Source organism: Acomys minous, assembly GCF_964271855.1.
Source record: "Acomys minous genome assembly, chromosome: 8".
Classification (NCBI taxonomy): Eukaryota; Metazoa; Chordata; class Mammalia; order Rodentia; family Muridae; genus Acomys; species Acomys minous.
In genome coordinates, this window is record NC_140489.1 from 65322356 (window position 1) to 65466534 (window position 144179).

A 144179-nucleotide genomic window follows, 5' to 3' on the forward strand; every position below is an offset into this window, starting at 1 on the left:
CCATTTCACTGTCCCAGCCTCTGTTAACCAATTCTACTTTCATGAGATCAGCTTTTTTTGCTGCCACATATAAGTGAGAAAATACAATACCTGTTCTTTAGTGCCTGACATTTGACTGAGTGTCTTCCAGTTGTAGCCATGATGCTGCAAATAGCAGAATTTTGTATATAACTGAAATATTATTGACCTCAGCTCCTTTAGGTATCTACCAATAATATCTGGAGATAGTATGACAGTTCTATGCCTATTTTACTCTAAGAATCCCCCCTGCCATACTGAATTCCATTTCCACTAATACTGTGCAAAAGTTCTCCTTTCTCTGACTTCTTACTAGCATTTGTTATGTTATGTCTTTTAAAAGAATATTGTGCTGGGCGTGGTGGCTCACTCCTTTAATCCCAGCATGTGTGAGGCAGAGGCAAGCAGATCTCTGTGAGTTCAAGGCCAGCCTGGTCTACAAAGGGAGTCTAGAACAGCCAAGGCTATATAGAGAAACCCTGTCTCAAAAAGAAAAAAAAAAAGAATATTGTTTAACTGAGATGACATGATATCTCACAGTTGGCTTAATTTATATATCCTGATATATACTGAGCACAATCCTAGATAGTTTGCATAATTTGCATAATTCAATTTCCTATATGAGAATTTTAATATATTACCATCATTGAAAGATGAAGTTGATGTGTATTCTTATTAAGGTGATATCACAATTAAGCTACTAAACAGAAAATTCAGCATTTAACTGGCCTTCCCTTCATGGATTTCTTTTAAATGCACAATATTGCATTACAGTAAATATTTGGTTCCATAAAATGAATATTTGAGCTCTTCAAATACTCTCCTTTACACATAGAAGTATCTAGTTGTGTTTTATATCACATGTGGATAGAAGTGGCTGGGCCTAACAAAGACAATTTTGAATCAGTTTGAGTTTTCAAACCTTACATTTTGATGAGTTTTATTGACATAGGAAAATGTTACTCTCCCATCAAGAATAGATACATAGTAAAAACTTATTTTACTACAGTCAATAATGATATTGTTCATATATGACAAACAACTCCAAGAACAAAGCATGGAACTTAATGGTAACTATCTCTATATAAATTGCTGTGGTTAGTATAGTTTCTGGGTGGGACTACTTTGAAAGCCATGTAATCCTGGTAGGTGCAGACTTTCATGGGACCTGTCCCTTGGGCGAGGACATCCTATTGAGACTCTAGATGAGGAAAATATAGAGGATAGGCAAGTAGGGGGACCCAGAGGGTCCTAGAAACCTACAAGAAGAACATTATGATGGGTAGATCTGAGCCCAGGGGTTCTGCTTGATCTAAGGCACCAACCATGGACAAAACGGGCAGTCATCATCAAACCCCTACCCAGATCTAGCCAAGGGACAGAACATTCTCCACAGCTAAGTGGAGACTGGGGACTGACTTTCACAGGATCTCTGGTGCCCCATATTTGGCTATGTCCCTTTGTTGGGGAGGCCCAATGGCACTCGGAGGAAGGATAGCGGACTACCAAGAAAAGACTTGGTACCCTAGCACCATATTCAGGGGGAGGAGGTCCCCCATAGCCACAGTCATAGGGAAGGGGAATTGGGATGAAAGTGGGAGGGAGGGAGGAATGGGAGGATGCATGGGATGGGATAGAAAATGAGATGTAATAGAAATTACTTTTAATTTTCAATAAAAATGTGTTATTTAAAAAAAAAGAAAGAAAGCCATGTAATCAAGAATATTTCTTGGAAAACATGGGTTTTGAATATCTTTATCATTTATGATTAAGATAGTTATTAAAACTAAATACTGGACTAGGATTGTCATTGACACTGAAGCCTAACAGAATGATCCACCTCCTTCACCCCTGAACCACACTGGACTAAGCTTCTGCTTTGTGGCTTCTGATTTTCATTTATCCACTTCTGTCCCTACTATTTCCTTGGAGATTCAGCTACTGCCTCCATTAACTTAGATCAAATCTTGTAGCTGAAGATTTAATCTCTTCTCCAAAGACAGCTTTGCACATGTTTGAGCCTATCTTATATTGTGCTGATGTTGAAGTTCAGCAATCAAAAAACAAATGTCAAAATAAAACAAGACACAAACTAATCTCATCGTGTATGTTTTAATTTATATTTCTTGCTGATACCTTTTTCTGTAAAACCATTTAAAAAATGAAATAAATCACATGTCTTTAATCTCAGCACTTAGGAGGCAGAGACAGTTCCCTGTGACTAGTAAGTTCTAGGTAAGCCAAAAAAGAAATGTGTGTGTGTGTGTGTGTGTGTGTGTGTGTGTGTGTGTGTGTGTGTGTGTGGAAAAAATGTTTTAAATTGACTTCAGGATAATGTAAAGCACACTAAAGAAACCCATATATTTATGATAAATAAAGATAAACAGCAGCTGTTTCTTCTCACTTAGGATAGAAATTGTATGCATTTGGGCTAATCACATATACTGAGGGTTGAATCTATGGCCTTACTCCCTTTAGGGACACAGTCTAGCAGTGACCTACATCCCCAACCCTAGTCAATCATTTAATCACATACATCTTGATTGCTGGAATAAAACTCTACAAACCCCTCCTATGAGAGGAGTTCTTTCATACTGTACTAAGCTCTATGCCAAGCAAAAACTGTTGCTCTAGACATAATAGTAGCCCAGAAATATATAAGCTTGCATGCAACCTAAGGAAAAAGGTAGGGCTCCCCATGAGCAGGCAAAAGAGCCATGTCTCCAGGTGTGTGTGTGCTACAAGATCAAACCCCATCACATCACCTTTGTTCTCTTTTCCAATTAGGTAAATGTCAAGAGAAGAATTGACCCACACACAAAATCTGTATTCTCAGGAGGCAGATATTCAAGGATAAGATGAATTAGTTCCACGCAGCTCTACAAACTTGGGTGATTCAGCCAAGCCTCAAATGATTCACTGAGACCAAAGCAATTTTACTCATTTATTATTATTTTATTTTTATTTATGGAACTAGAAGATAGAATGATGACCAAGAATTTGGGTATGTAGTCATTCTGAGACTGGATGATACTGAAGAGGATTTTTTTTTTCTGAAGAATGATGAAGCAATTTTCTCCAGGGATATATCGTGAGTACAGTAAGTGTTGCTCTCTACTTGGAAATTTCTGCTTGGTGTCAGCACACTGGTAGTTAAACACTCTCTGATGTGAACTGGATGATCATGCCAGCCTTCCGTGTACCAAGGAGTAAAGCTCTGAAAATAATAGCATAAGAAGAACAAGAAATAGATGATCAGTACAGAAAAGGCAAAGGTTTTTAATAAAAACAAAATTACACAGACAAAAGTTATTTTAAAGTAAATTAATACTGTATTTGAAACATTTTAATTTCTCATGATACTTTGTTGTTACATTATGCTTAACAAATAAGAAACCTTAGCCCCCTAAATCTGATGACTAAATCCCTTTAATTTATTTATCATCAGACCTAAGGGTGTGAGTTTTGTTATGTTTATTGCACACAAGGAATTACCAATATTTTTTTTAGAGTTTCATTTATTTTTAAATGTTTAATGGTTTTTTCTTATTTCTTATTAACTAATTCATTCATCAATTATATGAATGAAACTGTATTTGTTAAACAAAATGTAGCAAAGTACCCTGAAAAATAATGAGAGAATTTTTATTGGGGAAATGTGTAGAGGTGCTAAAAATTCAACTATTCAACTGTCAATAATAAAGCAACAACAAACCAAACTCATCAACTTGCAAATGGTGTCATGTGAATTATTTTTCAGTTTATCATCATTACAAACAAACTAAACCACATTAATAGAGAGAAATCTGAAGAAATTTTAAAAGAAAAAATATATATTTCGAAAGATAAAAGCTTACAAAATATCTTAAGTGAAAGGCAATTACTATCTGGTAGAAAGAATGGATGAGTAAAAGTCGATGAATTCAAAATTTACTTATATGCCCACTATTATTAACAGACTGGGATACCTACCAGTGCAAACAATACATATTTGGGCAATAACTTTTGATTAGTGGGGTTTTTTTTGAACATCAAAACTTAGTACTATGAGTATTAAAAAAGTAAATAATAAACTATTAATAGTTTCCTAGAGCTCATAAACAATAAACTTCAAGGCATAATCTCAAGCTTGACTATAAAAGAAGTGTTCATCTTAGAAAGCATCTTATTAGCCCTATATAGTCAAATTATGAAGTGATTTGATCTCTAAGTCCTAAGACTTTATTGTAATGGGATTCTATTTTAGCTACTTAATGGTAATCATGAATATGATCTTTTAAAACCATAAGAGGAAACTGAGGTACCTACCAAACCTACTGTCTTGCTTTAAAGTTACTAGAAATGCTGTACTTGTAGATCATTATTTCAGTGGAGTATTTGGTTTGTTTTGTCTATAACAATTATATGGACTAATGCATGAAGATGAAAACTCAACTTTTTTTTTCATTTTTTAATATGCAAAAAAAATAGCTTGGGTGCCAGAAGTTACCTGTCTTACAGGTCGCACCTGTACTGCCTCTATGCATCTGTGGAGCACAGTATCAGCCAACTGCTAATCAAGGATCACTTCCTTTCAAAGTGACTGATGAGCTACTCTTACAGCAATTTACCAAAATAACTTTTAGAAAAGGTGATTCAAAGAGTTACAGACACATCTCACCAGTCCTGAAAGTTCGATGTTTGAAAGTTCATGTTTTATCAATATATGAGTTGATATTTTATTTTAGAAGTAAAATATATTGGCCATGTTTTCATTTTGATTACAGCAATGATAAGAACCAGAATTGACTTTTAAAACTTTTAATGAGCCCTGGCCATGTGGAAAAGATACAGATTAGGTAGATGCAACGAGGTATGATTAAAGAGAACCTTTCAGAAAGAGGATAGTGTCTGACAAAAATACTTGGAAGATAAGATTCCTAAAGAAGAAAAGATAAGACAAATATTTTGTGACAAACTTGTTTAATTTTCCACTTTGGTTTTCTTATATTCTTAATAGTACACTGAAGTTTCATGCATGAATATTGTTTGTGGGATACTTGATGCAAATCAACCAAACAATTGAGTATTTCAACAGCCAGACACAGAAAGCAGAACATGTGTTGAAACATCATATTGCATTTTTGGTGTACATTTCTTTGTTGATTTATGTAATGTAGCTAATAATATGCTACCTACCCTTGTTTTAAACAAACAAATGAACTTTTTAAAAAGCTTTCATAAGTTGCTAAGCAACTCCCAAGACACATTTTATTAATTTAATAAATAGCAATCAGATGACAAACCTTTAAAGATGATTTCTACCTCTGCTTTTATAAAAGGTAGAATATCCAAGCAGATATTCTCCTACTTTCTCCCATCTAAGGCCTTGGGGCAAATCAAAGATGTTGCCTTCTTATATTTTCTTATTATACAAAATAGTATTTTTAACTGAAAATATTACTATAATAAAAGGTAGATCTAAGTATTCCTGCTGTAGATGACTAAAGTATTCTCAGACCTGAAGATCATTTAACCTCGGTTCTGCAAATAAGTTGGATAGGAAAATTTGAGGTTGTAGGGGACAAAACGATGAATTGTGGGGTGATTAGTAGCATCCCACAACTCTACCTACTTCATGGCCATGATGCACTGCCCCCTGTAGTTGCTATAATTAACATTTTCTGTAGATAAAACCTTGATATCCTGAGAGGGTGGATATAGTAGGAGAGCAAACTCATTCATAGTTGAATATCACTTCAAGTGAATTTGGATATAAATACTAAATGTAAAATACTTCTTGACCACAGCTAGTGATAGCAATATCTGAAGGTTTATCCCCACTTGTCAATAGCTACCGTCTCCATCACCACTGCTAATGAAGATTAAGTGGGTAAGTAATAATGATTGGTAGTGCAGCTTTCCATGTATTCAAGGCTCATGCTTGAATTTATCATTTCAGTGTAATGTCCTCTCTATACAAACTGGAGTAAAAGGCTCGGGGCGTTATTGTAGTGATAATTGTTTGCTTTCAATATCATTTCACCAAAATCTCTTCTTATTCCTCTTAAATCTTCTCTGCATTCGGTATTTAGCTAGAATAATTTATAAGTAAGTATAAAGGGGCTGAAGAGATGGCCCGGAAGTTAAGAGCAAATGCTGCTCTTCCACAGAACCCTCTTCAGTTCTCAGCACCCATGTTGTAGCTGGCTCACAGCTGCCTGTAATCCAATGCCTTATGCCTTCGGCTTGCTCAGGTACCTGCATTTGCCTGCACAAACCCAGGTATACACAGTTTTAGTTTTTTTTCTTTTTTTGTAAAAATGTATCAATGATAATGACTTTGTAAGGTTTCCTACGCTTTCATTAGGTATTTTTCATATCCTCCACTTAATACCACCTTTATCCCTCACACAGAACAGCTTATATGCTCCCAGTCATGGCATGTGACTTATGAAGGACAAATTCATATTCTCCATGAAAGTTTTCCTAATTAATCCTTCTCTTACTTATAGTATTATATTTCTGTTAAAAAGAATGGCATGACTACAAATTAATGTGAGGCAATCATTTTCTGACTGTCTTCAATATGCCAGACACTGAACATTGCTTAGTAGCTATTTCTATCAATTTACATTTCATTATTTATGCTCAACTAGATTGTAAGTTCCCAGAGGATAGGAACAGGTTTTATCTGTATCCCTCTGGCACCTTTTAATAATGATGCTAATAAATATGCTTTACATTTGATTAGCAATTATAGCCTTTCAAATTAGTTCCATGCTTATTATCTCATTGGTTATATAATTCACTATTTTACAATCAATGAGAGTGGGACATAAAATGCTGTAGGGAATAGTACATGGATTACAGGACTTGTGCTCAGTAAAATATGTATTCAATATACACAGACTGACCAAATTTAGTCTTACAAATTTCCAAACCTAAAACTGTTTGCCTGATTATGAAAAAAGTGTTTATGATATTGAAAAGTGAAAGTTATTGTAAAAATATAAGTTATTGTTGAATGGTGCAGAAGACACAACAAAAAGTGAATTAGATTAAAAAGTGTTCAGTTATAACAAAGCAGCAGGAGACTGTAAGAAATCTTGTAGTTCCTACAAGAGACTAACTTCATATTGTAAGGTCTTCACCCCTTATTAAAGAAGTAAAATTGTTTTTCGAAGACAGCAAAATGTAAAGGAAACGGCTAAGACTAACTTCAACATCCTAAAAAAAAATCACAGCATTTTACCTCATGTATATGAATAAGACCGAGAACAATATTTCCAACATGCTTACCCCCCCCCCAGGGCCATAGCTACATAAAAAACACTAATGTAAAACATATGTGTTTATCTGCCTTTCAGCCGAGTAGAAGAAGAAGAAAAAAACAAAAACAACAAAAAACAAAACAAACAAAAAACACCACCCTATGCCAGGGTCAGCTGATCTGAGGGCCTCCCGCCTAAGGAAGCAATCCTTTATGCATGCAGCCTCCTACCATTTACTGTGATAGCTAAGTGCAGACTCTGGTTTAGGCCCCTAAAGAAGAGGTCCAAACCTCAGTTGCTAGTGTGAGTGTGTGCCAGTGGTATAGGAAGGGGCAAGGGAAAAGGTGTGAAAAGCCAGAATGATTTCTTTTTTCATTTGGGCCTTTTCTTTCAGCCTTTGCACTCGCGTAAAAAGTGAAGGCATTTAAGAAAAAACGAAAATAAAGAGATCTGAAGAGGAAAACTTAAGACATCACTAGCCGGGAGGAAGGTGCCACGGGTTCCCGAACCATCCTTCAGCCACGTGACTGGAGTGAGAGTAGAGCCGGGAGCGAGCAAGCCCCAGGCTCCGGGAAGGCGCTGGCTAAGTGAGGGCCTGCAGAAGGGGTGCGGCGGCACCAAAGCCGGGAAAAGAAGGCCAAGGTCTCCTGGTCTCAGGCTATGCCCGCCAGGCCTTCTCTGGACCGACTCCTCCAGGCTTTCCAGCGGCTCCTCTGTGCAGAGCCCCCAGCGCGCAGCCAAAGCCTCTCCCGGCGCAGCCTCGCTTGCGAACAGCATCCGAGCTCGGGGAGTTGGGGACTGGAGGTTGGTGGGCAGGGCTGCAAGGGTACCCAGACCGCCCAGCGCGCCTACCGGCTTGGGAGCCACGACGGCTGCCGCGAGCCAACAGCAGAGTCGGGGCCCCGGCCGTGGAACTCTCGCCCTCCTACACCAAGAGCGGTAGAACTGCGCGGGCTCGAGCCGTGCCACGCTTGGAAATCTAAACCGGGAAGAATAAGATTGCTTCCAAGGTTTTGTTTATCCAGAGTGAAAAGGGAGAAACCCAAGTCTGTTGGCATCTTCCCTCATGCCACCCTACCCTCCCCCAGTTGTTCTGAAAAGCGTGCCTAGCGCAGGAGGGGGATGAGGAGAGTGCCACTTTTCCTCTTCGCAACCCTCTCCCACCGGCGGCGAGTCTCCACACACCTTTCACTAGCCTAGCATAGGAGTTTGCACAAAGTCCGCCAGAGAGATCGCAAGGAGCCCCCTATACTAAGCACCATTAGATGGCCGGTTTAGCAAAAATGGAATCAGAAATCTCGCTAGTCTCAGTATAGTTAAAATTCAGCGCCTTTACTATCCCTGATTGATGGTCAAGGCATTGCTACCACATTGTTTATAAGCTCTGGTAGGTCTAAAGCAAGCAGAGATTCCAGACAAAGTTGGGACTCCTTACTCTCTGTCTCCGAGCTATAGAACCTTTATCATTTCCAAAGGCCTAACGGGCCAGAGGAAAGCTAAATCAGGGGCCTGACAGTAGGCCTTTGCTCTCCCACCGGGAAGTGGACGGCAGTCAGGGATCAGAGGATGAACTTAGTTCCCTAACTGGTTATTGACAAAGGGAGGAGGGAGGAGGAGGGAAATGCAAAGGAAAGACAGGAGGGGAAAATGTGTTCATTTACACATTTCCTGTGCAGAACAAAAAAGTCCCACCATCAGCAAAAGAAGTCTTTTCCTCCAAAATAGCAGCCAAAGAGGGAGAATTAGAATATGCATAAAATTTCTTCATTTTCGTTTGCACAGAGCATGATTTCCGGCGCATTCGTATGTAAGCTGTGCTATTAATCCCAATGCCTAAACAGATTTTCACTTAGCATTTCTCCAAAACTCACCTAAAGAAAATTACTGTGTTCCCACGACCCTATTTTAGAGCTACCCTTTTCCTAGTCTGTCTGCCAATGAAAATTTCGTTGATGGGGTTATGAGTTGATTTTTTTCCCCTGGCCATCCTTTTCTCTTTTAACTGCATTGCTCCACCGAACCCCATTTCACTTAAAGCTAGCTGCCGGCTGTGGCTGTGAAGCCAGGCTCCCTGGCAACAGCCTAGTGGAAAGCGTGTTTTAGAAATGTACATAAAAGACAATAAACATGCAAGGATGGATAAATGTTTTCGTATCTTCTTGTGTCATGAAAATCTTTCCTCTTCTACTCTAGTGAGTAGTAACTAAGCTGTTTGCATATAGACAACCCTGAGGATCAGTGTGTCTTCAAGAGTGAAGCAGAACTGCACGACCTTACTCAACGCAATGCTGTTCTTCACAATTATGCAGCCTATGAACCCACTCCCTACAGCATAACCGAAATGTTTTATTTTGCCACTAGTACAACAGATCTGTTTGCATCTTCCTTGAAATTTTCTTTGTTGGGAAAAACTGTTAGCATCATTTGAAACAATTCATTTCTTCTTATTTGGGCTTACTTCTGCTTGTGAAAATGTATGTTTCTTTTATTTAATAGAGTGTGAATAATGGATGGAATTTGTACATCTTGGCTTACTGCTAAAAGAGAATCTTCATTCCAGGAAATTCAACCCTAATTCCTCACTCCTCCATTTCCCAATATGGAAAGAAAAAAATCTATATTTGCTCACAATATAAAGAGGCATCTGCAATGATTTCCTTCAGTATCTGCAGAGTCCTAGTAAATCTCAATTACTGGTACTTAAAAAGAAATGCTAGTATTTATTTGACTTTTAGTTTTCATAGAGTCAGCAATACATGATACATTTGGTTTGGCATATATGTTGTACATGAATAAGGATTTAAATATGTGGTTTCTGTTGGCTAAAGATTTGTTCAGATATTGAGCTATAGAAGCTTATTAATTTAATTAAATAGGTTTGTAAACTTTACAAACACAAGAATTTCTGCCTAGCTGTTAACACTGAAATAACTGCTTTCAGTTTTTATTTACATCAAATATCATCATTACAGAACCAGTAAATGTAGTTTCTCTCAGTCATGCATGTCTGTGTTGGTTCAGAAGTTCTCAGTCATATAAAACAAAATACAAGGTATGAGAAAATAGTTCCTCCAAAGCCATATTTAGGGAGTGATTGTAACAGAATTGAGAGCCATGTTTTCTCATGAATCTGACTTCAATTTTCTTACTGAAACAAGTGATAGTTTATTTCTTAAACAATTCAAACAAGAATCATGGTTGCAGAATATCTTCCTGAAAACATTATTTGGGTTGTAATTAAATTGAATATGAGATGTTCTTGCTTTATTTTAAGTTGCAGAAGTATATTTACAGAAGAATTGGGGTGAGTATAGTGGGAGGTCTTAAGCTCGAAGCATGGAGAAGTTCTGGAGAGCCACGGAAGTGTAGATCTGCTAGCATCCACAGCTACCTTCCTTGCACTGCAGACTTATAAAGGTGGATGTGAACTGAGCAATGCTTCTGTGAATTTATTCTCCAAAATGAACACTTCTCTTTCTTTGCTTATATTTAATGAAACAATGTTCTCACAAACTGGAAGTGTTTTCATTAAGATAAAAACACTAAAAAGAAATTTAAAAGGATGCTCAGCTTCCTTCCCATAAAAAGCAAACACCACAGCAAACTGAAGCAATGGAAGTTGTGCCTTTCCCCTCCCTTGCTTCCTTCTATTAATGTTTCCCTTGTGGGTTATGGGTACACTTGGGTTGGAAGGAAATATCATGAAGAAAAAAACCAAAAAACCAAAAAACAACAACCAAAAAAAAAAAAACTTTCCAGAGCACAAACTGGCTACTGATATTTATGTCCAGGTTTGTACCTTTTCAAGAGTCTGGGTTCTGCTTTCTTGTACATGACTAGGGCCACATTCATATAGTTAAGGTTACCATTTCCTTATCCAACTCATCCTGTTGCTCAGATCTCTCTTCGAGTGACCATAGGTGCTGAACTGACAAGGAATGTCTACCTTAGTCTCTGTCCTCCTCTCCCATAGCTGCCCTTCCTCTCCTAACCAGCTTCCCTATCTTTATCACAATAGGAGGCATTTAGACACCACCTGCTTCAGGGCTAATATCTGCCTGACGAATGCCAAGTCTAACTTCATACCTTTTAATTCTTTATTTCATTTCATTTCGCTTTTTGTTGGGGGTGAAAGTGAGGCTAGGTATTCAAGAGACAAGGAGAATATTGGGCTGAAATCATGTTAGAGTCCTACAAGGAGATACCTACTGACAGATTCTTCCCACCTAGGCCCAGGACCTAGACACCATTTGCTCACCTAGCATGCAAGAATGTACTTCATAGAAGCATCTCTTGTACCTGAAGAGTTGGGGTTTGATTTCTTAGCTAGACTACCACCAGTGAAGTCTACCACCACTAAATCTACTGTCCTAGTTTCACTGTCTTTTTACATCAGGTTGCTTGTTTCTAAGGAAATAAAAATAATTCATTTCGGGGTCAGGATAGACACTGATACTTATGTCTTGGTTTATACACTGGATCCATGATCTCCAAATTGACTGGAAGCTTTAAACTCTAACGTTATTAACTTCCTTAGCTTTGTGAACATACTTTTTAAGTATGGTGACAAGAAGTAATCTAGACAGACCGTACCCCAGCCCTCTACCCTTCACATGTAGACAGTAGAACCCTTCACATGTCTACCTCTGCTCCAGTTTCCTTCTGGAGATGATTGCTTTAAGAATAACATCTTCAGGGAGACATGCCCATAACCATGATAGGGCATGAATACAGAAGTCCTCAATGGCATTTACAAGGGACTACTAGAGTAGACAAATGGAATCTTTCTTCAAAAACTTGAGTTTAACTAGACAGGAGTCATTCAATTAACCAGCAAAATATAAAACTGAAGTAAGGCACAACTTCAGACATACTGAAGGCTGAAATGGGTTGTATTTTCCTCCTCTTGGCCTATTATTTTAAGGTAGCTTCTGCTACTGTTATTTACATTATTATTATTAATAGTTTAGTATTATTGTTGTAGTTTTGTTACTTTTGCTGTTGTTACTGTTGTTGTTGTTGTTGTTGTTGTTGTTGTTGTTGTTGTAGCTATTATACTATTCACCAGGAGTTTAGGAAGATTAGTAGGATTAATTAGTTTATTGGTAATTTAAAGCTGAAAACTAGTAATTAAGCAAAAAAGAAAACTATAAATGATCAGGGATGATTCATGCCGATGCAGGATTTCGAAGGAAGATCATCTAAATTTTGGACACTAAAATTTCCTTCTGAGAAATAACTCGGACTTGGGAATCAGGAATATCATAACTGATATGTTATAGTCACCCAGTCATCTGTGGTCTGTTTGCTAGACTTTAAAAAATGAGCAAAGAAAAATGATCCACATGTCATCAGCTTTTTCACACAGATTCTATATGCTCAGGACCATCCTAGCAAAAAGCATCTTTCCCCTCCAAATCAGCCTTTTTCATCTCTTTGCTCTTCTTATGAGTCTCTCTGAAAACGAAGGCTCATATACAACAAGAAACAAGAAGACAACCTCAACCCTGTCAGACAAACTCTACATAGTATAAACTTAGCAATCTATTCTCCCTACTATTCTTTCCAATATAATTAATGTTTTGATAGTATAGTTATTTAACCACATATAGACACATTAAAAACAAATGCACCCTCTAGCTCTGGTGTTGGTACATCTAAAACAAAAATGGATACATTCACTCAGTGGCTCCCAAAATTCTTCAATCAGTCAAGCACACAGAGAAGATAACTATATTCCAAAAATTGTCAATTTTTGTTAAATTTTATTTAAAAACAGAGGATACTCTAAATTGATAGTCTGGTGCAGAAATATACTAAATACCAGACAAAATCACCAAACCACTGTTTATCTTTTGAATAATGGAAGCAGAATTTCATTATTTTTATTTGATCTAGGTGAGGCTAAATTGATACATTTGTACAAAAACTAGCTACTATAATAACAAAAGTAAAGCATCTTGGTTAAGATTTGCTTACTTTGTCAAATACCTCAGCTCTGTTTTGGGTTCATTAGTTTATACAGTTGCTATGAGTAATAAGTAAACATATGTGCCATAGATGGTCAGAAACACAGACGTTCAGATATGTGGCTAAAACATAGGGGGTACATGAACAAATCTGAGTTTTCATAATTTTGTCTTCTTACTACACACCTAACATTTTTTCCAATTGATTAAATTGTTAAGAACTGATAAATACACAGTATGCTATGACAAGCTTGCTATCTTCAATAAAGAAATAAATTCTATTGAATCCAATGCAAATATCAAATTCATTTCCCAACAATGTTAAAGAGCAGACAACCTAGATATGTGGAACTCAAATTCATTTGCAAACCTGATGGGGATGCTGTTTGTTATTGAATATATCTAAGGTACTGGTAAGGGAAAGAAAAATCTTATACATTTCTCTTTTCTGCTAACTTTTTTTAGAAGGAATGTGTCAAGAAATGTGCTTTTCATACATATTTTGAAGCTTACCTTTTTACTTTTCATATTTAATATTTGAAACCATGAAAGAAGACCAAAGTGTGAACAAGTGAGCTTATGAAAGAGATTTTAAGTGCATATTTTCAAAAATGTAAGAGAAACAAAACTTTTTCTGACACAGTGTAATTCTTGAGAAGCCCCAAACTTAGAGGTTGTTTTAGATGGGGCCCATTAGGAATCCTTTGTATTACTTTCCTTCAAGTGTAGATGTGAGATTGACACTCCTGGGTAACGTGCAGATATTAAATATTAGCTAATCATCCAACAAAAAAGCCCCCACAGGATTACAGACTCAGTTTTAGTATGGGAGTAAACTACTGTCTCAGTCGTTTTGATATAAGCAATTGAAAAAATAGTTCCTACAGTATCAATCACCAAGGTTGTGCAAAATATTGGGCACAAGTTCTTCCTCAGAATTCCTGATGTGTCCTTATTCTCCCCCTGGATCTCCTTCCTTTTGTCTTGCTTTTTCAGTTAGAAAGTACTGTGATTCTCAAATGGGTTTTTGTTTGGCTCTGGTTGATATTAAAGAAGATCACACACGGTTGAAAAATATTGTTATTTTTCTTTAATGGGGAAAATTGGACTCCCGCGTGTCAGATCTGTGGATTTCCGAAAGGCAGTGGGAATGGTACTGACATCACTTTGCACTTTAACAATCCGATTTGGTCAGAGTACAAGTTGTTTGTTTAACCCGACAACTTGGTGCACCCCATCGCACACTTTGCACACTCATTAAAACGATTATTCACGACCTGTCGAGTGTTTTCGGGTTCATTCACAGGAAAGGCTTGCATCCAGAGAGCAATTCAAGTCAACACTGTCCACTACACCACGCACGTGAGGATGAGCTGGTACATGCGTGAAAGAGGCAGGGAGGGGTTTGTGAGTAAGTAACTTGGCTGGTAAGTCCTGCTCAACACTGGATGCTTAGGAATCTCAACCTCCTTAGTGTGCTTAGAGCACTTGCCTCCACAACAGCCACTTCACTGTGCTACCTTCAAAGGCTTGACAAGGGAAAGAAAAATTAAGCAAGTGAAACAAATAAAGGTAACCTTTCCTGCTCTCTTCCTGTCATATTTCTGCAGAACTTTAGATCCCAGGATGCCCCACCTTCTGCTTGCAGCCCCTTATTCTCACCATGGACAACTACTGAGGAAAAACTAATTCTCTTTCCATCTCCCAAGGTTCCTTTGATCTAAAAAAAAAAAAAATCATTTGGAACAAATACATTTTCTGTTTATCTTACATTCACTAGGAGGAAGCAAGGGTATACAGCAAATGAATAAGAAAAACATAGAATTCCTGGTGATTTTGGTAGTTGTTCTCCCAACTGAAAGTGGAAGGACTGGTTCTCCACACTAAGGAATGTACTGCAGATTAAATATTAAATAGCCTTCAAAAAGCTAGGCCACTTTTGGTTTTGTTTTTCAAATTTCAAGTAACTTTTCAATGTTTTGCAATGTCAATAGAAGATCATAAACACGATGTTTTGCAATGTCAATAGAAGATCATAAATGCGGCGTGTTTCAACCCTACCCCTGCCTTGTACATATAATGAACACACTGAGTGACTCAGAGTTTTCTATTTTCTGTTGAAGTGAATCCTGGTACATACTACCCGTGTGGTGCATTACTGTAAAATGTATGGCTATCTTCAAAAGATGTAATAGCATGTGCACACTAGTAAATAATATATGTACATGTATTTACTATATCACACTTTGTAATGCTTTTATTTCTGTATAAGGACCTCTGGCATAATTAAGAGTTAGCAGTTGTTTTAAAACAAATGTCCGATATCTATATTGAAATGATTCATCCTTTATTTTTTCATAAAAAGCACTACTAAAACCTCATGGCCAGCTTATTTTTGTAAAGCTAACCCAGCCAAGCCAATTTAAAATGATGTTTTATTTGCCAGTTTCATTCTATTAAACATAAGATCACCAAATCAGTTTTTCTGTTATTGAAACACATCAATACAACGTGTGAAGGGGGAAACGGAAGCTTTCAAACAGCATGAGGTTTTAAGCAGAAGCAGGCTCCTAATTACTAAAAAACAAATATGAATAATTTTGTAAACTGGTCACACTCCCAGAATCCACTATGAGGTATACTTAAAATGCATGAGTTATGTGCACTGTGTGTTTCGCTTCCTCCTTCATTAAAAGCAATGTGTGATAATAATAAAGAAGGAGGCACTGAAATATGGAAGCAAATAGCTGAAACCTCTGCATAAATAAACACAAATCAATGTAGTAATACATAACACTATTGATGCAGAAATGATCGATTTTAGTCTTCTAACCTGCAATCAGAGTTTGCCATGTGTAATTAGAAGTTTTTTTTTTTTTTCAGGAAAGAAAAAGATAAATAAAGAAACAAGTAATACTTGCTGTCAATTCTATCCGACTCTACTTAATTTTTCCCCGACTATTTTTGATTAGGTAGGCAGAGTGCTCTTTTTTTTTCTAAGAAAGCTTTGCCAACCTTTAAAGTCACATCATTAATTATAGAAATTATCAAAGTATTAAATAATAAAATTACCACCTTACTCTTGCTCCAAATTCTTCAACTTTCATCCCAGTCTCTAATTATTCATTCAGCATATTTAATAGCACAAACACAATAGTACTTTCAAAGTTTTCTCAGCTACTGTAGTACCATCGGATTTAAAGATTCTTTAGCTACTTGTTATGTAGTAAATGTGAAAGGTACTGATCTCTCCGTATGCGTGAAAGCCCTCCCTCCTGAACTTACATAAGCTTTATCGATGGGGGAAAAAAAACGGAGGGGAAGCCTGCATGATTTCAAGAGTATTTCCTACTATCAATGTAAAGTGAAAAATATGTGAGACTCAACAAAACAGCCATGCTTTAGATTTCTAAAATGCACACCTAAAGCAATGTTGCTAGCTTTCCTACAGCTCATTTTTCTTGTATGAGGAATTATTAAGAGGCCAGAGTGGGTAATTCCTTTCAGATTTGGCATCTGGGTAGTAATGGGAATTGTTTTCATATTTTTTTCATCTAGAGAAATATTCATTCACATTCATGCTTGAGTCTAGGTTTCTTAAGCACAAATTCGAAAAAGAATGTCCAACTTATAATGTCAAACAACTTTGAAAAATGATTTTTCGTCCATACGTTCATTGAACATAAGCATTGAGTCTGATTATTTTTATCATAGCGCACAATGCGGAATTTTTCCTTGACTCCTGCCATACCCACCTAGGGCCAAGAATTCAGGGACAAACAGACCCAAAAAGGAAAATATCATCAGTTATTGTTTAGGGCTAATTTAACAGATAATTTAACTTCAAACAACAATGATTGGGTCATTAAATTTCAGAGGCATGAGAAAATGAAAGAACCAACCAAGAGGCAATTCTCTCTAACCCCATTACAGTTTTCAGTCTTCCTGTTCAATCAAAGAAATTAAAACAAACAAACAAAATCTGCCTACGCAGGATTTTGCTCCTTAGAGCAAACAAAGAGTGAAGTAGTAACAGCGAAGAGAAGAAACGAAGGGGGCTATTTCAACCCCGGGATGCTAACAATATAGGCCAACTCAACCCTAACCCTTCATATCCAAAACATGTGTAGTTATTGCTCTTTCATACCCACCCGAAGTCGCAAATCTAGCCAAGAGCTGTGTGCACTTTCCTCGCCCCCTCCCGCCCCCGCAATGCCAAAGACACTTAAATGTTGTAGGCCACAGTCCCGGGAAAGGTGTGGGGCATTCCATCTCTCCTCACAGCGTCACGTACAGAAATCGGAACTATTTGTTGTTATCTTAGGTAACTTGTCGGATCGCAAGCCTCTGGCATTTCTGCTTATTTTAAGTTTTTTGCTAAAGGCCCGGTAAGCAGCGGTGTGGAGGCTTCACAACTAAGCATGACTATTATAAGAGGGAGGTGGGTAGTGCAGGTGGAAGCACCCCCTACGCATTTTTCATTTTTTCTTTCCAATTCTTCCAAAAGGAAGATAATTCCTAGCGAATCTCGTGCTTTGGCGATAACCTGCTCCCCGCTTTTGTCTTCCCCACCCCTCAACTCCAGACTGCTCCTAGCGTTCAGGAAATGTCCTACCCTGTCGACAAACTCTTTCTGAAACACCAGAAGCGTGGGCGATAAAGCCGAAAGAGACAGCAATGATAAAGGACTATTGGAAAATCAGATTTACCAACTACCAGGTGAGTGCTAGGATCTGAAACTGCGCCCCTCAAACAAAGACTAACAACGTCCTCGGAGAAGTGAAGAAAGGGGCGCACAAGGCCTCAGCTCTGGAAGCCAGTATCCCAAGCGGCCCGCGGCTGTGTCCTGGGCTAGAGCGCCCTCGCGTTGCTGCTCTCCGGCAGCGCGGCTCCCAGAGCCAGAAGGTAGGCAGCGGCGCCCTGAGAGCAGGCCTATACCGGCTGCCCTTGCCTCGCAGTGGCCACAACCAGCTCTAGAGTCTGGGTCCACGCTCTGCTGTCCCTAACCCTAGACTACAAAGCCTCTCTATGTGGAGTCCAGTCCGGGCGCCATCACCAAAGGCCGACGGAGCCCCGAGGCGCAGGGCAGGCCAACCCAACACTGCAGCCCGGCCTCTGGGGAGCTTGTAGAGGAGCCAGCCAGAGTCTGGCGCTCTCGCAGGCACCCTGGGACAGCTAGACTCTGGAGCATACCGCGCGGGCTCCTAAGTGTGCATTAAAAATCAATTATTTTCCTGAGATTTCCAAAGCCGGGAACCGAGTTATTCCCAGCAGGGACACAGTCAAGCACAGAACGGTGCTCATTTCCCTATTTTTTTTTTCCAGAAGACCAAGAAGTTTCTTTCCCTTAAGGGGCTCTAAACTCCATCTGCACCAGATTCGCTTAGTCCTTTAGAGACCCTGGCTTGACCCAGGCAAAATAGCTGGCCAGAGAGGGCCACACCGGGGTAAGGCTGGCAATGCCACTGTGAAAGTAGGAGGACAGCAGCATTTTACACACACACACACACACACACAGAGAGAGAGAGAGAGAGAGAGAGAGAGAGAGAGAGAGAGAGAGAGAGAGAGAGAGAGAGAGAGAGAGAGAGAGAGATTCTTGGTGAGGATAGATAATATCGGCTTTGAACATTACATTTCTTTATCTGAAGCAGCCATGAAATTCAGAAATTCTCATTAAAGGAATTATCTTACATGTCTTGACTTACTACAGTTTCCCATTGCCTTATCCATATAAATATGTCTTCTTTTCTAAATCCTCCTTACTTAGACATTCACCACGATTTCTTCCCACGTGGACAAATCATGCATCCTTTCACCCATGGTTATGGGAATCCACTAGCTAGGAACAATCTCCAAAGAACATTTAAGCCTACAAGAGTCTGAATCTAAGGGTTCACCCATAGAAGTCCGCGGAGCACACTAACCTCCCACCACGTGCGGAGCGGAGAACTTTCACTTACCGATCTCTGATCTCCGGGGGGCGAGAGTGTTCACGGTTCTCAAGTCTTCCGCACAAGCAGCCTTCCAACTACATCCAGCAGAACCTTGGATTGGGGGCTGGGGTGGGGGCACCAAATCGGGAGGGAGGGAAACAAAACATAACACTACGTCATATATTCGCAGCCTAGAGACCCTGGGCCTACATTGCCAGGACAAGGTCCTCAATAACTGACCACTGGAGTGAGGAAAATGATCAATTTAGGAGTTGAAAACTAAAGGATAGCTTATTTTTAACTTTCGGTGGTTCGGGGAAAGAGTTCCCGGAGGAATAGGAAGGCAGGACAAATGGGGTGAGAGAAAAGGGGGAAATTGGAAGCAAAAGAAAATCGAAAATAGATCTTCCAGTTAACTGGGCGATTGCTAATACCTTTTAATTCTTGCAGGTAGAAAGAATTCAGCCATACTTTTGTGAAAGCGAATCTAAAGGATCCCCATTCCTTTTGTAACTGGCCTTGAGTAGAAGCATACATAACGAGGGGGGAATTTACAATTCAGTGTTCACCTACCCTGTTTCTCGGAAGGGCTGCGGCAGATTTTCGTTTGGAGATTCTCATCTGTGTGGAAGGAGCTGGAGTGGTGCTGGGAGCAGGTTATCTGCTGAAGTAGGAATGCACAGGAACCCCGCCCTCTAGGCACAGTCACACAACCTCAGCAGCCCCGGCTCAGCCAGCACTAAAACCTCTAAGATCTTCACCTTCACCCTTTGTTAAGCCTGTCTTCGACAGGCTTTAAACCTTAAAAACAACCAGCCACATGAGCTACTCAAAAAATTAATTTCTCAAAATTAAAATTATATCAATGCATGCAAATTCCTCAATGAGAAAGAAAATACATGTTGTAAAAATCATGTTTTATATTGACTTCCGATACTGATTTACCCATCTATTGGGGTGAAATATGTACTAACTTGAATACATATAATAATCATTATACTTCGAGACTAATTTTCCCCCTTTCTGCCCTTGCTGTGTGTTTCCAGTCATAGAAGTCACTGGAAAACAACTTTGACTATAAGGACATTTGCACTGACCAATCAATAAATCAAGTTGGTTTCCCTTTTTCTTTTCTTTTTCTTTTTCTTTTCTTTCTTTCTTTTTTTTTTTAACTAGGGAAAAATCCATTGGAAAACTCCCTTGCTGTTGCATTTTACACCACGTCTTTGTGTTTCTTTATTAACAACTCTCAATGATGTTAATTCAAGTAAAATATTAATCTATAATATTTCAATTTGGAGTTTAAAAATTTAAATTGTGATCACTTTCTTTTCCATTTTTTTAAAGGGCAGACTCTATTTCATTTTAAACAATTATAAGTTTGAAGGAAAATAATCTTCAAAAAGTTAGAAGTGTTTGTCTGGAAAGAAAAAAGTGTAACCAGCTAAACTTGGTAACGATACATAGTAAAAAACATTGTAACAAGTCTGAAGCAAAATTAAATGTATCAATGCCATACCAGATTGTCATTTTTTTTTAAAAGAGGATATTCTGAGGGAAGGTAGCCAGATCAAGATAAGTGAAATAAAAAATGTTCACACACTGAGCTTCAGAAAGTTCTTTTTTCTTTTTTTACCAAATTCTCTTTCTACATATATTCTTTCTCAGGTCTAGGAAGCCTAATAAAAAAAGCTTCCAATCACATTCACTACATATGTAAATTAGACATGTGCTAAAGCACACTTGTACTCCAGTATCTAGTTCCATAAATACAAGTCAACTTCACTATGGACTTGAAAGTATGAAAAAGTTGACATTAAAATTATATTTCTCTATCTTCTAAAGAAACATCTTATAAAACCACAAATAAGTATAGATAGTTCATTTACTCTGGCCCAAGGAAAAATACTCATAAAAGAAATATATATATATATATATATATATATATATATATATATATATATATATATATATATATGCTTTACTATATGAATTCAGCTTTCTTTTCAACTGTTTATAGGCAATACTGTATTTCCTCTTTGGTAGAACATACTCATTCCATAAATAAAACCCATAGCAGAAACCAGCAATAAATCATCCTCTCTTTCTTTTTTCTCCCCAGCTTAAACATAGGCCTTTCTTCAGGCTAGTTTACCTCTCAACTGCGCAATGAAGACTTCCCTTGCCTAATCCTACACTTGCCTTCTTCCTCTCTCCACAGGGCACTTTGTGGTACTTTTAAGAACTATTAGATTTTAGGAAACTTAAAAGGTAAGTGTAAGGTAAACCTATTAAGAAAATGAAACCTTGCCTTTCTAAGAGAGAGAATCAAAATAATCACCCGAGTGAGTCTATTTTTGCCTGTCCCCCCCTTTTTTACATTTTCTTCCAGTTTTTTAAATTTTCCTTAGAGAATGAGCCCGCTCTCTCTTCTCTTTTTCCTCCTTCCCCTCCCCCCTTCTGTCTTCTTCATCTCCCCAACTCAGAATCCAGCCATCCACATTTCCCAACATCAGCTTTTCTGAATTTAAAATCAATTTTAGCCAACCCATGTCCTTACTAGGTTCGCTCCCCCTTCCCTGAGCAACTCTCTAAGTGTTTGCTGATAACATCTTAGGGACAGATTATTTTTCACTGGTCCCATTGTAAGAAGTGGCCAGCTTATTGCATTACTGCAGAACACATTTCAGACTATACAAATGTAACAAATGAACAACTTGTCTTCCACAGAATCACCACAGGATCCAATTAATTACTAAACCTTTAACTCAGGTTTTCTAATTATTTTCTGGAATCATGGCACATGGGCTCTAGAATACAATTCGAAAAGTTTTTCATATTGTTTCATATGTATGCATATATAAACATTTCATATATATGCATATTGCAAGGAAAACAAAAATAATTTGGTATAAGCAAAAGAAACACATCTGTAAATTAAACTATACAAATATACTGAAAGAGAATCAAACAAATACTTCTATGTTGTAAAAGTGAATGAGGGAGATGGGGTATTTTACTTTGAATCACTAGGATTTTAAGTTGAATTTAGTTAAAGATTTAAATATCAACATTTGTCTGTGAGTCATTACAACAGGTGATTATTTCAGCAAGCTCTATATTCCAATTCAGCACATCTTTATTAGAATTCTTTCACCGTGGGTAAACAGCCACAAAAATAAATGCTGACTTAGAAATATAAATACAAATAGTTAAACAAAAGTGCTTGCAGCATTCATAGCGCAAATTGTACCTGAACTGAAGGGATATATATATGTATATATATGTATACATACATATGTATATGTATCTTGTTCATTATTAATTTCTAACTATACACATATATTTATTTATTATTTGCCAAGTTCTAGAAACAAATACCTGACACAATATATATATATATAAAGGGTCTTCTATCAACTAAGTTTAAAATAAGCACAGAATAAACAGCTATGCACATAAAATTGAGTATCTTTGTCTGCTGTATATCTACAAAAACAAAGATATCAACTGAAAATCCAATGTTTTATTTAAAAGTAGTATTTATTAAGTAGCCTGCTCTTGGTAAAATTTATTCACAAAGGGGGAAATACTATTCTCAGTTTTAGAGTCTCATTTCAAATTAAAGGAGCAGTTGAAACTCCAGCTTGGCTGAAAAAGCCCTTCAAATTCCTTATAAATCGAATAGTATTTTGCAAATTAGCTCTACTTAATAAAAGAGACAAAAATATCAAGATATATATGAATTTAGCCTATTTTTATTTCTGTGTGTTCATAGTAAACATTTTTGTAAGTGACAAACACGGGCATATGACCACAGTATCACAATCAAGAAATTTTAAGACAACATTAACAATCACTCAAATTGATGCGGCATTTGCGCAACACAGGTTACATATTTGCAAGGTTTACCTATAAGTACAATAGGTATTAACATTTCACTACATTTAGAAAAAATAAAAGTGACCTGTTAGTGACCACATACATCGAAATATACACAACACAAACTGAAGGCAATCCTTAATTTTGTCCCCTTCCGATTCAATTGAATGGGCAGTGTTGCCAACTAAACAACTTTCCTTTTTCGGTTTTTTTTTCCCTTGTTTTAATACTTAGTATACCAAGTGCATTTGCTAGAATCCAATCTTTGGTCTAAAAGTAAACAAAAAGAAAAGACAGTTCTTTAAAAAAAAAAAAAGGACAAAACAATAAATGGCCAATATAATTTCTTGGGCACCTTTACTACAAATTCTTAAATACAAATTACAGTTTAACATTTTAAAACTCTCTTCATAATTTAGGTTGTTCTCAAGGCCTGCATCCACCAGATAGCTCCATGATAACTTATAATACTGCACACATGGAAATCTGGCAGGCTTCTGAGATAGACTTGTCAGGTTTGAATGAAATGGCAAAGCAGTCACTATTTAGATACACATTCTACTATAATTTTGACGTCCAAACCTTATATTCTACAATGTATTCTCCCACATTGCACCTCGCTGACACTCCACACCTTGTTAGAATAGTAAACAACCCTAAAGACTGAACAAACGTACAGAAATAGGGGGAGGGCTTAATAAAAAATACCTGGACTTATTTTTTAATTATCATTTACAATGCAAATGTGTGTAAAACGTTCACTTACAGTCTGGTCCCCGGGATGTTAATGTATTAAAGGGTTGGAAGAAGACCCCTGATTTTGATGTGTGAAATAATCAGACAGTCCCCCGGACAGTCCTGTCGTAAAACTTGGCAAAGAGGGTCTTAAAGACTCACAGGGCAGGGTCGAGGGGGCCTGCGGCGACGTAGAAGAGGACGCGGCCCTGGCGCTCATGGACGTGCTGGTCTGCGAAGTCATTGACGGATGCGGGACGTGGGGGAAAAAGTAACTGGTCTGGCCCGCGAGCAGGTTGACGGAGCAGGGGTTGAGGGAGTAGGTCCCAGAGCAGGGCACCGACAGGCCGCAGGGCACTGAGGCGGCGAGCGCGGCGGCCGTGAGGTGGTGTGTCGCGTAGGGGATTTCCCCGTTGACCAGCCGGTCCACGCTCAGCCCGTTGGCGGTGGAGAAGGAGTGGTTGTTGCCCAGCGAGTTTTGAGTCAACACGGAGCTGTAGGGCATAGGGTGGCTGGGGTAGGCCGAAGTGGTGCCGTTGTAACTCAAAGTGCTGCTGGCGCGGGGGTGGTGAAGGGACAGGAAGGGCGACATGGGCCAGTAGAGGGAGCCGGCGCGGTCCATGAAGGTGAGGCCCGTGGAGGTGAGGCGCGCCCCGCGCTTGAAGGCCAGCTTGGCCCGAGATGTTGTGGAGCGGCGCCGCAGCTTGCCGGTTGTGCCTCCTATGAACACGTCGTCGCTCGACGGGTCCAGCATCCAGTAGTTGCCCTTGCCCGGGTCGTCATAGTGGCGCGGTACCTTCACGAAGCACTTGTTGAGGGACAGGTTGTGGCGGATGGAGTTCTGCCAGCCCTGCTTATTCTCGCGGTAGTAGGGGAAGTTCTTCATGATGAACTCGTAGATGCCGTTGAGCGTCAGGCGCTTCTCCGGGCTTTGCCTGATGGCCATCATGATGAGTGCGTTGTAGCTGAACGGCGGCTTCTCGTACTTGCCGTTCTTCTTGTCGCCCTCCTTGCCCCCCTCCCCGTCCTTGCCGCCCTCGCCCGCCCCCTTCTTCTCCTCCCCCCCGGCGCCCGCGCCCTTCTCTTTCTCGTCCGGCCCGACGGCCGCTAGCTCAGCCGGCCCGCCTCCAGGCTCGCCTTTGGCTCCCAGTGCATCGGCCTTGGCCCCGTCCAGGCCAGCAGGCGCCGGGAGCAGTAGCTGCTGTGGGCCCTTGTCGTCGTCGGCTGCGGGGGCGCCGCGAGCCTGGGGGGGCTGCGGGGCCGGGGGCGGCTGCTGCTGCTGCTGGGGCGGCGGCGGCGGCTGGGGCGCGGGCGGCGGCGGGTGGTGGTGGTGGTGGTGATGATGGTGATGCTGGGGGTGGTGGCTGTTGTGGTGGCCGTGGCTCGCGTGGTGGTTGTCGTTCTGGACGGCCTCGGGGACCAGGCTGTTGATGCTGAATGAGGACTTGGGAATCATTTTCACCTCTTTCCTATCTCCCATGTCCAGCATCACCCAGGCGTCAGGGGGCGGCGGCGGCGGCAGCGGCGGCGGCGGCGTGGGAGCCGGGCAGCGGCTCGGCGGGCGACCCGAGGGTTCGGAGTGGGTTGCGGGGGGTGCGGGCGGCGGCGGCGGCAGCAGCACTGAGCGCTCCGGCAGCAGCGCAGTTGGACCGCAGGCTCCGGCGCTGGCAAGGCATGTAGCAAAAGCTGCAATCACCCCTCAAAAATTAGAGGAGAGAGAGAGAGAGAGAGAGAGAGAGAGAGAGAGAGAGAGAGAGAGAGAGAGAGAGAGAGAGAGAGAGAGAGAGAGAGAGAGAGAGAGAGAGAGAGAGAGAGAGAGAGAAGAGAGAGAGAGAGAGAGAGAGGCAGAAGCAACCCGCCGCCCGGGGTGCAGCGCCCCGCTCCGTTCCGCGCCCGGCCTCCCCCTCCCCCGCTGCCTCCTCCTCCTCGCGCCGCAGCAGTCACAGCAGCAGCAGCGGCAGCCCGAAGGGGGGGAGAGCCGGGCGACGGGCGGGCGCGTCCCGGAGCGGCCGCGGCGAGGCTAGGAGACAGCGATCGAGGCGGCTATAGCCACAATTAATTTTCCGAGCTACAGGCGCACACTAGGGCTGTAAAAAAATTTTTGGTTTAACCTTTCCTACGGCTGAACCAATCAGAACCGCCGGCGTGCGGGAGCGTCTGGCTGGCCGTCGACCAATCGGTATCCCAGGACCCGCCCATCCCCGCCCCGCCCCGGACCCGCCCCCAGCTCACAGCCCCCACTCCGGGTGGCGGGGCCCAGGCCTGGAGCCGCAGGGATCGGCGGGAGCTTGCCCACCCGGCCAGGATTAGCGTGGGGCGTGCGCCCCGGGCCTCGGTCGCTCGTCTATGGCCTCCTCCCTGTATGGGATTATTTTCCTTTGCGCGTCAATATTTATCCTTATTGATTAAAGTTTGTATCCAATTTTGTCTCTAAGAGCTGGGGGAGCGGCGGAGGGGCAAGCTGTGAGGGTGCGGGAGAGGGCGTGAACCCTAGAGACTCTGCGGCCCAGGAAGCGCCCTCTGAGCCTGTGTGCTAGTAGCTTGGGAAAGCCGGGCAAGGGGCTGCAGGCCCTGGGAGATGGGGAGGGAGAGGCCGCGGCCAGTCCGGTACTTACTAGTTCCTGCGGCCCCGGACGAGCTTGACTGCGACGGGGTGCTGAGGGCTGTATGCAGGGGTGGCTGAGCGGTGGGTGCCTGTGGTGGTCTTCTGGGCGGAAAGCTGCCGTGGGCGAACACCGTACCAAAAAGTCCCGAAATAAAGCAGGTAACACGTGCGCTCTCCGAATGTCTCTCTTCACGCCTAGACTCGCGCACAGGTGCGGGTGACCCGGTGGCGTTTTCTTGTCAGCACTCCACCTCCTTTTCAGCTTCTAGGCAGTACTGGAAGCCTGTAGCCGCGATCGATCACCCTGGAAATATTTTCATTTTGCTTGACATTGAAGAAAATATGAGTGGGCGTCTACTTCCGTTTTTAAAAATCCTATGTTTTCTCCTTTTTCCCATTTCACAAAATACTTTCTCTCTTTAAAACCTCAATCTTGAAACATCACTATGTCGAAATCAGCTCTTGCCCTTCCTGGATATTGCTGGAGCCTGGGCAACGTGGATTTGACAGTTCCACCTTCTGGGTTTGGGGGATGGTTTGGTGGGGAGGTTGAAATGAATGGATAGTTTGTGATTCAAGGCCATTAAAAGGATCGCGGCTAGGGCCAGCACCAAGGCCCATCGTTCCCAATTCCCGGGGACTGGAATTTATTTAGTGCGTAGCACACAGAATCGTTTCAGCCCTCACCCGCGTGAAGCACGCCACGTTGTAAAGAGGATGTAGCCAGGGAGGAGAGGGAGGTGGAGACACATAGGTCACGAGTACCTTTCCCCTCCTCTTTAAGGTAAAATACTCCAGCCATAAAAGCATTCTTCACTTTGATGAGCTCTTAGCTAAATGATCTGGCAGACTTGATTAAAAAAAAAAATGGAGGGAGGTAAAGGGCCTTAAAAACTAGCAGAAAAAATGCAATACACGAATACTCTATTGAATAATACTCTACGAATAATATTCGACTGTCCCACCCTCGACTTTGAACTGGGTAGCAGGAAGAGGAGAGGGAAGGAGAGAGAAACTTTGGAGAGAATAATACACAATTATAAGTAACTAGTGAATTTTAATATATCTATTAGGAATGTTGTAAGGGATCTTTGAGTAACTGTCCCCAAATATCCTACTACTAATTGGATCTATTTCTACATATCCTCTCACTTTAAAAGCTATGCATGAAGAAAAATTCCAGGGTTCTAGCCATTGGCGTTGCAAGCCACATCAACGTCAAAGGTGGATTCTAAGCTTGGAGTTTGTCATGAGCTTGGCAAGGTGATGGGCTATGCTAACCCAGCTAGACAGATCTGTGAGCCTGAGTTGTCCTGTTTGCTCCCCCTCCCCCCCCCACACACACTCTTCTCTTCCTCAGGCCCATTCTCTACCGCGGTTTCTCAATACGCTTGCTTTCCGTCCTCCCCACCTCTTCCTTCTTCTTAGCCCACCCTTTCTCCCTCCCTCCTTTCCTCTCCCTTCCGCTCCTCCACCTACTCCTCCCCAGCCCCCAGCCCCCCTTCTCACCACTGCTTATAATGGCTCACGGGGCTCCCTCTGAGGTGGACGGCCCGGTACGTTTTCGTAGTCGGTCTAGCGTGAAATGATTCGGTGTAACCGGATTCTTGGGAAAGGACAGGTTACGTAAACATTTACTGATGTGGAGTAACTATACTATTTGTACTCTGATATGCAGGAAGGAAAGTGTTGATTAACACAGAAGAAAAAAAAGCGAAATTAGCTGATTGCATGCTCATAAGTGCAAGCTGTCATTGAACTGCTTTTAAAATAGACACAGCTGGGTGTTTGTGTTGAAAAATTTCTTGTGTTTTTGCTAATACTGAAATAAGCATGATTTTGTATACCAAACATTTTCAGATCATTAAAATTTGTAATCTGTGCTGGTTTTAAACACAAAGAAAAGAAACAGAATCATTTCGATGTAAAATTTGCTGATATTATATTAACTCAATCAGGTCTGTACAAATTGTGCATTGTGTCTCCTAAAATCTGTTTGATCAATTTAATACACAAAGTGCCAAACGTGGGTATTGTTTGTTAACATTGGACATTTTATTCAAATCTGAGCTCAGCAGTGAACTGGAGGGGTGTTCCTTGAATACAACCAGCTCTGACTGGTGAATTTTTTAGTGTTTTGAGATGCTTCTTAGGTTAAAGCTAAGTGTGTGTTGTTTTGTTACTCTGTAGAAAAAATTAGCAGGCGAAGTAAGTTTTTTTCTTCTGTTTACTTTCAAAAAGCAAAAGCTGGGGGTTGTAAAGTGAGAGCTGCAATAGTCTGATTTTATATGTCAGGGCTTATAGTGGCCTGAAAAATGTTTTGCATGCAAATTAAGAATGTGCTGTGTTATTTTAAGGTTGCATGGATGCAAGTCTCTCAAAACAGTATGTTTTATAGTAAAATATAGTATATAGTTTGCTATAAGATTAAAACTAGTTTTCTGATGCAAAGGGTATTTCCAATTTCCAAAAAAGCAAGTTTGAATCCCATTAAATAATTTTAATTGCTCTTTATGATGAGGATGGGACATATATATATCTGAATGCACACACATATGCACATCAGGCTTATTCAACAAAACATCCACTGTTTACTCAGAGGCTTATATTTGTATCAGCAATTTTTTTAACTGCTGCTAGCAGAGGGGGAAGGGGTTCCTGGACAAAGTATTGTGAAGTTGAAAGTCTCTGGATGGGGCTTTGTATATCCTACCAACCAATTTGGGTGTAAATTGGATTTGAAGTCCTGCCCATGTCCACTGTGGGGCTCTTCCCTCAGTACATAAAGCCCTGTTTTCAGCCTCCTCAGCGACCGGGGATTACCTTCAGAAGACAGAGGGCAGGCAGCCAGTGGTCTCAGGCCGGAAACAAATTCCCCCATCAGTATAATTTGCCCCCCCTTATCAATTTAACCTCACACTTACAAATCTGCAAATGTGTAGTGTTAGTGAAGTAGTAAATATAACAGCATATCAGAATAAATGTGATGTGTTGGTTTACATAGTGGTGAACTTGTAGGCTTCAGCTCTCAACCACCGCTCCCCTCCCAAAAGAAAAAAAAAAACCATGGACAGGAATTATAGAGTGAACAATTCCAATGAAAGAGTTGCTTGGGAAATACAGATTATTCCTTTTCAAGTTTTAAATTAATCTCCAAGACTCCACAGTCTTGAGGCTGTGGAGCTCATGAGGGTGGACGTTACATTGTCTCTCTTAGGGACAATTCTTTGCTTTGGGCCTTCCTTATCTTACCTTCTAGTAACAAGGGTGGGCTGTACTTATCCTCCTTCACCTTTCCCTTGGGAGCAGGGACAAGCTCTAGCTAAAGTTCTCTTCTTACAAATGCACAGGACCATTTGTGACCCCTTGACACGTGGGAGTCAGCAGATTCCATGCTGAGACATCCAGGTATTCTCAGGGATTCTGTAACAAATGAAGTCTGCCCTCCCTAGAGCCAACTTGTCTGTAATCTCTTCCTAACAGCAGGTAATGGTGCTAACATTTAGTGATTAGAAGTTACTCTTTAGCGTGCCTTATCCTTGTTCTGTGGGTTTTGGTTACAGGTTATACGATTAGGTTTGCGAGAACAGTAGTGAACTAAACTTCCCAGTAAGAGGTCTTCACACTAGGGAAGTGTTACTTTTCCTCAGCAGCCCTGCCTAGTCACTCATTAGGGAGCTGCAGGTTGTCAGAGGCTGCTCACAGCAGGCTTATGCGCGCACCCTTAACGTCATTGAGGGCGTGCATATGTGCATGGAGTGGGTACACACACACACACACACACACACACACACACACACACACACACACACACAGCTCTAAAACTAAATTAAGAAGCCGATGATTAAGACAAGCGTCTACTAGGCCTGTCATTTCAGCATCCTTCCATCATAACATTGTGGCACTGGCAATTTTGCTTGAGAACCTTGAGGAAAAAAATCTATGGGAGAGCCTCATGTTTGAGTGTTGAAACATTTAACTTCCATAAGCTAGGGAACCACCCCACCTGAGAACCCAGAAAGTTAAAGAGAGGAAGAAGTAACCCATTGAGTTCTCTGGGCACATCTCTTTGACATGGCCATGTGTTCTAAGCATAGTGAAACTAGATCCACTGGCACCCCAAAATTCCTGGTACTAACAGCCCAAGAGAGACTCACAATGTAATGGCATCACCCTAGAGCCAAGAACCCTTGAGCTTTTTTTTTTTTTTTTTTTTTTTTTTAACAAGTTCTCTGTAGAATACTCTGAACATCTCTGGTGAATAGGAAGCCCTGCTGCCCTTTTCTGTATTTCCTGTTACTTGCCAAACAAGCTCAGATCTAGTGAGTATGGATAGTTTAAGAAGTTGAGCCTCTGTTAAATAAGATGTAGGCATTGCTCCACTTGCAGATCAGATCCAATTGGGAGAAATTCTCTCATATACCAGCTGGGCAAGCCAGTCCTAAAAGGCCAGTGTTTATATTTCCCCCTAGTTGTCCAAGGAATCAATGCAGTCTACTTTTCCAAGAGGATAGGGAACACTGAATAGAGAAGAGAGACAGGGGAAGTATGGTCCCAGAACTGGAAATGAAGACAAGGCTTGGCTTCCTAGTTCTCCCCCACCCAATCCCCACCTTTCTGAAAAGGAAGAAAATAGACTTACAAAATCCAGCATGTATGACTATGCTGTCTTTTCTGGTTTGTCCATCAGTATGTCTTTAAAGGAAAAGAAAAAATGATTTCATAAACACACACACACACACACACACACACACACACACACAGAGAGAGAGAGAGAGAGAGAGAGAGAGAGAGAGAGAGAGAGAGAGAGAGAGAGAGAGAGAAGCTTGCAGACTGAAAAAATGCAGAATTCCTATGGCCCAGAAGCCCTAACTATGCCAGCATTGGTTTTAGCTTTTCCTGAGTATCCGTGTGATTTTCAGCAGGAGCCTGAATTACCTTCTTTGGGAAAAAGCATAAACTTCCCTGAGAACACAAATATCAAACCCCCTATGTTCTGAAACACCTTTCCAGAAGGTCCCCGAACTCCAGTTGTAAGAGAAAACTGGAAGAAAAGAAAATGTATGGTTCAGCTGCAACTATTAGACAGTCAGTTCAGAAGCAACCATCCCTCAACAATTAAATACACACAGAATGCGCAAGACACCCAGGGGCTGTATGTGAGATGGATAAATATAATACAGGAATGACTCACATCGCTGCAAATCTGTAGAAGAGTAAGGAGAGAGAAAACTGCATGCTCGAGGATACTTGGAGAACCTCAGTCCCAAAGCCTCCCTTACTCTAGGAGATAAAGCAAGCTTTGTACTCATAAAATCTCTGCTTCCTTATCAAAAAATACCTCCTTTCCAAACAAAACAAAAATACAGTCAAACAAACACAAAAACTTCCAGGACAAACCAATGTGCACAACTCATACCCACCTGCCTCTTCGCTCTCTAGGGCTGGTTCCTCTAGGTTCTCCCCACGCCCCACTCTATCCAACCCAAAACAGAACCTGTGGCACCAGCGTTTGCCAAAGGTCCTGTCTGTCCACCCTTTTGGGGCTGCAATGGCTGTGGGGCTGTGGTTCCTGGCGGCAGAGCTTGAGGAAAGACTTCCCAGTCTGCAAGCCTCTGCTCTCCTCTCCTCCCTGCGCGCTCACCCTGAGCTCCTTTGTCGTCCAAGCCTGCCAAGTGCAATCCAGCAGGAGAGCGGCCTTGTTTTTAGGTTTTATCTCCAGATTTCCCCCTCCCCTTCTGAAAAGGCAACTTTCAGCTTAGATGTCTGGTTTTTGCACATCAGACTGGAAGTATGCACAAACAGATCAATATTTTTGGGCTTTATAGGTCATCTGCCATGGTGAACATGGGGAGGGAGGCGGGGGAGGGGGAGACCAGTTAAAGGTTGTGAGCTTGTATTGATATAGTGCACAACTCTGAGCTGAAATAGCAGTGCGTGGCGCTGAAGTTAATTCGAATATTCAATAACAACTAAGAAGTATTGAACCCAGTGGGGGAGAGCAGTTACACACCACTTCTTTCAGGATCTTCCCAAGAAGCCACACGCAGGAAGGAGACATCCGACAGAGCAAGCTAGATGCAGCGGGGCACAGAAGCAAGCTACTACCACCACCAAATGAAAACTAAAACAACCCAATTCCTTTTCAGAATTGATAGCCAAAGTGGTGTGTTGTTTTTATATTAAACAATCCCGTTCTGGTGTCTCCCTTCTGGGTTTGTCCTAAGACAAGTAGGAGAAAGAAAGCACTGTCCTGGATAGTATCTTAGTCGGGCAAGTTTGGCTTTGAGCTTTGAGCTTGTGAACTACAAACCTTCACATCCAAAGAGGCTCTTTCTCTCACCTTTCTTTTTATTTTTTCTTTCTACCTTCTCTTTCTCCCCCTCTTTCTTCCCTCCTTCCATCCATTGCTTCTTCTCTCCTTCCTTCTTTCCATCTCTCTTCTTTTCTCCTAGAGCAAGAACTTGTTAGATAAGAAAAAAGAGACAAGGAGGAAACGGAACCGCCGAGGAAGCCCAGTTCTTGCTGAGAGCAGCCGTACTGAGACGCTGAGCGCCGAGGCGGTCTCCGAGCTAGAGAGGCTCACTCTGGTGCATTCTTGGCTTAAGGCTTCCAAGCTGCCTGCAGGGCCAGGAGCTATGCTCGCTTGGGATTTCTGCCCAAGCAACCCACCAGTCATAGAATAAGTACCCCCAAAGAAGAGAGAAAGGCCCCCAATTAAGCTAAGTATACATACTAACCGGCTCACATCACAGAACTGGGAGTGAAGGTTTTCATAGAGGGGACTTCTAGGTCCAGACCACAAAATAACCCGTGAGTGGGAGAGTCTGGGTATTGAGGAGGTCTGGAATTGTACGTGAAACATTATTTCCTAATTAATTAAAGTAATTCTTTTTCTCTATGTTCATGTACATGCTATTGATTACACGCTCCTATTTGCTTGAAAAAGTGCTCAGAGTATCTTTAGAGCACACTGCTCTTTCTTTGTCCCTTCGAACATTTACAGCTGATCTTGCGGCTGGTTGAGATCAATTAGCACTGGATTTTGCCCCGGGATTGCTCCCCAGGGCGGACAAATGGAGCCAACTGGTCTCCAGAGACTTTATTCGCCCCTGTGTATCCGCCAGGGCTCCATAAGCAGTTCAAAATCCCAAGCCTTGGTTTCACTTGATTTTGTTGTTGTTGTTATTGATAAATATTGGGTCATACACAAGCCACTTGTCAGAGCCTTTGGCTCCATCTCACAGCGGCAGCTCCTAGCAGGGCGTTTGAGTCGTGTCCTAGAAGCTGAAAAGATTTCCTGGGAAGAGAACTGCACATTCTCGGCTCCTTCAGTTTCGGAGATAAACCTATAAAATTATAGCCCGTCTGCTGTCAGCTCGTTCCCCAATTTGTTCCAATGTACGGACACTGAGTCGATGAGTGTGTTTCACCCATTTAAAAACTGTTATGAATTAAAGGAGGGGGTGGTGTAAATTGATGCTAGTCGTTTAAGTATATCTGAAGCCCAAAGAAAAGCCCAAATAGATAATCGTTGTAATTGTGGGGAGATGGAGGATGAGTTGGTAGGTAGGGCACTTGAGGGTTGTGTAATTGGAGTGGTGTATACAGTTTATCTTTCAGCTGTACTGTGTGTATTTCTTTCCCTTGATACATACTGCATATGAACAGAATTTATGGTCGGCTTGTCTTGGCATGTTTGAAGCCCCAGACACCTAACAGTATCATTACAGGAAAAAGACAAAGCCCCAAAGACTCCATCCAGGCAGGGAGGTACTGCCTTTGGTGCCAGTGGGGAGTTTCCTTGGCATTGAACTTGTCAGAGAAGCACAGCCACTGCCCGACTGGACTCCCTTGATGTGTTGAGTTCAGGTCTTCCTGATGCTAAAGTACGTGTGTGTGTGTGTGTGTGTGTGTGTGTGTGTGTGTGTCTGTGTAACCCACTGATTTCCGACATTTCAAAGAGATTCTTTCTATTTCTCAGCATTACAGAAATATATGTTACCGGAAAAGCAGTAAAACAAGCATAGAACTGCAATTTTCAAGAAAATAGGATCTCCAAATATAAAAATAAAAAAGTAGCAGATAAAATGTATAATTCAATCAAATTACACAAAATTGCTTGAAAATCCAGAACAGTAGCGATCCATTATGCCTCTGTTTTATTAGTGACAAGTACAATTACTCTAAAATAAAGAACACTGGTGAATATATAATTGGCTGTAATCATGTTAGTGTTTGAATAAAAATGACGGGAACATTTAACACTTTGACAACAAAATGTTCAGAAATAACTTATTTATTCAAACAGTTTTTTATTTTCCACCAAGCGAAGGAGAAACACAGTTTGCTTAGGAAAATCAATGACTTTTCCTTGCAATAAATAAATACCCCAAAGGGGAAAAACAGCCCCACACCTCTATATTATTACTACTATTATTTTTAACCACCAAGAAGCTTAATCCTATTTGAAGTCAACACTTTGCCTAGCGGTTGTTTGGTACTAAAGGCCGCCATCTAGAGGAACAGCTCTGTAGTGCAACGCCAACCCTTTTAGCCCTGCGGTGACCCAGAGAATCAAAGTTAATATTCTTTGCAAATTGCTGTCCAAACTAACTCCCCCCACGCCACCCCTCATATCCCCTTCCGCCCTGCAACATCGTCACAATATTTTCTATGTAATTGTTATGCGCAATTGACAAAAGCACTGGCTTTCTCATTTAGTGCATGATCTCCCGGGAAAGAGCCAAGGAGTGCGTCCGGGAAGCTTGTCAGGGCTTGGAAGGTTCTGGAGAGACAATCCACTTTCACCTGATTTTCAGGTCCTGTAAAGGAATAACTTAAGACAGAATCATCACACTTCCGCTCTCTCTGGTTTTGCGCCCAGAAAGCAGCCAGGTTCGCAGTTCTACTTTTCCGTACCGTGCTTCGCCTGCCCGCACGCATACAAAGATCTGAGCTCCTGCCTTTATATAATTAGTCCAGTAAGTTTCATCGACCCGGTTAGCCTGTTGGAAATAGCCATAATGCAGACTTTGCTTGGTTGTGTCTCTGGAGCCAGACTCATCCAAGAGAAAATCAAGATTTTTTGCGTAGTCCTGGGTTGTCTGCAGTGCGAGGGAGAATCTGGGGCTCTGGCGCAGTCTATGAACTTATCGCCTAAAGACTTGTTGGGTCTCCTGGATCTTCGGGGGCGGGAGCTATCCTCCCCAGGTACTTTGATTTAAGCTTTGAGCAGGGGTATACTAAGTGAGGGTGACGGCGGCTAGAAGGAGAACTCCCTTTTGTGCACTGCATTTTCCCTTTGCAGACACCAGAGCCACTGCCTCCTCAAGGATGATCCAGACCAACCATTCAGCCTTCTCTGCCTCACACCAAAGTTTATTTGTCCGAAGTTACCTAGAACAATGTTTAAGCCAGGAGGGCTAGAAAGGAGCAGGTTAACTGAATTCACATTTTAAAATAAGTATAGCAAACACCAGAACTTCAACTGTGTTTTATCTCTTCTGTCACCCTGGTTCCTTCTCTTCATCCCGTCCTCTTCCTTTTCATATTTCTCATCTCCCATTCCCTCTTCCCTCTTTTATTTCTTTTCTAATCTGTATCTACCAACATTTCCTGGTGAATAAGATGAGAGCAGAGGTGATGTAGAGACACCTCCTCCCAACACACTTTTTTTCCTCCTAGTCTCAGCCCTAAGAACTCTAGTCCTCAGCAACGGACGATACATTTTTTTTGTTTTATGCAAAACTAGCTCTTCCACTCCCAGGTCTATCATCCCTCTCCTGCATTATATTAACAGAGTGCTAGCCTTCCTCTACGTGTGTAGGCTGCTAATGCGAGCCACTTAATGCAATAGAAATGCTCATCTGTGGAGATTTTCCCAAGGCTAGCTGCAATGTTAGCTTTTTTTTTCCCTTGTTTTCTTTTCAGGGCACATTCACCTCTCCCTCCTCCTCTTTTTTTTTTTTTTCCTTGAGATGAGGTCTGGAAAGGGGGTCTGACAACTTTAGTGAGTGTGTGAAGATCCCTCCCCTTTTTGCTGCTTGCTTGTCAATTATCCTGGAGGGACTGGATGATTTTGGTCTTTGGAAAGCAGACCTACCTGAAAGTCTAGCTAAAGCTTTTGGTAGCCTCTAACAGTAAACCTGACTTCAGTTTTTCTTTGGTCCTGCCTTTCCCTTCTCCCCACCCAAGGAGGTTAGAGTGGTCCTCACTGAAACTCTCCAGTGTCTTTCACTCCAGTCTGCTGAAGAAACTGCCACAGGAAATCTTCACAGAGGTGCTCTGTGCTTTGCATGGTCTCAGGTATAGGGTATGTTTCTCTAGTTTAAAGAACTTTTACTGGATATTTTTGGGGGCTGCTAGTATCCCCCTCCAAGAAGGAACATACCCTCCCCCCAGAGAGAAATCACATTTGTAGTTCAGGCAAAACAAAGCCTTGGCTCTCCACATGATTCATGTATCCAGCTCCCAAGAAGATCATCACCAAAAAAGCCAAGTAAAATTAGATGTGTAATAAATGTTATACAGTGTATTTTGTGATGGGTTTATGATTCACAGATGAAATGATCTTGCCACTTAGAAGCTGGTGACATGCAGACTCAAGAACTGTTGCCATTCCAGCTTTACCCTTCTTTCCCCAAGAATCCTTAGGAAGTTATTTCACCTTCGTAATTTTTTCCTCACATGAAAGAAAATCCTGTAGTTGTTAATATACAATGTTCCAGGTATCTTCTGTTTGTACAAACTCCCAAGAAATTACACCTCAAATAATTTCCAAACCACATTAAAAAAAAAAAAAAAAAAAAACAACTTGGAAATGAAATCTCATTCAAATAGCAGCAGCACCATCTAGTGACGATAAGGCTGAATAGCAGTGAGGAAAGAGTTCGCTGTTAAGAGCACAAAGGTGCAGTGGGTTTTTTTCTAATACAGTTTGATTGTCTATTTTGCAAAGCGACCTCTATAATATAAAAAATTATATTACAACATGAACACAGAGAAATGAAGAAATTAAACTATGTTTTAGCATGCCAGATTTCGTCTAAGGCAGTTAGTGCTTTACTAAATTGATTTTACAAATTATCAGTAAGAATTGATGACAAGAGTCATAAACATATAAATAATTAAAATTGAAACAAGTAGACATTTATGATGTTTCATTCTGAGGAAACAATTTATTACTGATTTAATATTACTATTTAGTTAGTATCAGGAACACACTAATTTTTATATCATATTTTATTTTTAAATTTAAATTTAATTTTATTAATTTATTCAGATTACAATTCAATTGTTATCACATCACTTGTATCCTCCCATTCCTCCCTCCTTTTTTCACCCCATTCACCTCCCCTAGGTCTATGACCGAGGGGGACCTCCTCCCCCACAATATGGTCATAGGCTATCAAGTCTCATCTTGGTAGCCTGTTTATTCTTTGAGTGCCAAAAGGACTTGACACCAAGGGGCACCATAGTTCATGTCAGAGTCAGTCCCCACTGTCCACATAACTGTGGAGAATGTTCTGTCCGTTGGATAGATCAGAGTAGGGGTTCTATATCATATTTTAAATGACCACATCTGTGCTTTCTCTATATCACCAGTGCTCAAAGTGTTTTGAAATAAAAGTAACTGAATTCCTATGCTTGGATGGACCCCACTCTTTCTTTTTGTAGAAGAGATTATAGATGGGACTCTGTGGGCACAGGTGCATCCTTAGTGATGGTAGATTAGACAGTCCAAGGATTTTCAGAATAACAACATTAGCATTTACTTGGCATTTAACACTTTAGACTGAGGTAGTAGAAGAAGTCCCATTCCTGTGACTTTGTATGCTGGCCATGTGTGTGGGTGGGGTTTATACGTATACTAGGTGGTGTGGTTTTTACTTCTTATCAGCGAGGCAGCTGATAGCTGGAATACAAGGGAATTTATGGAATACAAGGGCCTGTGCTTTAGGGCTATGTTGATCACATTTTCCTTTTACCAATACTTTCTGTGACTTCCATGTGGAATGTGGCTACAAACTGGCATATGAAGTAAGCTGATAGTCTTGAGTATTATAACTGGAATACTTGCTAGCATCTGGGAGAATGTAAGCTAACCACACTGTGTTTCCTGTCCTTTGTTTCTGTATACACAAAATGAAAAGGATGAACATCTTTATTACTTCATATATCTCAGAAGGCCTATGAATCTATAAACCACAACCTATGGCTTGAGGGTGGTTTCTGGTGACAGCACTATTATTTGTAATCCCTCTTTCCTTGAGATGGGGGCGTGGAGATTCCATATCAGTTCTGAATTCATCTAAAAGATGTTTTATCAGTAATAACAATTAATAAGTCCTCCTTTTTCTTCTTGTTTCTACTATATTCTCCCTTTCTTGTTTTTTTTTAATTTAATTAACAAAACAAGTTTTCTACTTTTTCCAATCAACATTTTACCAACTCATTGGCATGCACTCGGCTCTATCTTGCTGTCCACCCAGAAAGATCATGTGAGAAGGCGATTAGACTGAACATAAAGCTAAAGCAGCTGTATTTGAGTTCTTCTAACACGTTTCCATGCCTCATCACAATTATAAATTAATATTAATACTTTTAGGTACCGGATGCAAAGTATTCTAGCTACAAACAGCCTACATCTCTCCTGGCTTATGTGGCTCTTTGAATAAATTCTTTCAGGATCGCATAGTAAGGTGTTTGAAGCTTCCATATGACTTAGGAAGGTCATTGCACAGATTTAACAAGGCCAGGGCTGTTTATAGAAGGCACACATCATTGAAGATGTACATATTCTCAGCCCTCTGCTGGCTACACACGCAAGAGGTGGCATTTTCCTCCTGTCTGGGTTGATATAAAGCACAAGGTTAATTATGAGGACAATTTGGAACCTTGCAAAGGTTTGTTTCCCAGGTGCCATTCTGTTCCCTTGACATCTGTCTGTTTCTCTGGTCCAGGGAATGGCAACTAAACTGCCTTACATCACTGTGCTTGTGCAGGATGAGTGTCTCTTACCTCAAACTCCTTGGACATGAAGTGTATCAGATTTTGTTTAAATCTTGCTGGTTGAATATCCCTAATCTGAAAAAACCTTAAATCCCAAATGCTCCCAAGTCCAAAACTTATAAAATGGCATATAAACATTTAAAAGTTTTGCATTTGAGAGCATTTCAGATTTAGGATGCTGGATTTAGAGGTGCTGACACTAACAAGGCATGCTTTCTGGCAACTTTCTGGGAAAACTGACCAAGAGACTGAATGTCTTACCTAAGGCCATCCAGCTTGAAAGACACAGAAAAGGGTCCATAGCTATTACCTGTACTTACCCACCTCAGGCTTGGAGCTGTCACATCGGAAAGTAGGACCATTTCACAACAGGAAGCACAGTAGGATGCGCCCTGCAGTAGGATTCTACCTTAAATACTTGAGGACTCTCAACTTCTAAAGTGTTGGGATTCCATGCAAATGTGATAGACTCTGTGCTGGAATCTCCCTTTTTTATTCAATTTCTTATTTGTATTTTTTGATGACATTATAATACAATTGCATCAATTACCTCTTTCCTTTTCTCCCTGTCACACCCTCCCCCACCTTGCTCCCTTTCAAATTAATGGCCTCTTTTTAAAAATTGTTATTATTGTTGTTTTGTGTGTATTCACAATACACAAATACAACCGGCCTAATCTGTACAGTGCTACTTGCATGTAGATCTTCTCCTCAACCTTAATGATTTAATGATATTTCCACAGGCACGGAGGCATCACAGTGACAGAAAGATTGTCCCCATAAACGTCTTTGCTACTCATCCTGGGAGATGAAGGGGATCTAAGATGTCTTCAGTTCAGCCTCTTTCGAGAGAGATGACTGAATGCCTTCTGGGAACTATGCTGAATTGAGTCCAGAACATTCTGAATTTCCTGGAATTGTTTCTTGTCTGTCTATGTGAATACTTCACATCCTTCATTAATTATTTGGTTACTCTGTTCTTGCTGGCAGATCTGCAGCCTTGTTTTACACATTGGATCCATCTTCAGCTGCATGCAATGGCAGCAAGTTGCGGAATCTTGGATTCATTTTCTCCCAATTGCTTTCTGCTGCCCTCAACTGGTAGGCAGACACCAATGCAGGCAAGCTCTCTTCATGCAAGCACTGGACAGTTTTTGACTGCAAAGGAGATGTGGGAAGATTATTAACCACATTACATTACATAGGAAAAGATGGAACCCAGACTTTTTTTTGTATACTCATATTATTCTTTATTTCTTCACTTCCTACACATTTTCTTCTGATACACTAAGGAAAGTATTTGGCTTTTTCTACCTTCAAGTATTTGTGCCTGAGTATTTGGAAAGACTACTTAGTTATCAAATTAAGATGCGTTTCAGCTGGTGTAATAACTATCAGATATTTCTGCAATTACTCATAAATGTTGTTAAGTATTTTATCTATAATGTTACAAAGATATAGAGAATTATATAAGGGCCATAAATAGTGTGTAAGTGTTCTCTTTGTTTTGACAATTTTATATCAGGCATAGGCTGTATGCCAGACAGCATTTTCAGTGCTGAGGATATAGTACTGGTAACAGGACACAAGAAATCCATATGTTTTCATTTTTAAATTTCATTTTTTATTAAACATTACATGGGGCATAGGATGCTACATAATATACCTCACAATCCTCTAGAAGGAACAGGTGACCCTTATTAAGGTATTTTTCATATTTCCAGAAAATGCTTTCATAAAACATATCCTCCAAGCTGGGTATGGTGGCACATGCCTTTAATTCGAGCACACGGGAGGCAGAGGTAGGCGGATCTTTGTGAGTTCGAGGCCAGCCTAGTCTACAGAGTGAATCCAGGATAGCCAGGACTGTCACACAGAGAAACCCTGTCTCTAAAAAACCTAAAAACCAAACAAACAAACACCCTCAACATATTATCCAAGTCTTGTTCACATGGTAAGTACTGACTTAGAGATGTATTTCTCCCTCCCCATCAATTCTAGTGATATGCAAATAGGCATCCCTGCCCAGTATTTAGTGAATGTGTGGGTATATATGCAGCGGCTATTTTAGGAATAAGCAAGTGCATGCCCTGAAACAAAGTCTGGAGAGTGTCTTTAGCTACATTTAGGCAAGGATACATAAATTAAACCCTACATAATGCAAACATGTACTGCCGATATGGAAATCAATGTGGTAGTTCCTCAGAAAGATGGGAATTGATCTATTCCAAGATCAAGCTATACCACTCTTGGCCACATACCAAAAAGATACTTCATTATCACAGGATACTTGCTTAACCATGTTCATTGCTGCTCTATTAATAATAGCCAGAAATTGGAAACAACCTAGATGCCACTCAACAGAAAAAAATATGGAAAAATGTAACACATCTAAATAATGAAATATTAGTCATCCATTCATTAAAAAATGAAATAATAAAATTTGGAGAAAAATGGATGGAACTAAAAAAAATCATCCTCAGTAAGGTAACTCAGATTCAGAAAGATAAATGTGGTATGTATTTCCTTATATGTAAATATTATTCATTAAGTAAATGATAAGCAAGCTACAGTCTATAGACCCAGAAAGGTTAGGTATAGGGGAAGGCTTTACATATTCATGTTCAATGAATTGTGTGGGTGTTTTCCTCACCAATGGAGCCTTGCTTTCAGTCGGTGGAAAGCAACATTTCATTGTCTGACAACAACAGCCTGGGTTGTTTGGTGATTTCCATGGGACTCATTTGGTCAAAACTCAATTAAATTTAACCCAAAGGCAGTGCAGGAAACTTCTTCATGACAAAAGATAATTAGTTGGGGCTCTGTTCCTTCTATTATTTGGTTAATTAATATAGACTGCTTTCATATATATATATATATATATATATATATATATATATATATATATTTTTTTTTTTTTTTTAAAGGAGGCTTCTACTCTATTAGGTGTTTTAGTCAGGGTTTCTATTGCTGAGAAGAGACACCATGACCACAGAAATTCTTTTTTAAATTAATTAATTTATTCATTCATTCATATTACATCTCAATTGTTATCCCATCCCTTCTATCTTCCCATTTCTTCCTCCCTCCCACTTTTACTGTATTCCCTTCTCCTATGACTGTGACTGAGGGGGACTTTGTCCCCCTGTATATGATCATAGGGTGCAAAGTCTCTTCTTGGTAGCCTGTTATCCTTCCCGTGAGTGCCACTGAGCCTCCCCATTAAGGGGACAAACCACAGAAACTCTTATAAAGGAAAACATTTTATTGTGATGGCTTTTAGTGTGGAGGTGTAGTCCATTATCACCATGGCAGGAAGCAGGGAGGGAAGCATGAGGGAGGCAAGGCAGGGGGCATGGAGGGAAGCATGGCAGGAAGCATAGAGGGAGGCATGGTAAGAAACATGGAAGGAAGCATGGAAGTTAGCATGGAGGGAAGCATGGCGGGAAGCAAGGAGGGAGGCATGGCGGGAAGCATGGCGGGAAGCATGGAGGGAAGCATGGAGGGAAGCATGGCGGGAAGCATGGCGGGAAGCATGGAGGGAAGCATGGCGGGAAGCATGGAGGGAAGCATGGAGGGAAGCATGGCGGGAAGCATGGCGGGAAGCATGGAGGGAGGCATGGAGGGAGGCATGGCGGGAAGCATGGCGGGAAGCATGGAGGGAAGCATGGCGGGAAGCATGGCGGGAAGCATGGCGGGAAACATGGCGGGAAGCATGGCGGGAAGCATGGAGGGAAGCATGGCGGGAAGCATGGAAGGAAGCATGGAGGGAAGCATGGAGGGAAGCATGGCGGGAAGCATGGCGGGAAGCATGGTGGGAGGCATGGAGGGAGGCATGGCGGGAGGCATGGCGGGAGGCATGGAGGGAGGCATGGCGGGAAGCATGGAGGGAAGCATGGAGGGAAGCATGGAGGGAAGCATGGAGGGAAGCATGGAGGGAGGCATGGAGGGAAGCATGGAGGGAAGCATGGAGGGAAGCATGGAGGGAAGCATGGCGGGAAGCATGGCGGGAAGCATGGAGGGAAGCATGGCGGGAGGTATGGAGGGAAGCATGGCGGGAGGCATGGAGGGAAGCATGGAGGGAAGCATGGCGGGAGGCATGGAGGGAAGCATGGAGGGAAGCATGGAGGGAAGCATGGCGGGAAGAATGGCGGGAAGCATGGCGGGAAGCATGGTGGGAAGCATGGCGGGAAGCATGGAGGGAAGCATGGCGGGAAGCATGGCGGGAAGCATGGAGGGAAGCATGGTGGGAAGCATGGCGGGAAGCATGGCAGGAAGCATGGAGGGAAGCATGGCGGGAAGCATGGTGGCATGCAGACAGACATGGTGCTAGAGAGATAGCTGAGGGTTGGTTCTATGTCTGGATCTGCAGGCAGAAGGAAGAGAGTGTGCCACTAGTCCTGAATTGAGCTTCTGAAATGTCAAAACCCACCACCCAATGATTTGCTTCCTCCAATAAGGCAACACATAGTGTAACAACGCCACACCTCCCATAATAACACTCCCTATGAGTCTACGGGAGCCATGTTCATTGAGGCCACTACATTTCACTCCATGAACCCCATAGGCTTGTAGCCATATCTTGATGCAAAGTGCATTTAGTCCAAATTCAAAAGTCCCCATAGTCTTTACAGTCTTAGCTGTCTTTTAAAAGTCCACAGTTCAAAGTCTGTGATACTCATGGTCATCTCTTAACTGCAAGCCCCCTGTTTAAAAAAAAAAAGCAGACTACATTCTTCTAACACACAATGGAACAGGACAAATGTTACCATTCCAAAATGGGGAGGAAATGGGAGCATAGTGAGGAAATTCTGGATGAAAGCCAGACCAAAAATTGACAGGACAAACCCCAAACTCCACATCTCCATGTCTGATGTCCAAGCACTCTTCAGATCTCCAAATCCTTTCATACTTGTTAACTTCAACCTACTTCTTTCTCTTGGGCTGGTTTGCTTCATTAGCAATATTCCTCCGAGGGTATCTCATGATTTTGGCATATCCAACATCTTGGGGCTTCCAAGGCAATTCAGACTCCACCTTCACTACTTGTCCAAATGTCCTCTCTAAGTCTCCATACAAGGACACCCCTGACATATTCCTGGCCTCGGCGGCTTGCCCTAGTCACAGAGGGCTCTCCTTTCTTCCTTTATTTTAAAGTCAGAACCATGTGGCTAAAGGTGGTGCCAAGTTCTTTTGCTTATTGGGGGTGGTACATGGCCTCTTGTTCAAATACCTTTTCAACAGGTTTCTGTCTTCAATTATGTACTTTAAAGGTTAGTGTTGGCTGTCCTGGACCTCACTCTGTAGACCAGGCTGGTCTTGAACTCAGAAATCCACCAGCATCTGCCTTCAGAATGCTGGGATTAATGGTGTCTATCACCATGCCTGGCTCTAAGCTTTTCTTTAAATTGTTTTCACAAGGCTTAGATGGATGGGGTCTTGGTCTGTGCTGGCCACTCCCTTTATTCCCATTTAGCATCAGACCTTTTCTTACTCTCTTTACAGTTCCTGGTTCTTCTTTTCTCCTCAAACTGTACATTTTGGATTTTTCCTTGCTCAACTTTCTCCTTATAGACCTTGATTAGACTGACTGCCAAGAGCCACGCAACACAGTCAAACTAGGTTGTTTGAAAATATCTTTTGTCAAAGCCATTAATCAATAACTCTTCAATTTAGCCTCAGGAAGAATTTTTAGACAAAGGCAGAATGCAGCTACATTCTTCACCAAAATATCACAAGAATGATCACTAGGCCACAAATTAATATTCTCTTCATCTGAAAATTCTTGATCCAGACGTGCACAGTCCAAATCACCCTCAGCAACATTGTCTTTCATGTTTCTACTATTATGGCTGATTAAATTCTGCTTAAAGTATTCAACTGCTTTTCTAATACAAAGCCCCAAAGTCCACATTTCTTGGAACAAAAGCATAGTCAGGTTTATCACAGCAATACCCCAGTCCCTGATACCAACCCCGTCTTAGTTAGGGTTTTGTTTTGTTTTTCTGTGAAGAGACATGATGAACACAGCAACTCTTGTAAAGGAAAACATTTACTTGGGCTGGCTTAGAGTTTAGAGATTTAGTTCATTGTTGTCACGGTGGGAAGCATGGTCACAAGCCTGGTGCCATGCAGGCAGACTTGGTGCTAGAGAGGTAGCTCAGAGGTCTACATCTGGATCTGCAGGCAGAAGTAAGAGTAAGTGACCTACTGGGTCTGACAAGACAAGCTTCTGAGACCTCAAAGCCCATCCTCCCCCAGTGACACACTTCCTCCCATAAAGCCACCCCTCCAATAATGCCACTCTTCTGAATCTATAGTGGCCACTGCCATTCAGATCACCGCATTAAGTTTTCAAACAAAGCCTGTCAAGGTGGTGCACACCTGTTATCCCAGTATTTGGGAAGGCAGAGGTAGACAGATTTCTGTGTGAGTTGGAGGCTAGCCAAGTCTGCAGAGTGAGTCCAGGACAGCCAAGGCGACACACATAGAAAGCCTGTCTCAAGAAAAACAGAAAACCAAACAAGAAGTTTCCAAACAACCCCTCAATGCCTCTTCATCTTAGCTGCCTCTTCCTGCATTCTCTCCCTCATCCTCTGCTCCTCTACCTCTCCCCACTTGACCCTCCTGTTCCAGCCTTCTCCCATACATTTATAAATACCTATTCTATTTCCCTTTCCTAGGGATATTTATTTGTCCCTCCTAGTCCTTTATTCTGTACCTAGCCTCTGTGTTTTTTCAGATTGTAGGTTGGACAACACATATCACATAAAAGTGAATATTTGCCTTTTTGGGTTGGGAATAATTAACTAAGGGTGACTTTATTCTAGTTTCTAGTTCCATGAATTTGCCTGGAAATTTCATGATGTGTTCTTTTGTTTTTGTTTTTGTTTTTGTTTTTTAAGAGCTGAACACTACTCCATTGCATAAACTGTAGCACGTTTTCTTTATCCATTCTTCTGTTGCGGGACACCGAAGTATTTTCCATCTCTAGCTATTATGAATACAGCAGCGATGAACATGGTTGAACATGTGTCTTTGTGGTAAGATGAAGTATCCTTTGGGGAAAATCTCAAAATCATTTTTAATTTGTATTTTCCTGATAATTAAAAATGTTTAACATTTTCTTATGTGTTTTCAGCCATTTGAGTCATCTCCTTTGGAAGTTATCCATACTCTATTTTTAAAAATTGGGTTATTTGTTTTGTTGATATCTAGTTTTTTTTTTTTTTAATTTCTATTAGGTTTGTAGCTGGTAAATTTTTTTCTCAAACTCTAGGCTGCCATTTTATCCAACTGATGGTGCCCTTTGCTGTGCAGAAACTTTCCAGTGTCCTAGGATTTGTTTCTTAATTGTTGCTCTTAGTGTTTGTGCTAAAGGTGTTCTGTTCAGAAAGTGTTTTCCCGTGCTAATGAGTTCAACACTATTTCACATTCCCTCTTCAGTCAGGTTCAGTGTAACTGATTTTCTGTTGAGGTTTTTGATTTGTATTGAGTTGAGTTTTGTGGACGATGGTAAGTATCTCTTTGGATTCTTCAACATGCATCCAGACAGCTTGACCCGAACAACTTGTAGAAGATGCTGTCATTTTTCTAGGACATATTTCTGGGTTGTTCGTAAAAAAATCAGGTTTCTTTACATTTGTAAGTTTATGTCTAAATCTTCAATTAGATTCCATTGATCAACAGGTCTGTTTTTTTTAAACCAATACTATTCTGGTTTTATTATTATACTTCTATAGTACAACTTGCAGTCATGTGATATGTACATCAGTTCTTTTATATTCCAGATTGTTTTCGATATCTTTTTTTTTTAATTTTTAGGTTTTATTTTTTATCTTTATTTTTTCTTATTTTATGTTTCTGGTTTTTAGAGACAAGGTTTACTAACAGCCCTGTCTGTCTTGAACTCACTTTATGGATCAGGCTATCCTTGAACTCAGAGATCTGCCTGCCTTCTTTGTTTGAGTGACATCTAAGTTGTTCCCAGTTACTGGTGATTATAAATAAAGCCACCATGAACATAGTTGAGCAAGTGTCCTTGTGGTAGATTGGGGGATCTTTTGGGTATATGCCCAAGAGTGGTATAGCTGGATCTTGAGGTAGATAGATTCCTAATTTCCTGAGTAGCCACCACATTGATTTCTATAGTGGCTATATATGTTTGCACTCAAACCAGCAATAGAGAACTGTTTTTCTTGCTCCACATCCTCTTCTATTTCTTTTTTTAAAAAATTTATTAATTTATTCTTGTTACATCTCAATGGTTATCCCATCCTCTTCTATTTCTTGTAATCTGTTGGTAATTCTTGCCTCTGAGGTTCTTGCATAGTTTTCTCAAATTTTCATTTCCAGACATCGTTCCAATCAGTTGTTTTTGTTGATTCCATTCCCATTATTTCTTTGCTTGACTGTATTTTCTTAAGGAGATTTATTAATTTTCTCTTTACGGACCTCTATCTTATTAATAAAGGCTATTATAAGGTCTCTTTTGTGCTTCAGTTATGTTGGAATTCTTAGGGCCTCTTTTGGTAATATTACTAGGCTCTACTGGACACATATTGTCCTGTTACTATTGATTTTTTAGGTTATTGTCTGGGCATCTGGATTTTAGAAGATTGTAAATTTAAGTGCTGGTATCTGGGCAAGTCTTTGTTGTGTGGGTGTTTTGTTCCATGGTTTCTGTTGCCTCCTTTGATTGTTTGCAGAGTGTAGTGACTATGTGTTGTCTGGTAGGAGATTCTTCTGGGATCCTGATAGGTGTGGCCATTGCAGGTTCCAGGTTAAATGTGTTTTTAGTTATTTGTAACTGACACTTAGGAATGTGGAAGTGCTAGGAGGAGGGCTTAGGAGTCCATAGGATGGAAGAAAGCAGGGTGCTCCTCCAGGTTCTGCCTAGTACCCTAGGAATGGGGTCAGAGAGTGAGGAAATGCCACAGCAGGTACTCTACTACAGAGCTAGGAATGAGGCTGAGGCATCAGACATGAAGGAAATGGAGGAAGAGGTGAAGATCGGCACTTAGTCTACTGGCTTCTGTGGGTAGAGTGGCCTTCTAGTACACAGGGATACCTATTGGAGTTGGTAAGCATACAGTAATGAGTTGAGGGGTTGGAAGGGAAGATCTGTGTTATTCACTGGAGATGGGAAAGAGAAAGGGAAGTAAATTGCAGAAGATGTTCTGCTATGGATCTGGGATAAAGCCTGGGGGCTTGGCTTTGGAGGAATGGAGGGAGAAGTGAAGATCTGTAGTTTGCTTTTGTGCTTCCCTTGCTAAATTTGACTTCGGACTTCAGTTATAATGACATAGTGCTAGAAACATTTCTAGTGTATCATTAAAAGAAAATAAAAGTAAATCATCTATTAAATTCTTTGAATATATTCAGAAGTGACTTTTTCAATATATCACATATTTTATAAAAGCTAGGATTTTTTGTATATACATACATTCATACATACATAATACATATACAGTATATATATTCTGTAGCATGTTTAAAATAACTTCAATCCTGGTTGTAAGGCTTTTTCATTTAATCTTATATCATGAGTATTCTTCTATAATTGATTTTGGTTTTTGAAAACCAGCTTTCAAATGACTATACTGAAATGGGGTTAAAAAGTGAACCTTTAGCCATTGTCCACAGGCCATTATTTACTACTTCTCTTGTCTCTAGTTTTCCAGTAAGACTATTTTTGCACACATTTCCTTCTCCATCTTAAATTATTTGCTTATAGTAAAAATTCTTTAGAGAAAGGAATTTTTGAGTCATGTACAATGAATTGTTAAGAGACAGCTATCACATAGTAATGATTGCGTTACTTAAGGTTGGAGTTGTGTGTATTTGCAATGTCAATTGGTAGAAGTGCCTGAATATGAAATTATATTTTGCCAGTTTTTTTCAGCAGAAAACAATAATTTTCAGAATCAGTGTAAATGTACTTCACTTCATTTACCAACAAGCTTATACACTGATGTGTCGATTTTTCTTCTAAAATATTTCTGCTTTGTTTTCTGCTCATTTCTTGTAGACTAGTCTGCTTGTCTGGGGAGAAATACTAACCTTCTGCCATGTGCTTTAGACATATTTTATATTGTTTTTTTCTGTTATTTATCTAATACAAAGACTTGACTATAACAAAATATAAATTTTGTGTATATTCAGATGTTGGAAATATAAAAAGATTAAAACCAAAGTGTTTGAGACATTGTAGTTAATAAGCTCAAACTTTCAGGTTCTGCTTCTAGCGTTTGGATCTGATTCATTAATTGATTTCAGGCTGTGTGTTATTGCATACATTGTCCATCATCAGCACATCAAAATCACCTAGTGGAAAAAGGAGAGGTTGCTACACTGAGGACAGATGAGGCTGAATTGGCTGATACTTGGAATATCAAATACATGGTAAGACTGAAGTATTTACCATTTCTATTGCTTACAATGTTCAATTTTATGAGTTTAAAAGACTGTTTTACTTTGAGACAGAGGCTTACTTTCTATAGCCCAGGCTGGGCTGTGTCTCACTTATGTGGCTTAAGGTGATCTCAATCTGATGGTGAATCCCCCACCCCCTGGTTAGTCTCATGAGTTCTGAGATTACAAACATGCATCGCTGTTCTCACCTATTCTTTATCCTTAGAATTTACACATCTAGAACTAAGATTAAGTTAACCAGTATGTTATAGTGTGTATGTGTGCATGTGTGGGTGCCATAATGTGGATGGGTATCAGAGGCCAAGTTGAGGAAGTCAGTTTTCTTCTTCCATCATTGAATCTGGAATCTTTAGTCAAACTCAAGACCTCAGGCTTTGCAGGGAGCATCATTATTTAATGATGAACTATCACATCGGCCCTTATTTATTTGAGACAGAATCTGCACTGTCTCCCAGGCTGGATATGGTTCATGAGCCCCACATGTACTTATGAGTACAGAACTCATAATAGATTCTTTAGAACCCTGCTTAACATAGAGAAGTTGGTATTCGAGCCACATGTGTACAAATTGAGATAATGACCCTATGAGTATTGAGCTAAGGGCATTCCAGGCAGAGTAACTATTTTTGCAAATGATATGAGATTTAAGCAGTTTAGCTTGTTTAGATAAAATCAAGATTAAAGGAACATTTACTGAGTAGCTGAGCAGAAGTACTTCAAGGAGGAGGAGGAGAAGGAGAAGGAAAAGAAGAAGAAGAAAAAGAAGGAGGAGGAGGAGAGAAGAAGAAGAAGAAGAAGAAGAAGAAGAAGAAGAAGAAGAAGAAGAAGAAGAAGAAGAAGAAGAAGAAGAAAGAGATAATGGCTGGCAGCCAGTAATATAAATCCTTTTAGGTCTGTATAAGAAATCATGCTTGTGCTAAGAGTGAAAACTATGGATTCAGAAAGTTGTGGACAATCTGGTAGTTTTAATTTTCTTAGTGTGCCAGGGAATAGCATCAGATAAGACTGAACACAATGGAAGATCCTGAAAGTGAAACAGAAGGATTAGATGTGGGATGGGCATGTAGCAGAGTAGGAGACCAATAGCCTTGCCATGATAGCATGGTCTCCAGGCAGTGTTATAGGTCTAGCAGTATGAGTTTAGTGAGGTCTAGTTTCATATTGTCTTGTTTTCCTTAAGAATGTTAGTAGCAGAAATTCTGAAACTAGCAAGATATAGAACTATATATTACAAGGGTTGTGGCTCAGCTAACTGAATACGAAGTAAGAGTGATGAGGAAATTCAGAGTGTTAAAAGGAGCCATGACACAATGACCCATAAATTTTTGAGCTGGTTGTGAGGAAAAAAGAATATATAAGGGAAGAGAAGAAAGTGAGAGCATGTGTTGTAAGAACACATGCCAGGCACTATGATGGTCTATCAGAAATAATTTAGCACATGCTGGTCTTTAAAGCCGAAATTCTGCTTACAGGAACGGTCTCTGCATGTACTCTGGTGCCCATGATTTGGCCACTGCCCCTTGGCAAGACAGCCTAATGGTCACACAGAGGAAATGGATGCAGGCTATCCTGATGAGACCTAATAGTCTATTGCCAGACAATTGGGGTAGGAGAGTTCAGCATCTAGAGGAAGGGTCTAGGGGAAGGGAATAGGCAGAAGAGGGAGGGAGGGTGGGAATGGGAAGATAAGAGGGAGGGGATAACAATTGGGATGTAATGTGAATAAATTATAATAAATAAGATATACATTTTAAGAAAAGAAACAAAAAAAATTGGTCTCTGCAAATGCCCAGTGAGTGATTCCAATACATCTTCCTTAAGGGCCACAGGAATTTGAGGACCCAGGCCAATGCTCTTAACCAATTCCAAATGGTAATTTAGTAACTGCCTACTCTCTCTCTCTCTCTCTCTCTCTCTCTCTCTCTCTCTCTCTCTCTCTCTCTCTGTCTCTCTCTCGCTATCTCATTGCTGATTTTAAATTTCTATTATTCACATCCCCCTTTTCTATTTCTGCATTTCCTCTATGTACTTCAGAGTTCCTTGACTTTGTGTTCTTCTGGTAGCTCTACTTTCCTGATAACATTTTTTCTATATCTTCTATTTTATAGTAGTTATTCCTTTTTAAACTTATGTTTTCATTTGTACATGATCACAGGAAGAGTCAAGAACTCAAAACATCTCATTGATAACTACTATGAGTGCAATGGGGAACTAGGGAACTATAAACAATTGAAGGGATAACAGGACATATATAAGACATAATTGTTGAGCATCAATAATAAAATGTCTCCTGTATAAGTTCAACTAAATTTCAAAGATTTTGTCACACTTGCAATTTGAATTCTGAAGATACTATAAATACCAGGCAAGAAAGATGTAATTAAATAAATTAAAGTTTGGTTATGTAGCATGGAGAGATTAGTGTTGGGGGATTAAATATGGAGGGAACCGGAAGTGAGCGGTAAAGGAGGGAACAGAGGAGGGAAAACTAACACTCAGGGCTATTTGATGGAACATTTGGAAACCTACTACCATAGATATATGCATATAAATATATATTATATATAATGTAAATGTAGTCACCAAATAATGGGGGAGACCATTTACACCATCAAGTAAAAATGCCAGTATCAGAAATGAGTTATAGCTAATTGAGTCATTGAATAAAGAGGCTCCAGGAAAATCCCCAAACATCTCAGGCTATTTCCAGGGCTGTTTGCTTCTTTCCAGAAACTTATTTCCAGGCTTTATTGCTGAAGACAACACTTACATACCTCACTTATCATTGAGAAGTAAAGACTTCACCCCTACTGAGTAGTGTTCATGGTATTGGAAGTTACTCTGCATACTACCAGAGGAGAAAGAAACTATTAGCCCAACTACAAACCTGGGAGATATATACTGGTGACCTGCATGCATGATTTGATGATGCCACAAACATTGTGCGAGTAATCAAACTACTATCTGGTTGAATTTAAGGCTAACTCCATGGGATTGAACCCAATCCTGGTACTGCTTGAGTGGTCAAGAGTCTGAGACTAAATAAGCCATTTGTCTAAGGGAAAACCAAATACAATTGTTCTGCCAAAGGAACATAGCAATACAATGGCTTTCAACATTCTGCTGTACCTGTAGATCAGTGCCTCACTCAGCCATCACCAGGGAGCTTACTCATGTAGTGGATGGGAACTGATAGAGACACTGACAACTGGAAAATGTGCAGAGAGTGAGAAACTTTGGAACACTCAGTCCTAAATGGGATATACTTATCAAATACTTTCCCTCAGGGATCATGGGGGCTATGAGAAAGACAAGGCAGAAAGACAACAAGATCCAGAAAGGACGAAAACCTAAACAGTGCCCTTCAGACATCATAGGACTTGGTCACTTATAAACTCACAAAACCTGTGGCATCATGCCAAGGGATTGTATAGATTCAAACCATACAAGGTCCTAGTGATGAGAGGGGGAAGTGAACATGGGCTCCTAACCCTAATCGAGAAGCCATCTGCAAAGGACCTTGAAAAATAAATATTAATTTTCCAAGGGAGTTTCCCTGGGTATATTAACCACACTTCAGGGTGGGCCTCATGGCCAGGAGTAGGTGAGAGACACAAAATGAAAAGGTTATTTTAGTAGACATTTTGTCTTATATTACTTTGATGGAGAATTTTTTTTTTCTTATTGGTCTTTTGCTTGGATACTGTGATTTTTTTTATTTAGTGGACTTTTTATTTGTTTGATTTGTATTTGCAAATTTATTTTCTAAAGAGAGAAAGAAAAAGAAATAACATGGAATTGGGTGGGTGAGGAGGTGGGAAGTATCTGGGGGGAGGAGTTGGACAGGGGAAATGTGCTTAGAATATATTGTATAAGCTTAATACAGCCAAAGGGACCCCACGGGACTCCCTAAACAACTCAGGCTGTTGCCAAACTGATATTAAGGCCCAATGCTGAGGACAACACCTACACAACTCATTGAACAGGGAGAAGTCAAGCTGATGCATCTCTAGAGACTTCACCCCCGTTGACTAGTATTCATAGTACTTGAAAGTAGTCTGCATATTAGCTAATGAGGCAGATAAACACTAACCCAGCTACAAAGTCTTCCATATACAAGGATGCCTGCCTGGAGGATACCTTAGGGCAATGCTGGCACGAAGATTTTGGGAGTAACCAACCTATATCATATCTCAACTCTATTAACTTAAATCATTTATCTTGATCTAAAACCATCTTAACCCCTAACCAACTAAGCTTAATTGTAAAATTATCTGGTCTTCAACCCCATGTGAGACTTGAGAAGGACTAAAACTTAAATATCTGAATGAACTAGAAGTGCAGGTTAGCTACATATAAATCTTCAAGAAGGAATAGAGCCCAGTAAGAACTTTCTTTTTTCATGATAGGTTCTTCTAGGCCCAATCTTGTGTAAATCTTGTGCAGGTAATCACAACTTCTGAGTTCAAATGCAACAGACATGTCATGCCAGCAAACTAGCATTCCATACCTCTGTGGTCTTTTGTTTTGTTTTGTTTTTGTTTTTGGCACTTACATCCTTCTTTATTAAGGTTCTGTAGAATTACAGAATTTATGAAACAAATCTATCTACACACACACACACACACACACACACACAGGGATTTATTGGAATGACTTACAGGCTGCAGCTCATTTAATGCAGCAATGGCTAGCTTTGCATGGAAAGTCTAAGAATCTGGTAGTTGATCAGTCCCACAAGGCTGGTTATCTCATCTGGCCTTCAGTATATGCTAGAATCCTGAGGAAGTAGGCTCCAATGCTAGTGAAAGAATGGATGAGTTAGCAGGGCTAGGGCAAACAGGTTAACAACAAAAGCTTCCTTCTTCTATGTTCTTATATAGACTTCCTGCAGAAGGTATGGCCCATATTAAAAGTATGTCTTCCCACCTCAAAATATAGTTTATAGGACTCTGTATTTCAACCTCATAATGCAGATCCAAGAATATTTGTACCCCAGCAGTCTGGACTAGAAGTGGATTCACCCACTCCAAACCAAGCAGAACACATCTCACAGGTGTGCCCTTCATTACTGGATTGTAGTTCCTTCTAGATATGGTCTAGTTGGTGTAATTTTAAACAACTATTTCTATTTTCAGTTCCCTTCAATACACCAACACCAGGTAGAAGAGAAAAAAGTTTAGTGGGGAGAAGGGATGTAGTTTTCCTTATCTACTTCCTCCTGTTCAGGGTTTGTAGGGTTTCTTGGGGGCAAGTCTAATCCTTGTTCTTCAACTTCTGGCAAAACTTTATCAACAGCAACCAGGAGCAGCAGGGGGGAAGCACCAATAATCTTCTTCTTTCTTGGAGCCCCTAGTTTCTCTTTGGGTCTGGCTTTTATCCCTACTGACAAAGACCTTGCCCTTTGTAGTACACAGCTGAAAACATGATGTACCCTGTCAAAAGGCAATTATCAGCTATGGACAAACTAGAGCAGAACTCCATATCCCACACTTAGGATTGAAACAAAAACATTTTTAAATAAAACCAAAAAAATTCACAACACAGTTGACAACCAAGAATAGCCATCACAAATTCAACAATCATTGATCATTGCTATCTCTCTGTATCATGGTCTCAATTTCTCAATAAAAAGACATGGGCTATCAGAATGCATGAAAACGTGATCTATCCTTCCTCAGCATCCAACAAAATCACTTTAATATTAGTGGTAGATGTTACCTTAGAGTAAAGTTGGAAAAGATATTCCGAGAAATGCACCTAAGAAACAAGCTGGTGTAGCTATTCTAATACATGAGCCACAGGCACCGTCACAGCCCTCAGCAGCCAGACAGGTCAAAGACATCAACACAGCTTTAGGTGGCATCCCAGGCCACTCACATTAACTTGGCCCTCAGCCAGAACCTGCTCTTATATGTCCTGCCTAGCTACAAGATCATTGATTATTTTGTGATTCTAAAGAATCATTGATGATTCTGGGCAAGAGTGGGATGTCTGAGATGAGTCTGAGGGATAGTCCACTATTTACAGAGGACGAGAAACCAGAAAGCTGAAAGCAGACCAATGACTAGTTGCAATGAATACTTGCCTGTAAAGCTGTTTGGAAAAAAAAAAAGCACTGTGTGACATACTGCACTTTCCAATGGCATTATGAAAACTGACTATATTGAGCAGTGTAAAGAAGCATCGAGAGTGACTCCAGGACAGACCAAACCCACGTGCTGCTGTATCCCCAGCATTCAGAGCTGATGTCCCGTCTACCTCCGCCATGCCCCAAAGGGCGTAAGAGGATGCTAAAGAAGATAAAGCCAAGGTGAAGGATGAGCCACAGAGAAAGTCTGCTAAACCTGCTCCTCCAAGCCAGGGCCCAAGCCTAAAACCAGAGAGAAGGTGCCCGCGGGGCAGAAGGGGAAAGCTGATGCCGGTAAGGATGCGAATAATCCTGCGGAAAGTGGAGACGCCAAAACAGACCAGGCACAGAAAGCCGAAGGAGCTGGAGATGCCAAGTGACCTGTGGGCAGTTTTGATAACTGTGTACTTCTGGTGACTGTACAGTTTGAAATACTATTTTTATCAAGTTTTATAAAAGCAGAATTTTGTTTTACTTTTTTTTTAAAGCTATGATGTTAGCACACAGAACACTTCATTGTTTGGGATGGGGGGCGGGGAAGGAACATGTGTCACTAACACAACGTCTCCCAAGCTCGATTGATGATGGAAAACATCTTTCCCTGATAATTTTCAAAAGCTCCTGTTGGCTTCCAGGAGACATCCTGGTGTTGACATATGTGGCCATCATGGCACAAAACACCTAGTGATGTGGGAAAACTAAATTCAGTTTTGTATCCTCCTTACCCATACCATCAACTTAGACTTAACTCCCTTAAAACCAGAGACCTGCTGCAACCTGACCCCCAAAATTGTTTTTCCAATCTATTGGGCAATCTGAACTTTGCAGTGATGTCATTGAGTGTCCTCAGAATATCGGTGGTTCCTTTTATAAAAGACTGTGGGTCTTCAGATTGATAATTCTGCCATTTCCATTTTATTTCCTGAAAAAATGTTAAACAACATCTTTAATGTGAAATGTCAACCCTCACTCTAAGCTCCTTCTCCCTTTTCAAAGAACTGAGTAGAGGTTTCATAGTGGCCTTTTGATTTTGGTAGTCTATACAGGAAGGGAGTTTGGAAGTTCTTGTATACTGTTAATGATTGTCTGCCCATGTCTTGCCTGAAATACCATGATTGTTTATGAAACATATCTTTAATAAAGCTGGATACAGTTGGAAAAAAAGAAAATGAAAAATGACTATATACTACATTTTTTTTATCCATTCTGCAGTTGAGGGCCATCTAAGTTGTTTGCAATTTCTGGTTATTATCACTAAAGATGCTATGAAAACAGTTGAGCAAGTGATCTTGTGATAGTGTAGAGTATGTTTGGGGTATATTCCCAGGAGTGGTATAGCTAGTTTTTGAGAGATAGATCAATTCATCAACTCCCAATTTTCTATGAAACCACCATATTGACTTCTAAAGAAGCTATAGAAGTTTCCACTCCCACCAGCAGTAGAGGAGTGCTGCTCTTGTTCCATTCATCACCAGCATGAGGTATCCCTTGAAGTTTTGATCTTAGTCATTCTGAGGGATATAAGATGGAATCTTGAAGTTGCTTTGATTTTCATTTTCATGATGGATAAGGATGTTGAACATTTCTATAAGTGTTTCTTGGCCTTTTGAGATTCCTCTGTTGAGAATTCTCTGCTTAGATCTATACCCCATTTTAAAATTGTATTATTTAAAAATTGTATTTAGCTTGTTAATGTCTTGTTTCTTCAATGCTTTATGTATCTTGACTATTAGTCCTCTTTTAGATGTGGAGTTGGTAAAAATATTTTTCCATTCTGTGAGATTCTGTCTATTGACAGTATCCTTTGCTTTACAGAAGCATTTAAATTTCATGAGGTCTCATTTACTAAATGTTGATCTTAGTGCCTACACACCTGGTGTTCCATTCAGGAAGTTATCTCGTGTGCCAATGTGTTCAAGGCTATTCTCACTTTTTTTTTCAGTCAGGTTTTAGTGTGTCTGGTTTTATGTCAAGGCCTTTGATCCATGTGCACTTGAGTTTTGTGAAGGATGATAGATATGGATCAATTTGTATTCGTCTACATATTGACATCCATTAGACCAGCAGCATTTATTTAAGATGCTTTCTTTTTTCCACTGTATATGTCTGGCTTTTTTTATTAAAAAAAAATTAGATGTCCATAGGTGTGTGGATTTACAACTGGGTCTTGCATGCAAATCCATTGATCAGCATGTCTGTGTTTTATGCCAATACCATGTGGTTTTATTACTAGCACTTTATAGTACAGCTTGAGATTAGAGATGGCAGTACCTCCATGAGTTATTTTATTGTACAGTATTGTTTCAGATATACTGGGTTTTTGTTTTTTCCATATGAAGTTGAGCATTGTTCTTCTAATGTATGTAAAGAATTTTGTTGAAATTTTAATGAGGATTGCATTGAATTTGCGCATTGCTTTTGCTAATTTTTCCTATGTTAATCCTACCTATCCATGACCAAGGGGCATCATTCCATCTTTTGGTATCTTCTTCAATTTTCTTCTTGGAAGACTTGATATTTTATCATACAGGTCTTTCACTTGTTTCATTTGAGTTACACCATGACATTTTATATTATTTGTAGCTTTTGTGAAGCCCATTTGTCATTTGTATATGGGAGGGCTATTTATTTATTTATTTATTATTTGTTAGTTAGTTTTTTATCCAACCACTTCACTGAAGGTGATTATCAGCTACAGGAGTTCCTTGGTAGAATCTTTTGGGTCACTTATGTACTATTATGTCATCTACAAATAGTGATACTTTGACTTCTTTCTTTTCAATTTGGATCCCCTTGATCTCCTTTAGTTGTCTTGTTGCCCTAGTTAGAACTTCAAGTACTGTATTGAATAGATATGGAGAGAGTGGACAGCCTTTTCTTGTTCCTGATTTTAGTGAAATTGCTTTGAGTTTCTTCCACTTAATTTGATGTTGTGCTTAGGCTTGCTGTGTGTTGTCTTTCTTATGTTTATGTAAGTTCCTTTTATCTCTGATTCCTCTAAGAGGTTCTTTTTGTTTGTTTGGTTTTGAATTTGCTTTTTATCATGAACAGGTGTTGGATTTTTGTCAAAGGCATTTTTGGCATCTAATGGGATAATCATGTTTTTTTTGTTTGTTTGTTTGTTTGTTTGGTGAATTAGACTAATGGATTTTAGTATGATGAACCATCTCGCATCTGTGGGGTGAAACCTACCTGATTATGTTGGTTTATCATTATTATTTTTTGTTATGTTGTTGGATTCTGCTTGTATTTTTTCATCAGTATTAAAGGGAATTTGTCTGGAATACTTTTTCTTGGTTGAGTGTTTAGTTAGTTTAGGTATCAGGATGAATGTGGCCTCATAAAATGAATTAGGCATCAATGTTCTTTCTGTTTCTATCTTGTGGAATAATTTAAAGAGTATTGGTATTAGGTCTTCTTTAAAAGTCTGGTAAAATAATCATCTAAAACCATGTGGCCCTCAGCTGTTTTTGGTTGGCAGATGTTTAATAACTACTTTTATTTCCTTAGATGTTATAAGTCTATTTAAATTGTTTAATATTTATTTCATTTTTGTAAATCATATCCAGAAAATTGTCCATTTCTTTTAGATTTTCCTATTTTGTTGAGTCCAGCTTTTTGAAGTATGACTACTGGTTCTTTGAATTTCCCTGGTGTCTTTTGTTAAGTCCATTTATTTATTTACTTGCTTACTTATTTATTTTTCAATACAGGGTTTCTATGTGTAGCCTTGGCTGTTCTGAACTTGCTTTGTAGACCAGGGTAGCCTTGAACACACAGAGATCTGGCTGCCTCTGACTTCCTGAGTGCTGGGATTGCAGGCCTGTGCCACTGTGCCTGTCCCCCCTTTTATTTCTGATTGTGTTAATTTGGATATTCTCTCTATGCCTTTTAGATAGTTTGTGTAAAGGTTTGTCTGTCTTGCTGATTTTCTCAAAGAACCAACTCTTATTTCTTTATTTTTGTATTTATTTACTACTTAGTTTACATCCTTATGGAAGCCCCCTCCCTCCTCTCCTCCTGATCACACCCTCCCACTCTCTTCTCCCTTTTCCCCCTCTCCTTATCCTCCGGAAAAAGGGAGCCCCTCCCTTACCAACCTGTCTAGGCACGTGAAGCTGTATGGACTAAGTGCATCCTCTTTCACTGAGACCCAACAAGCTAGGGAAAAGTGATCCAAAAGCAGGCAACAGAGTCCACGGCAGAGACAGATCCTGCTCTAATTGCTAGGGGACCTTCATAAAGACCAACCTTCCTATCAGCTACCTATGTGTGGAGGACCTAGGTACACTCAATGCATGATTTCTGCTTGGTGGATTCATCTCTGTGAGCCCCCATGGTACTTGGTTGACCATGGTTAGTTGACTGTGTTGATCTTCTTGTGAATTCTTGTCCCCTCTGGGTCACTCTATCCTTTCCCCCAACTCTTCCACAAAACTCCCTGAGCTCTACCTAATGTTTGCCTGTGGGTCCCTGCAATTGTTGCGATCCCCTCAGGGGACAGTTTTGTTAGTCTTCTGTCTACAAGCATAGCAGAGTATTGCTAATAATGTCAGGGTTTGGCTCTCTCCCATTGCATAGAAATCAATTGTTTCATTTATTCCTTGTGGTGATCTCTGTTTCTATTTTATTATTTAAGATCTCAGTTTTATTATTTCCTGCTGTCTATTTCTCTTGAATGTGTTTGCTTTTTGTTCTAGAGCTTTCAGTTGTGCTGTTAAGTTGTTAGTATGAGATCTCTTCACTTTTTAAATGAAGACGCTTAGCTCTATGAACTTTCCTGTTAGCACTGCTTTCATGTGTCCCATAAATTTGGGTATGTTGTCCATTTATTTTCATTGAATTCAAGGAAGTTTTTAATTTCTTTATTTCTGTCTTGACCTTGTTATCCTTCCGTAGGGATTTGTTCAGTTTCCATGAGTTTTTAGGTTTTCTGTTTGTTTCTGTTGTGTTGTTGCCCAGCATTAATCAATGGTGGTTTGATCAGATACAGGGGGTTATTTCAGTTTTCTTGTATCTGTTGAGACTTGCTTTGTGACTCAGTATGTGATCAATTTTGCAGAAAGTTCTGTGTATTAGTTAGGGTTTTATTTATGTGAAGAGACACCATGACTACGGCAACTCTTATAACCGAAAATATAATTGAGGCTATCTTACACTTTAGAGGTTTAGTCAATTATCATCATGGAGGGAAAATGGTGGTATGTAGGCAGACATGGTACTAGAGAAGGAGATGCTAATTCCACATCTTGATTCAAAGGCAGAAGGAGGTTATGACATAATGGGCAGGTCTGAGCATAGGAGACCTCAAAGCTGGCCCTCATAATGACAGACTTCCACGGACAAGTGGAACACCTATTCCAACAACCCAGTACCTCCCAGTAGTGCCACTCTCTATGGGCCAAGCATTCACACACATGAGGCTATTGGGGCCATACCTATTCAAGCCACCACATTCCATGAGGTGCTGAGAAGACAGTTTATTCTTTTATGTTTGGGTAAAATGTTTTGTAGACATCTGCTAGCTCCATTTAAGCCATAATGTCTGTTAGTTTTGCTATTTCTGTTTAGATTTTGTCTGGCTGATCTGTTTATTGGTGAAAGTAGGGTATTTAAAGTCTCCTTCCATTAATATGTGAGGTTTGATGTGTGATTTAAGCTTTATTTATGTTTCTTTTCCAAATGTGGGTGCCCTTGAGTTTGGAGCATGGATGTTAAGAATTGAAACATCATTTTCATAGATTTTTTCCCCTTTGATGAGTAAGAAATATCCATCTTCATTTCTTTTGATTTATTTTGGTTTGAAGTCTATTTTGGTAGATATTAGAGTAGTACACCAGCTTGATTATTGAGTCCATTTCTCAGGAAAAATTTTTCCAACCTTGAACTCTGAAGTAATGTCTATCTCTGATTTTGATATGCGTATGTTCTATGGAGAAGAAGGATGGGCCGTATTTGGGCATCCATTCTGTGAACCTGTATCTTTTTATTGAGGAATTAAGTCCATTGATATTGAGAAATTTTAATGAGTAGTGATTGTTGATATTGGTGATGCTAAGTGCAAGTCTGTGTGCTTTTCCTTTTGTTTATTTCCTGTGGGTTTTTTGGGTGTAGTTACCCTTGTTTTACCTCTAGTATCCTCTATATGGCTGGGTTACTGGAAAGATATTGGTTAAATTTAGTTTTTGCATGGAATATCTTGTTTTCTTTATCTATGGTAATTGAAAACTTTGCTGGGTATAGTAGTCTGGGCTGACATCCATGGTCTTTTAGGGTCTGCAAGATTTCTTCTCCGGCCCTCTGACTTTTAAAGTCTCTGTTGAGAAGTCTGGTGTAATTCTAATATATCTGCCTGTATATGTTACTTGGTCCTTATCCCTTCAAGCTTTCAATATTTTTTCTTTATTTTGTATGTTTTATGTTTTGATTATTATGTGTCCTGGGGATTTTCTCTTCTGGTCCAGTATGTGTGGTTTTCTGTAAGCTTCTTGTACTTTTATAGGAATGCCCTACTTTTGATTAGGAAATTCTACTTCTATGGTTTTGTTAAATATATTTTCCGAGTTTTTGAACCAGGATTCTTTTATTTTTTCCACCTCTATTATTCTTAAGTTTGGCCTTCACATAGTGTCCAAAATTTGTTAGATGTTTTGTATTAGGAATTTCTTTTTGTTTTAACATTTCTTTGACCTATGGACCTATTTATTCTATCTTATCTTTTATGCCTGAGAGTCTCTCATCCATTTCTTGTATTCTGTTGATGATTCATGTGGCTGTAGTTCCTCTTTGCTTACATAGATTTTTCCATTTTCAGAATTTTCTCAATTTGTCTTATTTATTGCTTCTATTTCCATTATAAGTTTTCAAGAGTTTCCTTTATCTGTTTGTTCTTTCTTAGCTTTCTTTAAGGGATTTATTGATTTCCTCTAATTTTTTCTGTATTTTCCCTCTTTCTTTAAAGAATATTTTCATTTTTCTTTTTCAGGACCTCTATCATCTTTACAAAGTTTCTCTGAAGGTGGTTTTCTTATACTTTAGCTACATTGAACTATTTAGGTCTTGCTGTCATAGGATGTCCGAGCTGTGGTTGTGCCATGTTGCCCTGGCTGTTGTTGACTATTCTTATGGTGGCATTTAGGCATCTGAGTTTGGGATGATTATAGGTGTAGGTGCTGATTTCTGAATTTGTCTTTGTTGGCTGGCTATTTTGTTCTTTGGTTTCTGCTTCCTCTTTTGTCTTCTGGTCTTTGTGGCGCAGAATTTTGGCTACCAGCATGACCTTTGATTCAGTAGGGAGTCTCTTTCTAGGCTGGGGGCTAGACTTCTCATAGCTAGCTTGGTTTGTTGCAGCAGTGTCTCTGTTCTTCTGACTGGTGTGGCCTCACCTGTTCTTCTGACTTGTGTGGCAGGCAGTTGAAGTCTTACAGAATTGGGACAAGGGTCTCAGCAGTTTGGTAGGCAGTGAGATGTGAGGGGTGTAGTGGGATAGGTCTATGAAGTGGGGCGGTTCAGATGCAGGAGGGTCTCTTACCTGTTTTCTGACTGGTGGGGCATACATCTGAGCAGCAGGAGTCCAACTGGGGTTGAGGGCCTGGCAGGGGCCTGGCAGTGTTGTGGCAGACGATGTAGCTTTTGAGGTGGACCAACTCAGAGCCTACTGGAGATAGGGCTAGTTTTCTCTAAAGGGCTCACCACAAGGAGAGTGGTCATGCTCCAGTGATTATATAGGCAACACAAATTGGACTTATTTCTACTTTTTTGGGGGGGAGGGAGGAGAGTTTTAAGGGTGGGGAGGGGGTAGATCTGGGCAAATTGGGAAGTGAGGGTACTCAGGGGCTACCATGTAAAATTTCCAAATACTCAGTAAAAATATTATGAAAAGATGTTGGAGAGCTATCATATTAGCAACTTAATAACAAAGCTCTAGGACAAAAAGACTAAGTTATAATAAAAAGAAGTAGACGACAAGAAATAATCAAACTCTGGGCTGAAGCCAATAAAAGCAAAGACAAACAAAACAAAACAAATAAACAAACAAAAGGAATCAAGGCGATAAAGAGATGGTTCTATAAGGAAAAAAAATCAGTAAGATTGACAAACCCTTATCAAAACTAACTGAAAAATTCAGAGAGAAGATTAAATTAATAAGAGCAGAAATGAAATAGGGCACATAACAACAATCACTATGGAAATCTAAAGACTCAGAGGAGCATACTTTAAAAATATGTACTCCCCTAAGTTGGAAAAATTAATCAATGACTCAATAAATAAAGGGATAGTTTTCTGAACAGTTACCAGAGTTAAATCAAGATTACATAAGCTATTTAAACAGACCTAAACAGATGCGTCATTAGAAGTCTCCTAACCTGCTGGCCAAAGGGTCTCCATATGAATCTCCCAACAGCCCAGAAAGTTGCAAAGACTATAGGTTGCTCTCTACAAACTGACAGCAACCCCTCTTTGCTTAAGAAAATACTTACAGAACTCATTGCAGATGGAGATAGAGAAGTATTGCCTACATAGAGCCTTCACCCCGTGTTCCATAGTCTTTAGTAGGAAGATACTCTGCTGGCTCTCAAAAGAGAAACATGAGCACCAAGCCAAACATAAACCCATTATCTACAGGGGTGTGCTTCTTGTAAGATATGGTAGGAGAGGGGTAGCACAATGCTTGTGCGAGTAACCAACCAATGTCTGATTTAACTTAAGGCCCACTCCAGGACATGTAACTCATATCTGATACTGCTTGGATGACTGAGAATTTGAGAATAGATAGTCTGGGGACTTAAGGTAAAGCAAGATAATACTGGTCTTAAAAAAGAAAGGAAGTTTAGTAGTAAAAGAACTCTTAATAATATTTTGCTATGCTCATATATCACAGTTTTGTTCAACTAACATCCGAGAAGCTTCCTCCTGTAGCAGATGGGAACAAATATAGAGACCTACAGCCAGACATGACCCAAAGAGTAGGAGACCTTGGGACATTCAGTAGTAAATGGGATGTCATCATCACTTAGAGCTGAGAGAAACCTGTGGCAGAGGAAGCAGAAAGCATGTAAGAGCCAGAGGGCAGGGAGTACATCAAGGAAGCAAGATCCTTTAAATCACCATGAACAAAGCATATATGAACTCACAGAGAATGAAGCAACATGTCCCAGGGTCTGCATATGTCCTCTGTGGTTATATTATATCTTCAAGCTTAATGGTTTTATGGGATCTTTGAATGTGTGAGAGAGTAATTCTCTGACTCTTATGCCCTTGCTTGGCCTCTTTTTCTTCTGTAGTTTTGTATTGTCCACTTTTGATGTAATAGTTTTTGTTTGATCTTATGTCTTATTTTGTTAAATTAAAAAAGAGAGAATGTATGAAAATCTAGTCACTGGAGTAAAGGTTAACAATTGCACTGTCACTTATTCCTGCTAGGAAAGGAAAAATATCAGTTTTCTTCAATGGAGTAACATTGAGTGTGTCAAATATTTGAGGATGTGGATCATGACCAAAGAAATCTCTAGTCCACATCCTTTCTCTACTTTAATTTCTCACTATGAATATTCAATTACTTTGAAAATATAATTATATCATTTCATCTGTTTTTCTCTCCATCCTAACTCTCCATGAACAGTCTTTTGTACTTTTTCAAATTTATGGGGAAAGCTCTCAGCATTTCTTAGTTGCTTATAGTTTTTTTATGGGTTTGAGACCCCACAAGTTTTTCCCCATACACATTAGCCTGTCTATTGGTGTCATCCTTGCTCAATCGTATTTAGGAAGCCATGCTAAAACTTCATGGGTATATTGTCTCTGACATCTGTCGGAAGTATAATATCATGAAAACTTCTTGGTCCTCTGGGTTTTACAATTGCACCTACCATTTCTGCTATGACCTCTGAGGCTTAGTTTCAGGAGTTATATTGTTGATGCATCAGGTGAAGCTGGGAACCCTACAATCACTCACTGTCTGTATTTTGTAAATCAGCTTTGGTTTTCCATAATGATCTCTGTCTATTACAAGAAGTGTCACTTTGATAAGGGGCAAGACCTATACTTATCTTTGTGTATACGAATAAGTGTATAAAATATAGTTAGGAATTCCCTTGGTTTAGTAAACTGGAAATTGTAGGTTCTCCCTGAAGAGTCATGATTTTATTAGCACCAGATAGATGTGTAAGTTTCCAGTACCAGGCATAGTTTCCCTCTTATTGAGTGAGACTTAAGTCCAATTAGAGAGTTACGGATTACAGCCATGGTGTATGCCACTCTTGTATCTTTAGCGATATGGCACCATGCTGGTCATTGTACTTCATAGAGATCACAGTTGTGTATGGCTATTGCCTTCTTCCCACCATTGGACGCTTGCAAAGCATATTGCAAGGGAACAAACTTTCAAGTAGGAGTCAGCAGGGATCCTCCAGATCCTGTGTAGAAAGTACATTGTGTCTTCAGCAATAGGGAACTACTTCCAGCATCTGTGAAACAATCAAAGTAACAAATAGCCTATAATTTGGGAGTCCCTTGGACTACCATGACCAACAACTCAGAAGGGGCCTTTCATGCCTGGCCATTTTTGTTTGTTTGTTTGCTTGTTTTGATCAACTATTGCTCTTGGAGGAATAATCAGTTTAGTGAATGAAAATATTGAGAAATAGGAAAATATTCTTTGAACTGTGGCAAAGAAAATTAGCACAATAGAATTCCCTATATTAGGATTACTTGAATGTTCACATTCTGCCAAATTTCTTCTTAAGCATACAAATTATTTTCAATAAAATAATAAAAATTTCTTTAAAATACAGAATGTTCATGATGCAGCTCAGTGAGTGGCAGAGGGTATTGAAATAAGCATGTGTGGTTGGTGTAAATTTATGTCTACAATTTTAATACTTGGAACACAGAGACAGGAGTACTGATGTAGTTTGGAGGATAGGTTGGGTTACATAGGAATCTCCGGGATAAAAAGTCTCTCTCTCTCTCTCTCTCTCTCTCTCTCTCTCTCTCTCTCTCTCTCTCTCTCCTCTCTCTCTCTTCCAAATTGAAGTTGAGACGTGAAAATGCTATTTTAAGTGTTCTTTAGTTCCTTGATGAGTTTTGGTTAAATTTACAACAGAATTGGAGAAAAGACAAATAATCATAAATTTCACCTTAAAGTATTAAAAAATAAATCCTATGAAATTAGAAGATTTACATCTACATTGATAATATCCATGAGTAGATAGTTAAACCTCCAATTTTACAAAAAGAATTTCTTGATTTCCAAAGTGTAAAGTCACCCTATGTTAAATCACACTAGTATTCTGATTAGAGGACAAAGGCTACTAGTCTTCTATGAGATGTACCAGCATTCAGTAATGTTTTCTTGCAAAAGATCTTATTGCACTTTGTTTTTTCTCCTTTTTCTCTGCTGTAAATAAAGGGTCAAGTAATATCTCTAATCACTTATAACTCCATCTTTTTCTTGTTAGGACATGTCACACAGCACTTTTTGATTACATGTTCTCAGATAATAGCTGGGGCAGATTGACCAAAAGAGAGCAATTTCTTTAATCAGGATAACATAATGATTCCATCACAAACTTTAGATAGAGCTATGGATATCACCAATTTTCTTTCTTTTTTATCTATTAACAGTGCTGTATCTTTAGTGGAATTGAATGCAGGACCTTCTGAAGGTCTCAATACAACTTTATAAAAGGCCATAACAATGGCTTTCGAATCATATCCATTAGTTCTACAATGAATGAAGTTTTCTCATAGCTTGGCCATAACTTGAGGACAAGACCCTGTAAACAGAAAGCAGTGGTATATAAGGAGCTGAAGTCTGAATTCTTTACTTGTTGAAGTACCTCTCTCTGTCCTTGGGTCATTTGGTGGACATCAGTTTCTTTGCCCATAAAAGAGGGAGTTGTCCCATGTGCTCTAAAGTGCTTTCTCTTTGTAATGCTCCCTCGACAAAGATGCATATAATCTGTCCACTTTTCACTAAATGTTTGATAATTATGAAGAATGTTGGCATCCCTCTGGGTAGCAACACTGATAATATGAAAAAAGTGTGACATTACAACATGACATTCGAGAATCAGAATAAATTAAGTTAAGCTTCCCTGAAATAAGTTTCTTTGTTTATGTGAATGAGAGTTGAACAGCTGCCTAAAAACAATCTGAACTGAGCAAAAACAAATATCCCAACATTCATTGCAAATACTTAGTAAACATTACCATTTTTATTTCTGATGAAGTACACAATAATTAGGCTGGATATATTCAATGCAATTATTACTTAATTGAATTTAATTTATGCATTATTGCCATTGCTGTGATTAATAAATTTATTATTTCAAAAGTATGTAGCAAAATAAATAAACATCTAGACAGTAGTAAAACAGACTGACGATTTCAGTTTTTTCCTGAACAAATTTGAAAGCATTTTGTATCATGTATTTATGTGACTATTAAAATAAAATAGAAACACCTTCAGCAAATTGGAGGGATACAGAATTAACTCAAAAAAGTCAGTAGCCTTCCTTTATACAAATGACAATCAGGCAGAGGGAGAAATTAGGAAAACTACACCCTTCACGACAGCCACAAGCCATATAAAATATCTAGGAATAACTCTAACCAAGCAAGTGAAGGACTTGTTTGAAAAAAACTTCAAACCTCTGAAGAAAGAGATTGAAGATGACATCAGAAGATGGAAGGATCTCCCTTGTTCTTGGATAAGGAGAATTAAGATAGTAAAAATGGCCATCTTAACAAAATCAATTTACAGATTCAATGCAATCCCTATCAAAAATACCTATACAATATGTTAAAGATATTGAAAGATCAGTTCTCAATTTCACATGGAAAAACAATAAAAGATCCTCCGGAGGATTCTCCATACCCAATCTCAAGCTGTACTATAGAGCAACTGTAGATAAAACAGCAAGGTACTGGCACAGTGATTGGCTGGTTAATAAATGGAATCAAATTGAAGACCAAGAAATGAATCCACACACATATGGTCACTTGATTTTTGACAAAGAAGCCAAATATATTCAATAGAAAAAGGATAGCATCTTCAACAAATGGTGCTGGTTGAACTGGATGTCTACATGTAGAAACACACAATTGGACCCATATTTGTCATCATGCACAAAACTCAAGTCCAAGTGGATTAAAGACCTCAACATAAAACCAGAAACACTAAATCGCTTAGAAAAAAAAGTGGGGAAGAGCCTGGAACACATTGGCACAGGAGACAACTTCCTGAACAGAACACCAAAAGCCCAGGCCTTAAAGTCAACAATTAATAAATGGGACCTCATGAGGCTGAGAAGCTTCTGTAAGGCAGGAGACACTGTCAACAGAACAAAGCAACAGACTACAGACTGGGAAAAGATATTCTCCAACTCTTCATCTGACAAAGGTCTAATATTCAAAATATATAAAGAATTCATGAAATTAAACACCACCAAACCATATAACTCAGTTGAAAAATGAGGCTCAGAACTAAACAGAGAATCCTCAACAGAAGAATATTGAATGGCTGAGAACACTTAAAGAAATGTTCAACGTCTTTACTCATCAGAGAAATGCAAATGCAAATGACTCTGAGATTCCTATCTTACACCCATAAGAATGGCTAAGATAAAAAATTCAAGTGACACCACATGCTGGCAAGGATGTGGAGAAAGAGGAACACTCCTTCATTGCTGGTGGGAATGCAAACTTTTACAACCACTTTGGAAATCAATCTGGTGCTTTCTCATAAACTGAGAATATGGCTTCCTCAAGACCCCGCTATTCCACTTCTTGGAATATACCCAGAAAATGCTCCACCACCCAAAAAGGACATATAATCAAACATATTTATAGCGGCCTTATTCATAATAGCCAGAGCCTGGAAATAGCCTAAATGTCCCTCAGTTGAAGAATGGATTAAGAAACTGTGGTGTATTTATACTATGGGATACTACTCAGCTATTAAAGAGAAGGAAATCCAGAAATTTGTGGACAAATGGATGGAATTAGAAATAATCATCCTGAATGAGTTAACCCAGAAGCAGAAAGACTCACATGGTATATACTCACTTATAATTTGGCACTAGCCCAAAAGGCATGTCCCAGGAAAGTCTTCACTTACCATGAGATTGGGAAAGATGTGAGGACATCCTACTGGGACTCTATGTAAGACAAATATAGGAGATTGGGAAATAGAAGGAACCAGAAGGTCCTAGAAACCTACAAGAAGAACATCGTGATCAGTGGATTGGGGCCCAGGGGTGTCTGCTGAAACTATTGCACTAAACTAGGACAATACAAGTAGTAAACATCGAACCTCTACTCTGATCTACCCAAATGGACAAGATATTCTCCACAGTTATGTGGAGAGTGGGTACTGACTCTGACATGAACTCTAGTACCCCATATTTGACCACCGCCCCTTGGTGGGGAGGCCTGTTGGCACTCAAAGAAAGAATAAGCAGGCTACCAAGATGAGATTTGATAGCCTATGACCATATAGTGGGGAGGAGGACCCCTCTCCAGTCTTAAGACCTAGGGGAGGGGAATGGGATGAAAGTTGTAAGGAGGGAGGAATGGGAGGATAACAATTGAGTTGTAATCTGAATAAATTAATTAAATAAAAAATGAAAAAAGAAATAAAAATTAAGGTGGAGAAAAACAAAAAAATAAAATAGAAAAACTTAAAGATATATTTTTAATTTACACTTCTAAAATGGATATTTTATGTATATGATGATGCATACAATAGTTTACATTTTAAGTGTATGCAATGTTATAAATACATTAGTCTGTCTTTTAATTATAGTCGTGACCAATTAAGGTGTTAGTTATGATTTTCAAGGTGATAAATGTAATCACCTCCATTGAGCAGATGAAGAGACTGAGACTAGGGAAAATTGTGTAAAGTCACACATGCAGAGTGTTCTAGAGATAGAACCTGGCATTCTGGCTTTATTGACAACTTGTTATGCTCATTGCTAAAACACTACTAAATTACTTAAAATAAGTTAACATGTTCTTTTGTATTTGTAAGTTTAATACAAAATTTGATGTTTGCATTTGTTCAAATAAAGCATACTCTTTATTTATCTGCCACAGCAGCTTCTATGTTACTATGATCAGCAAATTTAAAAATCTGTAACGTCATCAATATTCTCTTGAACCAGATTGCTAGTCATAGGCATTATTTGCTAAGATGTACACTATATTTTATTGATGACTTCTTTTTTTGCATTTAACTTACTGGGGATAAATTTCTGGAGAATTAACATGAATGAAAAGTATTTTAAGCTCTATGAAGGTATAAGTAGGCAATCTATGGCTCCCTTCATTCTTTTAGGAGCCCTATTTCAGTTCTGTTAGCATTATCTGGCCCCAAAATATGCTACTTGAATCACCTGTTTTACTTACATTACTGACACATTAATATCACTTATTTTCTTATTCAAAGTTTTCAATATCTATTCCTTTCCCTCTTTTCAAAACCTTACATAGTACTGACAATTATAAAGATATATCTTTTGATATAAAGTATAATAACTTGCAAATGAGGCAAGAATAACAATGAAAGAAAATTGATCAAAATACCCCACAGCTCCTGACAAGTTATGTTCATAATTTATATTTAAAGTCAGTGGTATAAGTACTTGTTTGTAATCAATATTATCTCTTCTGAGATCTGGTGGGCCACCCCCAAGTGGCAAAAACAAAGAAGGAAAAAGAACAAAGCAAACATGTAATCAAGCATACAGGAAAAGCACATAAAATGTACTTTGATGTGGTAGACATACCTTTGGAAAACCTTTAATTTACACCAGTGCTACACAAACATGCACCTACCATTTGTAATGTCTTTCTTTTTTTAATTTTTAAAGTTTTAAAATTTATTTTAATTTCAGAATAATGTCAATACATGTTTAGATGACAAGTTACAAATGTTCTCATAGATTATTGCTCAAATAAATTTAAAAAATAAAATATTTTCATGTGATGAACTTTAAAATTTTGTATCATTTTAGCCTTATGCAACCTCACTTAAATTTATGTGAAATTGTTTTATGAAAAATTGGTATGTTTCGTTGAAAAATCCTGTCTCTGAGAATTATAAACATGATATAAATTAGCCTTACTAGTCAATGCTCCTAAAAATCAATAAAGGAATACATATCCTAAGATTCTGTGAAGCAATAATTCAAACATTGACTCATGAGTTTAAAAATAAATTTACTTTGCTTGAATTTTTTATCTTAGCCATTCTGAACTGTCATAGGGGAGGGGAATAAGGGGAAAATGGGAGGGAGGGAAGAATGGGAGGAGACAAGGGATGGGATAACCATTGAGATATAATAAGAACAAATTAATAAAATAATATATATCTTGAAAAAATAAAATAAAAAAATAAAAAAGAAAAAAAATAAATTTACATTTCAAGAATGATAGACCAAAGTGCGTTGATTCAGTGACTCAATCTTGTCATCACAATCCAAGTTCCTCCATTATCCACTTTGTTGCACTTTCTGCTATTGTTCATGATAGTGAGGCTGTTGTGGTTACTTGTTTATTATTTTTTCATGTCCATGTGTGTGGGCAAAGGGTGTGTGTATGTGTGTGTATTTGCATGTTCCCATCTGTGTGCATGTGTGTATAAGTGTGTCTCTGTTGAGGCCAGAAGTTGATATACAGAGTCTCAATATTGGCTCACCTGATTCACTGAGGCAAGGTCTCTCAGTTGAACTAAGACCTCACTAATAGGACTTGTCTCACTATCAGCCATGTGTGAGACTAATGAACATTTATCAAATAGAACCATCCTAGAAACTCAGTAAAATTCAACTCCTTCCTTATTTTTACAAGGAAGTAGCCTATCAACTTCTAGTCTGTATTCTCTTCACTAGACTCTAGCTTGCCACACTCAGGTTGAAGTTTAAAAAAGAAGCTATGCCAGTCTTGCTCAAAAATATCTCTCTTCTGCTGTTTCACGCCATACCATTTCATTGTCAAACATTATCCTTCTGCATTCCTTTTAAAAATGATTTAAATTCATTTATTTACACAGGAAACCTCTCCTCATCTCATATGTGCACTCATCACACACACACACACACACACACACACACACACACACACACACACACACAGCTTCAAATAATGTTTGTGTTACCATTCTGACTTTGTACCTGGGAGACTAACAAACTGTCAACTCCCATTTGGAAACTATTGAAATACAACTGTTATCCTAACCTTGAATAAATGTCCTGACTGTTTGCTGGGGTGACAGAAAATTGCATACTTCAGTTGCTGAGAAGTTAAAAGGGTGAGGCAGCAAAAACACAGATGTGATACCCTAGGCAAAACTCGAAGATAACCTATTAACAAAGTATTGGAGAACTATTTTTTTAAATAGTCAACTTGTCTAGATGCAGTGCTGAGTGAAATTTGACTCAAAGGTTGACACAGCAAGGAACTATGGGTATGGAAACAACGATATCTAGGTTCTGTAGTCCATCACCTTGAACAAAAGGGGCCTCCAGGTGTCCATGAGCCTGGTGGGAAAATAAAAATGTATTGCCCATCAGTTTTCATAAAAGAGAACTTGGAGATTGTAGTCTGTTCTATTCTTGTGGATTAAGCTTGTGTTCCATTAAAGGATGTATTAAAAAATAGGACCATGGAGGCAGAAGAAAGCAGATATTAGACTTTTGGTGGGCAACAGGTTCAGATCCCAGAGTTTACTTTCATTTTGAAAGAAGAGAGGAGGCTGAAGTATCACTGGTGTCCAAACCAGGAAATGTTGCAAGTGAAACCACATTGTTGTTTTGTGGACAACATGTTCTAGTAAAGACTGGATGCAGTACAACAGTATTACTTCACGTAATATTCAAAGCTACACTGAAGACACTAAAATAACCACTGTAGATTCCCCTTTGATTTCTGTTATAACTGGTGTACACAGAGGATGTAAATTCTTGATTCATAAATGTAAAATGAATATTTAGAAAAGAGTACTTTTGTGATGAGCTTTTATTATGTTTGTTTCTCATAACAGAAATGCTTATAGTTCTTGTAAGTTTCAGTTATTTTATGACTACCCAGATTAAAGATTGTCTATTCTGCAGCTAACACAGGTGAATGTTAAGGTCTGTTCATTAGGTTACCAATGAAGTTGTTGTGTACAACTTCCAGCTAATACATTTCAAAGGCATAACATTTTATTTGTGGAAGAAATAACAAGAGGGAGAATATGGATACTGTACAGATTTTAAGAACACATTTGGGAGCTGGATAATTGACTTGGTACTTATGAACACTTGCTGATCTTGCAGAGGACATGGGTTCTGTTCACTAAAGCCACCACAGTGGCTCACAGTCATCTGTCACTCTAGGGTCAGGGGGATACAACACTTTCTTCTAACTTCAGTGAGCACTGGTACACATACATACATGCTAGCCGAACACTCATACACATAAAAATATAATAAATCTAAAATATTAAATAAAATAATAATGCTTAGATAGTAGGTCAACTTCTGTAAGCCATTTTAATTTAGTTTGAGGTTAGATTCTAGGAAATATAGAAACATTACGGATAAAGCATATAAAAAAGTATGATTCTTTGATACTTAAAATTGGATTATAATTCTAGTTATAGTATAAAACACATTTATTACTGATGAATTTTTTTTTTACGTAGGAAGAATGGCATCCTATGGAGCAAACAGAATTTAAAATTTGATATTTAGAACTTTTGTATACACAACTGATTTATCTATTTTGAATAATAGCAATTAACATTCAACTGCTTTACAGAAAATAATAACACACACACACACACGCACACACACATACACATGCCATACATTTCCACTGTTTACTGTGTCAAAGCAATTTAATAAACCATTGTTCTGGCAGAATTAATTAGATCTGAAAACTGGTATAATTAAAACAATAAAAAGCTATAAGAATGCATTAAGATAGAGTACCAAAATAAAAGACCTAAGTTTTAAGAAGTTATATTTGACTAGTCAAATGTTCCTTAATAACTGGATGCATCAGGATACATTGTTCAGTTCAATATTAAAAGAATTTAGTGAAATGAAAATTGAGGCAATAGAGAATTCAGTATGCACCATTATTTGAAATTTAAAATCTTTCTCATAATGAACATAGCTAAAAACATAAAAGACAAATGATAGAGAAATTAAAAGCAATTATCAAAGGGATTCTCTGCAGAAGTTTCTGATTTTAATTAAGGCCTATGATTAAAAATCCCCTACATCTTTGTCCTTCTCCATTCTTCTCATAATTCAATGCTGCCTCAGCACCTTATGACTTAATTTCTTCTTCAAAGCCGTTCGTGCTATGTTGAAATGCACACATCAGATTTTACATCCTGTTTCTTTAAGCAACAATGATTAACTTCTAGATGAACAGTGATGGAAATACTGTTTGAAAAGAAACTTGGAAAGAGAAAATGTTTTTCTCCCCCAATCCTGTTAATTTTGCATATGGAAAAGGGGTCTATCAAATATTGTTACTTGAAATACAGCATGGGGCAGCTGAAAGAAAGATACCAAAAGAGCATGCCTTAGCCCCTTGGTGGGCATTACAACAATGAGCAAATATGTGATAGAGAGATGGGAAAGATAGAGCATGCAGTGTAGATATGGGAGAAAAAGTGTCCCCACGTGGTGTGTGAAATATGGAGAGAGATGGAACTGGAGACATCGTGACATTGAGAAACAGGCAGATATGAGGGTCAATGGCCCTACCACAGGGTCTGTGGCCTGTCTTGCCAACAAAGACCATCTGGATATCAGTGGTCTAGGCTGCTGCCTGAAACCATGTTGATGAGGCTGAGGAGGTAGGGGTAGCAAACGAATCTGAGAGGCCTGTGCTGCCCAACCTGAGGCCATAGTGACATTTTGGCCTGGGCTGAGGCTGATGGCCATATTTGGGTCTATGGACTTGTTACAGTTGGGGTCTGTGTTGATGTACATGCCCAAGTTACCACTAATGGCCATGCAGATATCTGTGCTCTCATCAGCCACCTGAGACCATGGGCATGTTTGAGGGCCCTGCTGATGCCAAGGGACACACTGATCTGAGTGGTTTCTACTGCCATGGTGATATCTGGCCCATACTGATACTTGGACCTATCACAGCCAAGGTTTGTGTTGATGTCTGAGGCTCCTGATACTACCAAAAGCCATGCAGATGTTTTTGGTCTGGGCTGTTGCCTGAGGCCATATTGATGCTCTAGTATACCACTGTGTTGATGTGGGCCCTCCCTCTAATGGCCACCACGCAAAAGGGAACTGTTCTCACCCCTTGCTTGAACAACATGAGAAAGCTGGCTTTGGTGGTTTGAGTGCAAGAGAGCTGGCTCTTGCCCCTTGCAGGCTGCAGCACTCAGGAGAGTTGTCCTCCTGCCCTGCCCATTTCCCATTTAGTAGCATGGGTGTAGGAAAGATGCCTCCCTATCATACCTATGGAAGGCATGTGAGTTGGCCCCAAGGGCAGGCAGCACTCTGGAGAGCGGGTCCCACACTTTGCCTGGTCAGCACAGTAGAGCTCACTCTGATGGTGGGAGATCAGGAGAACTCGCAGGCTGACCAACTCAGTTACCACCTAGATCTAGAGCCAGATCTAGGGCACTCAGTTGGCTCACCTCAACATCTACTTGATCTGCAGCATGTAAATGTGCCGGTCCCTCAGATCCAAAGCTATATGGCCTCCATGGCACAGCCAACAACAGCATATCCCAGAGGAGTCCAGGTAATTATCCAATATTGACAGTGTAACTGAAGTCAGAGACCTTGAACCAGACAAGTGTCTCATTGCAATGTAAAGAGGTTTGGGCAGATGGGTGTACTACATGATACACTGACTCTGACACACCATAGCTTCCACAATGAGGTTTTAACAAATTTTATTTTATTTTGTATTTATTCTTCTGGGAAGATGGGTGCAAGGGTAGAGGGGGCATATGAAGAGATGGGGAGATAAGTGTGGTTGGAGTACATGACCTGAAATTCATAAAGAATCAGTAAAAAGTTTAAAAGAGAAAAAACAGCTTTTATCCTGATGAATCTTCCTTTATACATGTGTCTTAGTTACTTTTCTATTGTTGGGATAAAACCATAGTCAAGGCAATTTATGAGAGGAAATGTTTTATTTTGATCATGGTTTCATAGGGTTAGAGTTTGTGATGGTGGCACAAATGAGCATCTGAAACCTTATTTCTCTTCTTCCTTCCTTCCTTCCTTCCTTCCTTTCTTCCTTCCTTCCTTCCTCCCTCCCTTCCTTCCTTCTCTTCTTTCAATTTATTTTTATTTTATTTTTAAAAATGTGTTCACTTTCCATCCCTGTTACAGCTGCCTCCTTTGTCCCCTCCTGATCCCACTCTCCCTCCCTCATCCCCCTATCCCCTCCCCTATTCCTCAGAAAGGGGCACCCTCCTCCCCTAACATTTGACCTCAGCCTATCCAGTCTAATCTGGACTGTCTGTGTCTTCTTCCTCTGTGGCTTGGCAAGGCTGCCTTGCCAAAGGGAAGTGATCCACATCTGGAGGCCAGGGTCCATGTCAGAAGTAGTCTCTACCCCTCATATTATGGGACCTACAGGGAGACTGTGTTTTCTATGGACTACACCTGAGTAGAGGGTCTAGCTTCTCACCATGCAAGAACCTTGGTGGGTGCATCAGTCTCTGCAGAACCCTTCTCCTCCACCTGGATTTATTGGTTCCATTGGTCTCCTTGTGGAGTTCCTTTCCCCTCCAGGTCGTCTATCTCCCAACTCTTCCATAAGACTTATTGTGCTCCACCCCAAAGTTTGCCTGTGAGTCTCAGCATCTGCTTCGATCTCCTGCAGGGTGGAGTTTTTCAGAGGACTTCTATGGTAGGCTTCCTTCTTGTTACTTCTCTTCAACTGCTTCTGATGTCTATTCTATTTCCCCTTCTGAATGAGAATTAAGCATTCTCCCTAGGGGCTTCCTTATTATTTAGCTTCTTTAGGTCTGTGAATTGTAGTGTGATTATCCTCTATTATGTGGCTAATATCCATCTATAAGTGAGTATATACCATGTGTGTCTTTCTGGGTCTGGGTTACCTCATTCAGGATGATCTTTTCTAGTTTCAACCATTTGCCTGCAAATTTCAAGATTTCCTTGTTTTTAATAGCTGAGTTGTAATTCATTGTGTAAATGTACCACAGTTTCTTTATTCATTATTCATTTGAGGGACAGGTAGGTTGTTTATAGAATCTGCTATTACAAACAAAGCTGCTATGAACATAGTTGAGCAAATGTCCTTATTGTATGGTGGGACACCTTTGGGAATATGCCCAGGACTGGCTATTTTGAAATCTCCCCCACCAAAGAAATTAGCTTATTCTTTTCAATTTAACCTCAGTCAGAGTCTTAGGATAAGGGCAAAAGACAAAAGAGTAAAACATCACTAAAATGGTCTCTAACTCAGTTGTTAATTCTGTAACATTCTGAAGCCTCTTGATCTTGGCTTCTACAGCCTGGCTAGTTCTCATCATGACTGTCTTCCACAATCCTACTAAGATGGCCCCTTAAGATCAGCTTACAATATTCAACCACTTTCCCAGTCCAAAGTCCCAATGTTTTCTGTAGGTGTACAAAACCCAGCATTTTATGTCCTCCAACAAGTCTACTCCTTATAATACTTACCAAATTGTTCTTACAACTGGGGACCAAGTATTTAAATGCATAAGCCTTCATAGGGATGATAGCCTCTTTCATAATAAATTTTTAACTAAGCTTTAAATACCAGGAATAGATGTTTCTCATGGGCAGATAGTTTCAAATTTAATTAGAGAGTGATTGTTTTGTTTTGTAACAGTAGTGTCACCATTGTAGAAGTGAACTTTATTAAACAGGTTAGTCTCCTATTTCATAGACTCACAGCCAAGTAAGACTGTTGATATTTTTTCTTCGACATCCTGATAAAAACGAACCAACCTCAGTGTAAAAAAATGAAATTCTGAAGCTTCTAGAAGAAAAGGTATGTTAAAAAAACATATGTGAGGACGTTCGTAATAGGATTCTATTTGTTCAGGAAATCATTTCTCCCCAATTAAAACAATGGAACTTCATGAAATCAAAAAAGTTTGTATATAAGAAAAGAAACAGTTAACTCAGTGAAAATTCAGTCTACAGAATGGAAGAAAAATCTTCACCAGCTCTGTCTGACAGAGAATTATTATATCTGGTAGAATTGTTAGGTCATTTATGTATACTATCCTATCATCTGCAAATTTGTATTTTCTTGATATCATTTAGTTATCTTATTGCTCTAACTAGGAACTCAAGTACTATATCAAAGATATATGAAGAGAGTGGTCAGCCTTTTCTCTACAGACCTTGAAAGAACAATTCTCAACTTGATATGGAAAAACTACAACAACAGCAACAAAAACACAAAATAGCTAAAACATTCCTATACAGTATAAGAACTCCTGTAAGTATCACAATCCCTTGTCTCAAGTTGTACTACAGAGCAATATTAATAAAAACAGCATGATATTGACATACAAAGAGACTGGTTGATTAATGGAATCGTGTTGAAGCCCCAGAAATAAACCCACACCGCTACAGACAATTGATTTTTGACAAAGAAGCCAAAACCATTCAATGACAAAAGGAAAACATCTTCAACAAATGATACTGGTCCAACTGGATGTCTACATGTCGAGAAATCCAAATAGATTCATATTTATCAGATAGCACAAAACCCAAGTCCAAGTCAATCAAAGGCCTTAACATAAAACTAGATACACTAATTCTAATACAAGATAAAGTGGGGAACTAGCCTCTAACTCATTGGCACAAGAAACAAGTTATCAGTTAAAGATAGTGTCTGGGATAGGGTTTGGATCATGTGTCAACTGCTACTTTCAGCTCTAGGACACCATGTGATGGAGACGTGTGCAAGCCCTGTGCATGCTGTCACAGTCTCTTTGAGTTCATGTGTCTTGGATTCTGTTGATTATGAGGGCTTTTGTTTTCTTGAGGACTTAACAACTTCTCTTACTTTTACACTTTTTCTTCTTCATCTTGCCCAGGGTTCCTTGAGCTCCAAGGAAAGAGATTTGAGCGGAGACATCCTATTTAGGGCTGAATGTTCCAATGTCTCTCATTCTCTGTATATTTTGTGGTTGTGGGTCTTTCTCTATATCTTCCCATCTGATGCTGGGTAAAGCTTCTCTGATGAAGGCTAAGAAAGACACTGATCTATGAACATAGCAATATATCATTAGGAGTCATTTTATTTCTACATTCTTCTAGTACAATGCTAGTATTTTGTTTTACCCTAGGTCCCTAGTCTTTCTAGTCTCTTGTTCTTGGCCATCCAAGCAGTGTCTGCTATGGGTTTTATCTTCCATAAGTTTTGCAATACAGTTTCAGTAGAATGTCTTATAATCAGGATAACATTGTAGATCAAAGGGTTTGTGGCTGGCTTGGAGATTACATTACTCTATTGGTACTCTATTTGGTTCAGCATATTTTCCTGTACCAATGATTCTATCACATAGGGTTAAAGGTTCTATGTAGACACCAGGTTGACTTCTCCATGTTCAGTGAGTTATGTAGGTGTTGTTTTCTGGTAGAGGGTCTTGATGTCAGTTTATGGGGAGAAATCTTGGCAACAGCATGAGTTGTTTGGGGGTTCTCATGAAACCCTTTTGAATAACAACTCATTAGATACAACCTATTTCTGGTATTGAAAGCATCATTTGGTAACAATATATAGATGGTTGGGACTCTGTCTTCCACATTATTTAGCAATATCATTTATATAATCTTCATACATATATATGTATTTAAGGAAGCTTTTTACTATATTAGGTTTCCACACTACCCCTCAAGTTGCTTTGAACTTTAGCTGTCTCTCTGTGGTTTCTCTTCCTTATTCCCCTTTCTGGCCCCCTCCAAACATGATCTTCCATTCTTGTCCCCATCCTCTTATAAGCTATAACTACTTCTTTTATTGTTCTCTCCTGGGCAGATCTCTTTCCCCCAAGTCACTTACACCATACCTAATCTCTGTGGTTTTATGGATGGTAACTTGGTTATTACTGACTTAACATCTACTATACAAATATCAGTGAATACATACCATATTTGTGTTTCAAGTTCTGGGTTTTCATACTCATGGAGATTTTTTCCTAGTTCCAGCTATTTACCCCAATATTTTACTTATATTTTACAAAAGATTTATTTATTTAATATGTATACAGTATTATGCAATAGGCCAGATCTCATTATAGATGATTATGAGCCAAGAAGTAGTTTTTGGTAATTAAACTCAGGTCCTTTGGAGGATCAGCTAGTGCTCTTAACATCTTAACTTTCTCTACCCCCCAAATTTTATGATTTGAATTTTTTAATAGCCAAGTGAGACTTCTTTTGAAAATGTACTACATTTTCTTTAGTCATTCTTCTTTTGAGAAGTATCTATTCTTTCCAATTTTTGCCTTACTACAATAGAACAGCAATTAACATGGTTGAACAAATGTATCTGTGGTAGGATGAAGAGTTCTTTGATATATCCCCAAGAGTTGCATGGCTGGATATTGAGGTAGATCAATTTCCAGATTCCTGAGAAACTGACACATTGGCTTGCATAGTAGTTGTACAAGTTTTCATTCCCACCAGCAATGGATGTGTGTTCCTCTTATTCCACATTCTTATGAGCATGACTTGTCTTTGGTTTTATTGTATCTAGCCATTCTGATGGGTATAAGATGAAATATCAAAGTAGTTTTGACTTGCATTGCCCTGAGACTAAGGATATTGAACTTTTTTTCATTAATTAATTTATTTAATCAATTTACAGCTTGATCAAAAGCCCTCTCCTCTTCCCCTCTCATTCCTGCCCTCCTTTCCCTTTATCCCTATTCCTTCTTCCCCTTCTCCTCAGAGAAGGGGAGGCCCCCACATGGGTACCATCCCACCCTGGTCCTTCAAGTGGCAGCAGGACTAAGTGCACCCTCTCCTACTGAAGCCAGAGAAGGGAACCTAGCTATGAGAAAGTCAGGCAACAGAGTCATAGACACCTCTTGATCCAATTGTTAGGAAACCCACATGAAGAGACTTGGAACATTTAAAAAATTTTTTATATTTCTTTTCTAACATATACATTTATATTATTGCACATAAATAAAAGTATCTACCTACAGCAAGAAGAACCACAAAACAATCAGGAATTAGATAAATGTTACATTAATAGTGATTTGTCTATTTGTATTTGGCAAACTTGAAATAAACATCTTTCTTATCTTGGTGCATCTAAAATTGTGAATGAAAATCAATATGTATCATATCTCATATCTATGAACTCAAAACATCTATCTAGACCTAAAAACATCTTAAGCCCTAAACAACTAAGCATAATTGTAAAACTAAATTATCTGGTCTTCAACCCCAGCAGAGACTTGAGAATGAATAAACTTGTATACCTGAGTGTCCCAGGAGTGCAGGTTAGTAGATTTCCAAATAGAAAATGACAGAGACAGTTTTCTTTCTTTTTAAATTTTTAAATAATTTATTATTGTTACATCTCAATGGTTATCCCATCCCTTGTATCCCCCTATTCTTCCCCCCCTCTCATTTTCCCCTATTCCCCTCCCCTATGACTGTTCCTGAGGGGGATTTCCTCCCCCAGAGACAGTTTTCTACCTGAGAAGGCACCCAAAACTCTCTATAACATTGGAGCATCATCTTCAGACTTCTGGCCCAGTATATCTGACAGACATATTTGTGAGGCAAGAACTATTGAGGACCTGCTTCCCTGCCTTGTCAGAGTTTGGCTGTCGACTCTGCCTGCTTCCAAGCTTGTCCATTTTTAGACAGAATTCTGTAGATGCAATTCTATAGATATATGAGGTAAAATAGTTAAATAAGGTTTTTAAAAGCCACAGAGACCTACGGAATATGGCATTTAAAGGTGTTTTTGTTATTTTAAAGATTCTTTAACAAGACTCCTATCCAGCCTACCTCACCCAGTCTACATCAAAGAAGATGAATGGGAGGTAACCCAAGTAGAAATTATTAGAAGCGTTATCCATTGCGCCACTGGGAATAGGGCTTCCTCAAGACCCAGCTATTCCACTCCTAGGAGTATACCCAGAAGATGCTCCAGCACACAACAAGAAAATTTGCTCAACCATGTTCATAGCAGCCTTATTCATAATCGCCAGAACATGGAAACAGCCTAAGTGCCCCTCAGTAGAAAAATGGATAAAGAAACTGTGGTACATATACACGATGGAATATTACTCAGCTATTAAAAACAAGGATTTTCCAAAATTTGTGGACAAATGGATTGAACTAGAAATGATCATAATGAGTGAGCTAACCCAGAAGCAGAAAGAGTCAAATGGTATATACTCACTTATTACCGGACACTAGCCCAAGGGACAGGTCCCATGAAAGTCTGCACCTACCAGGAAACGGGGATAGAGGTGAGGACATCCTATTGAGACTCTAGATGAGGAAAATATAGAGGATAGGCAAGTAGGGGGACCCAGAGGGTCCTAGAAACCTACAAGAAGAACATTATGATGGCTAGATCTGAGCCCAGGGATTCTGCTTGATCTAAGGCACCAACCATGGACAAAACGGGCAGTCATCATCAAACCCCTACCCAGATCTAGCCAAGGGACAGAACATTCTCCACAGCTAAGTGGAGACTGGGGACTGACTTTCACAGGACCTCTGGTGCCCCATATTTGGCCATGTCCCTTTGTGGGGGTGGCCCAATGGCACTCAGAAGAAGGATAGAGGACTACCAAGAAAAGACTTGATACCCTAGCACCATATTCAGGGGGAGGAGGTCCCCCACAGCCACAGTCATAGGGAAGGGGGATTGGGGTGAAAGTGGGAGGGAGGGAGGAATGGGAGGATGCATGGGATGGGATAGAAAATGAGATGTAATAGGAATTATTTTTAATTTTCAATAAAAATGTGTAAAAAAAAAGAAATTATTAGAAGCAGATGAAATGGGATGGAGACTGAGAATTATTGGAGGACAGCTTAGGAGGTATTATCTGCCTTGCCCCAGGTAAAGGCTTATTCTACAAAACATCAGGAGTCTGTGTTTTCATTGATTGCTAGCAGGTTAGAAAATACCACTATAATAATAATTAGCCTAATAATAAACATTTATTAGGCCATACTTCCAGATTAACAACAGGCAATTTATTTTTTCCTCCTTTTATTAAAAATAATAGTTCTTATACAACATATCCTTATTACAGTTTCCTCTTGCTCTATTCCTTACATTTCCTTCCCACCTCCCCTCTCATCCATATCCACTCCTTTTCAGTCTCTGAGTAGAAAAGAACAGATTTCTAAGAGATAACAACAAAACATAACAAAATAAAATATAATTAGCAAAACTCAAACCAATTATATTGAATTGGATAAGGTCGATCAATTAAAAAAAAAAAAGAACCCCAAAACAAAGCATAGGAATCAGAGATCCACCCATCCACTCACTCATGACTCCCATAAAAAATAATGAGCTGAAGGCTGTGATTATGTAGCCTGGACTTGGTACAGACCTGTATTAGCTCTCTTGCTTGCTGCTTCCATCTCTGTTAGTTCCTATGACCTGTGCTCAGGTGACTTCAAGAACCGTACTGTTTTAGTGTCTTCACTCTCCTCTGGTACTTATTTTCTTTCTATCTCCTCCTTTTAAGGGTTGTCTTATCTTATTGGGTAGGCTAAGACTTCAATTATACTGAATGTGTGTGGACACTGTGGATGACCTTGTCTTCTTGATTTCATGAAATTTCTTTGAGTTTCTCTCCATTTAAATTGATGTTGGCTTTGGAACTGCTGTAGGTATATGTGTTGTATACCTAATTTCTCTAGGATTTTTATCATGAAAAGGTGTTGGATTTTAGTGAAAGGCTTTTTTTTTTGCATCTAATGAGATGATCATGTGTCTTTTGTCTTTCAGTTTGTTTATATGGTGGATTGCATTCATTGCTTTTAATATATTGAACCATTCTTATATTTTGTTTAGTAATTTTGCATCAATGTTTATAAGGAAGACTGGTCTCTAGTTCTCTTTCTTTGTTTCATGTTTATTTGGTTTGGGCATCAGGATAACTGTGTTCTCATAAAATGAATTGGGTAGTGCTCCATCCATTTCTATTTTGTGGGATAATTTGAAGCATTATTGTTAATTTCTTTTAAGTCTCATAGAATTCTTAGCTAAAATTCACTGACTCTGGACTTTTTTTTGTTAAGAGACTTTAATGACTGCATCTATTTCACTATTATAAGTCTGTTTAAATTACTTATCTGATCTTGATTTAACTTTGGTAAGTATGACCTATCAAGATAATTATACATATCTTTTATATTTTCCAATTTTGTGAAGTTCAGATTTTTAAACTATATGCTCATGGTTCTGTGGAGTTTCTTGTGTCTGTTGTTATGACTTCCTTTCTTTCTAATTTTGTAAATTTGTATGTTCTTTCTTTGCTCTTTAATTAATTTGGAAATGGTTTATCTATCTTACTTATTTTTATTAAAAATAACTTATATTTCATTCTTTTTGTTACTATTTTGTTGATTTAACCATGAATTTGATTATTTTTTGCCATATACTTCTTTTCCATTTGATCTTTTCTCCCTTAGAATTTTAATGTGTGCTGCTAAGTTGGTAGTATAAAATCTCCCCAGTTTTTTTCTTGTAGGCACTTAGTACTATAAATTATGAACTTCTCTCTTATATTTACCTTCATTTTGTCCCATAAATATGGTTATGTTGTGTATTCATTTTCATTCAATTCTAGAAAGTATTTAATTTTTTCTTAATTTCTGTTGTGTCCACCCCTTTCTTTTCCTCAGTAGTAAGTTGTTCAGTTTCTTAGAGTTTGTAATTTTTCTGTTGTTATTGGTATTGAGGTTTTATCCTTAATGGCCAGATAGGATGCAGGGTATTTTTTCTTTTTCTTTTTCTTTTTTTTTTAATCTGTTTAGTCTTCTTTGTGTCCAAGTATGTTTTCAATTTTGGCAAGTTTCATGAGCTCCTGAGAAGGTCTACACTTTTGTGTTTGAATGAAATATTTGGTACATTTTGATTAGTTCTGTTTGGTTTATAATGTTAGGTATGGCTAGCATTTCTCTGTTTAGTTTTTGTTTGGATGACTTGTCCATTGATGGTAGTTATGTATTGAAGTATCCCACTATCAGAGTGTTAGTGTCAATGTGTTATTTAAGTTGTAGTAGTGTTTCTTTTACAAACTTTGGTGCTCTGGTGTTTGGAGCCATAGATGTTGAGAATTGAACTGTCATCATGGTAGATTTTATTTTCATTTGGTGAATAGGTAGTGTATTTCTTCCCTGTCTCTTTTGATTAGTTTTGGTTTGAAGGCTATTTTGTCAAGTATTGGAATGACTATATCAGTTTCTATTTAAGACTATTTGCTTGAGACAGATTAGATGTAACAGGTTTGAAGATTCTTTTTTCTCATGCTTCTGTTAATTTGTGGTTTATTTTGCGGTATTGGGATCATTGATATTAAGTGATATCAATTACTGGTGATTGTTTATTTCTATCATTTTGTTGTTCTCTCTCTCTCTCTCTCTCTCTCTCTCTCTCTCTCTCTCTCTCTCTCTGTCTGTGTGTGTGTGTGTGTGTGTGTGTGTGTAGGCACATGTGTATGTGTCAGTTTGTTTGTATGTTTCATTTCTTCTGATGGACTGTAGTTAACTTCTTTAAGTTTGAGTTTTCCTTCTAGTACATTGTTTGGATGTAGTAGTCTGGGCTGGCATCTGTAGTCTACATCACATCTGTTTAGGCTCTTTTGCATTTTAGAGTCTCCTTCCTTTTCAACTTGCATGCTTTTTATCTCTTAGTTGTATTATGGTTCTAGCTAAAACTTCATGTATTATATTAAATAGATAGAATAGACAACCTCATCTTGTTCCTGACTTTAGTGGAATTTCTCAGAGTATTCTTTTTATTTAATGTTGGCTATTAATGCACTTTAAACTGCCCTTATTATGGTTACATATGACCCTTGTATCCCTGATTTTTCCATGACTTTTATCTTGGAGGTGTGTTGGATTTTGTCACAAACTTTTCTCTATCTAATGAAATGATCATGTGTGGTCTATTTGTTTTAGTTTGTTCATGTGGTGATTTACACTGCCTGATTTTCATATGTTGAACCATTCCTACATCTCTGGGATGATCATAGTGCACAATCATTTTGATGATTCTTGTATTTGATTTGTCAGTATTTTGCTGAGTATTTTTGTATTTATGTTGAGCATTTCCCCAATTGGTTGTAAGGGAAATTGGTTTGTAATTCTCTTTCATCGTTGAACCTTTGTCTAGTTTGAATATTAGGGTTATTTTGGCCCCATAAAAATGAATTTAGTAATGATCCTTTTGTTTCTACTTTGTGGAATAATCTGAGGAGCATTGTTCTTTGAAAGTCTGGTAGGATTCTGCACTAAAACCATCTGATCATAGGATTTTATTGATTAGAGACTTTTGATAACTGCTTTTATTTCGTCATGTATTTTAGTCCATTTAAGTTGTTTGTCTGATCTTGATTTAACTATGGTAAGTGATATATATTGAGAAATTGTACATTTTCTTTAGATTTCCCAATTTTGTGAAGTACAGGTTTTAAAATTATGACTTTCTCTGGACTTCCTTGATGTTATGTCCCCCTTTTAATTTCTGATGTTGTCAACTTGGGCCGTCTCTCTCTATCTTTTAGTTAGTTTGGGTAAGGGAGATTGTCTAACTTGTTGATTTTTCTCAAAGAACTATTTCTTTGTTTTATTGGTTCTTGTATTCTCTTCATTTCCCATTTATTGATTGCAGCCCTCAGTTCCATTATTTCCTGCTATTTCCTCCTCTTGGTTGTTCTTGTTTCTTTTTGCTCCAGAGCTTTCATGTATGCTGATAAGTTGGTAAAAATGATATATCTCTTATTTTCTTTATGAAATGAACATTCCTCTTAGCATCACTTTCATTGTGTCCCTTAAGTTTAGATATGTTGTACATTCATTTTCACTGAAATATAGGAAGTCTTTAACTTTCTTTATTTCTGTCTTGACCCAATAGTCATTTAGAAGTGAGTTTCTCAGTTGCCATGAATTTGTAAGTTTTCTATTGTTGCTGAAATCCAGCTTTATTCCATGGTGGCCCTATAGGTTGTACGTATCATTTAAATAGTCCTACATCTGCTGAAACTTGCTTTGTCTCTGAGTATGTGGTTAATTTTAGAGAAAGTTCCTTGAGGTGCTTGAAAGACGGTATATTCTTTTTGTTTTGGGGTTAAATGTTCTGAAGATAAATGTTTTATTTGGTTAATAACATTTGTTAGCTCCAGTGTTTCTTTGTTTAGTTTTTGTCTGGATCAAATGTCTATTGGAGATAGTGAAATATTGAAGTTACCCATTATCAATGTCTGAGTGTCCATGTGTTGTTTAAACTTTAGTAATGTTCCCTTTACAAATGTGGATGCCCTTGAATTCACAGCATAGTGTTAAGAATTGAGAAAAATACTCTTGGTAGATTTTTCTTTTGATGAGTATTTGTTATTTTCATTTAGTTTATTCAGTTTGATATTAGAATGACTATTTCAGGATGATTTTAGGTCCATTTCCTTGGGAAATATTTTTACCACAACTTATTTTGAGCAATGTTTATCTTTGATGTTGTTGAGGTGTATTTCTTGTGTCCAGCAGAAGGATGAGTCCTATTTTTGCATCCATTTTGTTAGCCAATGTCATTTTATTTAAAAAAATGAGTCTGTTGATACTGAGAGATATCAAAGAACAATATTTGTTAATTCTTGTTATTTTTATATCATTTTTATATTTTTTATTAATTTATTCATATTATATCTCAATTGTTAGCCCTTCCCTTGTTTCCTCTTATTCCTCCCTCCTTCCCACTTCCCCCCTTCTCCCCTCCCCTATGTCTGTGATTGAGGGATACCTCCTCCTCCTCCTCCTCCTCCTATATATGCTCTTAGAATATCGAGTCTCTTCTTGGTAACTTGCTATGCTTCCTCTGAGTGCCGCCAGGCCTCCCCCTCCAGGGGACGTGGTCAGAAAAGGGGCACCAGAGTTTATGTGAGAGTCAGATCTCACTCTCCACTCAACGGTGGAGAATGTCCTGTTCTTGTTATTTTGCTGTTATTACTGGTGGTGGTTATGGTGTGTGTGTGTGTGTGTGTGTGTGTGTGTGTGTGTGTGTTGATGAGAGATTATTTATTTCCTGTGTTTTTATGGCTGTATCTAAAATCTTTTCTTGGAGTTTTATTTCTATTATCTTTTGTAGGGCTGGATCTGTAGGCAGATATTCTTTTAATTTTTCTTTATCATAGAATATATTGTTTTCTCAATCTATGGTAATTGAAAAAGTTTTTCTGGATATAGTAGTCTGGGCTGGTGTCTGTGGTTTCTTAGAGTTTACAAGGCATCTATCTAGGCCATTCAGTTTTTTTGAGTCTCCTCTGAGAAATCAGGTGTAGTTCTAATAGGTCTATGTTTATATATTACTTTCACTCTTTTTCTTTCCTCTGTTCTCTTGCATTCCTAATATCATTTCTTTCTTTTGTATGTGTAGAGTTTTAATTATTGTCAGGCAAGGGGACTTTCTATTCTGGTTCAATCTCTTTGGTGTTTTGCCTGTTCTTTGTACCTTTATAGTCAGACATCTCCCTTTCTTAAAATAATTTTTTATTGATTCTTTGGGAATTTCCCATCATACATCTTGATTATGCTCACTTCCCAGTCTGTCCATGTCTCCCTTACCCACCCACCCTTGTGATCCTGCTATTGATTCTTGCATTTATAGTTCCTGCTCCCTTACCTAGATTTTCCACTTCCGGTACTCTATCAATTTTGGTTTTCTTTATTGCTCCTATTTCCATTTTCAGGTTTTGAAACAGTTTTATTTCTTTCCTTCCATTGTTTGTTTTTCTTGACTGTCTTTAAGGAATTTATTTGTTTCCTCTAATTTTTGTTTCCTTAAGCGATTTATTTACTTTATCTTTAAGGACTTCTATCATCTTTTTGAAATTGGCTTTAAAGTTTTTTTTCCCTTGTGCTTTAGTTGTATTGGAATATTTGTGGCATTCTGTACTAGAATTATTGGGTTCTGGTAGTGCCACATTGCCCTAGTTGTTGTTGATTGTGTTCTTATTCTGGCATTTAATCATCTGGGTTTAAAATGACTATAGGTCCAGGTGCCCATTCTGGGTTTGTTTATGTTAGATGGGTGTTTTTTCCCCCATGGTTTCTGTTTCTTCTCTGGTCTTCTGGCCTCTGTAATCTATGACTGAGCAGAGGGTCTACACCAAGTTGTGGGCTGGACTTCTGGTGGCAGGTGTGGTCTCTTGTCAAACATGGGTTCTTTGCCAAAGTTGTGGGAAGGAATTCTGGTGTCCTGTGTGGCCTCTTACTTAGCAGGGAGTCTTGACCCAAGTTGAAGTCTGGTGCACAGAGATGAGGAGGGAGGTGTTATGGAATAGTGTTGCAGGGAAGGGGACACAGAGAGAAAGCGGAAAAATCTGCAGGTGGCTAGCCTAGCTGGCATTCTGGTGGCAGCTGTAGTCACTGGTCCAGCAAAGGGGCCCTACTTGGGTTGTAGCCTGGGGTATGGCAATGAAGAGGGGGACGTTGATGGGGGATAATATTGTCGTAGTAGCACCAAGAGAGTGGAGGAGGTCTGCATGTTGGTAGTGTACCTGTTTCTGTAGCAGACATAGCCTGTGGTCAGATAGAGGGTATCTCCTGGAGTTGAGAGCTGTCATACAACTACAAAGTGGGGTATGGACAACTGCGGAGCATGGCCTGTGGTTTATTGGGCAGCAGGTGTCAACCAGAAGGAACCAAGAAGCATGGCCTGTGGTTGGGTAGGGTGGGGTAAGAGGGTGAGTGCTGTTGCTGCTGCTGCTGATGCTAAGAGAGTGGAGGAGACAAGTTACATGGGTTGGCAACCTTTCTAATCTTTTGGCAAGTGTGACTTGTCTCCTGGATTTCTTTCAGAGTCTTACACATTTTTTTTTAAGGACTACTCTATCATCTTAATCCAAGCTGTTTTAATATCTCTTTCTTATGTTTGATCTTTGCTGGAATATTCAGGGCCTGATAGGGTAGGGTTGATTGAGTCTACTTGGGACATAATTCCCTGGTTATCATTGATTATGTTCTTATGCTGGTGGCTAGGCATTTTAAAACAGGATGACTATAGGTATAGTTGCTGATTTCTACTTTTAACTTTATGGGTGGGGGTTTTGTACCTAGTTTCTGTTTTCTATGTGGATTTTAGGAGAGTCTGAAGGCTTTGTGTTTGCTGGTAGGAAATGAGTGAGTGGAAAGGGGTTAGGAGGGGAAGATCTTTGGGATGCACAAGAGATAGGAATATGTAGGAGGGAAGGCTGCAATATGTTTTCTGTTGCAGAGCAGGGGTGAGATTAAATAGTTTCATTCCTTTCTTTATGTCAGTATAGTAGACTTTTATATAAGAACATATTTCTGAGTTTCTGAAATACTATAGACTGTGACAATTCAGCATTTAAATTTTTTTTTCAGGAAATGAATCTTGGACTCAAAATTCAGAGTAATCAGTTAACTAAATATACATATTTGAGTCAACATTTAAAATTTAGTGACACATAAGATTACTAATTATTTTTTCTGTTCATAATGGCAACTCAAGCAATGTCATACCTATCATTTTCACAGTGCAATTAAATATCTTCAGGACTAAGATTTACAAAGGTTAGAGGTATAATGTTCTCAGAAAGACTCACTTCCAGAAATGATGAAGAGCCCATTTAGTTTGAAGGATTAGATATGCTTACTATTAATTTCTGTCCATGTTCAAGTGTAGTGTTCATCTACCCCTTAACTTGCTTTTTACCATTAGTTATAAGATAATTTATAAATTTGTAGACAATGATGGAAAAGTAAAGTGTTAGTTTTGCTGTCATGTATGACAGGAAAAATGCCAATTATCTTCATAGTCTTTCAAGTCTTCAGAATAGTACCTCTTGCGCTATAAGCTTTTAATGAACATTCTTGCCTATGAGGTGTAACCCAACAAAAGAAGTATACTTAAACTGTATTGCACTTGAACTCTTACACTTTCACAATGTTAAGAAATGAGAATATATTTCTTATAAAGTTTTAGAAAATTAATGATCCCATTTAAGGTATATAAATGTCAGAGAATATACATTTATGATAACTAAGGAAGTGCCAAGATGCTTGTCTCAGTTAAAAGGTAATTACAGGGAAAGGGCGCATTGGAAAGGTACAAGAATATCTTTCCTACATCGTAGTATATAATTAACAAACTCTCTACATATATTCAGGAAAGTAATAAGCCACTTGTAAATAATGGCAGTGTTATATTCTGTATACTTAAATGTCAATAATCAGAATGTAAATTTTCTCCTGTTCTCATTATGGAAGTGTGTTTTTGAGATAATGCTGAGACAGGTATCATTACCATTGTTGCAAGTCCATTTTCTATAGATGTAAATGTATTAATGTGAAACATGGAGAGTAAATGAAGAGTCCTAGCCCTTTCAAAACTCCAGTGCATGGAAATTAAATCAATATGTGGCTTTTAGAAACACAACCTGGTGACATAAAAGAAGTGAAACCTGAGTACATTTTAGGAAAGACACAAAAGAAGGAGGTATCTATTAAAATAACAACCTCAGATGGAAGAAATAAGAGCATATCTTTTCTACATTTTGATTGCTTGATGTTCTTCCCTTTGATTTTTCAAGATTTAATAACTTTAGTAAGGAGGAAGTTTTTGTAAAAATGTGTGAATAAGGACAGGTTTTAAAGTAAGTGTAAAAGTGACTTTTTTTTTCATTATTTGAAAGGAATTTGATTTTACAATGTTAATTTCTGGGTAGGTAGGTTGTATACTCAAATGACATCTTAGCTAGCTAAGTGCTCAATAACTAATGCACATATTAGCAACATCCTCTCCTTTTAAATAAATCTATCTATCATCCATCTATTTGCCTCTGTGTCTATCTATTTATCATCTATCTATCTATCTATCTATCTATCTCATCTATCTATCTATCTATCTATCTATTCACTTTACATAGTGATTGTAGCTCCATCACTCCTCACCTCTCAGTCCTATCCTCTCTCTCTCTCTCTCTCTCTCTCTCTCTCTCTCTCCCTCTCTCTCCCTCTCTCTCAACCTCTTCCCTATTCCCCTGAAAGGGGAGCCCCCTTTCCCACCCACCTAGACTCATCAAATCATATCAGGACTGAGCATGTTCTCTTTACCCTGTGGTCTGGAAATGCAGTCCCTCAAGGGGGAATTAATTGAACAGCTGGCAAGAGAATATATGTTAGAGAGAGCTCCCATTCTCCTTGAGGACCCACATGAAGCCTGAGCTGCCCATTTGCTACGTCTTTGTAGAGGGCCTAGGTCCTTGGTTGGTGCTTCAGTCTCAGCAGGTCCCTCTGGGCCCTAGTTTTTGGCTCTGTTGGTCTTTTTGTGAAGCTCCAGTCACCTTTTCTCCTTCCCCTCACTTTTCCACAAAGCTCTCTATGCTTCACCCAAAGTTTGGCTGTGAGTCTCAGCATCTGTTTTTAGGCACTGATGAGTAGAGGCTCTCAAAGGACAATTCTGTTAGGCTCCTGTCTGCAAGCATAGAAGAGCATCACTAATAGTGTCTGGGGCTGGTTCTCTTCCATGGGGTAGGTTCTAGGCTGGGCTAGGCATTGATTGGACATTCCCTCATTCTCTTCTTTATCTGTTCTATTTCTATCCCTGAACATCTCATAGTCAGTGTAAACCATGAATCAAAGTTTTTGTGAGCACATTGGTGTTCCCCTTTCTCTACTAGGAGACTCATATAGTTAGAGGATGTCTTTTTCAGTCTCTGTGACCCCTGTTACTAGCCTACCCTCACTTAGGTCTCCAGCTTGTAGCAGAGATGCCCCCAATCACTGTTTCTCTTTCTACAGGCTTTTTTCTTCCAATCATTGCTCTCCCTAGGTCTGAGCTCCACCTGTGTTTACTCTCCTACCCTGTTCTTGCTCTTCAACCACTTCCTCTACCTATTCTACTTCCCCTTCTGAGTGAGATTTAAACATCCTTGCATGGATCTTCCTTGTTACTTATCGACTTTGGGTTTGTGCATTGTAGTATGTTTATCCTGTTCAATATGGCTAAAATCCACTTATAAATGAATGCATACCATGTGTGTCTTTCTGCATCTAGGTTATGTCACTCAGGATAATATCTCTAGTTCCATCTATTGGCCTGCAAATTTCATGATTTCTTTATTTTCAATAGCTGAGTAGTATTCTATTGCGTAAATGCACCACAGTGTCTTAATCAATTCTTTAGTTTAGGCATATCCAGGATACTTCCAGATTCTGGCTACTATGAATAAAGGTGCTATGAACATAGTTGAGCTAGTGTTCTTCTTTTATGGTAGAGTGTCTTTTGAGTATATACCCAAGAGTGGTATAGCTGGGTCTTGAGGTAAAGCTACTCCCAATTTTCTGTGACAGTGCTTGACTGATTTCCAAAATAGAAAAATATCTTCCCTAGTCCTACATCTAATATATATAAAGAACCCAACAAACAAACAAACAAACAAACCAACAAACAAAATAATCTAATTTTAAAAATGGAGCACAGAGCTAAACAAAGAATTCTCAACAGAAGAATATTACATGGCTGAGATGCACTTAAAGAAATGATCAATCTCTTTAGTCATCAGAGTAATGCAAATCAAAATTACTCTGAGGTTCTACTTTATACCCTCAGAATGGCTAAGATAAAAACTCAAGTGACAGAGCACATGTTGTCAAGGATGTGGAGAAAGAGAACCATTCCTCCATTGCTGGTAGGACTTCAAACTTGTACAAACACTTTTCACAAGTAGCTGATGGCATCTGAGGCTTTATATAGGTCCTCTAGGAAGGAGAGCAGGGGATTTCTCTGACTTGGACTGTCTTGACAGCTTTTCCACTACTTCTCCCTGTTGAGAGTGCTTTGTTATGCCACAGGGGAAGAGGACAAGCTCAGTCCTGATATGACTTGATGACTTTGTGTGGATGGGATGGAGAGATTTGTTTTTTTTTTGTGAATAATACATTAGAGAAATGGGGTAGTGGGAGTGAGGGTGGAACTAGGAGGTGTGGAAGGATGGGGGGATGGGGCTATGGCCAGGAGGTAAAGTGAATATTTAAAAGAAGAAGATATTTGCAGGGAGGACAAAAAACTGCATGTCCCCCAGAAGAGATAGAATATACCCTCCTGTAAGGAAACTTCTTAAATCCAGGAAGTAAATAATTCAATAGCTTTAGGAAGTTACTGAAACTTATCAGGTTCATTATTTTTCTTCTTTCTTGAGATTATATAAGTAGTAAGAAGTTTAGGTAGATGCTCCCAGTCAAGCTGAACTGTATAGAAAAGACAGACTAGGTGACCTGACTGGATGATCTTCAGACCAAATGAACTCTGTGAGAAGTGAGCACTTTATTTGTTAAAGTGCCTGAAGGCTGTGTAGGAGACTCCAAGGTTTTTTTTTTTTTTTTGTAAGGTTTAATCCATGTTATACTTGCACTTGGTGATGCAGCTATCTTTGAGTCTTTTCAGCTCCTATAAGTTACACTGATAAAACTTATTGGTCCAACAGGTTGGACTTTGATGGTATCATTACTTTGGTCTGTCGTTACTTTACTTTAATTACTGTCTGGGGTGAGGAATAATGTCACACAACTGTAGTGGACATAACATGTTTTTGTTTTGATCGCAAGTGTAGCATGTCAAACTGCCTCATGTGAGGGCATGTGATGTTTGTCCACTGGAAACAGACTTGTGAGAGGGAATGTGATGTTTGTTCACTAGAAAGGAAATTACCTCATTTGGGGGTATGTTCTTTGCCAGTTGGAAAACATCCTGTACAGGCTATGGGAGAGTATAACAAGCCAACCCCTCCCACACACAAACAAAACAACAACAACAACAATAACAACAAAAACCAAAGGTCAATCTCTTTCGTACAGCTTCACTACTCTTGGATTCTTTGCTTCACATCTCTTTGCTTAGAGAAGCTCCTATAGAGAAATGCTCCAAAGAGCAGTTGCTTTTGAGAGACTGATGGTTTGCTGTTTAACTGGTCTTCTGGAATCTTGAAAGGAATTGCCCAAGTCTCTGAGTCTAAAAGGTCTCCTTCTCCTGTCCCTATTAACCTTATTTCTTTCCTATATAGGGTAAGTTTGTTGGAAGGAAGTAGAGGCGTTAAAGAACCCCAAATAAAGTAGTTTTAAAAGATTAAAGTTTACCGCCTGTATTGTCCTTGGCTGGTGTCTTAGTTTGAGCGGGACCCCTGGGCCCAAATATGCCTATCATAATGTTCTACTTGTAGGTTTCTAGGACCCTCTGGATCCTTCTACTTTACTATTCTCCCATGCTTCTCTCATCCAGAGTCTCAATGGGATGTCGTCCCCTTTGTCCCAGTTTCCTGAGGGGAGACCTGGTGGCACTCAGAGGAAGGACAGCAGGTTACCAAGAAGAGACTTGATACCCTATGAGCATATACAGGAGGAGGTAATCCCTCCAGGAACAGTCATAGGCGAGGGGAATAAAGGGAAAATGGGAGGGAGGGAAGAATGGGAGGATACAAGGGATGGGATAACCATTTAGATGTAACAAGAATAAATTAAAAAAAAGAAAAAAAAGATTGAAGCCCCCACACAAGAATATTTAAGAAAACAATTTTAATCATTTTAGAGTCTCAAATAATAGTATATGTGGTAAGCACTGCATAAATAAGATCACCTCATTTATATGTAGATATTCACTCAAATTAATCCAATGATATGGATTCATCCCAAGCTATTCCTAAGTAAATTACATGACTATATATTAAAAACACACGTGTAATACATCTTACTTGTATGAAAGTACACATATATTTTGCTAATTTATTTGTCCTTTCCCTTCTATCACTCATATTTGTTTAACATAAAATGAACAATGTAAAAATAACACAAGTACATTTTATGTCTATATTTTCTTTTGTGCTTTTCTTTTGCCTCTTACAACTCTCCATCAAATAATTGTAGGTTACTTTGAGTATAATTTTGCAGTTTATTATCTAATTAATACTTATTTTTGTCACAGAACTGTTCTTATCTGTGTAGGTAAGTAACCTGGAAGTAATTTCAACTCAAACTTTCAGTTAAGTGAAAACAAACCATAAACATGGTAATATTATGGTAAAAGGTGTCTTTAATCTTAGACTTTGACATTAAAAATAAAAGTCATACCTGAGGTGAAATTTCTAGGACAGCACCAGAAGGACAGCAAATAATCTCAACAGTTAAATATAACAATAGATATATGGTCATAATAATCATTTTTATAACTCTGGAGTTCAATGGAAAAAACATAACAGAGTCAAAGTGTTAGATAATGGAAGTTACTGAGCCTTGGAAAAGAATTGAAAGGCAGTGTTGTTCTTGCTTTAGACTATTATCCTCCCACACAGTAATTTTACTGGGTGAAGAGTCAGGAAAATGAGAAGTTTCATAAGTAGAAATGTCTTTCTTCATTAAGAATGAAAGATGAAAAACCTCATGCTTAGTAGAATAGTCACTAAAAGCAATGCTCTCAAATGGCTAGTTATCTGGGAAAATCAACAGTTCAGCTAGCCTATGGTCAAAATCTTGGCTAGAGCAAGCTCAAGACAAGACCTGGACAAAATTAAACAAGACAAAACTAAACCTTTTAAAAGAGGAAGTCTAGAACATAAAATTACACACACACACACACACACACACACACACACACACACAGTGGGGGGGATGGAAGGAAAGATGGGGAGAGAGAGAGGGGGCCAGAGAATAATAATCTCTTTACTGGATAATTTGCCAAATAGCACAGTGAATTTAAAATAAAAGATAAAATAAATAAAACAAGATTTCCTGATAACAAAATTTTACATCAGGCAAAATTAACTCTCCTAAAATGTCATATGTAGTACAGGGTATACTACATAAACTAAGATCAGAGGTTAGGGGAGGAGAGCTCCTCTATCTAAGGACTAGGGGAGGGAGGGAAAGGGGATGAGAGAGGGGATGGAATGGGGGTTGATGAGGTATGGGATAGGGGTTGATGAGGGAGGGAATGGAACTGGGAGGGGATGAGAGAGGGGGCTACAATTGAGATGTAAAGAATTTAAATTACAGAACAAGCAGGAAATTTATATTCCTAATCCCAGTACATGAGAATAGTTCTGAGACTGGCAGAGATATAAATGTAAAGGCATAGCAAGGTCTCATGTTAACCACAGATTCTCTGTGACTTAGTATTGGAGTCCACTAATAGTTAAGCATGAAGGAAGGTTTGCAAATGCCTTATGTCGACCCATACAGTGCCCAGAAAACTAGCTTTAGTTGTTCTGTGCATTCTGCATACCTCATACATTTATAATGTTAGAATCTATAATGCTTGTGAGAAATTATGTTTTCAAAACAAAATAACCAGCTGGATCAGAACTGACAGGAATCATTATTCCCAGCACGATGGACACTGACATCTTGCATCCTCTTAGTTCCAGCCATGGATGATTCTGTTGCTTTTACCCATCAGATTTGGACAGCTTCTTGGAGAACATTGTAGAAAACTTCTGATCCAATTTGGACCACCATTCCAATCTCTTCCTAAGCCTGGAATCTCTCAATATTCAGAAACTGAGCCACAAATGCAATCATTAGATTGCTTAACCATTATCTCCAATTTTGGGGGGCCTATTCCGAGGTATTATTTGCCGCAATTGAACCTGAAGAAACCTTAAGAGAATGATGCCCCATTTTATCAAAGCAGAGGCCGGGTTGTATAGATTGCTGTTTACTTTTTTGATCTACAAATGCTTATTCTCATCGGGAGGTGGTCATAAGTCATTATTGGTCTTATATAGAGAAAAAATTAGGGGAAATGCAGGAATGGCTCTTTTTTCCTTTGTTTTGCATACATAGGCAAGGAGATGGGAGCTGAAAGGAAATAAAGAAAGATTTAGGAACATAAAGGGAGGATAGAACAAAAGCTGGATGATTGAACCTACTCTTTAACTCAAGGCCTTAATTGTTACCTATAAGGAAGATTATATCTAAGTCATTGTCATAGAATTTAGTATACTGATACAAAACATGTGGATGCCAAATACTTGGCGGGTTTTAACACAAGAATATATATTCTAAGTCTGACAGGTAGATATGACTTTATCAATATATATGGTAAATTAGTAGAATAAGGTCTTTAAAGCCTCAGAGACACACAGAATATGGCATTTAAAGTTGTCCTTACAATCCTAAATTTCTTTGACAACTAGACAAGTTAGTCCTGACAATACCCAGCCAACCTCAAAGAAGATGATGAGCATCAAAGAACCTCCTTATGGAGACTGCTTCAAAGGTGGCAAACCAACCATTGGGCAAAATGTCCTTGTTCCTGCCACAAACAGAATCAGCCTAAAAATGGCAACTTAGATGCAGGCAGAGTTGACAGCCACACTCTGCCAAGTCAGGGTAAGCAAGTACTCAATAGTTCCTGCCCTGCGACCAAGTCTGGCAGAGATATTAGTCGAGAAAACTGAAGATGAGGCTTCAACATTATAAAGTGTATTGGGTGACTGGTCAGGCAGTAAACTGTCTTAAATCAATTTTACATTTTGGAAGCTGCTAACCCACACTGCTGGTTCATTCAGGAATTTAAGTTTTATTCCTTCTCAAGTCTCTGAGAGTCATTGAAAACAAGATAGTATAGTTCTACAACCAAGACAAGATCATCTTAGATTAAGTTAAAGAAGTTAAGCTATTAGAGTTGAGATAGGATAGATACTGAATTTCATACCGAAATTTCGACCCAACAAGACAGGAAAGACATGTACTTCAAATGGGATGAATGCAAACGGCCAATAGACTATAAATGTAACATGTATAGAATGCATTAGTTTCATGATTGTTACATGGTTCTCTCTGCTGTATGTAGTTTGTTTGATACATGTGTAATAAAATAAAAGTATTAAAAATTAACTTTCCTAGATAAGGAAACTTAAAAGAGAATTAGTTACTATACTAAGCAGATCCCTTCACACAAAGTTACCTGGGTTCTTTAGGGTAGAAAGAAATGACATGATGTAGCAGCTCAAATTAATGGGAAGAGATGAAAATGAAAGAAGAATGTAAGTATAACAGTCCATGAAATGTGTCATTTGTATCATTTTTATTTCACTGATTTACAGCCCTGTAGCAGACCCTTGCAGGGGTTTCTCCTTCTACTCTTATCTCCATCCTTTGGTGACTCTGCTGAACCTTGCAAAGAACCCAATACTCTCTGTTGACATAAGTTACCACACCTTACTGGTCTCAGGCAGGCCATTTTCCCTTTTTAAATTTAGGAATCTAATATTTTATTAATTTATTCATATTACATCTCAATTATTAGCCCATCCCTGTATCCTTCCATTCCTCCCTTCCTCTCTCTTTCCCCCTACTCCCTTCCACTATGTTTGTGTCTGAAGGGGACCTCCTCCTCTGTATATGTTCATAGGGTATCAAGTCTCTTCTTGGTAACCTGCTATTCTTCCTCTGAGTGCCACCAGGCATTCCCATCAAGGAGACGTGGTAAAAAATAGGGTACCAGAGTTCTCATGAAAGTCAGACGCCACTCTCCACTTAATGGTGGAGAATGTCCTGTCGATCGGCTAGATCTGGGTAGGGGTTTGAAGTTTATTGCCTATATTGTCCTTGGCTGGTGCCATAGTTTGAGCAGGACCCCTGGACCCATATCCATGCTTCATAATGTTCTTCTTGTAGGTTTCTAGGATCCTCTGGATCCTTCTATTTCCCCAATATCCCATGCTTCTCTCACCTAAAGTCCCAAGAGGATGTCCTCCCCTCTGAACCACTTCAGGCAAGCCATTTTCACTCTTTCTCTCCTCCAATACAGTCTCTCTCATATCATCTCCAACCTCATAGCAGTCTGCTAATTGTGGCCTGTGTCCTCCCACCCTACCAACGTCCTCTGAAGGTCTACCAAACCTGATGTTAATCATCTGTGCTTTTTTTCTGTGAACTTTCTCATTCCTGTCCCCAATCTATCCAACATCCATTCCTCTCTGTCAGTCCCCAATACTGAGAAACACTTTATACCTTGGTCTTCCAGTGGACACACTTGGTAGGAACTCAGGTAGGTATTATTCTTCCTTTCCTCCATTATGATTGCCCCATTCTTATACTCTCTGGTAATAATCTGATTATAGGAGTGGAGCCTGTTCTCCACTCTCAACTCTAATCACTGAAGAATCCAAACCCCTGGTTCAAAGCTAAGATCTCCTTAGCCCTTTCAGCCTCATCTTTCCAGATAGTTCTTTGCCTTCCTAGAAACTACTTGTAAGATCCAATTTGCCCACCATATTTCCAAATTCTTGGGAAACTCCCTCTAGGTGTGAACAGGAAACTCAATTCTTTTCTAAAACATCTACCTGCCTATTTTCATAGCCAACCTATGTTCTTCTCTGCTGCCCACAAATCTATAGAAGCATTATTGGATAAATCATGACCAACATTTTCCTAGGATCCAGAGAAGGCAAGATATACCAAGGAATAGAACAGAGCACTCAAACAACAAAACAAGAACAGATTGCAACATCTAGAATCAAAATAACACCAAACCCAGATTCCTATACACAAGTGCAAAAACATAATCATTAACAGTCAAAACTATATGTCTCACCAAGAACCCAATAATTCTACTACAGAAAGCTTAGATAAATACAATATAGCTGAAGCACCAGAACTTCAAAACTGTTATTATGATTATGCCCAATGACCTTAAAGAGGGTATAAATAAATTTCTTAATGAGTCTGTGGAACACAAACAGTGGAATGAAATACTGAAAACATTTCAAAACATAAAAGCAGATTTAGAATCACTAAAGATACTCCAATCTGAGATAACACTAGAAATGCAAGTTTTAGTTAGTCCATTCCTTCCAGGAAAGCAGGTAGGCTAACTGTAGATCTTCACCTCTCCATATGCACCTCCAAATCTGACCCCAAGTCTTATCCCCAGCCATTCAGCAGAACAGCTGCTCTTTTCTCACTCTTCTCTGAAACCATCTAAAATGAATTAAAAATATATTCTCCTCCTCCTGAAACTTATCCTGTCATCACAGTGTCTAACACCTTCAAGCATTCAATGAGAACACATCAGCCAGGGAAGCAGGTAAGCTAACTGAAGACCTTTTTCTGGTCAAAATCCAATCCCCCAGCTTCTTTTCTAGCATTTCATCAAGAGATCTGCCCTAACCTCCCTGTGCCCACAAGCATGTGTATCCCATAGATCTTTCCCTCTCAACATCACTACCCCCATTATATATATAATATATATACTACCCCCATATATATATTTGGTCCCAGTGCTCAACTCCAGCAGACACTCCCTGTTAGCCTACAGGCCATTTCTTCCAGTGAAGCTTATCAACTGACTGCAAGTGGTCACCTCTCCTTCTGTTTTTCAGTATTGAATCATCTAGTCTTATCGATAGTGCTGCAGAAAAACCTGTGACAGTCTCCTACCACCCCATCTCTAATGAATCTAGCACCTAGCAGACACTACAACTAAGAAAACTAGTGGATCTGACCTCAGGTCACTCAGAAAATCCACAGAAAGTTCTGAGGTCCAAGCATACCCTGGACACAGGCTCCAACCAGAGACATCACAATGGGAAGAGGAAAGTGTAAGAACCCAAGCAACAGTCCCCAGGACCATCTGATACCACCAGAAACCAGCAGTTCCACTACCACCACAAGCCATGGAGATATCACAGCCTTGCACAAGAAGATTTCAAATCTGATGTTATGAAAATGATAGAGGTCTTAAAGGAGGAAAATAAATCCCTCAAACTATATCAGGAATATACAAAGAAAGAGATGGAAGAATTGAGTAAATCATTGAGTAAAAGAATTGAGTAAAAAAATCCCTAAAATCAATTAGGAGACGGAAATAAATAAAAGGTTTCAAGACCTAAAAATGGAGATAGAAGCTATGAAGAAAACACAATCTGAGATAATCCTAGAAATAGAAACCTTAGAGAAGAGGACAGGATCTATAGAAACAAACATTATCAACAGAATTCAAGAGATAGAAGAAAGAATGTCAAGGATAGAAGTTATGACTGAAGAAATGGATACAGCAGTCAATGAAAATGTTAAATGTAAAAAGCTACTGACACAGAATATTCAAGAAATCTGGGACACTGTGAAAAGACCAAACCTAAGAATCATAGGGATAGAAGAAAAAAAATGTCTCCCAACTGCAAAACCCAGAAAATATTTTCAACAAAATCTTGGAAGAAAACTTCCTTAACCTAAAGAAAGGAATGCCCACAAAGATACAAGAAGCCTACAGAACTCCAGATAGATTGGACCATAAAAGAAAACCCTACTGCCACATAATAATTAAAACATTAAATGTATAGAATGAAGAAATCATATTAAAAGCTGCAAGAGAAAAAGGCCAAGTCACATATAAAGGCAAACCTATCAGAATTGCACCTGATTTCTCAATGGAGACTTTGAAAGCCAGAAGCATCTTGAGATTCAGACACTAAAATACCATAGATACCAATCCGGACTCCTATACCCAGAAAAACTTTCACTCACCATCGATGGAGAAGGCAAGATATTCCATGACAAAACCAAGTTCAAACCATACCTAACTTAAAATCCAGCTTTACAGAAGATACTAGAGGGGAAACTCTATCTTGGAGGGTAACCTTACACAGGAAAGCAAAGGAAATAAATAACCCACATCCACAAAAACAAAAGAACGGATGCTCTCTCTCACACATACACACATTCTACCACTACCAACATCAAAATAATAGGAACCAATAAACACTGGACATTAATATCTTTCAATATCAATGTTCTCACCTCTCTAATGAAGAGACACAAGATAACAGGATCAATGCAAAATCAGACAAAGGAGACAATCTGGGAGTTTGCAGCCTTCCCCTGGTCTGGGAGACATAAACTGTGAGACCTGCAATATCCAAATAGGGAACACTCAAGAATAGTGTTCTGGTCTCCAAGCCACTATTATCCTCTGATGCTAATCTGCCTGAGGAGACCAGGTAGTTAGTGGAACCTTGTTAAATCCCAGATCCTAGATGGCAGAGCTCAGAGGAATCTAAGTTCCAGGTGGCCAGTGTCTGCTAGGACTGTATACCAAGAAGCTGCTTTTCAAAGGGACTAGCTGCCTCTACAGTATGGGTAAAGGAAGAGGTAAGAACACAATCAACAAAAATGAAGGACAGCATGGCTCTACCAGACATCCCCCTAAACAAACAAACAAACAAAAATAGATACTCTAATGCAACTGAATCTCAGGAAAATTACCTTAAAGCTATGCTTGTTCAGTGATTTGAGAAATATAAAGAGGAAATATATAGATCTTCCCAAGAATTACAGAAAATTATAAACAATTGAATAGAGGTCATTGAGGACAGATAGGCAATCATAATCAAACAGGCAGAGAAATTATTAAAGCTGTTTGAGACATGAAAAAAGAATTATAATCAACTAAGAACACATAATCTAAGAAAACCCTAGAAGTGGAAATCTTAGGGAAGAGATCAGGAATCACAGAGGTAAGTATCATCAATAGAAACAAGAGATGGAGGAGAGAATCTCAGGGGCTGAAGATAGAATTGAAAAAGTTGATACATCCCTCAAAGAAATATTAAAATAGAAAATCTCACGACACAAAATATCCAGGAAAGTAAGGACACCATGAAAAGATGAAACCTCAGCATAATATGAACAGATGAAAAAGAAGATTACAGGTTCCTAGGATCAATAAATATTATCAAGACAATCATAGGTGAAAATTTCCCCAATCTAAAGAGAGAGATACCCTTAAGCATACAAAAGGCTTACAGAACACCAAATAGACTAGGCCAGAAAAGAAATTCCTCCCAGCACATAATAATCAAAATACTAAATGTGCAGAACCAAGAAAGGATATTAAAAGCAGGAAGGGGAAAAGGTCAAGTAACATATAAAGGTAGACCCATCAGTATCAACCTTGACTTCTCAACAGAAAGCCTGAAAGCCAGAAAGTCCTGAATTGATGTTATGCAGACAATAAGAGATCACAGATGCCAACCCAGACTACTATATCAAGCAAAACTTTCAATCATCATAGATGGAGAAAACAAGATAGTCCATGATAAAACCAAATTTAAACAATGTATATGCACCAAACCAGCCACACAGAAAGTACTAGAAGAAAAACTCCTACCAAACAAGGTCAACTACACCCAGAAAAACCACAGGAAATAGATAACTCACAACAGCAAAACCAAAAGAAAAAAGCACAGCCACACACTATCACCACCAATTCCACAATAAAAGGAACTAACAACCATTGGTCATTAATATTTCTTAACATCAATGGCCTCAACTCTTCAATAACAAGACATGGACTAACACAATGGCTACAGGAAAAGGAGCCGACATTCTGCTGCATTCAAGAAACACACCTCAGCAACAAAGATAGACATTACCTGAGAGTAAAGGGCTAGAAAAATGTTTTCCAAGGAAAAGGACTGAAGAAGCAAGCTGAAACAGCCATTCTAATATTTAATAAAATACACATTCAACTAAAATTATCCAAGAAAGATGGGGAAGGACAATTCATTCACATCAAGGGAAAATTCACCAAAAGGACATAACAATCCTGAGCATCCATGCCTCAAATATAAAGACACCTACATTCATAAGATAAACACGTTTAAAGCTTAAGTCACACATCAAATCTAACACATTAATAGTGGGAGACTTCAACACCCCAATCTCACCAATGGACAGATCATGTAGGCAGAATCTAAATAGAGAAATGATGAACCTAACAGAGGTCACAAATCAAATGGACCTAACAGACACCCACAGAACATTTCACCCAAATACAAAAGAATATACCTTCTTCTCAGTACCTCACAGAACCTTTTCCAAAATTGACCACACAATCAGTCACAAAGCAAGCCTCAACAGATACAAGAAAACTGACACAACCCCCATATCTTATCAGACCACCAAGGACTAAAGCTGAATTTCAACAGTAATATAAGTAACAAAAAACTTACACACAACTGGAAAGTGAATAACGATCTACTCAAAGACAACTGGGTCAGGGATGAAATAAAGAAAGAAATTAAAGACTTTCTAGAATTCAATGAAAATTAAGGCACAACATACCCAAACCTATGGGAAACAATGAAAGAAGTAGTAAGAGGACAGTTCAAGCATTAAATGCCTTCATAAAGAAACTACAGACATTGCATTTAATGTAATACCCGAAAGCTCTAGAAAACAAGAAGCAAACACATGCAAGAGGAATAGAGGGCTGAAAATAATCAAACTCAGGGCTGAAATCAGTCAACTAGAAACAAAAAGAACAATTCAAAGAATCAATGAAACCAAGAGTTGGTTCTTTGAGAAAATCAACATGATAGACAAACCCTTAGCCAAACTAACTAAAAGGCAAAGGAAGAGTATCCAAATGAACAAAATTATAAATTAAAAGGGAGACATAATGACTGATACTGAGGAAATTCAAAGAAACATTAAGTCTTACTCCAAAAGACATTATGCCACAAATTTCAAAATCTAAATGATATGAACAGTTTTCTTGATAAATTCCACTTACCAAAGTTGAATCAAAATCAGGCAAACAAATTTATAATCATATATTCCCTAAGAAAATAGAATCAGTCATCAAAAGTCTCCCCATCAAAAAAAGTCAAAGACTGAATGGTTCAATGTAGAATTCTATCAGATCTTCAAAGAAGAAATAATAGCAATACACCTCAAACTATTCCACAAAATAGAAACACTATCAAATTCATTCTATAAAGCCACAGTCATCTTAATAGCTTAGTCACACAAAAATCCAACAAAGAAAGAGAATTTCAGACCAATTTACCTTATGAACATCGATGCAAAACACTCAATAAAATGCTCACAAAGTAAATACAAGAACACATCAAAAATACCATACACTATGACCAACTAGGCTTCATCCCAGGTATGCAGGGCTGGTTCAATATACAGAAATCTATCCATGCAATCCATCATATAAACAAACTGAAAGAAAAAACAAAACACCTGATCATCTCCTTTGATGACAAAAAAAAAAAAAAACATTTGAAAAAATCCAATGCCCTTTCATTTGAAAGGTCTTGGGAAGATTGCAGATACAAGGCACATACCTAAACATAGTAAAGGTGACAAACAACAACCTTGTAGCTTAGAAACTTAAATCAATTCCACTGAAATCATGCATAAAGCAAGGCAGTCTACTGTCTCAGTAGCCTTCAATATAGTACTTGAAGTCCTAGCTAGAGCAATAAGACAACTAAAGGAGATCAAGGGGATACAAATTGGAAAGGAAGAAGCCAAAGTATCACTATTTGTAGATGATATTACAGCTTACATAACTTACCCTAAAAATTCTACAAAGGAACTGCTACAGCTGGTAAACACCTTCAGCAAAGTGGGTGGATACAAAATCAATTCATATAAGTCAGTAGCCTTCCTGTATACAAATGACAAACAGGATGAGAAAGAAATTAGGGAAACTACACCCTTCACAATAGCCATAAAAAAACATAAAGTATCTTGGTGTAACTCTAACCAAACAAGTGAAAGATTTAAATGAAAAAAAAAAGTCTGTGAAGAAGGAAACTGAATAAGATAGAAGATGGAAAGATGTCCAAGGCTAATGGATCAAGAGAATCAACATCATAAAAATGGCCATATTACCCAAAGCTGTCTACAGATTCAATGAAATCCCTGTCAAAATACCTACACAATTTTTACAGACCTTGAAAAATCAATTCTCACCTTCATATGGAAAACCAAAAATCCCAGAATAGATAAAAAAAATCCTGTACAATAAAAAATTTTCCTCCATCCCTGATGTCAAGCTGTACTATAGAGCCACAGTAATTAAAAACAGTGTGATACTGACATAGAAATAAGCTGGCTGATCAAAGGAATTGAATTGAACACCCAGAAATAAACACACATTTACAGACACTTGATTTTTAAAAAGAAGCCAAAGCCATACCATGGCAAATAAATAACATCTTCAACAAATGGTGCTGGTCTAACTGGATGCCTATGTGTAGAAATATACAAATAGATCCATATTTATCACCATGCACAAAACTAAAAATGCAAGTGGATTAAAGACCTCAACATAAAACCAGACACACTAAATCTGTTAGGAGAAAAAGTGGGGAAGAGCCTTGAACTCATTGTCACAGGAGAAAACTTCCTTAACTCAACACCAATGGCTCAGGCTCTAATATCAGTAATTAATAAATGGGAAGTCATGAAACTGAAGAGCTTCTGTAAGGCAAAGAACACTGACAACAGAACAAAGTGATAGCTGACATCTTGAGAAAGATCTTCACCAACCCTACATCTGACACAAGGATAATATCCATAATATATAAAGAACCCAAAAAATTAAAACACTAATATTTGCAAGGAACATGTACATTAACAAAGTTTATGAAGAAATGGCATTCATATATACTAAAATTTCATTTTATAAAACATAATTTATAAAGAGCAGGCATTTTAGAAGGCACCTGGAGACCATACTATGTTTTCCAGGTTATTTGAGGCTGTTGTCCAATGCTGTAGCTTAGGAAATTTCAAATTCAATTGATGTTGCAAACTAGTTTGACCCCAGAGAGGTAACAACGCAGACAATATTCAATTACTTGGGTTTTTTTTTTATCTGACTGGATATAGACAATGGACTCACAATTACAAAAGATGAAAATGATTTGACCTGATGCTGGACTTTAAGGAAAAATAGGTCATGTAGTAAAGAATGTGGGCTGCCTTTCTGGGCTGAGAATCCCTCTGCTTGAGAGTAAGTATGGAAACGGTGTCTCAATTGTAAATATCTCTGACCATGTCCCCTGGATGGGGAGGCCTGGTGGCACTCAGAGGAAGGATAGCAAGTTACCAAGAAGAGACTCGATACTCAAAGAGCATATATAGGGGAAGGAGGCCCCCCTCAGTCACAGACATAAGGGAGGGGAGTAGGGGGGAAGCGGGAGGGAGGGAGGAATAGGAGAATACAAGGGATGGGCTAACAATTGAGATGTAATATGAATAAATTAATAATAATAAAAAGAAAAAATGTAAATATCAAGACGATAACCTGTCCATGACACAAATGACCATCAAAGTGATTTCCCCAGGCAAGAATATGTACTGGATGATACTATGATTTCAGGCCTGTAATATTCTAAAGAAAGAACCTGTTTTTGTTGAGGTAGATTTCTGATCCACAGATCTGTGAACTAATGACAGAGTTCTTTTATTTGTTTCTAAGTTTTTTACATACCAATAAAATTATCAACTAATGAAAGGATCAGTCCCTTATATTTTACTGTTTTAAGGCATGGTATAAAATAATCTCAAGGTGTTTGAGTACTTATGAAATATGAGCATTAAATTAAAATGTTCTATAGAAGAAACAAATAATTTTAGATGTATTTCATTGTCAATCTATTTTAAAGAAATGATCTTGAACTAAATAAATATCAATCAATCTATGTATCTATTTATCTATCTTAGTTGTATATTTTTATGTTTCATATGTACTTCAGCTTTAGATTATTATATATTATATCCACATCTGTTGATTTATGTATTAGGAGTATATTTCAGTCAAATTCAAATTTCTTCATTTGAGAATGATTATAATGATCAGAACAGGAATATTGTTTCTGTTACTGCTAAAATTAATTCTAAGAATTTCACTGCTTTCATAGACATAGGAACATTGATCTCATCACCTACTGAGAGTGACTTTGCTCTGGTACACAAGAGTGATAACACAGTCGGGGTATGTCTTGCTGACACTGATAGTCATTGCTCACGGTGCCTGATATGAGTCATAAAGCTGTGCCTCATGGAGATCATTTCAGAAAGTTCATGCACAATCTCTACTTAAATCTAGAGTGATTTATTTGAATTAATGCAGTTTGGGACTGTTGGGCTGACTTTAAGGAACTTAACTTTTAAAAAAGCAATGTTAGTGATTAAGTTTAAAATAAAACATTATTTGAATGCTACAAATTTACAGAGTAAGAAAGTTTATTTCTGGCATTCATGAAGGATCTAAGTGAGCATTCCAGATCTGGGAGCCAAAATACTAGGAAGTCTGTTGGGAAACATTCTTTCCTACAATTGGCTGAATAAACAAGTTTGGAACAATGGCAATATCAATATAAATGGTAAAGTGAAAGGTGGGGGTAGGGTAGGGGCTTTAGGAGTCCCACCTCTCGATTAAGAACTATAGGTAACAAATGACTTTTAGGAAAAGGAGAATTAGAATCTTCCAGCGATGAGTCCCTTTGTTAGTTGGCCAGTAAAGAAGTGGTTATCCTTGAAATCATGTACACACAAACAGCAGAATAAAGTCAGTAAGTCATGCTTATGCATATTTGTGCATATACGTATATACATAAATGGTACGAATAATCAAATATAAAGAGGTTACTAACTTGAAAGTTGGGGAGCCATGGAAGAGATTGGAGGGAAGATAGCTGGGACACAATGGAGGGAAGAAAACAAGGGTGAGAAAATGATACAATTACATTTCAATCAAAACACATTAAAATGAAATAATTTATCAAAATAAAGACAAGAGTCACAAAAAGATAAGAAAAGTACATCAGCAGTCAGAAAGATAATATGTGCCTGGACCTCAGAGTACATTGTATGTGCAAAAGAGAACAAGGAATATAGTGAAAGAGTACATAAAAGAAATAAGGAAGAATGTCACTGGAAAGCAGATATACTGAGGTGCAATGGGGGGCATGAATGTAAATATGTACATGGCAGTTGCAGGCTTTGTATTTTATCAGATTTTGAGTAAGGAAATGAAACTTAAACCCCAATTTTAGAAAAAGTACCTTAAAACTAGACTTGATGGCACAGGCCTGCAATCACAGCTACTTTACAGGTAAGTCAGGAAGATTTAGAGTAGCAAGGCAGCCCATGCAAGTTGCTGAATATATATATATATATATTGTGCAAAGACAAGGTTGCACATTAGTAGTTCTGATAACTTGCTAATCACAGCTTATTCTTTAGCCTTAGTTAACCTGAACTAAAAAAAAAAAAATCTTAATTCAAAGTAACTGATAGCCCCGATAGTGTCTCTAAGCTTCCCTTTGAAACTTCACTAGAGAGGATTCTATCTTCTGCATTGTCCCCAACACTCTTATCTCCCAAGATCACACCGAACAGCTTACCAATGAACATTCAATGGCTTTTCTTGTACTAAGTTCTAAAATTCTTCCACAGTCTTTCCCCAAACAACATGGTCAGGTCTGTCACAGGACAGGTCTGACTCCTGCTGTCAATTTGTCTTAGGGTTTCTATTACTGAAATGAAACACCATGACAAAAAGAGAAAAATGGAGAGAGAAAGGTTATTTAGGTTATATTTTCATATCACTGTTCATCATCAATGGTAGTCAGGACAGGAACTCAAATGGGGCTGGACCATAGAGGCCGAAGCTGATGTAGAGGGGATTCAGAGGTCCTGCTTACTGGCTTACTTATCATGCCTTGCTCACACTGCTTCTTTATAGAACTTTGTACCAACAATGCAGGGATCACTCCATCATCACTGCACTAGGCCCTCCTCCATCAATTTCTAAATAAGAAAATAATCTGAAGGCTTACCTACAGCCTGATCTATGGAGACATTTTAAAATTGAGATTCTCTTCCCTCAGATAACTTTAGCTTGTGTCAACTTCACATAAAACTATCCAGCACACCATGGCCGAGTATTTAACATAAGAGAAATGAACAATATTTTCATTTAGCCTATAAATTACCTGAATAGATATATTGAATTTTGATTCACAGCCACATATCTTGCCCCCATCATTTAAAAAATGATTCACTTCATTCACACACTGATAACCAAAACCAAAATCAGAGACCATCCCCAAGAGAATACTGTAAGAAATACTTTCAAGTATGTGAAAAACCAAGTATTTGGAGTATAGAAAACATAAATCTGAATCATTAAGGCCATGTATCAAGCAATGCTTCTCATGTGAAATATGAACCACTAGCCTGTAAGGGATGAGATTTGGGGAGCTCTTTACAGAGCAGAAAGTATTTACACTGAGTATTTCCATTTTACACCCCAGAGTATAGAAGCCTTTGTGACTCTCTCCAGGAAGTCATGTCCTAAATCCTAGGTTCTACTTTCTATAATCCTTAGCCAGGGACATCCTGCTAAGGGTATTTCAGAGATAAAGACACTAAGTGTATTTTTTTTATAGATCCAGCTGAGATCAGATCCGACCACATGCTTTTTCCTTTTCTATGAACAGCTTCCCATCTGTACGCAGCCAGGGTAGATTGTTAGCACACTGTTCTTGACTCCTTCATGTGGCAAGTGGAATTTTATAGAGAAAAATATGTAATGCTACATTTATATGGATTTGATTCCCATTTTATGTGTTTTTGTCAGTGCAATGTTAAAAATTATTTGCCTTCAACTTAAGTGCTTTTTGGCATAAGTTAATGAAAGTATATGCTTTTCTATACTGTCTCCTTTACAAAAATCTAAGTTATTTCTTATGATATTGATTAAACTATGTAACTGTAACTTTAAAAACTAACTTTAAATATGTTGTAATTAAAATATAATTATTTTCTTTTCTTTCTGTCAAATTCATGGCATTTTCTCTCTAATTGTTGATATGTAAATTTGTAAGTACAACCTATTCATCCACAAAATATTACTTTTATGTATATAATTTTGGGGCTGAAAATGTGGTATTGAATAATATATTAGGGAACTCTTCTCCGAGGAAGAGTATTTCTCCAATTATCTTTGGCTCATTCATCATTCAATGAGGAGTTGTCCAATCTTCATGAGTTTGTATACTTACTAGAGATTTGTTTGCCATTGATTTTAAGTTTTCTTATATTGCCATCAGATAGAATACACAGAGGTATTTAAATCCTTCTGAATTTAAGATTTATTTGGGGTCCTAGGTTGTGGTCTGTTTTAGAGAGTCTTGAATGGACTGATGAGCAGAATGTATATTCTTTGGTATTTGGCTGGAATATTCTGTAGATACATGTAAGTCTATTTGATATAAAATGACATATAATTCTTTTGTTTTTCTGTTGATTTACTTGTCCAGATGACCAGTTTTCTGGTGAAAGCAGAGTATTTAAATCACTTAGTATTATTGGAGATATGCTAATCTTTTATTTTAGTTCCACTAATAAACTTTTTATGAAACTGGGATGAGAGTTTGGTGCATATGTTTATCATTCTAATGTCTATTTGGTTAACTGCTCACTTGATTAGAATTAAATGTCTTCCAACACAGCCATAAAAGTTTTGGCCTATAATTTGTCCTGTAATGTGGGCTGTGGTAAAGGTGGCACAGAAATTGTGGGAGCGGTTAACTAATGACTGGTCCTATTTGAGCTCCATGCCATGAGAGGGACTCTATGCATGTCACTGCCTGGAGGATCAGAAACCAGAATTTACCTGCCCACAGACCTGGGATATAACCAAACACAATTGGCAAAAAAAAAAAAAAAAAAAAGTTAATGAAATGATAATTAATGGTATTCTTCTATACTCATAGCTTGGTGCCTCATTCCATTGTCATCAGAAAGGCTTCATCTAGCAACTGAGAGAAACAGATCCAGCGTCCACAGACAAACATTAGGTGGAGCTTGAGGAATCCTGCTGAAGAGAGGGAGGATTGTAGGAATCAGAGGGGACAAGGACACCACAAGAAAACCCACAGACTCACCAAACCTGGACTCATAGGGACTCATTTACACTGTACCAACAATCCTGGGAGACTTCATGGGTCTAACTCCGGCCATTTGCATATATGTTACAGTTGTGTAGGTTGGTGTTTTTGTGGAACTCCTAAAGAGGGAGATGGAACTGTTTCTGAAACTTTTGCCTGCTTTGGAGACCCTTGTCATCCTACTGAGTTGACTCATCCAACCTTAATATGAGGAGAGGTGCCTAATCTTATTGCAACTTGATATCCCTTGGGAGGCCTACCATTTTCTGAGAGGAGTAGGAGTTAATGGGGAGGGAGGGAGGAGATAGGAGGTGGAGGGAGGAGAAGCTGGTTGGGGTGTACTACATGAGAGAATAAAATAATAAAAATAATTAAGTGTCCTTCTTTATCCCTTCTGATAAATTTTAGATTGAGGTTTATTTTGTTAAGTACTAGAACAGTGAGTCCTGCTTGCTTCCTAATCCCATTTGGTTGGGATACTTTTGTCTATCTTTTTCTTTAAGGAAATATCTAGCTTGTGTTTCTTGTAAACAAAAGATTGGTAGATTGTACTTCTTGATCCATTCAGCCAGCCTGTGTCTTTTAATTGAAAACATTGAGACCATTGATATTTAGTTATTATTTAATGTGTGCTAATTGTAGTAGTTCTGTGTGAAGTGGTTGTTTTTGTTTGTTTGTATTGTTTTGTTTTTTTTTGTTTGCTTGGCTTTGTGTTTTGAAGGAGGTTTTGTATGCATTCTTAGCCATCCTTTGTGTTTTAGTAATTATAGGTTCAGTTGTTTACTTCTACGTTTTCTTGGCCATACAAATTGTCTTCCTCAGTTTGAAATATTGTTTCTGGTATCCTCTGCAGGTCTCCCCTCAGGGACATGAATTTTTAGCATGTCTATGTCATGGAAAGTTCCTATTTCTTCAACTGTGGCAGTCCATTTGCTTTGTGGATTAGCATAGGTTTGCTATCATGGTCCTTTAGGTTCCACAGTACATTGCTCCTGCTTCTTCTTGTGTACAAATATACATTGAAAAACTAGCTGTTACTACTAATAGAGACTTGTTAGCATGCGACCATAAAGTGGGGGAGGAGATCCCCCTGGAACATGGACCTAAGGTAGGGTAATAGGGTGGGGGTGGGAAGGTAGGAGGAACAGAAGGATACGAGTGATGGGAAAACAATTGAGTTTTAATCTGAATAAATTAATTAAAAATAGATAGTAGATAATAATATATAAAATACACTCCTTCAAAAAAAAAAAAGAAAAACTAGCTGTTATTCTGTTGGTTTCCTTTATATGTGACCTGTTTATTTTCTATTACAGCATTCAATACTCTTCTTTTGTTCTGTTTCATGTTTTAAGTATGATATACAGTGGGAAGGTTTGGCCTAGTCTTGCCTATTTGCATCTGTGGGCTTCTTCTCTTGGTGTGGGTATGTCTTTTCTTAGTTTGTGGAAACTTTCTCTTTTGAACTTTTCAAATGTCTGGGCTATGCCATTGACTTGGCATTCTTCTTCCTCATGCATTCCTATATATAGAAAATTTGACATTTTCATCGCATCCTAAATTTATGTATGTTCCTTTCATGTGGTCATTTTTTACCTTTCATATTTTTTGCTTCTTTTGTCTAGATCCTATACTTTTTCTTCAAATCCTGAAAATCTAGTTTCTGCTTTATTTGCTCATTTTGAAGCTTTCCTTTGGGTTTTCTAATTGGGTTAATGGGATTTTCATTTCCATTTCCTTTTCACCTTGATTACTCTTTAATGTTTCTATGTCTTTATTGAATTCATTTTTCTTCTTCAAATCCTTGATTTTCTTAAATATTTACACCCAAACTTATGGTTTTTGTTTGTGTGTTTTTGTTTTTCTTTTGAACATCACTCAGGAGTTTATTGTTTTCAAATTCATTCTTCTAAGTTCATTGATCTGTTTCTTTTGGCCTCCTTTAAATTTCTGGATGAAGTATATATACTTGTTCTTCTAACTTTTGTGTCCTGGAATTCACTGAGGTAATTGACAAACATTTTTCTAGGACTAGTGGAGTTTTCCAAAGGGGGGGGGGTATGGATAGCACTTTTATAAAGGAAATGTCAAAAGTGTCCCAGATTATTCTATTTTTAATATTAGCAGTCATTATTTATGAAATATGTTAAAGATAATAGATTTAATAAGTCTTTATGTTGCCTTTTGACAGCTTCACTAAAGTGATAGGAAGCACTCTCACATTATGTTTTCATTCATTTAATTCCCATTTTCAAGGACAGACATGTGGTCTCTAAGAAAGAAATATACCAGCCAGCAGTAAGCACAGTCCTTTCCCCCTCTCCACAGGACTGTGAAGGCTCACTCTGCTGAGTCACCAGTATGAGAAGTGAGGCTCTGGGACAGGTATTTTTGCATGGATGAAGAGGTCTGAATTCCACCTAAGCTCAACACATCACAACAAACAATATTCTGCCTTGATAATTCATATTGTTTAACTTTTGTAATAAAATCAGTCCATCCATTCTTCAACTGAGAGACATTTAGGCTGTTTCTAGGTTCTAGCTATTATGAATAATGCTGCTATTAACATGGTTGAGCATATGTCCTTGTTGTGTGAAGGAGCATATTCCAGGTATATTCCAAGGAGTGGGATAGCTGGTTCTTGAGGAAGCCCTATTCCCAGATTTCTGTGGTACATTTACACTATGGAATACAGCAGCTATTAAAAACAAGGAATTTCTGAAATTTTTGGACAAATGGATGGAGCTAGAAATGGTTATACTGAGTGAGATAACCCAGAAGCAGAGAGACTCACATGGTATATAGTCACTTATAATAGGGCACTAGGTCAAAATGCATGTCCCATGAAAGTCTTTACTTACCAGGAGATTGGGATATATGTGAGCACATACCACTGGGACTCTAGGTAACACAAATATAGGAGATGGGGAAATAGAAGGACCTAGAGGTCCTAGAAACCTACAAGAAGAACATCATGATGGGTGGATCAGGGCCCAGGCTCAAGCTATTGCACTATTCAAGAACAATACAAGTAGTAACATCGAACCCCTACTCTGATCCAGCCAATGACAGGACATTCTCCACAGTTATGTGGAGAGCACAGACTGGCTTAGATATGAACTCTGGTGCTCCATATTTGACCATCTCCCTTTGGTTGGGAGGCCTGATGACACTCAAAAAAAGAATAAGGAGGCTACCAAGATGAGATTTGATAGCCTATGACCATATAGTGGGGGAGGAGGTCCCCCTCGGTCATAGACCTAGGTGAGGGGAATAGAGTGAAAGCAGGAGGGAGGAATGGGAGGATATAAGGAATGGGATAACAATTGAGTTGTTATCTGAATAAATTAATTAAAAAATCAGGCCATGAGGACTTGTTTTATTAGTTCTGTGTCTAATATGGACATAACAGCGTGGGGTAGACCATGGTGTTTGTAGCATGGGCTGGGCTTGAATTGTAGGTATGGCTCAGAGGGTATGAAATCAAATAGGTACTAGGGGCCAGGGAAACATGCAGGTTCTGAATCCTGGTCCCAGTCTAGAGTTTGAGGGGTAGATCTGGATGTTGGGGTGATTATATATAGGTGATAGGCAGTTGGATTCACTTGTTTGACACTGGTAGAAAATATGTTGAGTAAAGCGGTTGGATGTAGTATTGTAGAAAATTGATTATCAATATTTACTATTAATTCATATAATTAAATACAGCAGTTATTATTTGATCCACTATAATATCCATAAAAACCACAGACACCTGTTAGGTTTGTAATAAGGCTTAAACCTAGGGCTGGGCAGAACCTAATTCCTTAGGCTACCTTATTACTTCCCAGCCCCACATCCCATGCCACTTGCTTTAATTATTCCTGTCTGGGCTATTTCCCTTCTATCATTTTTCCCATAAATACTTGTACATTCTTTTTATCTGGGCTGCTTCTTTCCATCACTGATCCTCAGAGCTATTTCCTCCCAGCCACGTGGTTCTTCTTCATGTTAATTTGTCATGACTCTGCTTTTCCCTCTTCTCTCCTGTCTCATCTCTCTTCCTTCCCCTCTATTCCCTCCTGTGATCCTCTGTCCTCTAGGACCATGATGTCTTAGCTTCACCTACCTCACTTCTGCCCAACCCAGGTATGTAGGTAACTTTATTTACCCAATCAGAGATACATTGGGAGGCAAAGTTACAAAGCATCACTTTGGCATTCATGGAGACTTGCTCATTAAGTAGTAAGAATCTGGGGGGACGAGGGAACAAATAGTTAATTATGAAGCACAGACCCTGCTGTAGCAATGTAGCACATACAGGGCTTCTCCCTAGAAATGGGCAGGACTGGATTCTGATCAAAGCATAGAGGCTGGAGTTACTGCAAGCATGGGCAGCTAGACTAGGCTGAGGTACTGGATGTGGGACATGGGATAATTATTGCAGTGTTATGGAGGTTGTTTGGAGAGAAGAACCAGTCTGACTAACCTAGAGAGACTGTAGCAAAGGATGTCGCCTTAAATTTTAAGGTGTAGAAGTATATCTCTTGTAACATTATAACTTGTAATTTTCTATATGAACTAGGAATAGAAAGATACTTTGTAAGATGTGCTTTCACTTATATGGTGCAGATAGAAACTAAGATGAGAGTCATTTAGGACAGGAAGCAGGTAGGTGATAGTCAATCTCCATCTTCTCCAAATCCAATTCCCTACCTTCATTCCCAGGTTTGTAGCAGGCCACATCCTGCAAACTCTGCATTCTTTCTGCTCCTATCTCCAGCAAATCAAGCAGATCTTCTCCTACAGCCTTTTCACTACCCTGTCCTTTTGTCTCAGAAGCCAACTCCCTAGTAACAAGCAATCCACTATAGCTACAGAAGCAAGTAGGTGATCTTCATTTTCTCTCCTCTCCCCAAATGTAATCTCCCAGTGCCATAGCATACCACCTTCTGTCGCCTCCTCTCCCTCTCTTCCCCAATTCCGAGGGATCTAGGCATATCCTCCTGGCACACTCTTTCTTCTTTGCCATGGACATCTTTATTTAATCCTCTAAGTGTCAGCTCCCGATAAATAGGAAGACATTTTACTTGGAAGCCCTAGTGGCCATACCTGGCATAATTTCATAAACATTTAATACCAAGCAATCTATAATTATCACCTTCTCCTAAAAACCAGAGAGTATAACAGAAGCCACAAGATATCAACACATAGAATTACAACATTCCCACAGCCTGATGTCTAGACACCAGCATAAAAACACACTCAATAACAGACAGATAATAACAGAGGCCAGCAACCATATTACAGTAGGCCCTGAGACATACAATGTAGATGAAGCACAAGGTAGGACTTCAAGTAGGCTTTTCGATTATGTTAAAGGTCCTGAAAGAGGGTATAAATAAATCCATTAATGAAATATATAAAAACACAAACAATGAAATGAAGAAGCAGTTCAAGTTACAATAGTTGAAATAAAATAAAGTAAAGGAACACCCAAACCAGTGGAAAACTGGAAATGAAAACTATAGGACCTGGAATACTGGAATATGACCTTCAGAGGAAAGTCTTACCAATAGAATTCAAGAGATGAAAAGAAGAAGAAGAAGAAGAAGAAGAAGAAGAAGAAGAAGAAGAAGAAGAAGAAGAAGAATCTCAGACATTGAAGACTACATTTTAAAAAATGGATGCACAGTCAGAGAAAATGTTACATCTTTAAAAACCTACAAACTACAGGCATTAAATATCAAGGAAATCTAAGATATGATGAAATGACCAAATGTACAAATAATAAGAATAGAAATAGAAGAAGAAACAAGATCAAAGGCACAGAGAATATTTTCAACAAAATCATTAAGAATACTTTCCTAGCCAAAGAAAGAGATGCCTATGAAGGCATGTGAAGCATACGAACACAAAATATGCCAGAACAGAAGAAGAAATTCCTTTCAATACATAATAATTAAAACATTAACCATGTAGAACAAAGAAAGAATATTAAAAGTTTCAAGGGAAAAGCATATTAACATATAAAAACCAGACCTTCTAGAATAAAATCAGACTTTTATTTCTTTTTAAAAAAATTTATCCTGATTCTTTAATTTTACTTTTTCTTTTCTTTTTTATTAATCTTTTTTGTTTTTTATATATACATGTATATTATTACACATATATACAATAAACTACCTATAGCATGAAGAACCATGATACAATCAGGAATTATATAAATGTTACATTCTTAGTGTTTTGGCTATTTGTATTTGACATCTACTGTATCTTGGTGCATCTCAAAATGCTGAATGTAAATAAATCTTCGTCACATCTCATCATTATCGACTTAAAACATGTATTTAGACCTTAGATCTTAACCCCTAAACAACTAAGCTAAATTGTAGGACTAAATTATCTGGGCATCAACCCCATTAGAGACTTGAGAAGGAATAAACTTGATTACCTGCTTTTACTGTGGAAGGTTAGTAGCTTTCCAAATGATATGACAGAGACAGTTTGCTATCTGACCAGTCACCCAAAACTCTCTGTAATGTTTGACCATCATCTTCAGCCTTCTGGCCCAATATATCTGACAGACATATTTGTGAGGCAGGAACTATTGAGGACTTGCTTACCCCATCATGGCAAATTTGGCCATCAACTCTGCTTGCATCCAAGCTTGTCCTTTTTTAGGCAGAATTCTGTCTGTGGTAGAAATGAGAACATTTTACCTAGTGGCTTGTTTGCCACCTTTGAAGCTATCTCCACAAGGAGGTTCTTTGATGCTCATCATCCTTTTTTAGTTTTTTTTTTTCAACACAATACTTTTATTTATTCTTTGGGAATTTTGCATCATACACCCTGATCACACTTCATTTCTCTCTCCTTCCATGTATGCCTCCCTGCACTTTTCACTTCTGCTCCCTGCCTGCTCCCAAACAAGTCCAATTTATGTTTTTCATATATTCACTAGAGAATGTCCAAACTCCCAGTGGCCTGACTGTAAACAAAACTGAGTCCTTCTCCATCTGCATCCCTGCCAGAAACCACCAACTGTGGAGAGCTACACCTCAGCAACCTTATCACCATTATTAAGAATCCTCTTTGTTTCCTGTTAGGCTGTTACTTTGGGAGGAGGTTTTGGGGTCTGTATAGGTGTTGTTACAGAAGCTTTCCATGTTCTTTTTCTCAATTGCACATTTGCAGTCATTGGTATCATTGGTGTAGTAGTTTCCTTGCTCTTTACAGTAAACAGGAACTCTGATTACTCTCATAATTTCTGGTGGTAGCAGAGACCACAAAAATGGTCACCAGCTGCAGTTGGACCCAGGACCCAAATAAGGCTGCTAGCAGCATGAGGACGACTGACATTAACATGGCACATCTAAAATGTCTAGAAAAAAATTACACAAATGAGTAAATGGCAAGAAATAATCAAACTCATGGCTAAAATAAACAAAATAGATATAAGCACAACAGAAATACAATGAATCAGTTAAACAAATGACTGGTTCTTGAGAAAATCAGTAAAATTGACAAACATTTTTACATTTAGCCAATGTAAAAAGGTGGAGAGAGATGATTCAAATTAATAAAATGAGAAATAAAATATCCTTTCCTATTCCAGTGAGTTCAAGGCTATTTTGCACTTTCCCTTCTATCATGTTCAGTGTGTCTTGTTTTACATTGAGCTCTTTGATCCATTTGGAGTTGACTTTTGTTCAGGGTGATAAGTATGCATCTATTTGAATTCTTCTACATGCAGCCACTAAATTTGACCAGCACCATTTGTTGAAGATCCTATCTTTTTCCAGTGTATATTTCTGGCTTTTTTAAAATCGCAAATCAGGTGCTTTTTATGAACTAACAAACAAAAAAACAAACACGTGACAAATTCCCAAAACACTTTCATGAAAAAACTTGTACAATCATTTTGGAAATCAATCTGATGCTTTCCTAGAAAACTGGGAATAGGGATATCTCAAGACCCAGGTTTTCCACTCCTTGCAATATACCCAGAAGATGCTCAACTACACAAGGACATATGCTCAACCATGTTCATAGCAGCATTATTTGTAGTAGCCAGTACCTGGAAACAACCTAAATGTCCTTCAGTCAAAGAATGGATAAAGAAACTCTGGTTCATTTATACTGTGGAATACTACTCAGCTATTAAAAAGAAGGAAATCCTGAAATTTACAGGCAAATTGATGCACCTGGAAATGATCATAATGAGTGAGTTAACCCAGACTCAGAAAGACTCACATGGTATATACTCACTTATAGTTGAACACTAGCCCAAAGGGATGTCCCATTAAAGTCTTCACTTACCAGTCGATTGGGATAGATTCAGGGACCTCCTGTTGGGACTCTAGGTGGGGAATGGGGAAATAGAAGGATCCAGATAGTCCTAGAAACCTACAAGAAGAACATCACGAGAGATGGATATGGACCCGGGGGGGGGGGGTCTGCTCAAACTTCTGCACCAACCAAGGACAATACATGCAGTAAACGTTGAATCCCTACTCAGATCTACTCAATGGACAAGACATTCTCCACTGCTGTGTGGAGAGTGGGGACTGACTCTGACATGAACTCTGGTGCTCCATATTTGACCACTTCCCCATGGTGGAGAGGTCTGGCAGCACTTATAGAAAGAATAAGCAGAGTACCAAGATGAGACTTGATAGGCTGTGACCATATGGTAGGGGAGGAGGTCCTCTTCTGTCACAGACCTAGGGGAGGGGAATAGGATGAAAGTGGGAGGGAAGGAGGAACAGAAGCATACAAGTGAGTGGAAAACTATTGAGCTGTAATCTGAATAAATTAATTAAATAAAAAATAAAATAAAAGCAAAAACAAAAGAAACAAAATATAAAATAAAACTAGTGAGCCAAACAAATCATTTTTTGCATTATTTCATGACTACAAGCCTATGAGTTCAAAGGAGTGGGATGTGCTGGTTTGAATAGTTATGTTCCACATACACTCATGTGTTTGAATGCATGACCCACTAGGAATGACACTATTAGGTCATGTGGCCCTATTGGAGTAGGTGTAGCTTTGTTAGAGTAAACGTGTCACTGTGGTGGAAGTGCTTTGAGGTCTTAAATGCTCAAACTACCCTCAGTGGAAAATACATAGTTTTTCCTTCTGCTGCCTTCAGATCAAGATTTAGAACCCTCAACTCCTTTTCCACCATCATGCCTGCCTAGACACTGCCATGCTTTCCACCATGATGATAATGGACTAAACCTTTGAGACTATAAGCCAGTTCCAGTTAAATGTTTTCCCCTGGTCACAGAGTCTCCCTACAGCAATGGAAACTCTCACTAAGACATGGAGAAAGGGGTACACCCATCCCTTGCTAGTAGGAGTGAAACCTTGAACAGCCAGTATGGAAATTAGTACGTGAGTTAATCAGGCAGATAGAAATCAACTTACTTCAAGTTTCTGTTATGCCATTCTAGTGCATAAAGACACTTTATCCTACTACAGAGATACCTGGTTTACCATGTTCAGTGATGATCTATACTTAATAGCCCAACACTGGAAACAACCTAGGTGCCCCTCAATGGAATGGATAAAGAATTATCCAGTTGCTACAAAGAAAGAAAGAATGAATGAAAGAAAGAAAGAAAGAAAGAAAGAGAAATAATAAAATTTACAGGTAAATGGATAGAACTAGCAAAAATTCTAAGTGAGCCATACATTTGCTTATATGTGGATATTAGATTTAATCTCAATGGCAAACAGGCTATAATCTATAGGCTCACAGAGATTTGGTAAAACATAAGGGATTGGGAGTACAGGAAGAGCTCTGTATAGAGAGGAAATAGAATAGTTCATTATGGATGGATTGGGGAACTAGAATGAATTGGGACGATAAATACAGTTGGGGTGGAGAAGGAAGAGGAGTTGATGTGGTAGAAAATACAGGATATATGTATATCCTGTCCCATATATATATATGGGACATTTGAGAGGTAGTATAAAAACCTAATACATTAAAAGCTTCCTAAACTATATAAATATATGAAGGTTATTTTCCCAGTTAGGGTAAACTTTACTGTGATGAAACACCACAACCCAAAGCTAGTAGTGACAAAAGGGTTTATTTGACTTACAATTTCACATCACTACTCATCATCAAACAAAGTCAGGACAGACCTCAAGCAGGCCAAATATGAGGAGGAATAAGCTGATGCAGAGGCTATGGAGGCATGCTGTTTACTGGCTTATTCCCCATGGGTTGCTCATCCAGCTTTCTAAAAAACTCAGGACCACCAGTACAGGGAGGCCTCACCCTCAATGAGCTGAGCTTTCCTCCATCAATCACTAATTAGGAAAACAAGCTGGCCTACAGGTGGATCATATTGAGGCATTTTTTTAATTGGGGCTCCCTCTTCTTCAGTGACTCCAGCTTGTATCAGGATGACATAAAACTAGCCAGCACAGTGGTCTGATGAAAATCACCAAATAATCAGGGACAGAGTTCCCCTATTGCCCATGTCCTGTCACCAAATAAAATTTCCAGTCCTGAGATTTTATTGCATCTTATTAAGTAGTTGGCCAAAGTGTTCCCATGAAAATCCTCAAGCAACCAAGGCTATTGTCAAGTCTATAGGTTGCTTTCTATAAGCTGACAGCAAGGCTCCATTGCTCCATCCCACACAATGGATTGAACTTGGAAAACTCAAGCTGGTGCCTACATAGAGCCTTTACCACTTTATTCTAGCATCTTTGTTACAAGAGGTTACTCTGCATGTCAACAAAAGAGAAATATTAGCACCAATCCAGCCTTTGATCACAAATGATGTCTTTCATGCACAAAATGTTATGGCAGTGGTGACACAAAGCTTATTGGAATAACCAACCAACATCTGATTTGACTTAAGACTGACTTCATAAGATAAATCTCAATACTTCTTAGGTGACCAAAAACCTGAAGAAGCTACATAGCTCATAGACATAGTATAAAATGAACCACTACTGTTCTAAAAAGAAAAGTACCATTGTAATAACAAATAATGGCATTCTGCTATACTAATCTATCAGGACTTTGCTTACCAACCATCAGAGAAGCAGTTAGGAGGTAGAAAGAGTGTAACAGGTAGAGGGGTTGGAGGACCTCAATAAAGCAAGACCCTCTAAATCTACATGTTCAAAGCATATATGAACTCACAGATTGAGGCAACAATATCCAGGGCCCACATGGGCCTGCATCTGGTCCTTTGTGGATATATTATGGCTCTGAGTAGTGTGGTTTGGGGACTACTTAGTTAGAGAACATGTTGGTCTGTTTCTTGTGCCTTCTCTTGGTACAAGATTTTTTGTCCAATTCAAATGTGTTAGATTTTGTTTTATCTTATTATATTTTAGTATTACCTATTAGATGCCTTTTTGCTTTCTAATGAAAGAAAGGGAATGGATCTACTTGAGAGGGGAAGTGGGGAGAAACTGGAAGGAGTAGAGGAAAGAAAACCTGTAATAAGGATTTATTTTGTGAGAAAAGTGTCTACTTTTAAGAAAAGGAAAAAAGTCTTCAACATTCTTTGTTATCAGGAATGCAATTCAAATGTTCTTTGAGATTTCATATCATGACAGTCAGAATGGCCAAGATGTCTACATCAAATGACAGTTCATGCTATTGAAGATATGGTGTTATGATGAACACTCATTCATTTCTAGTGGGTGTGAAATCTTGTATGACTACTTTGAAAATAAGTATGTAGTTCTTCAGGAAAATGGGAGTTGATCTACTTCAAGAACCAGTTATACCACTCTTTAGCATATACCCCAAAGATGCTTCATCGTACTACAAAGACACTTACTCAGCTATCTTTACTATCACTCTATTCAGAATTCTCAGAAATTGAAAATACTCTTGATGCCTATTAACAAGAAAATTGATAAAAAGTGGTTTATTTTGATTATTATTATTATTATTATTATTATTATTATTATTATTATTTATTATTATTATTATTATTATTATTATTATTATTATTTCAATTATTTATAATTGAGCACTAACTAGCCTCTAAAAATATGAAATCTTGGAATTAGAATATAAATAGAGAATGGATGGAAGTAGGAAAAAAATTACACTGAGTAATATAAGCTAGGCCCAGAAAAAAATTACTTATATATGGATAGCAGCTGTTAAATTATTGATAATAGGTACAATCCATATAACCACAGAGATTTCTTGTAGATTAAGGGACCAAGGAAGATAAATAGATCTTCCTAGACCACGTCCTCTGAATGGGGAGGCCTGGCGGCACTCAGAGAAAGGATAGCAAGTTACCAAGAAGAGACTCGATATTCTAAGAACATATACAGGGGGAGGAGGTCTCCCTCAATCACAGACATAGGGGAGGGGAGAAGGGGGGAAGTGGGATGGAAGGAAGAATGGGAGGAAACAAGGGAAGGGCTAACAATCGAGATGTAATATGAATAAATTAATTAAAAAACACACACATTCATGGCCTCGCATTTTTGTGGTTCAAGATCCCAGCTTTTCCTTGTTGGGTCCTCTGCTCAAAGTAGAGTATTAAGAGGTATGCTGTCATAGAGAGGCACCACTGGAGAAAATTCTACTTCAAAACTCATTCTGGTTTCTTGAACAATTAATTTTCTGTGGCTCTATGCTAGGCTTATTGCCTCATTTCGTGAACCATCAGAGTGGACACACACATCAAGCCTACTAGCTCTCGTATGCTAAACATGCTACTTAATGTTATGTGATAAAATCTAATGGGATTTTGACATCTCAAAAAAAAATAAATGGATTAAGTACTGGTTAAAAAAAATAGATCTCCTTAGGAAAGGGTGAAAGGGTCAATAATTATGGATGGAGAAGAGGGGAGACTGGAACAAGCAGTCAAATGAACGGGGTGGGGAAGCAGAGGGTGAGCGAGGGAATACTGGGAGGGACAGCTAAATCTAGGGAAGGCCTAGAAAGATGTGCTGTAAAATATGTTCTTCAGAAGAAACAGGCTACCAAGATGAGACTTGATAGCCTGTGACCATATAGCGGGGAGGAGGTCCCCCTCAGTCATAGACCTAGGGGAGGGGAGTAGGGTGAAAGAGGGAGGGAGGGAGGAACGGGGGGATACAAGTGATGGGATAACAATTGAGTTGTAATCTGAATAAATTAATTAAATTAAAAAAAGAAATTGATAGCAAAAATATTTTCTTCATTTAGCATAGGTTATTACGTGGCATAGTCCATCAAGTACTTCATGAAAGATGTTGTGGAGATGGTGGGAACAGTAATAAAGTTAAGGATGATGTTCCCTAGATATTAGAGAAGCTGAAAATATTTAAAATATGGAAAGGATGATAAGTCCTAGAAACAGGCTGAAGCATATATCTGCTACTAAAATTATTCTGACAATTTACAGTGGAGAAATTTGAGGTGGTCCAGGTGTGAAGATATTAACATGTTTTTTAAAGTAAGCATACTTTATGTTTCATATATATAAACAAAATAGTAATTTAGTTCTGGGGTCAAGTGTTTAAATGTAGAAAATATGATGTCAAGAATTTTATTCTTAAAAATATACATAAAGTAAACATTATTGATTGTGTTCTCAATCAGAAACTAGTGGTTAAGAAGGTCTTATGCCCTGGGAGAGGGAATGTTACTGTAGATGTTTAGCTACGTTTGTGTGTCATATAAATATTCTTTATATCCATAAACAAATGTTACTATTGACCTTAATTAGAAAAGATTCTTTTTGTGATGGACTGTGATGAAGGCAAAGAGTCATAGATGATAATCACCTGGCTGAGGACAAGTGACATTTGAGTTCTTATATATATTTTCTCCTCTAAAGCTCAGCAAATATGACAAATAAAGAGTATGGAAAGATGTAAGCATGAGAAAATAGGGAGAAGGTATGTGAAATGCTTTTTTCTGGGTACGACATGGCCATTGGAATTAAGCTATCACAGGTGCTGTAGTGGTTACCTGTGCTGGGTTTGCCTAAGACTGGGCCTTTCATGGATTGTGAAAAGGCTAAAGGTTCCCAGGGAGGAACAAGCATTGTCTTCTTGTGTGAAGTCACAGGTTATCCAGTCAGGTTTCAAGGGATAGTTGTAACCCATAGCTGTATAGAGGAAACTGTTTAACTCAGTGGGCTAAAAAACCACGATAAAGAGAATTGTAGCGGTGAGAATACATTGATAGGGATGGGACAGAAATAGGAGATATTGTGGAATGAGTGTAATCAGAATTCATTATGTGAAGATATGAAATTGTCAAAAACACGTTTATTGAAAGTTAGAATGGAAACAAAAGCAGTTAAAAACACGAAAGCAGACAAGTACTAAAAACAAAATGTAGGACATTAATGAACACGTGAGGTGTGATTCCTGACTGCTTAGTAAGCTGAACAGTCAGCATGCATCCACTTTTCCATCTCTGATCTCATCTGAGGACTTTATATCAGTGGCTGCCTCAAGTTTCTGTTCTGTCTATCCTGCACTGGTGGACTGTAGTCTGAAGTCGTAGCTGACTGAACTTAACTTGTTTCTTGTCAGGATATTTTATTACAGCAACAACAACAACAACAACAACAACAAAAACAAAAAACAAAAAACAAAACAAAAAAAACAGAAGAATTTAATTCTTCTGTATTTTATAGTTTGTTAATTTTTGAAGCAAAAATCACTTTAGACTTATTGCATCTTAACAAGAAATGATATGTGTTAATAACTTCCGTATAACAGTGATAAAAAAACTTGAGAAAGTCCATTAAGAGAGGAAAGATTAATGTTGTCTTCTTACCTTAGTGGTGGTTATAGTGTAGGTTGCTCTGACTCACTGTTGTGAGCTTTTGTTAAAATAGACTATCTCTATAGGCTGGAGTTAAAAGAAGAAGTAAGGCACTATAAACAAATAGAATCAGGAAACAAGCAGCAGCTGTAGATATTTTTCCTTTTTTCTTGATTTTCAAATAATAACCATTCTAGCATGTGTAGGGTGATACATTACTAGAGTTTTGACCTACATTTCTAGGGCAAATACTGACACTGAATAAATATTCATATACCTATTGTCCACTTGTATTTCTTTGTTTCTTTCTTTTTTATAAAAAGAAGAGTATTCTGATAATTTGCCCATTGTAACTGAGTGGATTATTTTTCATATTGTTAAATAATGATGTCCTGTATACACTACATTATTAATTAAAAAGAGACTTCCATTTTAAATATGATGCTATCGGCTTACTTGTTTCACTATTCCTAATTGTTGGGATGTTTCCTGTTTGGGGTTGTTATGAATAGTACATCTAGGCATATTCTTATTAAAATCCATGGGCGCTAATAGAATTTTTATTTTGCTATACTGCTAAATTATTAGCCCAACCATTTATGATTTCATCCTAAAGGATTGAAACAGAAAATTGGCACCTTTGAAGAATTTTAGCTAAGATTATAGTCATCTTTTTAAGAAAGGAATTAAACTGCTAATGTGTTTTCTGAAATTTGATATCAGATACTGCAGCATTTTGAACAGAGATTGACATTTAATAGCGATCTGAAATTGTATCATTTTCTTCTTTGTTCATTTTAGTGTAACCTATTCCTGATTTGTTTTGCCCTTATTTAGGGGAGAATTTACTAGGGTTTTATTACATATCATATAGAAGTGAAATATAGCACACTTGGCATGCCATCCTTACCAAATATGAACTTCTTTGCAGTGCTATTATGATAGGTATATTGTTGCTATTTGGGACAGGGCTTAATTTTAATAAGACTTTAATATAAATTTTATACAAGTTTTAAAGAAAATAACTGAGTTGGTGTATCATAAAGGTATGTTATATTAATATTCTTCCCAAAGTCAATTTAAAACCTATTTATTGTGTAGATTAGAATGTGAAAAGTCATGAGAAGGGTGGATAGATTTACCATTTATATTATCTAAATGGAACACGTACATACCATACACATAAAACAATCTAATCTGACTTAGTTTTTGTTAGTATAGCTTACATTTTACTTCAGTAAATAATATGCTTACAACCTTGTGTTTCTAGACACTGTGCTCTGCAAAGTGTAAAGCTAACAGTAGTAATCCTCTTCAGAAAGCACTCTAGACTTTGAAAATTGTTCAGAATTAATTTATTTTGAGTCAAAGAAAAGCTAGTTTGCCAAATGAAGCTTATAAAAACAGTTATGAATAAGTAAGAGACTTCCTAAGATAGCTTAAAATCCACATATTTTATCAGTCAAGAGAAGTACTCAGTTAAAATGATCTTATTCCTTCCAGCTACCAGAGCTTTCTGCTGCCTAATGTGATTCAGAGATCAGGCAGAGTATAAACATATTTATAACCTTAGACCAATACTGGACTCATCCATCAGCAAGATTGACAAGGTTGGAGACAAAGCATTGTTCTTGGCACACAACCATTTTGAAATTTTCCTGTGGCTATTATGTAACACACCTGACAGATGTGTGAGTCACTTAACACAGCAGGGAGTATTCATAAACAATACTGGATTCAGCATCTCAGGGATTATTTTTCTTTTGTCTGCCTAAAGTTCTATGGCCTGTAATCAATAAAAGATTGAAGCGTAACAAGGCAAAACATAGCACATAATATAAGTGCCATGCAAAATTTCTCTTGCTTGTAAAGCTTTTAACAGCCCAGAAACTGAGAGCGTTTCACATTGGAGAAAAGCAGGCTACAGTTGTCTCCCATTTCATGACCTTACTTAGTTCACCAGAGAAAGCATCAATAGTTATTTGCTCACAGAGAAATGTGATATACCTTATATATGCATTTTTGGTAGATCCTTAAGGCTATGATGGGTGTTTTAAAATCCATGTTAAATTTACATTCAATATGGTGAGTAGAAGCAGCCACAAGCACAATAGCTACAAGAACACTGCTTTATATTCCCAGTAAAAATGCACCTGATTGAGGAAAAAACAAAAAAGAGGTAGAAATGAACACCATCTGCAGTTTTTCAAATTATATTGTAAATCCTAAGGGGTAGAGATAGATGCTATTAGTTTAAATGCCATGTTTGCATAGAATGAAACACAGTAATTTTAAATTTGGCTTTATTAAGGTTTCTTTTTTAGCTCCAGTTTCTCACTTGGTAAATAGCAATTGGAGCAAATGCTCACTGATGAAGTTTATGTGAGTCCTTTGGGGAGCAGTAACAAGCAGGGGGGCACAGTACTTTAAAAATAGCATTTTATTGCATTTATAAATTATTACATAATCAAAATCTTCTTTTAGTGTGCAATTAAATAGGGAGTTTAGAAATAGGCAAATTAACAGTACCTTAAAAGAGCAAGTAAATCGCATGTTTGAACTACAGTGGTCCCCCTGGATGAAGATCCCTCTGCATACATACCTTTATTTTTTTTTTTTAATCAGATATGATAGGAAAGGTTTTGGCTTTGTTAGAATAGGTCATAGCCCTTTCCACTTTACTTCATGGTTTTGTGGTTTCCTGGGTGTAGCTACATATACAGATGCAGATATTGGTTTGTTTCAGAAAATAACCAGTTGTTAGCATTTGTGTGCCAAGGTGTGCCTGTAGAAGTTGTTAAAAACATTGTTGAAGGTGATGCAAAAACACAAAAGATAGTTTGGAATTCAGAGAAATGTACATGTTAGAAAGTCAGATATTAGTCCAAGAATTTCTCTTTGTACTGTTTTCTTTATCTTTCTCACTAGCTATAGAATATCAACTTTTCTAAAATGTAAATCCAGACACTTGCAGATTCAGGCTGACGATCTGTATTATGATCCATCATTAGTGGTACTGTTTTCTTAGCTAGTTTCAAGATTAAATTTCTTTGGACAAGAATTTCTTAAGTTCAGTATAATTTATATATTTATATCTGGAGTTTAATTTTAATTTTATTTCTAGGAGAACTGTACTCCCTTTGAAATTGTCTAAACAGTCTGCAGTGTGCCTACTGGATGCTTATTGGTTCCTCCAACTGAAAAGACTTTCCTTCAGACATAAACTCAGCATCCCTTTTCTGATAAAAGTCACAGCTTGCTTTAATGACCCACTCCTATGGTGCTTTCATTGCACAGAACTGCTTTTTAGTAAATGGGAGTGGTGTGCTCTCACATTTATTTTTGACTAGTTGTCTCTCTCTTCTACTTCTCTACAGTTTCCACAGTCAAAAAGATTCTGTATTTGGTCCATCCTCATATTGCTAGGGGCCAGCATGTTTTAGGTATAAACATTGTTTTATTTGAGTACTTAAGATAAATGGTTGTTAGTATGTTTAAAACAGAAGATATTTCGACAGAATATTTTCCAGGATTAGAAGTACACACACACACACACACACACACACACACACACACACACACACACACACACACACATCTTTCATTGTTTTAAAGCTAAGCCCAACCCTTCTTATTAAAAATAGATTCTTTTCTCATAGATTATGTCCTGACTACAGTTTCCCTTCCTTCCACTCCTCCCAGTTCCTCCTGATCTGCTTGCTCATTTGGATCTACTTCCTTTCAGTCTCTCATTGTGAAACAATGAGCTTCTTAGAGAGAACAACAAAATATAACAAAATAAAAGATAGTAGGATAAAACAAAAATCATCATGTTGAACTTGAGTAAAGCAAACAAACAGAAAGAAAGGAGCCCAAGAGAAAGCTGGGCCCTGTGCAAGTTCCTTTGGTCTGTTTGACTTTATATGAGCTTTGCTTAGTTGACTTAGAGGGCGTGGTTCTCTTGGTGTCTTCCATCCCCTCTGGTACTCCCGTTCTTTCCTGATCCTCTTCCACAGGGTTCCCTGAGCTCTGAGAAGAAGGATTAGATAGGTAATTCCCGTTTAGAATATTGTGTTCTAAGGGCTCTCTCTAGGAATATTGTCTGCAATGGGTCTCAGATTTTTGTTTCCATCTGCTGCGAGGGGAAGGTTTTCTGCTATTGGCTCAGACGTTGATATGAGTATAACAGAATATCTTTAAAAGTCTTGTTATTGTTTTATTATTTTCTTTTCTAACAACAGTAGCATTTGGTGTTATCCTAGGTCTCTGGACTATCTAGTCTCTGATTTTTTGGTCATCCCAACCAGTGTCAGTTGTGAGTTCCATCTTACAAAGTGGGTCTTAAATCAAATCAGACATTGGTTGGTTACTTTCACAAGCTTTGTGCCACCGTCGTGCTACTATATTTCTCAAGCAGGACAGACTGTAGATCAAAGGTTTTGTAGTTCATTTGTTAATGTTCCTTCTCTTTTGGTAGCTTGAAAATTACCTCCACTCACCAACGCCACTAGAACATAGAGGTGAATGTTCCATGAAAGATCTACTTCTCCACGTTCAATGAATAGCATGAGTTTTGTGCTCTGCCAGGGGACCTTGCTGTCAGCTTTCAGAGAGCAACCCTTTGTCTTAGCAATGCATGGGTTGTTCAGGATTTCCATGGAACCCCTTTGGCACATAGACTCAACTGAATACAACTCAGTCCTCCACTGGAAGCCTAGCCTGACAAGAGATGACTAGTTGAGACTCCATGTGCCTCGTTACTAAGGGGTCTTCATTAGGATTACCTTCATAGATTTCAGGATTACCTTCATAGTTTCCCCTGCTGTAGATCTCTCCACCCCCTCAAATCCCACCAATTACAGCTGTCCCTCTCTTAACTTTTCCCCTTTACCTTGTCTCATTTTCTACTTGAGCCCTCTGCTTGCATTCCCAAAGGCTGCCAGTCCATCTATAAAATCAATTCTATTCCCCCTTCTGAGGGAGATCCATGCATCCTTCCAGGCACTTCCTTTTTAGCTAACCTCTCTGGATCTCTGGGTTGTAGCTTGGTTATAGTTTTCTTCACAGTTAACATGCACTTTTCTTTTTTTTTGTGCCAGGGTTTATCTGTGTTGGCCTTGGCTATCTTGGACTTCGTTTGTAGACCAGGCTGGCCTCACAGTCACGGTGATCCACCTGCCTCTGCCTCCTGAGTGCTGGGATTAAAGACATGTGCCACAAAGACTGGCTTAATATGTACTTTTATTGATTTTTTTAAAAAATTAAATTTTATTTTGTTAATATATTCATATTACATCTCCATGGTTATCCCATCCCTTGTATCCTCCCATTCCTCCATTCCTCCCTCCCTCCCATTTCCCCCTTACTCCCCTCCCCTATGACTGTGACTGAGGGGGACTTCCTCTCCTTGTATATGCTCATAAGGTATCAAGTCTCTTCTTGGTAGCCTGCTATCCTTCCTCTGAGTGCCACCAGGTCTCCCCATCCAGGGGTCATGGTCAAATATGAGGCATCAGAGTACGTGTAAAAGTCAGACCCCAATCTCCACTCAATTGTGGAGAATGTCCTGTCCATTGGCGAGATCTGGGTAGGGGTTTAAAGTTTTACGGCCTGTATTGTCCTTGGCTGGTTCCGTAGTTTGAGTGGGACCCCTGGGCCTAAATCTGCCTATCATAATGTTCTTCTTGTAGGTTTCTAGGACTCTCTGGATCCTTCTACTTTGTCATTCTCCCGTGCTTCTCTCATCTAGAATCCCAATAGGATGTCCTCCCCTCTGTCCCAGTTTCCTGGTACATGAAGACTTTCCTGGGACATGCCCCTTAATATGTACTTTTAAGTGTACTTTTAAGTGAATACATACCATATTTATTTTCGGGGTCTGTGTTACCTTACTCAGGATGATTTTTTTTCTAAATCTATCTGTTTGCCTAAAATTTTCATGATGGCATTTTTCTTAACAGCTGTGTAACCACATTGTATAAAGGCACCATCTTTTCTTTGTTGGTTCTTCTGTCGAGTGACTTCTAGGTTGTTTCCAGTTTTTGGCTTTGTGAATAAACACACAGTGAACATGGTTAAGAATATGCCCAAGAGTGGTACAGTTGATCTTGAGGAAGATAGATGCCAAAAATTCTGAGGAACGGCCACATTGATTCTCATGGCGGCTGTGGAAGTTTGCACTCTCACCAGCAAAGGGAGGAGTGTTCTCCTGTTCCACATCCACACCAATAGGAACTGTCATTTGTGCTACTGATCTTAGATATTCTAAAATGGATAAGGTAGAATCTTGAAGTAGTTTTGATTTTCATTTCTCTGATGAAGAAGGATTCTGAACTTTAAAAAAGTGTTTATTAGTCATTTGAGTTTCATATACTAAGAATTCTCAGTTGAGGTCTGTAACCCTTTTTTATTTGGATGTATTTTGTGTGGTTTTTTTTATATCCAATTTCATGAATACTTTCATATAGGATGTGGAATTGGTATAGTTCTTTTCCCATTCTTCAGACTTCCACCTTGACAGTGTCATATTGACACTGTCCTTTTGCCTTACAGAAGATGCTTTTCAGTTTCATTTGGTCCCATTTATTAATCGTTGATGTTAGTAACTATGCTAATAGTGTTCTGTTCAGAGAGTCATATTCTGTGGGATTTTTCTGGAAAGAGGTCTGAATCAGCTCCTCTCCAGAGAATCCAGTTTTACCTGAGAATGGATAAAGGGAAGCAACTCCCTCCTGTCTCCAGAAAGAAACCATAAAATCCAATTTAGCAAAAAGGTGTGAAACTGGTTCCATTTGATAAGACACTTCAAAGCCTCCCTGAATCCATTCCAGAAGCAGGCTTTGGGAGATATACTGGCTAGGACTCCAGCAATTTACAGTGCAGGGCTTTAAAAACCAGGGGTCCTGATTTACATTCAGAATTTTAGACTCAACAAGATAGGAAAGATGTTTTCTTCAAGATTGCCAAATACAAATAGCCAAAACACTATGAATGTAACATTTAAGTAATTCCTGATTGGTTTGTGGTTCTTCTTGTTGTATGTAGTTTATTTTATTTATGTATAATAATATAAATGTATATGTAAAGAAAAGAAGTATATAAACAAACAAACAAAACCTGGAGTCCCCAAGTGGGAAGAGCTTTTTGTCCCTCTTTTCTGTCCTTTTGCACCTTTTTTCATTCTCCTAGGCTTTTCTCTTTTTCTCCTTTTGTCAGCCTAGCTCTGACACTCATTGATTGTGTGAGGCCTTTTGCATGAACTAAAACCTAGTTCTTTATATCCTGGCTCCCTTATTTTGGCTAAAGACACTCGACTACCCTGCACTTCCTCAAGCTCAGTGCTCTCTTCTCCCACTCAAATAGTCACAGGGCCCTCCCTCACAGAAGGACCCAGAAGTGGAGAAGTCACTCCTGCAGAGGAGAACATAGGAACCTGGCTTCTTTCTGCCTGAGAATGCATGACCACCAACATTTACCCCTTTCACAATAGCCTCAAATAGTTAAAAAAAAAAAAAGTAAATCCTTGTATGATAAAATTGTCAAGTCTTTGAAGAAAGAAATTAAAGAAGACAGAAGATAAAAAGATATCCTGTGTTCGTTGATTAGTAGAATTAACAGTAAAAATATTCATCTTACCAAAAGCAATATAGACATTCATTGTGATTCTCATTAAAATTCCAACACATTTTTACATACCTTAAAAGGACAATTCTCAGTTTCACATGGAAAAACAGAAGAACCCAGATAGCTAAAACAATCCTGAACAATACAAGAACTGCTGAAGGTCTCACCATTCTAGATTTCAAATTGTACTACAAAGCTGTAGTAATAAAACAACACAGTAGTTACATAAAAACAGATGCATTGTCCTATGAAACTGAAAGGAAGACCCAGACATATGAACACCTGAATCAGACTTTCCATGGTTTTGTTTTTGATATTTCTGCTTTGGTTGATATCTAGCTTTAATCTGTGGTGGTCTGATCAAACACGGAATTATTTCAATTTTCTTGTATCTGTTGAGACTTGTTTTGTGTCTAACCATAGGACAAACTTTCGAGAAAGTTCCTTGAAGTGCAGAGAAGAAGATATAGTCTTTTTTTATTTGGCTGAAATGTTCTGTAAATATATGTTAGGTTCTTTTGGGTTATAATATCTCTTAGCACTAACATTTCTTTGTTTAGTTTTTTGTCTGGACGGCCTGTCCATTGGAGAGTTGAGTATTGAAGTATCTCACTATCACCATGTGAGAGTCAATAGCCTCAAATAGTAAAAAAATGTCTTAGAGGGTAAGCATAGAAGTGTTTCATTTACAAACATGTGTCATGTTTGTACAAATATATTTGGAGCATAGGTATTAATACCTGAACTCTTGGTTGATTCTTTTCTTTGATGAGTATGTAGTGTTTTTCCCTCTGTCATCTGAATAGTTTTTGTTTGAAATCTATTTAGTTAGCTATTCAAATTGGTATAAAGTCTTCTTTCTTAGATTCATTTGCTTGGAATATTTATTTCCAACAATTTACTCTTAGGTTATGTTTATTTTTTTATGTCAAAGTCTTTTTCTCATTTGCAGTAGAAGAATGGATCCTGTTTTCCCATCCATTCTGTTAATCCGTGTCTTTTTACTGTGGAATTGAGTTCATTAGTATTGAGAGATATCAATGACCAAAGATTGCTGCTTCATGTTATTTTGTGGTGGATGCTAGAGTTTGTGGTGGTGATGGTAGTGGTGGTGGTGGTGGTGGTGGTGTGTGTGTGTGTGTATGTGCATTTCTTTTCTTTTTGTTTGTCTGGAATTGTTTATTTCCTTCATTTTTATAGGTACAGTTAGCCTCCTTAGGTTTGAATTTTCCTTCTACAAAAATCTAATTTATAGATAAATATTGCTTAATTTTGTGCTTATCATGGGTCACATTATTTTCTCCATCTATGGTAATTGAAAGTGTTGTGAGGTGCAATAGTCTGTGCTGGCATTTCTGGTTTCTTGCAGTCTTCAGCACATCTGTGAAGGTTGTTCTTATTTCTAGAGTGTTTATTGAGAAGTCAGGTGTAGCTTTATTAGGCCTGTTTTTGTGTTTCTTGGTATTTTTCTTTGCAGCTCTTAATATTATTTGTCTATTTAGTGTTCTGTATGCTTCTTATACTTCTATAGGCATCCCCTTCTTTAGGTTAGGAAAAATTTCTTCTATGATTTTGGTGAAAATATTTCCTTGGCTTTTGAGTTGGGATTCTTCTCCTTCCACCATCCACATTTTCTCAAGCTTGGTCTTTTCATAATATCCCAGATGTCCTGGACATTTTGTGTCTGGAGTTTCTTAGAGTGATTTTCTTTGGGTGATGCATCTGATTCTTCTATTGTATCTTCAATGTCTGAGATTCTTTTATATCTCATATTCATTTGGTGAAGCTTGCCACAATAGTACCTGTTTTAGTTCCTAAATTTTTCATTTTCAGAATTCCTTTAGTTTGAGTTTCATTATTGATTCTATTTCCTTTTCCAAGTCTTGAATAACTCACTTCCTTACATCATTTGTGCTTTCCTGAATCTTTTAATGGATTTATTTATTTTCTCATACTGTTTATTTGTATTTTCCTTGTGGCTGCTCTCTCTCTCTCTCTCTCTCTCTCTCTCTCTCTCTCTCTCTCTCTCTCTCTCTCTCTGTGTGTGTGTGTGTGTGTGTGTGTATGTGTGTGTGTGTGTGTTTGGTTGCTTTGTTCAGTCTTGATGGGTTTTGCTTTTCTTATAATATCATATTTAGTTGTTATGCAGTAGAAGTCTATCATTCCCGAATGAATGAATGAATGAATGAAAGAAAGAAAGAAAGAAAGAAAGAAAGAAAGAAAGAAAGGTAATGGATCCAGAGGGTAGGGGTAGTCAGGAGGAACTTGGAAGAATAGAAGAAGGGGAAACTATAGTCAGGATATATCATAGGAGAAATGAGTCTATTTTCAACAAAAGGAAAAAATTAAAATTCATAGATATTTAAAGTAGAACCTTCAGAAAAAGAAAGAAATTTGTTAAGTTTTGTAAAATCATAGTGTGTGAAATTTTGCACATTACTGGTTTTCCTTGTTATGTCAGTTTTATTTATTTTATTTCATGCATGTACAAATTGTATTTTGACCCTATTCACTCTTTAATCATGTTTTCTTCTCCTCTTTTCAGTTCTTCTCAACTCTTTTTCTTCCCAAATACTTCTTTTCTTGCTTTTGTGTTTTCTTTGTGTGATATTCTAAGTTTAGTTAGAGTTGTTAATATGAATAAATAAGGATGGGAGTTGTTTGACATAGTGTAGGCAGCTTAACAGTGGATACATCACTGAACAAAGTATTCCCCCTCCTCTATAACCACTATGCCATTTCCAAAGGCAAAGTTCTATAATTGTGCTCAGGAAGGAATGCATCTCCTGAAATCTTCTGTTCATATGGACTGCTAACCTGACACATCTCCTTTAGGTCTTGTGCAGATAATCACTGCTGTTGGCTGTTCGTGAGTGCAGCAGTTATATTCAGTCTGGAAGAGAGCTTTCTAAAGTACTTCTGGAAAATGCTTTTTATATTATTTATATAATGTTGTAAGATTTAATTATACTTTTAAAATTGTATCGAAATATATTCAAATGTTTTACATTTTATAGTTGCTTATTGATAGAGTCATAAATATTTTCTTTCTTTTCCTACTTTGAAATTGGTTGAGGGATAGATCCAGTAGTCTGCCATAGAAATGACGACATAGAGAAGCTAGTAGGAAAAACTGATGACTGCTTCACACAGCTCACCCTGTTCATCAGTTATGCTCTAGTTCTGCTTGTGAATAAAGGGAATTGAAAAATTATTTTCTATCAGTTGATGTTTGTGAAGGGGAAAACAATTTCAAAGGACAAATACTGTAAAAGATGTTGGAGATGATCCAATGTACCCCACCCATAGGAAGTTTTGTGGGAATATTGAGCCGCAGGAGTCAGTCACTTTGTCATTTTACTAACAAGTTAAAGACCATAGTGATAACAACCTCCCTATGTTCCCAAACCATCTTATGTTGAAGTATGATTAGAGAAAACTGAAGTATAAAGATATTTAAAATAATAATACATACCATCTGACAATAAAACAGTTTTCCAAACCTTTACTGCTAATCTGTTTTCTCTTTCCTTTTAACTTTTTTCATGAAATTGAGTGACAATAAGGCACAGCAATCAAAACATATACTAGACATATTGATATCCTACAAATATATAACTTCATTTCATCTGATAGGTTTCAGATGGTAGATACAGTAGTTTATGGCTCCTCTGAGATACATACTGGATTTCGTGTCAGTCAGAGTTAAATAAGAAAACCCTGTTTTCAAAACAACTAAGGAAATAAATAAACAAAACAATATTGGCAATTATTATTTTCAGTACTATTTTCAATAAAATTATCATGCTACTGTAAATTCCCGTTGTCCAATTGACCTAAATAATACTCAGTGTTGGTTTTTTTTCTTTAATGATGGACAGTCTTATTTCTCTACATTCAAGATGCTTCAGTGTTTTACATGGAGTGTATTAAAGTATTTTGAGCCTTCTAATTTATTACACACTAACACTTAGGTGGCTGAGAAGGAGCTCATGAAGGTCCTCCTAGGCAGAGGTCCACTCTCCTGAGTATATTGTCTTTCTTGTTGCTAGTTTTGCTCCCGTATGGCTTTCAAAGTGTTTGTGAGGTGGATGTGCTGAGCCCAGTCTTCTCCATTTGTCATTTCAGGTCCAAGTCCCTGTGATCATGCGTTTGATGATTTGTCCTCCGTCTGATGGTAATTTACCTCTCTTTTGCCAAAGAGATGTGAGTGTAATTACCTATTCATTTCTCTAGCACCATTCCTATGGTTAGGAAAAACTTCAAAACATACTTGTTGGTGAAAGTTATGCAATTATATTTTAATTAAAAATAAAAATGACTGTTCTTCCATAAAGTTCTTGTAATAAAAATTAAAATAAATCAAGTACTGATTATGTACTTTTAAATTTCCCATTTACTACAGAAATCCCAGCTATTAGTGTTAGAGAAATCCAAGTCACAAAGAGAAATTTAAATTTTTAAATTTAAAATTTTTAAATGCAGTAAAGCATTTTACCAGCTGAGAAAATAATTACTTATAAAGAAACAGAAGGAAATACCATCAATTCATTCCAAATTTATTCTTTTGGTACTTTGTTAGTGCTTTTACTGCTTAATTTCATAAAAGGAACTAAATAATATTACTCTCATCAATAAAATAGTAACTAACATTAACACATGGACATTTATTTTGCTAAAACTTCAGCATACAGTGTGCAATATAGTGCCTCTGCAAGAGTCGATGTTCTCTCTTGCTGAAGAACCTTTGCAGACACTGCTTTCTTTGCCTATTGTCTGTCAATAGGCACTTGTGCCACAGTAGTATCCAGAAGAAGCTGACATATTGACATCCAAGGGTTTGTACACACTGAAGAGTGGAAGAAAATCCCACAACTTAATATTTTTTTGTTGAAAAATAGAATTATTCAATGTTACAAATGCTTTTAGTCTCTGAGCACTGATATCCTTAATAGGTCAGAGTATCCTTTGATGTCTTTGAGAGATTTTTCATAAGAGGATGAAGTTCGGTAGTGAGAAGAGAGTATAACAGAATTCTCACCCTTGGATGTCTAGGATATGGTGAAGTGTTGCCTGGTGTTTAGTGAAGTGTTTTATAGTTTATCTATGCCCACTTAAGTGGATTTATGGATTATACTCTCATTCTATATAAAATTATCCTTACAAAATGGGCTAAGGTCATAAAAAGTTTCCTTAAATGAAACTCGAGTGAAGATAATTTAATACCATTATTTCAAGCAGAAGGAAGTGACAAGCAAAGAGCACACTGACAAATCACCCATTGTGAGTGTGAACTCTTTTCAGTCACATGACACAGAAACAATAGGACCCCATCTCAGACAAAAAAAATTAGAGGTTTTAAAGGTGACTAAAATAGAATTTTACATATAATATTCTTTTTAAAGTTACAGTTTGTCTTTTTACCTTTTGTGCTTTAAAATGTGGAGAAAGTAGTGTCATTTAAGGAATGGGTGACTATTCACATCCAGCCAGCAGGACCATTTGGGCTATGAGTGACACTGATAGCTCATGTTTGGAATGAGGATATATGTTTATAATTTGTATTTTCCTCATTATTCAGCTTTGAAACAGTAAGCCTCACTGGGCATGCACAATTTCTGTCTTATCAATTATTAAATGCTAACATTAACATATGCACATAATTTATACATCAGCATTTTAGTGGATCAACTAGCTGAGTGCATGATAGATGTTACTACCCCTTAGTAAACTTTGATTATTTCAGACATTTTGTTCCTAGGAAATACATCTCAATCCATTCCAGGGTTCCTCTTGCTGGGGTCTCTTGGCACCTGGCACATTTTTTTCCTATAACAATACTTGTATAATATATTCAAGAATTCTCTCTGCAGCTTCCTCTCCACTGAGAATAAAGACAGAAATAACTCCTTGTATTTTAATTCTGAAAAACATTGGTAAACTTGTATATGTCACATATACAAGGTATTTGAGAAATAAAGAATAAATGTCTGGTAAAAGCTACTATAGACTAAATTGGTCTGTAAGAATGTAGGCACAAGCATTTACTGAAAGTATCCTCCCAAAGCCAAGTCAAGTATTTTCTTCATATGTATGGCATGCTACCATGTCTCTTTAAACGGTAGCTTTTAAAAGGATTCAGTAGTCAATATATTGAGTACTGTTATTATTTACTTCTGTTTGTGGCCCCAGATAGAACAGAAATTAGTACAGTTTTTGATACTGGTAGTATATAACAGTGATAGAGAGACTGAGAAGCAGGCATAACACCATGGGCTTAATTCCCAGTAACACACACAACCAAAATTAAGGTTTTTTTTTAATGGCTCATAATTAGAACTAAGTCTATTCTGAACTCCGACTTTAATATAGTCTTCCCTCTTCCTACATTGTCCATAGTAGGGGAGGTGTTGGATAAGAGAAGGAAAATAAAAGTCAGGAAAGTTCAGAGGAAGAAGGCAGTCTCTATTTCTTGAAAACAGCACCCATTACCGTCACTTTTAGTGTACTGACTCTATATGGGATGTCAATAGCAGTCTGTGGAAGCCACATGACGACGTGAAGGCTAGAATTCTTACTGAATACTCCAAATGCAAGGCTTAATGTAAACTCAGGAAAGATGCATCTTTGGAGCCCAATTTGTTCTAACATGACCTAGAAAAGGTGAAGTCAGTTAAATTTAAGAGAATGATTAGTTTGAGAAATAGGAAGGACATAGAAAGTAAGACTGTGAGTTCTGGAACATGTCATGATATGGAACCTAGTGCATAGTTATTGATGACTTCATAGAAAATCAGTATTAGTTTATTGTCTGTGTGAACCACATTTTATTTTATTTTGTATTAAGTATATTTTTGATACTTGTGTACATGTATAAAATATATTCTATTCACTTTCCACCCCATCAGCCTTCGCTAAAGATTCCTTCACCTCATTCATGTCATTTTAGCTAGTTTTCTTTGACCCACTGAGTCTAGTCAAGGGTGTCCATGTGACCATGGGTTTAGAACTACCTTTTATAACTTGTTAAGCTCACTAGTACAAACACAATTGAAGACAACAACTCTCTTTCTCCCAGAATTTTTCAGCATTTCTCAGAAGCAGTTGAACAGGAAGGATGAGGTGGTTTGAATAAAAATGGACCCATAATGCTCATATATTTTAATACTTAGTCTTCACTTAGTGAAAATATTTTAGAAGGATTAAGAGGTGTAGCCTTCTTGTAGGACAAGTGTCTCTTGGGGGTGGGATTTGATGCTCAAAAGTTTAAGACATTTCTACTTAGCATTTTCTGCCTTAAGTTTGTTAATATGGGTATGTGCTGCCTGCTTGCTTGCTACCATACTTCCTACCACATATGCATGGACTCTAACCCACTGCAAATGTAAGCCCCCAAATAAACCCTATTTTCTTTAAGTTGTTTGGCTGTGTTTTCTTGTCACAACAATACAAAAGTGAGTAAGGCAGAAGTGTAAGCGCACACAGGCCCCTCCTCCATCTATACCTGATGCAATTAGGGCCAGGCTTGTGCAGGTAACAGACTGCACAATTTTTTTTTGAGTTCCTAATTTCAGATGATTTGGGTATGATTTTGTCTGTCATACCCAGAGACATCATTCTGCAGCCCTTCTTCTTATCTTCTGGCTCATATTCTTTTTATCCCCCTTTCTGTGATGTTGCCAGAGGGTAATATAAACATCTTATCAGTGTAATCCTATGGAACTTGTAACTTTGAGAGGAACCTTGTTGTGTTGGTGTTTCACAAATTTATTTTTGCACTGGGACTTGTACGGTAGTACAAATACCTTATTGTGGATGATTCTTATGGGCTTGGTAA

At 38.3% G+C, this 144179-nt stretch overlaps 1 protein-coding gene and 1 long non-coding RNA gene across 6 annotated transcripts; one reads left to right on the plus strand and one right to left on the minus strand.

Moving 5' to 3' along the window:
• Positions 1-2963: 2963 nt before the first annotated feature.
• On the minus strand, positions 2964-28176 carry FOXG1 (forkhead box G1). Of its 5 annotated transcripts, none has more exons than XR_014781055.1 (3): positions 27905-28176; positions 26406-26699; positions 2964-3235 (listed from the first exon to the last, which is right to left on the minus strand). XR_014781055.1 is itself a non-coding variant. In XM_084792376.1 (3 exons), exon 3 carries the CDS (start codon positions 25277-25279, stop codon positions 23840-23842), a length of 1440 nt encoding a protein of 479 aa, XP_084648502.1. In that variant the 5' UTR covers positions 25280-25454; positions 26406-26699; positions 27905-28011; the 3' UTR covers positions 22916-23839. The 5 variants fall into 5 exon arrangements, 1 of the variants encoding a protein (XP_084648502.1); XR_014781056.1 differs by lacking the exons at positions 26406-26699; positions 27905-28176 and adding exons at positions 19201-19297; positions 19747-21057; XR_014781057.1 differs by lacking the exons at positions 26406-26699; positions 27905-28176 and adding exons at positions 19201-19297; positions 19608-19735.
• A 12613-nt stretch (positions 28177-40789) lies between these two features.
• LOC311603338 lies at positions 40790-114052 on the plus strand. Its single transcript, XR_014781059.1, has 4 exons — positions 40790-41363; positions 46315-46452; positions 49688-49813; positions 113788-114052. It is a non-coding gene; the product is annotated as an uncharacterized lncRNA (long non-coding RNA).
• Positions 114053-144179: the final 30127 nt, after the last annotated feature.

Excerpts from the sequence above, each read along its gene's own strand:
- FOXG1 (XM_084792376.1), bottom strand. The coding sequence starts at position 25,279 with ATGCTGGACATGGGAGATAGGAAAGAGGTGAAAATGATTCCCAAGTCC.